General features: G+C 41.0%; 7 protein-coding genes across 9 annotated transcripts in view; 3 read left to right on the plus strand and 4 right to left on the minus strand.

The window, feature by feature from the left end:
* The window catches only part of LOC119724541, a 20,961-nt gene extending 16,283 nt beyond the window's left edge, over nt 1-4,678 (plus strand). Inside the window, exons 16-24 of the mRNA XM_038195641.1 lie at nt 1-282; nt 835-1,022; nt 1,308-1,484; nt 1,800-1,933; nt 2,367-2,466; nt 2,635-2,800; nt 2,958-3,024; nt 3,177-3,447; nt 4,089-4,678. The exon at nt 1-282 is cut by the window's left edge and continues 118 nt beyond it. Of these exons, the coding sequence (XP_038051569.1) occupies nt 1-282; nt 835-1,022; nt 1,308-1,484; nt 1,800-1,933; nt 2,367-2,466; nt 2,635-2,800; nt 2,958-3,024; nt 3,177-3,447; nt 4,089-4,304 (1,601 nt within the window). The 3' untranslated portion in view covers nt 4,305-4,678. The remainder of the gene's footprint in view (nt 283-834; nt 1,023-1,307; nt 1,485-1,799; nt 1,934-2,366; nt 2,467-2,634; nt 2,801-2,957; nt 3,025-3,176; nt 3,448-4,088) is intronic.
* Nucleotides 4,679-11,170: 6,492 nt separating this feature from the next.
* On the minus strand, nt 11,171-53,102 carry LOC119724542. The gene is made up of 30 exons (XM_038195642.1): nt 52,863-53,102; nt 50,688-50,865; nt 50,435-50,562; nt 38,945-39,187; nt 38,034-38,156; nt 37,195-37,440; nt 36,460-36,616; nt 36,214-36,341; nt 35,587-35,829; nt 31,023-31,286; nt 29,690-29,920; nt 28,188-28,310; nt 27,354-27,605; nt 26,585-26,762; nt 26,339-26,466; nt 25,714-25,956; nt 24,991-25,263; nt 23,539-23,769; nt 22,205-22,321; nt 19,635-19,762; nt 17,052-17,195; nt 15,894-16,290; nt 15,435-15,625; nt 15,109-15,285; nt 14,179-14,300; nt 13,411-13,510; nt 13,004-13,169; nt 12,811-12,877; nt 12,444-12,714; nt 11,171-11,964 (listed from the first exon to the last, which is right to left on the minus strand). The coding sequence occupies exons 1-30, from the start codon at nt 52,951-52,953 to the stop codon at nt 11,746-11,748; spliced, it is 5,559 nt and encodes a 1,852-aa protein (XP_038051570.1). The 5' UTR covers nt 52,954-53,102; the 3' UTR covers nt 11,171-11,745.
* On the minus strand, nt 47,229-48,604 carry LOC119724544. Its single transcript, XM_038195643.1, has one exon. The coding sequence runs from the start codon at nt 48,407-48,409 to the stop codon at nt 47,249-47,251; it is 1,161 nt and encodes a 386-aa protein (XP_038051571.1). The 5' UTR covers nt 48,410-48,604; the 3' UTR covers nt 47,229-47,248.
* A 3,938-nt stretch (nt 53,103-57,040) lies between the features above and the next one.
* Nucleotides 57,041-59,483, minus strand: LOC119725119. The gene is made up of 4 exons (XM_038196480.1): nt 59,478-59,483; nt 58,550-58,661; nt 57,639-58,135; nt 57,041-57,532 (listed from the first exon to the last, which is right to left on the minus strand). Exons 1-4 carry the CDS (start codon nt 59,481-59,483, stop codon nt 57,041-57,043), a joined length of 1,107 nt encoding a protein of 368 aa, XP_038052408.1.
* Nucleotides 59,484-83,258: 23,775 nt separating this feature from the next.
* LOC119724545 (ras-related protein Rab-20-like) lies at nt 83,259-88,035 on the plus strand. Its single transcript, XM_038195644.1, has 4 exons — nt 83,259-83,448; nt 85,817-85,910; nt 86,032-86,088; nt 87,481-88,035. The coding sequence occupies exons 1-4, from the start codon at nt 83,420-83,422 to the stop codon at nt 87,970-87,972; spliced, it is 672 nt and encodes a 223-aa protein (XP_038051572.1). The 5' UTR covers nt 83,259-83,419; the 3' UTR covers nt 87,973-88,035.
* A 6,632-nt stretch (nt 88,036-94,667) lies between these two features.
* LOC119724547 (solute carrier family 22 member 18-like) lies at nt 94,668-116,021 on the minus strand. 3 transcript variants are annotated; one of them, XM_038195649.1, is made up of 9 exons: nt 116,002-116,021; nt 109,838-110,225; nt 107,419-107,662; nt 106,293-106,425; nt 105,196-105,308; nt 102,543-102,754; nt 98,429-98,530; nt 97,516-97,636; nt 94,668-95,317 (listed from the first exon to the last, which is right to left on the minus strand). In XM_038195649.1, exons 2-9 carry the CDS (start codon nt 110,192-110,194, stop codon nt 95,160-95,162), a joined length of 1,440 nt encoding a protein of 479 aa, XP_038051577.1. In that variant the 5' UTR covers nt 110,195-110,225; nt 116,002-116,021; the 3' UTR covers nt 94,668-95,159. The 3 variants fall into 3 exon arrangements, with proteins under 3 accessions (XP_038051577.1, XP_038051576.1, XP_038051575.1); XM_038195648.1 differs by lacking the exon at nt 116,002-116,021 and adding an exon at nt 111,806-111,958; XM_038195647.1 differs by lacking the exon at nt 116,002-116,021 and adding an exon at nt 111,800-111,958.
* Nucleotides 112,357-142,493, plus strand: LOC119724546 (glutamate-rich protein 3-like). The gene is made up of 12 exons (XM_038195645.1): nt 112,357-112,783; nt 119,659-119,950; nt 124,105-124,269; nt 124,764-124,868; nt 125,500-125,706; nt 126,899-127,103; nt 128,129-128,315; nt 129,587-129,753; nt 136,300-136,380; nt 136,726-139,709; nt 140,317-140,414; nt 141,930-142,493. Exons 1-12 carry the CDS (start codon nt 112,764-112,766, stop codon nt 142,459-142,461), a joined length of 5,043 nt encoding a protein of 1,680 aa, XP_038051573.1. The 5' UTR covers nt 112,357-112,763; the 3' UTR covers nt 142,462-142,493.
* Nucleotides 142,494-144,179: the final 1,686 nt, after the last annotated feature.

Below are 144,179 nucleotides of genomic sequence, written 5' to 3' on the forward strand. Positions count from 1 at the left end.
AAGTCGCTTTGACTCTGAGACAAGAAGGTGAGGTCAGTATTCGCCAGGACACCATCCACGTCGAGGCGGTCAGTCTGGACCCCAAAAGGGCTAGCGGCGGTTTCAGCTTTGTGTCCGCTCCGTCATCACCGGACCTGCCAGTCGGTCCTGGCGCGCCACAAGAAGGCACACTTGCTGGCACCGAGGTCAAGACATTTGAAAACGCCAGTGATATACCGGATGATGTGGTGGCATCTATTCGGTTACCGGCGAACATTGTCGACTTGCTTCAGTCTTCCAGTGGTAAGTGTGCTTCGGAGATCTTTAGATATCTCGTCTGGTTTCCTGTCCAGACGATCCTGACGTCTCAAAACAGATCGTGGGTCTCAGTGGCAGCCGTGACATTCAGATATGGATCATGACGCAGCAAAGCCCAGCACTCGTGCGAGTGCATATATACTTTAGGCACAACGTCTACATGAACGTTGAATACAGATAGGCCTATTGCATGGGCAACACACCTGAATTTGAAATTCATAAAAGCTACCCTTGAATTCAAAAACTAGATTTTTTTTAGGAATAAGAACAAATGTTGGAAAATACAACCAAATTACACCCGGAAATCCCCGAGCAAGCGCAAACATACCCGAGTGCCGACGAAAACCAAAGTCGGAAAAACTTCGACATTTTCGGAAACTGGCAGTCTCCTATCCGTTTTGGTCACATACGCCTACCTGATCTAAGATTTGTTATTAAGTCAGAATCGTTTGGTCTGAGAACCAGACTATATCTTGTTATCTTGGTATCGTTCTTGGCGAGTTTCTTAATTTTAATGGTAATAATTGCCATTTGAAGGTAACACCACGCAGCTGCGGGCGAGTTTCATCGTCTACGCTGATGACACCTTGTTCAAATCGGCTCTGATCAAAGGTTCCACTGGAAAGAATGGCTCCAGCCTCCGGGTTGCAGGGTCTGTCGTCTCCCTGGCTGTGGAAGACGTTGAGTTGGTCAACCTCACTGAACCAGTGGTTATCGAATTCAAGGTTAGTAGGAAACGGTTATGGCGAGTCTTGCAGATATCAAATCAGTCTAAAACTGTTCATAGTAATTATTTGATGTAATGTAAGGTGAGATTAGGTTAGGGTATTCTATTAGATAGAGGGACGAGTTTGTGATTTTGATATCAAATCTGTCAGTAGCTCATCTCCGTTATTGCATCTTTGTTTAATTCTGTCCATTATGTTTTGTTTTATACATACTTTCCACCAGAATTTTCTTTTACATTTTTAAAATGATGGTCCATTCTTCCTCCTGACGCCCAACAACAGGCACCTGCAATCAATGAAACCGACAAGAACAGAACCATCATCCACTGCGTCTTCTGGGATTTTCAACTGAATGACAACGTCGGTGATTGGTCAAGAGATGGGTGTAGCCTCTCAGGACTGACCATTGACAGAGTGTCCTGCCACTGTGGTCATGCCACCAACTTTGCCATCTTATTAGTACGTGTTTTAAAGATGACTTGATTATAATCTTTGTTGTAAAAATTACGACTCTTAATACCAAAAATACATCTCCTCGAAAACAAAACCCTTAAATATGAGCCGCTAAATGTAGCGATTTAATGAAAGGATTTTTTTTCACTTATTTTTATTACTACTTTTGATTTGGTTTCTCCTTTTTACCAAGCATGGAGATGGCACAAACAACACAGTTTTTTTTTTTTGTATGATTAGCATGTGAACATTCAAATGTGTGTCATCAATGTAACATGGTAACTACATATTTATTTTAATTTTAACTTTTTATGTTTCTAGGATGTGAAGGGCCAAGCACCTGATGATAAAGATGACACTCCTGCTAAGCGAGCGCTTGATATCATCAGCCAGGTTGGCGCTGCACTGTCAATCATAGCTCTGGCTATTACGCTGATTTTATACCTAGCTATCAGGTAAAATATTCTGTTTGTCCTAACAAAATGCAAGAACAGTGAACTGGGCATGTGTTGCCGTACAAATGTTGGTCCTATTAGTCATGGGCTAGATCATTCTCTTAAAACATCTTCATGTTTCGCTAGCAAAAAAGGTCTTTAGGCCTACTGCCTCGGAATTTGCCCAGTTTCATTACAGTAAAAGGTTTTTGAATAAATGAGAACCAATGGGCACCTGATATGATAATTATGATACTAAACATGTTTGCTAGCTAATATCCTTGCAAAGAGGCAGTCATTTTAATTTGCCTGTGTTTGATTTTATTTGTATACCGCCATTGGACTCAACATGAGTATGTATGTCCAGAACCCATTTTGAAATCACCCATGTTTGGATTCCCCTTTCTAATTCACTTTGTTTTGTTCCTATTTAAATTACTCGAAACTGGTAAAGGAAGCTACGAAGCGGCAAATCTCGTCAGATCTTCATCCATTTCTGCGCCTCCTTGTTGATGTTGTACATCGTGTTCCTTGCAGGGGTTGACAATGCAAGAGTACGTATAGTTCCACTTTAAGCTTGTATCCTTCAATGTTTACATATAGACAGACCTTAAGGTACCTTATTTGGATAGCAATAAAAATGAACTACTTATCAGAAAGTATATATTTAGGTTTGACAAAATTGAGTATCGTGTGTACGATCGCACTGTTTGAATTCAAAGGGCTCTGGGGGCGGTTGTGTGTTCGTGGCTGCTTTACTCCACTACTTGACTCTGTCCACTATGATGTGGATGGCCGTTGAAGCCAGGAACATGTACGTCAGTACGGTGAAGGTGTTCCCAGAAGACACCCCTCGATACATGCTCAAGGCTTGCCTCATCGCTTGGGGTGAGTTTCTTTTGTAATTGTTTTGCTTTGTGCATGTGGTGAGCTTGTTATTCCTGTGACCTGAAAGAGTTATTGTACTCTGTTCAAAGTCACGATGCCTTGTAACCATTACAAATTGAAGTAGGCAAAGATGACACTTGTCTCTCTTTTATTTCAGGATCACCGTTGATAGTTCTAACGGTTACCCTTGCAGCAGCAATAGATCACTACCAGAATGAACACTAGTAAGTACAGCTGTTGTGGGATTATGACAGTCAAAGGTAACAAAAGGATGAAAGATTAGAGTTCATCTTATCTCCTTTCAAATGGGAACCGTCTTTTCTTGTGTAATTGTATATAATCAGAAAACCTTTTTGTTTTGGCTTTGATTTTCTAGCTGTTTCCTTGAGCCTGGTCTTGTGCTGTACCTCAGCCTCCTTGCTCCGATTGGTCTCATCCTCATCCACAACATCATCACCTTCATCTTGGTCATGCGCAGTCTCCTCAAGGTCAAGGAGGCATCTCGCTCCCAGCAGATCTCCAAACGCCTCCAGAATGCCGTGGGAATCTCCGCCCTAATGGGCGTGACCTGGTGTTTTGGGTTCCTGGCAATTGAAGGAGCGACTTTCGCCTTCCAGCTCATCTTCTGTCTGGCCAACTCCTTGCAGGTGGGTTTGAGTGGGTTTGCAAACCCAGTCAAGTCTTGGGTCTTACTTTTAATTCTTTGACTGAGTTGAAAGTCCACTGCGCTCTAATCTCATTCACACCACTGTTCACTATTACATTTTTTTAAACAGTGACTGATAGGATATCTGTGCACATTTTCCCGGACACCATGCAGTTTCAATCTGCACACGCTTAACAAACTTATTTTGAAAGCAAAAATGTGGTCGTTAAACCTATACCAATATTGGTAATCTCGCTGTCTTCCATTGTGTGCATTTTGCACATGATCACTGGGTAATTAGCACGCCTGTGGTTTTACTTGTACCCTTTACTTGTGTTCGGTGGAATACTATAGGCTAGAGTGAGACGAAAAGAATATCCAATTTTATTTTATTTTTTTGGTTGGTTCAGTGTACATTGTACCTCGCTGATGGACTCACTGACTCTCTGACCCATTGTTACTTGTGAGCTAGGCAGTGCTATTGTATAGGATTACATATATGCCCACTATGTACCCAGATGCATGAAAAGACTTAACTGAAAAGCCATTCTGAATCAATAGAGTAGACCTGTGTGCGCTCTGGTACCGTTTTTGTCATTCATGCCTTGCCTTGTTTTGTTTCCTCTTCTTGGCTTGTTAAAGGGTGTGATTGTGTTCATCATGTTCTGTGTTCGGCGGGAGGAGGTACGGGCTATCGTCGCGCCCTACCTGGGTCGTATCTGCTGTGGACACACCTGTCGTCTGCCCAAACGTCACGCCAACTGGTCCTACGAGCTTCAGCAGCAGAACGAATCAGCCGCGCCTAGCTCCCCAGTCACTGGGTTGACGAAATTCGACTTGTCCTCTTCGGGGAGATAGTGGGTTTTGGTTGGAGGGCTTCTTGTTGGTCCAAGAGGGGCGCCACCTATAGTCCTCTTCGAACATGACTCACTGGGTCGTATGAATAAAAACTAGCATTTGCTTTTACTGTACCAGTTTTTAAGCATTGACTTGCATCTGTATGAATAAAGCAAACGCCTTTACTGAAAAGCATTTGCTAAAATCTGAAAGTATTTTACTTTTTACTTGGAGCTCTTGCTAGACTGTAAGTATTAACTTCGTTTCGCTTGAATAAAAAGGAGTAAATGCTTAAGATTGCAAATATTTATTGTTCATTTTTCAAGGCTGGGTTGGGGCTACGTTGAAAACATAAAGCTAATACTTCTGCGCAAAAATGGCTGCATTTTAATTTTAATTGCGTACAATTAATGCAAAACGTTCATTTACTACATATAATATTACACACTTTATTTCCAATCATATTCATACGAAATTCAAATACTTGGTTTTATTATTAATTTCATTACTAGAAGAAACGATAATTTGCATTTTTTTTCACGATACGCGAAGTGTTACTGTGAAATTTCAATACAGCACAAAAGCATTAAGAAGAAATTTTATCCAACGGCATCCTGGGGATTGAACGAAATGAAATAATCATCCAGTTTATTCGGTAATCAATCTTTCCAAACTTTTGTTCTTCAATATTTCAATAAACAGAAAGCTTTTGTGAATTGAATTTCGGTATGATTTCACCCACTTTAACACATATCTATGATTTTTCGTCTACAGGACACTGTGGAGCTTTACAATTTTCATGAATGATTACAGTATACTTTCTGCATTCTGCAACTGGCGAAAATAGTTTTTGTTTTCATCATTTTTCGCTGGATTTGAGGATCAAAATTTAATGAACTATTGACTGTACTGCATGCATCACCTCGATTTGGACTGTTATCCTATACGTTTAAACCCTGAGAGTATGTGTACAGGTTATCCTTTACGACTGAGGACTTGGGACGATGGGGTGTGTGCGATAACAGTGGGTCCAAAGCTGTCCGAGGACCTGGGTACTAGTCCTCGGGCGAATTTCATGAACAAACCGTATGGGAGCTGTCGAGAAAAAGTTAAAGTGCAAACAAATGGGAACAAAAGAAGGAAAATGGCAGGTCCTCATGAGTATATTAAAGCACGCGTTTGTTGTAAATCGAAGACACACACGTGCAACATCATCGATGAATCGAGGACAGGAACCAAATTGAAGACTCCTCGGTTAGAAAACGTGTACAAAACAAATGAAAGCTGTTGCAAAAAAAAGTTATTATTACCTTAGAGTATAAACAATTACGGAAGAGGAACAATAGAAATTCCTCGATTTACACGTACCATAAAAAAACGTGTCTGGGTAGAGGCTTTCACTGCGTGATGGGGAAGTTTTTTATTGTTGGGCAAATTAGGACCGAGTTATGGGGACTTTTTGCTGTCCCCAGAGCATTTTCGGTCCCCAAAAATACCTTGTACGGACGAGTGTATACATGTGCGGCGCCATTTCTTACACACAAATGAGTCCACGCATGCAAACAATCCAACAGTAAAAAGCATTTACTACCTGTTGTCTAATTAATGCTGAACAGTAAAAGAAACTTTAATTCATACAGATTCAAGCATTTCCTTTTCCTTAATGCTTTTACTCCAATGTAAATGCTTCTACTTTTTGCTTAAACTTCCTAGCATTTGCTAGTTTTATTCATACGACCCACTGACTGACTGACTGACTTTCACTGTTAGTTGTGAATTAGCCTGGTTACCTATCTCACTGGCTTTTAGTCCCCATAACTGGTTCAGTTGGTAATACCTGGGTTTGTTGTTCTTTTGGATTTTTTGCTCAAGATTCTGAATCTGAGTAAAAATGTACTCTTCTCTAGGATTCGAGGGGTAACATCATATTAATTATGTTACCCAGGATGTATCGGTAAATAAAATGAGAAAAAAATAATAATTAAAAAAGTAAAGTTAAGTTCCAAATTACTCAGATGTTTCGCCGAAACGTGCTTTGGACAACATGCTTAATTGGTGTAGGATCTTTAAAACTTAATCTTTAAAAAACAAATCGGCAAACAAGTTGCATGTAAAATATTAATGGCTCAAATTTACAAAAGCTAAATATTGTTTAAAATTGTTTGTTTGAAATTGTTTGTGCATTCTACCTGTAAAGTTAGGTTTTCTTCGTCTTTCAGTTTAAAAACTTGTATAACAGAAGGCAAACTGTGTAAAACCGTCACATTTTTTAAGAAACCCGAAGTTGAATTAAAACCTCAGTTTGGTTTGGTTTAAGAACTTTCCAAAAAAAGATAAATTACCTCTTGTTTTTCTCTGACTGACTATAAATTCGAGGACACATGCATTTTCACACAGTGGTTTATTTGTCATTTGAACTTATATTCATAAATATCTCAACTCAGTGTGGATGGTTATTTTAAGCCCCTGAAAAAATACCGCTGCGTTCTGCGCCACATTGCGCAGTACGCGCCGCGCGCCCTTTCCATATAAGGATGCATTTTCAGCACTACGTGCTCATGGCACATACCATAGACATGGTTAGAAATAGTCTGAGTATCACCCGTTATCCACAGAGCAAGACTCAAGTATAACATCTGATATGTCTAGAAATATACATATATGCAAGCTGCGCGCAAGCCAATCGGAGTCGACTTTACTAAATCGTCACGTCATTTCATTTCTAAGTCAGAACTAATGGTTTGATTGGTCAATTCGAATGCAGTGTTTTGTAATGTAACAATAGCCGGGCGAATGATCGCGTAACATGATATCGAGCGCGCGACGCAGGGCTTTTTAATCCATTGTCTATGATGCCATTGTCTAGGATGCCATTGTCTATGTGAATGACCGAAGACCCGATATAGAAAGCGCCCGCTGATTTGTCAAATTCTAGGAGGTCAAGAGGCGGGGTCTTGCCTAATTAATCAGCGAATCTGCCCTCATTTAATTGTCTAAATTAGACTAGGTTAGCCGGGAGTGTGTCACAAAACATGAAGTAAAATTGTTTAACATAATTGTTGAAACATTGTGAATGTTTCTTTGTTTTGACTTGTTGACCAAAATATATTTATGAATGGGAATAAATAATGTGAACGCTGAAAACGGCTCGGGCAGTTATCCGCGTCCGGGCCCCTAGCAAATCCATACGTACTTGCTTAAAACCGGCCAAGCACATATTTAGGCCTATACTTTCTCAGTATTACAGGTAACAACCAATATTATGTAACTCAGCAAAGTAGTTTGAAATAGCTGCACAGAAATTAATGCAAATGTAAAATAGTTATGCAACTGAACATCTTTTTGTTGGTTTACTTTCTTCGGATTTGTTCTCGAATAAAATATATTCTTGTATATATTTAATAAAACATATTGCATAATTTAATCACTTTGTCCACTTTATTACCTGCGCCAAGGAGGTTACGTTTTCGGCGTTGGTTTGTTTGTTGGTTTGTCTTTTAACAAGATAACACATTTTACCATGTAACTGGTAAAATGTATTATACTCAGCCTAAAATCCTATTTGATCGTACTTATGGGGCTTCAATAATTGTACAGCATACTGTGCGCAAGAGTATCCTGATTAAGGAAAGTTGTATGCAAATTGGGATTCTGAACACCCTTGGGCAACCAATAGGAGCAGAACATCGCTTGCGGGACGTGTGCAAATTGTATTTATATTGTACATCGTATTGTATTTTATCGGGAGAGCGTGCGCAGATTTAGCCCTTGCAGCAGGGTGACCGTTTTAGCCGATTTTTGGCAAACTTTGACAGTTTTTTTGTTACAAATTGAGTTTGACAGAAAATTTGACAGAATGGATTTTTTTGGCAGATTTCTGGAAGAATCTTCAAACATGGATATTTGACAGATAAACATAGCAAATTTGAAGAATAATGGTACATTTGATTAAGAAAGCTTCAATCTTCTCAAACAAACCCTTGCATAATGGGACAGGTTGGCTGGTCTAGGTGCTTAAGTTCACTAGGAACCGGACTTTGTCGTGACACAACTGTGTTTAGCCTGAAATTTACACAATTTCATAACACGGTACTATGGATTGTTTATAAAGTAATTTGAACCTTAATGAAGGCAATACTACAACATCTACATGTGATTTTAAGTGTTTATTGTGTATTTCGAGTACTTCTGGGGACTTTGACAGATTGTTGATGAATCTGACAGATTTTTGAATTGCATTAAGCAGAAATTGGCCATGACCTTACGGTCACCCTGCCTTGCAGTGAGATTCACTTTCAGTCACGGCTTCAAACTGAAAACATCAACGCTCGATTGAAATTTTTTCCCACCTTCTGTATTTAGTACAGCACTATTGTTTGGGCACAAAAGTGGTTATTTCTTGGCATTTTTTTATTGGTACCCCGGAAGAGAACGAGCCCCATAATGCTGGTTTTGAGTGAACACTTGACTACTTAACTAAATTCAACTTGTAAACTAAATTCATTGTGGCCCGTGATGTGCCTCATGGGCTGATCCAGTAAACAGAATTACAAACATGTTAATCTCCAATCTACATGTATAGCCTATGATGTTCCACAAGGGCTATACCCCACTACATGTGCCTGCTGTGGGGAATGTGCACTACAATTTTATAATTATTTGATTAACCGTCAAAGGGGGCAGGTGTTTTTAATTAAGTGCTGAAGTTATAGCACCTTACTTGTTAATTGGTTTTATCGCTTGATTTAATAGTCTTTCACAACGGCCGTTGTTGGTGGGTAGTGGTTACTGGGTACCATTATCGTAATTGTGGTCTTGGGTATCACAATCAGTTTTAGCATCAAACTACGCGAGGTGGTCATGGGTACCTCCATACACAGTCTGATTGGTCTAAAGTTTCAAGATTTATTTTGCACGAAACTCAGCTCACAAAATATAAACAGTAATAATACATGTACATGTACATAAGTGTAAAATAGTACATTTTAATTCTTGTCTAGATTCTTGTTTTAGAATTATTGATTAATATAGAAAAATGTATAAAAGTATACAACTTCTGAGATAGCACTATGCAAATCCGGCTAGCCGCATTATGTATACACTATAGCGGCAATACAGGATCTTTGGTATGGGCCTTATTTACGAGTCGGCCATATTGAATTGAAAGTTAGGTAAAATCTTATTTTTTGGAACTTGCGAAGAGAAAGGAAAGCAAGTTAATTTATAATAAATTCCAGTCTGCTTCAATGAGTACTTGAAAATGTGTAAAACATTCCCTTATGTCTAAAGCCAGATTTAAAAAAATGACAGTAAAATAAGGCCGCATTGTACCTAAAATAAAATGTCTGGCGCCATCCCATTCAACAGTTAACAATTAATGAAATACATTCAGGGAACTCGACAAAAATGGCCAACTCGTGCATAAGGCCCTTACACCGTGCCGTAGGAGTTATGACGGCTTAAGTGCTTGATTTTTGGCCTGGATACTATAATTGTGGCCTGCTGGAAAATGCATTAGTGAATCATGCATTATTTATTCGTTAGTATTCAATCTTCACACTTTATAATAAGTTGGTTGGCTATGATTCTTTGGGTAGAATGATAGATGGGATCAAGAAAAAAAGTGTAAATGGGATACATATATATATGATTACAAATATGAAAGACTTTACCTTGTACATTTGATTGACACATATATAAATCTGAATACAATATAATTAAACAATGCTATGCAACAACAGTTACTCCGTAGTAAATGCAAAATACTATACACCAATTTTGTACAATCCACGAATACACTTAATATAGCTGTAACTTCTTGATTATTGATTTCAATGTCTAAACTTGAATAAATGATTTAAAATATAAAGTTCAGCAATATTTCTTAACTTCACTGTTGTTTACAGTGTTTCCATTTTGTGATAAATAGCAGGCATATATAGATACAGCCAAATAAGATTACAACAAATTAAAACCAAACGCAAGTATGTTTGACACAGTGACTAGCATTCATATAATTAGCAGTTGGCTTTTTTTCCATTCCACTCTTCACTGCATTTTGAATCACTCAAATTAACAGCAATGAGCGGGGAGAAGAAAAACGGAAACCGAAAGAAGCACTAACTGGAAAAAACTAAATTATCTTAAATTTAAAAAAAAAAGGCTTACATAAAAAGAAACTGATTTTGATGAGAATAATGTTTCCTTCTTCCACAACCACTAATTATATACAACTGCTGGTTTGTTACAATGGAATGATTTTGTTTGTTATGGTACAAGTCTTTGAAATGAAACAACCCCCCGCCCCCAGTAATCTGGATATTAGTAGTAAGGTAATGCTTAAGTTTGTCTGCACATTGTCTAAATACAGACTGCCAGTAAATTCTTCCCAGTTGCTGACAACTTGCCAATCAGCAAAAGCTCTGATTTACATGCAGCATGCACGGATCCATGGGGGGGGGGTAAAAAAAACACAGCTCTTACTCCAAAAATAATGTGAAACCCCCCCCCCCCCTCCCCTGACACCAAAAAATGATACTGGTAAATATCCGCCTGTGCACAAAATTCGGACAGAACCAGCTGGGTTACAGGGTTATTTGTACACTATTTTGTAATATAGTGTTAAATAATGAAAGGTTTGCGGAAACACCATGTTTGCGGTGTTTCCGCAAACCTTTCATTATTTAGTATCTCCACCATGCAAAGCCTCACATCTTACTTAATATAGTGTTAACGATCGTTCGATGTGAACAGAGCCCCTATTTAAAGTTCAGTAACGAGCAACCCCCCACCCCCCCCACCCCCCCCCCCCACTATTGATGTTACAAAGGCCAAGCGTCTACATTTCAGCACTGATTTGCTGATGAAACTCTCCTCCCCCCCCCCCCTGCAAATGGATCCGCGCCTCTGCAGATCATGCCTGCATGGCCATGGCCATGTTCATGAGGCAGTCATAGATTGAGTGCTAATAGTTTATCCAGTGGTGGTTATAGACTTTCTGCACAAGTACATCCCTAAACGGAAGTTGGGGAAGATCACTGGCAAGGACATGCCTGTTTTATCAAATGGTGCCTCAAGCTTACACAAAGACGTAACAAGTTTGTTACGTGGTGCACCCTTCTGCGTGCCAACAAGTGTCTACTTATATATATGGGTACATACAGGGTACTGAGAACAAAGAGCAACAATAGGGACAATAAAAACCCGCAAGTTGGTCTTTAAAAAATCTTGGTACCCCACATCAATAATGCCATGGCGTTTGGGGTTTATGGGGTACCACTATTGTCCACTTTGCTTCCCTGTTATTGTTCGCCTTTGTTTCTATTTTAAATCCTATGTATGTGCACGGGGTGTCCATGTCAGTGCCATCTACCATTTGTGCACGACAAGATAAGTATATTCTTCTATAAGTAGACTGTGAAGATTGACGTTTCAGACAGCGGGCATTGAAGCCTGCCTCTCACTAATACGGTCCTGACACTGACATGTCCAACTCAGCAGTGTGGGCAGTCGATGGTGAACTTGGCACCGATTCAGACATCGGCAGGTCGTAAGACCTATTCTTTTTCCAAGGAACCTGTACATCACAGGTGCGACCACAGCAGAGGCGCTTCATGTACGGCGCGAGGGCGGTGCGGACCTCCTCACGTCGCACGCAAAACAAGATGAAAACAATCAGGCCCTGAAATGAATTGAAAAAGGACTTTCTTAAACACTGATTCTCTCAATCAGAATGTGGTCCTGCTGATCAAGAACACACCATGGCCCTGTGGACCTTCATTCTAATATGGATTCTGTCAAAGGCGAATTCAACAAGAACATTATACCAATGCAAGGCGATACCTTGCAACAAACTTTCTTAGTTTATTAAAGACGCCAGCTTTCACACAATGCTTCAGAAAGAGAACTACAATTTTGCCGATTCAACTGTTAGCCTTAACCTGCCCAGATCTTTCAAAACCAACCAAGAGGTTTGAGATACATTTGTAGGGGTGCGGAAGGCTCTCACCACGGAGGCAACCAAGATGCCCTTTCTGTCTAATCCAACAAAAAAATGTGCCATAGATCTTGCACAGGTGGTTATTAAAGATTTAGTTTGGTTTCTCAAAACAAATGTTGGAGACAATAAGGTTCCATGCTGTAGTATGGAAGATATCCAACCTGAAAGGAGTTGGCCAGACAGAAGATGAGCTGAAATGCTTCTTCTGCCTCTTCGATGGCCAGGAATCCAAAACACCAGGTCAAGCCCATGAGGGTGGAGATTCCCACAGCATTCTGGAGGCGTTTGGAGATCTGCTGGGAGCGGGATGCCTCATTGACCTTCAGGAGACTGCGCATGACCAAGATGAAGGTGATGATGTTGTGGATGAGGATGAGACCAATGGGAGCAAGGAGGCCGAGGTACAGCACAAGACCAGGTTTAAGGAAACAGCTGAAAGGAAATATAATGTACATGATAAACAATAAGAAATTTAACATCTTCTTTGGGAACAGACAGACAATTTCTATTTCGTGATGTTTTACTTACTAATCCTCGTTTCTGTAGTGATCAGTTGCTGCAGCCAAGGTGATCGTCAGAACAATCAGTGGAGATCCTGGAAAACAGTTGATTGGGTAAATGTTAACATCTGACAAGGTACGTAATTCATGCATGCTTCATGTATTAGCATTTCCAAATATACGAATATTAAATTATGCCGAAGAAATTGCAAGAAACTCACCCCAAGCGATGAGGCAAGCCTTGAGCATGTAGTGAGGCGTGTCTTCTGGGAACACCTTCACCGTACTGACGTACATGTTCCTGGCTTCAACGGCCGTCCACATCATAGTGGACAGAGCAAAGTAGTGAAGTAAAGCTGTCACGAACACACAACCACCTCCAGTACCCTGTAATGTAAACATTAATCTTCAATAACTAACATTTTTTTTCCCAGCGACCACAATAATTGCACAAAAATCCATTTTACAAAATATGGAACATCACTTCATTAAACTGAAGTAGACCCCATTTTTTTCTTTTCGGTTATTATTTCAATCTTTCCAAAGAGGAAAGTGAACACAACTACAATCAGCAAAATACTTTTCTCACCTTATGTCTATTAAACTTCTAGTGTCAGTTCACACCTACCCTTGCGTTGTCGACGCCGGCAAGGAACACGATGTACAACATCAGCCAGGAGAAGAACAAATGGATGAAGATCTGACGAGATTTGCCAGTTCGCAGTTTCCTATGGTTACAGAAAAAGCTTATAAGCATTGTAGGAACGCCTTGCGTGGAAGAAAAACTAAGGAAGTGAATCCTGTGTAAGGTTCTGTGTGAAAGGCACTTTGCTACAAAATATCACATTTTATGCCCATGAGTGGCTTGTAATTTTAGAAAGTTCCTAATTAATGCAAGGGTTGACAGTTAGTGATTAAAAAAGTGTGAATCCAGAAACACTCATCTAGTGTCATTTCAGCTGCCTGCAGCTCTCGGCACTTAGATAATATTAATGATAATAATAATAATAATAATTTGAAGGGGGTTCATCCTTGCAGCTTAGAAGCTGAAAAACAAAGGACGTGGTTGAGCCAAGGGCATGTAAAGGTGCCGTAAGGCCGATTCATACTCGGCGCTAAAGCGCAAATTTGTGACATTAGGGCAGATTTTCACACTGGGAATTTGCAAAAGTTGATTAAATTTCAACTCTAGCATATTACGCAGCGAATGCTTTGTGACGCCTAATTCACACTGCATTCACAGTATATGAACCCACTTCTTGATTGCAAGACCATTAATTGATGTAAGTAAAATTGATTTAAGTGGAATGATGAACCTGCAACTACAACAAAAATGGTGCTCCAGCAACTAAGCTTTCTAGCCGTCCGCTCTTAGATAGTTTGAGAGAGATCTTACTTGATAGCAAGATACACAGTCAACGTGATACCCAAGGCAATGATGGAGATGACACAACCAACTTGGCTAATGATATCCAGGGCGTCCTGGAATCCATTTTGTTCACCCTGTCCTTTGAAATTCTAGATAAACGAACAACAGTAAATAAAGAAAGCTTGAATCTACATGCCATTTAGTGTTTCCCTCAGCACTTAAAAAGTTGAAAGAGAAAAAAAAATCTGAACTCTCTTTCATTCTCATCTGAAAACATTAATCCCATGAAGATACAACATTTGCAAATACCACAAAACAAAACGATCAAATAATCACAAAATACTTTACTGGATTGTTAGGGAATGACAGCTTGAAGCATCCTGTAAAATTGTGGCTCCTGGTGTGCTGACACTTTCAAGAAAAATGTTCTTTTCCAACGCTGGTTGGCTGACCAGCGTTGGGGAAAAACTTGCTTTTTTTCAAAAATTGCTTCTCATTTTCCATTTTTAGTTATTATGCAGTCCTGTGCAATTGGTTACACACCTGTGGAAGGGTACAAGCCTGCTAAACTGATTCTATGACCTTACACGTCCCAAAAGTCTATAAAATGCTCCATTTCATCATGCAGTCAGGAAACCAGACTATGATTGATTTTCCTTGTTTTTCCAGCATCTCTTGTACCAGCCCAAAAAGTGAAACAAGTCCGTTTAACAATATTTGAAATAACATACTTATCCTCCTAATCCAATTATTTCTGAAAATTGCAACAGTACTCCACTCGGCAGGAAACTGCACATTGTGTGTATATATTTTTTCCAAAAATTTCAAACATCGTAGTTTTTCCGGGCTCTGGAAAAAAATGTGTGTATGCATGCAATTTTTAGTTTCCCAACTTACTTTATAGTGAACTTCAAAGGACCTCTATAACAAGCGTGAAAAAGCAATTAAGAAACTTACCACAAGAATGGCAAAGTTTGTTGCATGACTACAGTTACAGGACACTGTATTATCGCTCTCTGTTGCCAGCAAGCAACCAGCCATCGACCAATCGCCAACTCTGTCGTTCAGATCAAAATCCCAGAAGACGCACTGGATTGTGGTTCTATTTCGCTCTGCTTCATTTATGGCTGGTGCCTGTTTGACAATGAGATACAACATTACACTGATAAACTCAATGACAATGAAACAAAACAAAATAAGACTGTACAATAACAATGAGTATCTAACCTATGATGGACTGGCTACCCAGAGAAGCTCCACAATATCTTTATGAAGACAAGTACCTTGAATTGGATGACCACTGGTTCGGTGAGGTTGACCAACTCAACGTCTTCCACAGTCAGTGAGACGACGGACCCAGCAACCCGGAGGCTGGAGCCGTTCTTCCCTGGGGAGCCTTTGATCAGAGCTGACTTGAACAAGGTGTCATCAGCGTAGACAATGAAACTCGCCCGAAGCGGCTGGGAACCATTTTCTAAAAGTATCAGCGATGTCAGAAAAAGACTTAAGACAGGCTCACCTTGTCTTAACACATTTTTAGTTTGTCAAAGGCAAAGTTATATTGGATTAATTAAGGGGATGGAGATGACACAAAAATAGCTATCGAGTAGGAAACAAAGTAATCCCAATATTTTTTTCAAAGGCAAAACGTATTGCAGCCCTTTATTACATTTTTTCTTTAAGGTAATGAAAAATGCCTTGATCTATGAATCAAATTTGTCTCTACTGAAAATCAGTCTTACCGTTACCAGCCTGTAATAAGTCGACAATGTTAGCCGGTAACCGGATTGAAGCTATCACATCATGAGGCACCTCACTGGCATTCACCGTGGTCGTGACCTTAGTGCCGGCAAGGCTGCCATCTTGTGGTGAAGACTGTCCGGTCTGCTGCTGCGGAGCAGACACGAAGGTGAGTCCGTTGCTAGCCTGCACTGGGTCCAGACTGACCGCCTCAACGTGGATGGTGTCCTGTTGTACACTGAAGTGACCCTCTTGTCTCAGAGTCAAGGAAACTTGAGCCTCAACAGACTGGACGATGGCTGAGGAGCTGCCAGCATTGACCTCAGGAGTCTGGGAGTCAGGAGTCTGGCTGGTACTCATGATGACATTGCTTACCGTCTGTATCACCAACTCTGTTACCTTCACGAAAATTATGAGTACTCGAATTCCACATGGTGTACAATAAAAAAAAACCTTCTAGGTTGGCCCTAGAAGGCCCCAGAAGGTTAGTTGACCCATGGCCATGGTTGACCATGTTCACTGCCAACCATCTCATGGCAAATAGCTTATTGGGGTGACAATTTGAACCTCTTTTGAAGTCTTAGCATGATAACTTCGGAATTAAGTTTAGTGCGACATCTTCTAGTGTTCGAAGTTTACTTTGGATGAGCAGGAAGTATGTGCCATCATTGAGGTAACAGGTAAGGCTCGTCGTTGGAATATCTTCTACAAATGTATTGTGAATGATTTCTTACCCATTGCTGATGCTGATTTAGTTTCATTGGTTGAGTGATGATCACATGCTGTCCATCAATAAATACAAGCTGGTACTCTAAATTTGCATAAACCACTAACTCGGCATTTTGACACTACAGTGCTGAGATACATCATCATAATCGCTTATCTAAAGCATCCCTTGAAAGTTTGAGTAATGCTAAGAATACTCTGCTTTCCTTGACCTATGCCAGTTTTGTGATCATGCATCTCACCTAGATGTGCATGAGTGCCCTTTGCAAATCAATATTTCATTTCTTAAGTTGCCTGTGGTGTATTTGAGAAGTTTGCCATCTTATAAAGCCACAACCTTGAAATTAGTAAAGATTCAAATTTATTAACATTTGCTTCTCTATTTGTACTCATGCAAGTTTTTAGTTTGTTGAAATTTTTTTGGGATCAGCTACCTCAGCATCTCCTGATCCTGCCCCGACAATATTCATCAAAATGGTGGAGACCGCTTCCACATTTTCTGCACTTTCAGACGACTCTGACGTCTGATTGGCCAGAAACTCAACCACTTCATTCACGTTCCCCATACTGACGTTAACCTGCCAAATACAGAATATACATTGATTCAGTTTCTCCATACCAACTTTCAGTCAATTTGGAAAGAATCTATTTGAACATCGACAGAAGTACGACGGTACACAAATTAAGTGGATCAACAGTATTCGTTATTACACAAATAATGAATATTACGAGTACAATGGAGGGAATAATTTAATGAGTTAAAAGATGGAAGGTTCCATTCAATGAGGTAAAGCCGAGTTGATGAATGGAACATTCCATCTTTCACCGAATGAAAATATTCTCTCCATTGCACGAATGCGAAACATCCATTATTTGTTTTATATAACATCCGAGTAGATCTTTGTCATTCGACTGGACCACTAATAAGGGAGACTGACTAAAATACACAATTAATCAATAAAAGTCAGTGTTGTTGACTCGAGTCGCTGACTCGGACTCGAGTCGGACTCGAGGTTGCTATTTTTGCGACTTGAGACTTGACTTGACTTGGGAAAAAAATGACTTGGGACTTGACTTGACTACATCTATGAAACGATTGTACACCAATAAGATCTGCAGCGCGGCGCTATAGCGCATGTATGTTTACACATCGCAGCAGATAATACCAACTTGTTTACCAGCAGTGCTTCGCGCAATGCCTGTTTTTGGCTATCCGCGATCAGGTCCACGCAGGTCGAGCCTTTCCTCTTTTTTTTGCAAATTTGAAGTTCATGACGTTAAACTCCTTTTTATCATTAAAAAAAATATTTCGAAAGTTACTCTCACTTAGTCTCTTACTTGTGGAGAAACTTACGTTACCCTGCAGATCGCCTGGCCATGGTGGAGGTAGGGGGATCACTGAAAATGCCGTTCTGTCTGCTCTTTCCACTTACAAAGTTTACATTTTTAAAGTATGCGCTCACAGCCGGCAACATAATGTGACAAACAAAATCAGCTGTTTCTTGTTACCATCAGAATTACCCACTGTCCTTTGCACGCGCATGCGCAGTGCCAAAAACAGGCTATCTGCGATAAGGTCCATGCATTGATCTCCATTAGTAAGTCCATGCCATAGCAGCCTCGACTCCATGTGCGTGTGCACGTTCCTTACATTAACCCCTGGCCGTGATGATGACGTAAATGACGCTGATTGGCTATTCACAGCGTACTGCGCGCACATTTCAAAGATTGCACGCCGGGCGCGCCCATAATGCGCTCACGTGCTTTGCACGTAACGTCACGTACGAAAAAAAAATTTGATATTCAAAAGTCGCGATGCCTGTACGATATGGATTATGGCAGCCTCGTTTTTCGCTAAAAAAACCTGTATCTTTGGTTGTAAAGGGACGAAAGGGGTACGTACATTTAATACAAATCTTTGCTAAATAACGCAACCTCCAAACGTTATGTTTGAAAGGATAATTGATTCTTCAAAATCACAACTTTTAACATTTTAAAGATGGCGTCGGCACGTAAAACGGATAAATTGCAGCCTAATTATAATGTGTCATATTTTGACACATTTAAATTACACAATTCCAGGGGTTAAGATCGCGCAAGGCATGATGGGAAACAACATGGCGCAACAACGCGTACCCATGGAGAATGAGGTTAAGTTAATGCCATAGACATATAACAAAACCTAGACACGACATTGACTGATTTTACGTTGTGAATTCTGTGAGCAAAACAGGCTGCGTCACGCGGCTTAGTAACGCGATGCACGAATGTCATGGCTTCGATTTACGGCATACTTCATACCTATACCATGCATGTTCAGGCCACTGCGAATGCACTAGTGCACTGCTTATAGGTTCTTTTTTTTCCTGCATGCGTACGGGACCAAAAGTTTTCAAATAACCTGCGCAGTGAGACCGCTCTCTTGCGCGAAGCGTTACGCCCATGATGAACATACACGTAATTAACACTCTATACATGCAGCATTTTGCTCACAGTCGCAATAGCAAATGTCGTGTCGAGGTTTTATTATATGTCTATGTGCCACGCCTATGGGCTCCATGGACAAGTACCCCAGCAACGCCAAGAAAAGGAGAGTTGGGGTGACCTAGACTGGTTCCCAATACATCCACCGCGTATTTCAAATGATGCAAAGTCATAATGGGGATTAGACTCGGAGACCATCGCAAGTTAAATTTGAATGATTCGAACATATTCACGCGCAGACGACGCCTGACGCTCATGCAGGAAGACGCTCTGGCTTAGCTTTCAACTTTCATTCAGGATAAAAAAGTTGTGCATACTTCACGCGCGAATTACAGTGCGCACATGCGGAGTCCTGTCCAAGTGGCTCTCAAGTGGTAAAAGTGCGCCCTCTTTTGTTGGCGCACAGAGCCTATATACATGTAGCTTGTGGGTTGCACCACCGTAACAGTGTATCACAGGTCACAGTTTTTCATATTTCACCCACTGGCAGTCAATTCCATTCATATTCTAAAGGGCTGAACTTCAAAGCTTACAACAATGACTTCATCCAGAGTAACTTCATTCCTTTCTTCTCCGCAACTGCGAGGTACGTGGTTTCCCCACTGGAAATAGAACGGCGGAGCTGCAACAGAGCAGTTGCGAACAGCTAACGGTTGCCCAGCTATTTAAAATGAACCAAGATATTTCATGGTTATCAAAAATTGATTTTGTTTTAATTTATTAAAATGATAAAAGAACAACCTCTTTGCTAGACTTGAACTTCCCACCAATGGTGAGTCCTGAAAAAGGTCCAGGAAGTGAACTATTCTGAGGAACATATTTTGTGCCACGTTCTACTTCACTCAAATTTATGAAAAATATTTGACATCCATTTCTTGCTATTTGTATTGAAGAGTGCACTTCTTTCAACTTCTAAAATTTGTCCATGCTTTTCTGGACATCTGTGGGCACTGTTGCTGTGATTTCATTTCTGGAAGACACTGTTAAGTTTTAAGGGGTTTTTGTTCAAATCGTAAACTCAAAGTTTTCTCATTGAAAACATTTGTGAGAAAAGTTTTCTCTGGTACTGCCGTGTACTGACACAACATAATGAATCACCAAAAGAGAAACCAATTATGACATACGACAGCGAAATATTCAAAATTGTGGTGAAGATTTGTGATAAAATGGTAATCATATACCTGTAACATTGAGGTTTTTAGATCTGCCTGAAATGACATCACACTTTTACTCATGAATATGGAAACGCCATTAGCATAAAAAAAACCAAAAAATACTATTACATGTACCCTTGAAAATTGGCACAGTGAAAATTGAAAATAGAGTAAAAAGAGACACAAAGACGTATTTTCAAGGATTGCATTAATAGCCAGAGCTGTGTGTCTGTTTGAAAACAGAACACAGGGCTTTTTCGCATTCTACAAATGTTTATGTTTTGTTGGTCCTTTTGCAGTCACTTTTTAGAGTGCTTCACAATTAAAGTTGTTTAAAATGCTTAGAATAATTCCTAAAATATAATTTTATCACATGACGCCACATGCCCTGCAATGACATCATCTTGACAACACTTGTCAATGCACATTTTTGCATATTGGTCTTGGTTTGTGCCAAGTTTGAAGTCAATCTGGTTAAAGGAAGTGTTAAAATTTGGAAGTGGAATGAAAATGTAAAGATTCAAAAAATCATTAAAAATCAACTGATGACGTCATGGTGATGTCATTTCAGATTTTGCATACTAGTACCATTATCTAGCTATCCACCAAGTTTTATGACGATCCCTTACATGTGATGCGATCAAGCTACATGAGTCCTTTGTAGACCCTGATCAAAAACAAATTTATTACAGATTTGAAAAGAACACAATCTCAGCATTACTGCTGTAAAAACTGCATGCTGATACGATCTTTAGTTTAAAAATTTTGGAAGATGGGACACCAAGAGATGTGATGAAGTGATGTGATGAAGTGGCCCTATTTTGGCCTGTATCTCCAAATAAAAATTCCAGACAAACGACTCATTTAGCTTGATCGCATCACATATGTGTTTACAAAAATTGCATTTTTGATGACGTCATGATGACGTCACACATTTTAAAATTTTGTGCACACACCTACTACCTAACAAACCAAATACAAAAAGAATTTTGAATTTTGCATGTTGCGTTCGTGAGATGACGTCATCATGACATCACCTCAATTTTTACCTATAACACATTCCGGTCTGACTACATACCAAGTTTCGACCCAATCGGACAGTTCTGTAGATATAGGACTTCAAAATATGCATGTTTGTGATGACGTCACTTGACCCATGATGACGTCATGATGACGTCACTCTTCGGGACACAACTATCCTATTAGGACTATGCCTATGCTGACTTTGAATGACGTACGACTAAGATTATTGCCAAAAGTGGCGTTGAGAAAAACGTGTACAAAGTCTATGGGGTCTAGGCGACAAGAAGCAGCCGCCAGCCCCAAAAGAAAGGCTTTTTCGCAAATTACAGTTGCATGGGTCCTTTAACCCTAACCTCCTAGGCCCTTTTTGCTATAGAAACCGTCCTCAATCCTCCAAAATCCTCCTCTTCCTCAAACGCCATTCACTGCCTCAATCCTTCAAAATCCCTGTATTCCCCCTATATTCCCTGTACTACCCAAAACCGACACACTTGTTTCTCCTTAAACTGCCAAAGATCCAAATTACAAGGCAAAAGAAATGCTATTGAAATCTTCTTCATATTCTTAAAATGTAGATCTTCTTCACACTGACAACAGTTGGATTTATTTTGAAAAGTTTTGCTCACTTAAAGTTTGTGACATCGCAAAGTTGAAAGCAAAGAAACAGCCAGTGAAAGTTTTGGGTTAAGCAATTTTCTAAGTGTGACATATAACAAATGTTAATTGTTTTCTTGGCAACCAACATTCACATTTCTCAGGCAATGAAATTGGCATACTTTGTACAGAGCAACTGTACTTGGTCGAATCTCGTTAATTGCTATATTTTTATGTCAAGCACGGCCTAGAAGCATCTGGTTCTTAGAAAACCGTTACCTAGGTGAGGTTGTGTCATCTCAACCATACTAGCTTCACGGGTGTCGTCTCACCTTTTGATGTCATAAGCAGGCACCTCTCGAACGATTCTGCTGTTGTGCCTCTTCTTGTTGCAAGCCACATCAACCGGCCATGCAGAGCATCATTTGTAATGCTGGCTGGACAAGAACCTTGAGTGCCAAGAATACAACAACGTAACATACATGAATGCAATAAATATTAATCAACATATTAGGCCAAATAAAATAAACAAACATGGTTCTCGTCCGGGTTTTTGAAAAAAAGGAGGAAGAGGGGCTTTTTAATTTTTTATTTTTTTTAAGAATTCAAAATTTCCTGCAACCGTTGGTGTTTCCACTGTTCAAAGACACTTTTAAAATGATAGACAAGTTGGACAAGAGAACTGAACATATTTACAGTATCATTTAGAGTTGTATTGGTATTGGTATTCATTTTCTGATGAATTTGTGGACTTTTTCTGTGTTTTTTTACTGCATTTTTCAAAAATAAAAAATAATTTTAAAAAATCCAGGCGGCCTCCAAAAAGGAAGCAGGCAGGGGCGAGAAACATGTTTTTTTTTTTTACTTCGCCTTACATACTGAACAAAGCAAGTAAAGATTGCTATTTTGTTAACTCTTTCAGTTCTTTTTCTATTTCCTTTCTGTGGACTTATGTAGTTACCACAAGAATAGAGGCCATTATTCAGGTCTCACACAATTGCAGGCACACTAATTTCTACTTCAATCAATAAACGCAATTCAAAATGAAGTGTGCCCCCAGCGTTTATCCCTAAACTTAAGTCTATTTCCAGCTCGAGGGTCGACATGGGTAACTACGCAACGTGTATCCGGCTACCGTGCTTTGAAGATGGCGGACATACATGTACAGCGAGCGAGATCGATGCGAGTTAACAAACTAAAGAAATATTTGACTGATCGCGGCATCCCACGTTGTGACAAGCAGGGGGAAGTGCAAGATTTGGTGGTGAAAGCATGTTATATGGGCAAGTTATGATGTTTTAGAGCCGTGCGCGATCGCTTTGAAGGGTCATGTGATATCTACTTTTTCCCACAATGCAGCGCATTCTTCCCAATCTTCCTTGATTTCAACCCTCTAGTGCAAGTTTAATGGTATTGTGAATCCCTCCTATTGCATGTTAACAATAAAAAGGCAGACTTCCTTCAAATTGAAGACATGTAGATGAGTTTGGTAGCACATCAGAAATTGCTTTTATTGTGGTGGCTCCGGGTCGACTTTTTGTTGTTAATCAGCTTCTCATGAATAAGCACTAATAGTGTGACTCGTGCAAAGTATTACCTAAATCGCATATAAGTCCTTCATTTACAAATTATGTAGGGTAAAAAAAAAAGAACATATCTCACTCACCTATAACCTGAACTGAGAACGAGCAGTCCAGAATTAGGCCGTACTCAAACTGCTGCCGGTAGTTGACAACATTGCTCCCTATCTCGAGTTCATCGCCAGGACTGAAGCTTGAGGTGAAGTTGGTTGGTCCGTCCCATCCAGTTAAAACCGGTTCCATCCAGTCTACACTGGTGTTGGTGGAACCTGGCTCCGCGTCGACTGTGAAATTTGCTGGGCACATTAGATCCACCACTAAATATTCATAATATGAAGAGACATTGTTACCATATAATTTCTTGCACATAAAGAGCTGTATGGGATTAAAATGGTGCCCAATTGTCGTGGAGCTCCCCTTCTAAAAAAAAAAGATACTGCAGGTAAAACTTGCGCGATCCCCCTGGCACTTGTGTGTGCCTTTTACTTACAGAACAATAACTTTCACGATACTAGAGCAACACAATGACATAAATATCTTTGGCTATACCTAGGACCAGAGTAGCCCTGGAGGTCAACTTTCACGACACTAGAGAAACAAGGTGACATAAATTGTTGGCTAACCAAGACCAGAGTAGCCCTGGAAGTCATGACCTGTCGCCTGCATCTTTACCAGACACCATCAGCAATAACCATATATCAAGTTTGGTTGAGATTGATGACTGTACTTTCAGTGAACCTTACCAAAATGGAACTCTCTGCCTTTCAGCCATACAGACGTATGAACATACCACATACACACCCACACAGTCGTTTTTTGCTATGCTTCCAAGGATCGGCTTTGTGTTTTCCTTCGTTCCCTGATCTAAACCTTTCCCATAGACTAAGCGCGCAAACTGGCATTCGAGGACAATAGGCACCATCGTCCGAGGATGAAAGGCCCCTTTGTGCTCCTTTGTTGTCTGTCCTCGAGCGTAATACAATACAAGAGCACACACGCAAGTGTGTAAATACCGGCAATCATGGACGCCCCATTGTCCCTAATCCTCTTTCCTTTGTTTGTACTTTTTAGCAACAGCTCTCATTGGTTTTGTACATGATTTGAGATCGTGGACGTTTGGTCAATAGTGGACGTATTGTTTGCGCCCCAATTCTTTTGTCCTACGTCCACGATCGCTGGTGTTTACACATGCATGCTTACACGCACACGTTTATGGTGTAAATCGAGGGTTTCTTTTGTTGCTCTTCCCCTTTCTTTTGTTTGTACTCGAACTTTTTCGCAACAGCTCTCATTGGTTTTGTACACGTTTTTTAATCGAGGTCGTCCTCGTTTTGGTTCCTGTCCTCGATTCATTGATGATGTTGCACGTATGTGTCCTCGATTTACACATAATCAAATGCACGGAAGGAATACGCGATCGCAATATCCCCCTGTATATGGCTGAAAAGCCAGGGGGATAAAAAAAGGAAAAAAACATATAAACTAATAGGTCTTCAAAGATAAGTGGAAAATTAAACAAGCTAATAGTGGATACAAACCTGTTACAGTGACTTTAAAAAGACACGTGGTATGGTTGCCAGATATATCCGTAGCGTTGTAGATCACTGTAGTAACACCAACTGTGAAGACCCCACTGCCGGTTCGGTTACATTTCAAAACTTTGATTGCTTGGCAACTGAACGTGACATCCACAGGACCAGCACTGTCCGAGATGAGAGGTGGAGGCCAGCTGTAAGCCACCTGATTGGACGATGGCTTAACAGGGATGACGACGTCACCAGGGCAACCACTGAACACCGGAGGTTCATTATCTAAGGCAGTAATTCAATAATTTCAGGGGAAACAAGAGTTGACTTGTTTCTCACAACAAACAATCTGACAGTAAAAGTAATGTTTCAGTCCGATTTCAATTATTGAAATCTCATTTGTATTTCAATGCTTGTTGTGTTTAATCTGTAATTGTCACTAAGCTCAATAGCTTTCAAGATCATTCCATGGACAGCTAAAAAAATGGGTTCTTTTAGTTAAACATGGATAACTTCTAATGGCGAGGATCAATTTCAGTAATTCTTTTTTATTTCAGATGAGTGGAAGAACATGGTTTTTAAAGACAAACTTCATTGGTGAATCAAATTTGACTGCTTTGTAAGAAACAAATATTGTTTGGGGCACTATCTTTTCGATTCACCCTGCATAATGGAAAGCGCTATATAAGCACACAGTTTACGACGATGTAATACAAGTGCTAATGGGTTAAATACCTCTAAATATGTGAATTCCAAGAGGCATGGTAAAACTTTCCGAGCCGTGATTCCCCAAAAGCCTTCCCGAAGCCTCAACACGCTTAATGGTCGATGATGCCGCGTCGGTCCAGTAGATAAAGTCATAGTAGACAAAGAGATGCAATGGATCTGTGCGCTCATCAAGAACAGTCCGACCCTGGCCCAACAGATCGGAGTATTCAATGCGGTCCAAACCATAATCACACCAGTACAGCCTTCCCCCTGAAGAACAAGGAGTCATTTCAAGGTAATATCACTAATCTTCAATTGTTTTATTATTATCATTATAATCATTATAGTTTTTTTGGGGGGGGGGGGCAAAAGGAGGAAGAGATGAATTGCTTCTTCATTTGCAATTCACACAGAGCCAAACCGTTTACACATTTTTGCTAGTACCTTCCTTCGATAATCATCCAATAAAATCAACCACTCTAAAGGAGCAATGTCAAATTCGTTAAACTTAAGTGACTATAGTTCTCACAATGCCTTACTTATAACTGGGGAAAGGGTTATACACAGTGTCTATTAAATCATGCAACGAGGGATTTGTTTCTGTTATTGGGGCAATTAACAAAAACACAAGGAAAACGCAGACAAAGATTACCTTCCAGATCAAGGGCTATACCATACGGATACAGTAGCGAAGTATCGATGAGTACGCGACGACCTGAGCCGTCGGTGCCAGATCGTTCAATCATCGGTACGGTACCCCAGCCAGTCCAGTACAAATGACTGCAAAACAAACAAGATATGAAGCAGGAGTCATGGAATGTCACCTCCCGGTTGTTGGCAGCAATAGCAAATCTGAAATGGTCCGATGGTATTGTGAACCTCATGTACATGTATGTACCTGTTAGCAGGGTCGACTACAATACCAATTGGTTGTACAGCTCCGAGGGAAGCACTTGCCAAGTTGAGAACCACTGATCGTTCCACACCATCCAAAGTAGCTCTCTCGATTAGATCACTGCCAAAATCCGTCCAATACATCACACGATTCTCAATGTCAAGTGTCAAACCCTCTGGAGCTAAAAAGAAAGGGCAAGAAAACTCTCTAATTTGATAGGAAACAAGACTAGGCATGCTAGGCGAGTACACAAAATTTGATTTGATTGATCTACACAATTGGCAGGACAGGGTTACTCCTATACGATGGCACTGCCCAGGTCACAAGTTATAGTCAGTCAGCCAGCCAGCCAGCTATGAACATCTTCATCCCTTAAAAATGTGTTAAAGAGCCATTTTCCCTTGAAATTACAGTTAACTAAATTTTCACAGATTTTTCAACATATTAAGCCAGATTAGGAGTCCATGAAAACACCCTTAAGAAAGTCCTTAAATGTTTACCCATGGAGTTAGACCCAGTGAACCGTTATGTATAACCAATGATTATCCTCAGTGGCCAGGGTCATTAAAAAAAAGTGAAAACACCCTTACACGATTAGTCCTATTAAATCCCCAAGTAAATGTCAATGAAACATCTCTTAAAGATTCTTTTCACGGAGAAGTGGACTTTTAATGAAAATTTAAGGGATCATGATGTTCATTATAGGCACAATGAGGGCAATACGCTGTCCTCTGGGACCATCACAAACACACAAAATGCCATGGTGGCTTACTCTGTAGATCCCTAAAGAGAACTTCCACTCCACTCCCGTCCAAAAAGGCACGATTTATAGTCGATAACCCGCTACCATAATCAGTCCAGTACACCATGCGCTCAACTGGGTCATAGTCAATGGCGGCGGGTAGATTTATGTTGTCATGGCTACCATCTAACCCCGGGATGAGGGTGAAATTGAAGGTGTCCGTGGGTGCGACATAAATCCCTGGAGAAATCAGATCGGTCACAAAGACCAAGTCATGGGGATCTAAAGGAAATCAAAGAAAACAAAGAAAATATTATTATCCCAGCTCGTACAGCCAATAAAAAATGATCCTAAGACCATCTAAGATCAATGCAGCCATTTTTTATATACACCACCGACTAAATCAAACACACAACCTCAGTCTGCCCACCCATACCCATTTTATTCGTGGACGGGAAGATTCTTCCCATAAGCAATGCATTACAGAGGGTCTTGCCCAAGGGTACACGCATTAGGTGAAGGCACTACTTTAGAACTTTTGCGTATACGTGTATGTACACGTACGCAACATTGTGAACACACATGACAGCGTCGTGCAATATGTACGTTGCATGCTCATTGTCGTGTACTGAAGGATCTGTGGTTTGCATACAATATTACATCGCCCTGGCTATTTTGTAAATGATGCAGGGAGTCAAAATGGGATATTCTTGCCTTTCATTCAACACCGCCATTGTTATTATAAAAATGCAGCGAGCTGAATTAACTCTTCACATTTACAGACAGGGAAAGGGGGGGGGCGTTCCCTCAAAACACCTCTCTGAAACACCTCCCACCCCAAACGTACGGTCCTATTATACTTACGGCTCTGCGATTCACAGAATTGTCCAATGAATTGAGGAGCACAAATGCAAGTAAACCCGGTTGAAGAAGCAACACAACTACCTCCATTCCAACAGGGGTCACTTGCGCACAAGTTACGTGTATCTGTGGAATTATATTATATGAATATTCATATATCTTCATGAAAATTCAGTCAAAACCACGTACCACATCATAACTATATTCTTCCAATGAAATGTGAATACCCCTTCAGTGGTTCGGCCCTTATTGAAGAAATAATGTATTTTCGAAAAAAAGATGTTTTTGCAAAAATCCACTGGGGGTTCAGAGGAGCTAAAACTCATTATCGTCATGAGGGCGCTCTATAACTGGGGAATGTGCGTACAAGCTGCCCAAGCATCGACCTCAGAGAATTTTATCTCCATGTTTATAAATTTAATGTGAGTTATCGATCTTTCTCTTGCCGTAAAAGTGGTTGGGAAAAATAGCGAAATGTCGGTTATATTAAGGGGGGGGGAACATTAAATAGGCAAAACATCCGTCCGCCGAGCTCATAAATGAAAGTTATACTACATGTAATAGTGTGACATGTGCATGGTTTTTGTTTTTAAATCGTTATAATCCTTCATTTTCAATTTTAGCTCAATAGCTTCTAATGGCAATTCCATTGACAGCTATAAAAATGGGTTCTTTTAGTTAAACATGGATAACTTCTAATGGCGAGGATCAATATCAGTTATTCTTTTTTTTTCCAGATGAGTAGAACATGGTTTTTAAAGACAAACTTCATTGGTGTATCAAATTTGACTGCTTTTTAAGTTACCACAAGAATAGAGGCCATTATTCAGGTCTCACACAATTGCAGGCACACTAATTTCTACTTCAATCAATAAACGCAATTCAAAATGAAGTGTGCCCCCAGCGTTTATCCCTAAACTTAAGTCTATTTCCAGCTCGAGGGTCGACATGGGTAACTACGCAACGTGTATCCGGCTACCGTGCTTTGAAGATGGCGGACATACAGTGAGTGAGATCGATGCGAGTTAACAAACTAAAGAAATATTTGACTGATCGGGGCATCCCACGTTGTGACAAGCAGGGGGAAGTGCAAGATTTGGTGGTGAATGCATGTTATATGGGCAAGTTATGATGTTTTAGAGCCGTGCGAAATTGCTTTGAAGGGTCGTGTGATGTCTACTTTTTTTCCCACAATGCAGCGCATTTTTCCCGATCTTCCTTGATTTGAACCCTCTAGTGCAAGTTTAATGGTATTGTGAATCCCTCCTATTGCATATTTACAATAAAAAGGCAGACTTCCTTTAAATTGAAGATATGTAGATGAGTTTGGTAGCACGTCAGAAATTGCTTTTATTGTGGTGGCTCCGCGTCAACTTTTTGTTGTATCAGCTTCTCATGAATAAGCACTAATAGTGTGACTCGTGCAAAGTATTACTTAAATCGCATATAAGTCCTTCATTTACAACTTATATACGGTAAAAAAAAAAAGAACATATCTCACTCACCTATAACCTGAACTGAGAACGAGCAGTCCAGAACCAGGCCGTACTCAAACCACTGCTGGTAATTGACAACATTGCTACCTATCTGGAGTTCATCGCCAGGACTGAAGCTTGAGGTGAAGTTGGTTGGTCCGTCCCATCCAGTTAAAACCGGTTCCATCCAGTCTACACTGGTGTTGGTGGAACCTGGCTGCGCATCGACTGTGAAATTTGCTGGGCACATTAGATCCACCACTAAATATTCATAATATGAAGAGACATTGATACCATATAATTTCTTGCACATACAGAGCTGTATGGGATTAAAATGGTGCCCAATTGTCGTGGAGCTGATCCCCTTCCAAAAAAAATACTGCAAGTAAAACTTGCGCGATCCCCCTGGCACTTGTGTGTGCCTTTTACTTACAAAACAATAACTTCCACTACACTAGAGAAACAAAATGACACAAATCTTTGGCTACCTAGGACCAGAGTAGCCCTGGAGGTCAACTTTCACAACACTAGAGAAACAAGGTGACTAACCAAGACCAGAGTAGCCCTGGAAGTCATGACCTGTCACCCGAGTCTAATCACTTTATCAGATACCATGAGCAATAACCACATATCAAGTTTGGTTGAGATTGATGACTGTACTTTCAGTGAACCTTACCAAAATGAACTCTCTGCCTTTCAGCCATACATACGTATGCACACACATACACACACACACGCTTACATAGGCATAGAAGTGGGGTACTTCCTTTGTTCTTGTGTACTAATATTTTGCAACGTTGCACACTTATGTCAAAATGCTCTTATTTTAACCATAGTTAATTTGGGCTGAAATTCAGACTTAACATCCCTTTTCTAAAACTCTTCCATTTGCGACAGATCAATCCACCTTGGAAATTCCTAGTTTTTTGAGTAAAATCCATATATCTATTTCGTGAAAAACTTGTGGGGTACCAAAACGGTACCCCGCAAGTCGGTGGGCATTCCTTGTGGGGTACCTCCCATTGTTCCGGTACCCCACAAGGCAGTGTTTATGGTGTAAATCGAGGATTTTCTTTTGTTCCTCGTCCCTTTTCCTTTGTTTGTACTTTTTTGCAACAGCTGTCATTGGTTTTGTACACGTTTTCTTATCAGGGTCGTCCTCGATTTGGTTCCTGATGTCCTCGATTCATCGATGATGTTGCACGTATGTGTCCTCGATTTACACCATAAACAAACGCACGAAATATCACAATATCCCCCTTTATGGCTGAAAAGCCAGGGGGATAAAAAAAGGAAAAAAACATAAACTAATAGGTCTTCAAAGATAAGTGGAAAATTAAACAAGCTAATAGTGGATACAAACCTGTTACGGTGACTTTAAAAACACACGTGGTATGGTTGCCAGATATATCCGTAGCGTTGTAGATCACTGTAGTAACACCAACTGTGAAGACCCCACTGCCGGTTTGGTTACATTTCAAAACTTTGGTTGCTTGGCAACTGAACCTGACACCAGCATTGTCCGAGATGAGAGGAGAAGGCCAGCTGTAAGCCACCTGATTGGACGATGACTTAACTGGGATGACGACGTCACCAGGGCAACCACTGAACACCGGAGGTTCATTATCTAAGACAGTAATTCAATAATTTCAGGGGAAACAAGAGTTGACTTGTTTCTCACAACAAACAATCTGACAGTAAAAGTAATGTTTCAGTCCGATTTCAATTATTGAAATCTCATTTGTATTTCAATGCTTGTTGTGTTTAATCTGTAATTGTCACTAAGCTCAATAGCTTTCAATATCATTCCATGGACAGCTAAAAAAATGGGTTCTTTTAGTTATGGTTTTTAAAGACATACATGTACTTCATTGGTGTATCAAACTTGATTACTTTTTAAGAAACAAAATATTTAATCCGGGTCACTTTCTTTCCGACTCATCCTGCAGAATGGAAAGCGCTATGTAAATACACAGTTTACGACAAGTGCTAATGGGTTAATTACCTTTAAATATGTGAATTCCAAAAGGAAACATAAAACTTTCCGAGCCATGATTCCCCAAAAGCCTTCCGGAAGCCTCAACACGCTTAATGGTGGATGGATACCCGTCGGTCCAGTAGATAAAGTCATAGTAGACAAAGAGACCCAATGGACTTGGCCAGACAACAAGAACAGTTCGACCCTGGCCCAACAGATCGGAGTATTCAATAATGCTGTCAAAACCAGAATTACACCAGTACAGCCTTCCCCCTGAAAAACAAGGAGTCATTTCAAGGTAATATCACTAATCTTCTTTTTGTTTTATTATTATTATTATTATAATCATTATAGTTTTTTTTTGAGGGGGGGCCAAAGAGGGGAAGAGATGAATTTGCCTCTACATGTGCAATCCACACAGAGCCAAACCGTTTACACATTTTTGCTAGTACCTTCCTTCGATAATCATCCAATAAAATCAACCACTCTGATGAAGGAACCCATGCAATGTCACATTCGTTCAACTTAAGACTACAGTTCTCACAATGCCTTATTTATGACTGGGGAAAGGGTTAGGCACAGAGTCTATTAAATCCAACCAGGGATTTGTTTCGATGATTAGAGCAATGAACAAAAACACAAGGAAAACACAGACAAAGATTACCTTCCAGATCAAGGGCTATACTATACGGAGACCGTAGCGAAGTATCGATGAGTACGCGACGACCTGAGCCGTCGGTGCCACACCGTTCAATCATAGGTATGGTACCCCTGTCAGTCCAGTACAAATGACTGCAAAACAAACAAAATATAAAGCAGGAGTCATGGAATGTCGCCTCCCACCTACAAATGTTGGCAGCAATAGCAAAATCTGAAATGTTCCAATGGTATTGTGAACCTCATGTACATGTATGTACCTGTTAGCAGGGTCGACTACAATACCACTTGGTTGTACAGCTCCGAGGGAAGCGTTTCTCAAGTTGAGAACCACTGATCGTTCCCGACCATCCAAAGTAGCTCTCTCGATTAGATCACTGCCTCCATCCGTCCAATACATTACACGATTCTCAATGTCAAGTGTCAAACCCTCTGGATCTAAAAAGAAAGGGCAAGAAAACTCTCAATTTGATAGGAAACAAGACTAGGCGAGTACACAAAATTTGATTTGATTGATCTACACAATTGGCAGGACAGGGTTACTCCTATACGATGGCACTGCCCAGGTCACAAGTTATAGTCAGTCAGCCAGCCAGCCAGCTATGAACATCTTCATCCCTTAAAAATGTGTTAAAGAGCCATTTTCCCTTGAAATTACAGTTAACTAAATTTTCACAGATTTTTCAACATATTAAGCCAGATTAGGAGTCCATGAAAACACCCTTAAGAAAGTCCTTAAATGTTTACCCATGGAGTTAGACCCAGTGAACCGTTATGTATAACCAATGATTATCCTCAGTGGCCAGGGTCATTAAAAAAAAGTGAAAACACCCTTACACGATTAGTCCTATTAAATCCCCAAGTAAATGTCAATGAAACATCTCTTAAAGATTCTTTTCACGGAGAAGTGGACTTTTAATGAAAATTTAAGGGATCATGATGTTCATTATAGGCACAATGAGGGCAATACGCTGTCCTCTGGGACCATCACAAACACACAAATGCCATGGTGGCTTACTCTGTAGATCCCTAAAGAGAACTTCCACTCCACTCCCGTCCAAAAAGGCACGATTTATAGTCGATAACCCGCTACCATAATCAGTCCAGTACACCATGCGCTCAACTGGGTCATAGTCAATGGCGGCGGGTAGACTGATGTTGTCATGGCTACCATCTAACCCCGGGATGAGGGTGAAATTGAAGGTGTCCGTGGGTGCGACATAAATCCCTGGAGAAATCAGATCGGTCACAAAGACCAAGTCATGGGGATCTAAAGGAAATCAAAGAAAACAAAGAAAATATTATTATCCCAGCTCGTACAGCCAATAAAAAATGATCCTAAGACCATCTAAGATCAATGCAGCCATTTTTTATATACACCACCGACTAAATCAAACACACAACCTCAGTCTGCCCACCCATACCCATTTTATTCGTGGACGGGAAGATTCTTCCCATAAGCAATGCATTACAGAGGGTCTTGCCCAAGGGTACACGCATTAGGTGAAGGCACTACTTTAGAACTTTTGCGTATACGTGTATGTACACGTACGCAACATTGTGAACACACATGACAGCGTCGTGCAATATGTACGTTGCATGCTAATTGTCGTGTACTGAAGGATCTGTGGTTTGCATACAATATTACATCGCCCTGGCTATTTTGTAAATGATGCAGGGAGTCAAAATGGGATATTCTTGCCTTTCATTCAACACCGCCATTGTTATTATAAAAATGCAGCGAGCTGAATTAACTCATCACATTTACAGACAGGGAAAGGAGGGGGGGGGGGGGCGTTCCCTCAAAACACCACTCTGAAACACCTCCCACCCCAAACGTACGGTCCTATTATACTTACGGCTCTGCGATTCACAGAATTGTCCAATGAATTGAGGAGCACAAATGCAAGTAAACCCGGTTGAAGAAGCAACACAACTACCTCCATTCCAACAGGGGTCACTTGCGCACAAGTTACGTGTATCTGTGGAATTATATTATATGAATATTCATATATCTTCATGAAAATTCAGTCAAAAACATGTACCGCATCATAACCATATCCTTCCAATGAAATGTGAATACCCCTTCAGTGGTTCGGCCCTCATTGGAGAAATAATGTATTTTCGAAGAAAAAAAATGTTTTTCGCAAAAATCCACTGGGGGTTCAGAGGAGCTAAAACTCATTATCGTCATGAGGGCGCTCTTTAACTGGGGAATGTGCGTACAAGCTGCCCATGGATCGACCTCAGAGAATTTTATCTCCATGTTATATATTTAATGTGAGTTATTGATCTTTCTCTTGCCGTAAAAAGTGGTTGGGAAAAATAGCGTAATGTTGGTTATATTACAGGGTGAAAAACAGTAAATAGGCAAAACATCCGTCCGCCGAGCTCATAAATGAAAGCTATACTAATAGTGTGACTTGGGCATGGTTTTTGTTTTCAAATCATTATAATTCTTCATTATCAATTTTAGCTCAATAGCTTCCTATGGCAATTCCATGGACAGCTAATGTATATAAATGGGTTCTTTTAGTTAAAGGGAATATACAACATTTGCAAACATCGAAAAATAAAACTACCAAGTTTTTGCGAAATACCTTAATAGGATGTTGGTAAATGACAGTCTAAAGCATCCTGTAAAATTATGGCACCTGGTATACTGTCATTTTCAAGAAAAGTGGTATTTTTGTATCAATTTCCAACGCTGATCGGCCGATCAGCGTTGGAAACAACTGGCTTTTTTTCAAATACTGGCCCCAATTGACCATTGCACTTGTTTGCAATCGATTACAAACCTATGAACGGGTACGAGCCAGCTAGACTGGTTCCCTGACCTTACAATTCCCCAATGTATGTAAACTGCTCTGTTTCTTCTTATATGAAGTCAGGGAACCAGACTACAGGAAAATGATCGTTTTTCTTGGTTTTTATAGCATTTTCGAACCCAAAACCTCCAAAAAGTCAGTGTAACTATATTTGCTTTATATTTCCAACCCCCCAATTCCATCCATTTCTGAAAATTACAGCAAAAGCAAATGATGTATATTCCCTTTAAACATGGATAACTTCTAATGGCGAGGATCAATTTCAGTTATTCTTTTTTTTTTCAGATGAGTGGAAGAAAATGCTTTTTAAAGACATACTTTCTTGGTGTATCAAATTTGACTGCTTTGTATGAAACAAATATTGTTTTGGGGCACTATCTTTTCGACTCACCCTGCATAATGGAAAGCGCTATATAAGCACACAGTTTACGACGATGTAATACAAGTGCTAATGGGTTAAATACCTCTAAATATGTGAATTCCAAGAGGCATGGTAAAACTTTCTGAGCCGTGATTCCCCAAAAGCCTTCCCGAAGCCTCAACACGCTTAATGGTCGATGATGCCGCGTCGGTCCAGTAGATAAAGTCATAGTAGACAAAGAGATGCAATGGACTTGTGCGCTCATCAAGAACAGTCCGACCCTGGCCCAACAGATCGGAGTATTCAATGCGGTCCAAACCAGAATCACACCAATACAGCCTTCCCCCTGAAGAACAAGGAGTCATTTCAAGGTAATATCACTAATCTTCAATTGTTTTATTATTATTATCATTATAATCATTATAGTTTTTTTGGGGGGGGGGGCAAAAAGAGGAAGAGATGAATTGCTTCTTCATTTGCAATTCACACAGAGCCAAACCGTTTACACATTTTTGCTAGTACCTTCCTTCGATAATCATCCAATAAAATCAACCACTCTAAAGGAGCAATGTCAAATTCGTTAAACTTAAGTGACTATAGTTCTCACAATGCCTTACTTATAACTGGGGAAAGGGTTATACACAGTGTCTATTAAATCATGCAACGAGGGATTTGTTTCTGTTATTGGGGCAATTAACAAAAACACAAGGAAAACACAGACAAAGATTACCTTCCAGATCAAGGGCTATACCATACGGATACAGTAGCGAAGTATCGATGAGTACGCGACGACCTGAGCCGTCGGTGCCAGATCGTTCAATCATCGGTACGGTACCCCTGTCAGTCCAGTACAAATGACTGCAAAACAAACAAGATATGAAGCAGGAGTCATGGAATGTCGCCTCCCGGTTGTTGGCAGCAATAGCAAATCTGAAATGGCCCAATGGTATTGTGAACCTCATGTACATGTATGTACCTGTTAGCAGGGTCGACTACAATACCACTTGGTTGTACAGCTCCGAGAACCACTGATCGTTCCCGACCATCCAAAGTAGCTCTCTCGATTAGATCACTGCCTCCATCCGTCCAATACATTACACGATTCTCAATGTCAAGTGTCAAACCCCATGGATCTAAAAAGAAAGGGCAAGAATCTAATTTGATAGGAAACAAGACTAGGCATGCTAGGCGAGTTCAAAATTCAATTTGATTGATCTACACAATTGGCAGGACAGGGTTACTCCTACACGATAGCACTGCCCAGGTCACAAGTTATACAGTCAGCCAGCCAGCCAGCTATGAACATCTTCATCCCTTAAAAATTCATTAAAGAGTCTTTTTCCCTTGAAATTACAGTTAACTAAATTTTCACAGATTTTTCAACACATTAAGCCAGATAAGGAGTCCGTGAAAACACCCTTAAGAAAGTCCTTTGTTTACCCACGGAGATAGACCCAGTGTACCGTTATGTATAACCAATGATAATCCTCAGTGGCCAGGGTCATTAAAAAAACGTGAAAACACCCTTACAGGATTAGTCCTATATAAGCCCCATGTAAATGTCCGTGAAACATCTCTTAAAGATTCTTTTCACGGAGGAGTGGACTTTTAATGAAAATTTAAGGGATCATGATGATCATTATAGGCACAATGAGGGCAATACGCTGTCCTCTGGGACCATCACAAACACACAAATGCCATGGTGGCTTACTCTGTAGATCCCTAAAGAGAACTTCCACTCCACTCCCGTCCAAAAAGGCCCGATTTAGAGTCGACAATTCCCAATCAGTCCAATACACCATGCGCTCTTTTGGGTCATAGTCAATGGCGGCCGGTTGACTTATGTTGTCATGGCTACCAACTAAACCCGGGATGAGGGTGAAGTTAAAGGTGTCCGTGGGTGCGACATAAATCCCTGGAGGAATCAGATCGGTCACAAAGACCAAGTCATGGGGATCTAAAGGAAATCAAAGAAAACAAAGAACATATTATTATCCCAGCTCGTACAGCCAAAAAAAATTATCCAAAGACCATTTAAGATCGATGCAGCCATTTTTTTTTTATATACACCACCGACTAAATCAAACACATAACCTCATATACCCAACAACATATACCCATTTTATTCGTGGAAGATTCTTCCCGTAATTAGCAATGCGTTATCGAGTGTCTTGCCCAAGGGTACTCGCATTAGGTGAAGGCACGACTTTAGAATTTTTGTGTATACGTGTATGTACACGTACGCAACATTGTGAACACACACGACAGCGTCGTGCAATATGTACGTTGCATGCTAATTGTCGTGTTATCTGTGGTTTGCATACAATATTACATGTACATCGCCCTGGCTATTTTGTAAATGATGCAGGGAGTCAAAATGGGATATTCTTGCCTTTCATTCAACACCGCCATTGTTATTATAAAAATGCAGCGAGCTGAATTAACTCATCACATTTACAGACAGGGAAAGGAGGGGGGGGGGGGGGCGTTCCCTCAAAACACCACTCTGAAACACCTCCCACCCCAAACGTACGGTCCTATTATACTTACGGCTCTGCGATTCACAGAATTGTCCAATGAATTGAGGAGCACAAATGCAAGTAAACCCGGTTGAAGAAGCAACACAACTACCTCCATTCCAACAGGGGTCACTTGCGCACAAGTTACGTGTATCTGTGGAATTGTATTATATGAATATTCATATATCTTCATGAAAATTCAGTCAAAAACATGTACCGCATCACAAGCATATCCTTCCAATGAAATGTGAATACCCCTTCAGTGGTTCGGCCCTCATTGGAGAAATAATGTATTTTCGAAGAAAAAAAATGTTTTTCGCAAAAATCCACTGGGGGTTCAGAGGAGCTAAAACTCATTGTCGTTATGAGGGCGCTCTTTAACTGGGGAATGTGCGTACAAGCTGCCCATGGATCGACCTCAGAGAATTTTATCTCCATGTTATATATTTAATGTGAGTTATTGATCTTTCTCTTGCCGTAAAAAGTGGTTCGGAAAAATAGCGAAATGTCGGTTATATTAAGGGGGGGGGGGGGGGAACATTAAATAGGCAAAACATCCGTCCGCCGAGCTCATAAATGAAAGTTATACTAATAGTGTGACTTGTGCATGGTATTGTTTTTAAATCGTTATAATCTTTCATTTTCAATTTTAGCTCAATAGCTTCTAATGGCAATTCCATTGACAGCTATAAAAATGGGTTCTTGTTAAACATGGATAACTTAATAATGGCGAGGATCAATATCAGTAATTCTTTTTTTTTCCCCAGATGAGTGGAAGAACATGGTTTTTAAAGACATACTTCATTGGTGTATCAAATTTGACTGCTTTTTAAGAAACAACATATTTAATCCAGGTCAACTTTCTTTTTGACTCACCCTGCACAATGCTATATAAGCACACAGTTTACGACAATGTTATACAAGTGCTAATGGGTTATTTACCTTTAAATATGTGAATTCCCAAAGGAGTACTAAAACTTTCCGAGCCGTGATTCCCCAAAAGCCTTCCCGAAGCCTCAACACGCTGAATGGTGGATGATGCCACGTCGGTCCAGTAGATAAAGTCATAGTAGACAAAGAGATCCAATCCACTTGTGCGCTCATCAAGAACAGTCAGACCCTGGCCCAATAGATCGGAGTATTCAATGCGGTCAAAACCAGCATCACACCAGTACAGCCTTCCCCCTGAAAAACAAGGAGTCATTTCAAAGTAATATCATTAATCTTCTTTTGGTTTTATTGGCTTTTCGCAACTTTTGCGAAAAAGCCTTTCTTTTTGTTCTGATTTTTTTTTTCTTCCTCTTCTTCCTCTTCTTCTTCTTGAACCACTTCTTTTTTGCACAAAATCCCATAGACTTTGCACACTTTTTTTCTGTACGCCACTTTTAGCCTTAAAACAAATCCGATTTCCTTCAAACCTGGCACATACATGTACTTAGAACATCACGTGCAGATGTATGCCGAACATTACGTCATGCTGACGTCATCACGCGATTTATTATAGAATTTTGAATATTTCATTTTTCCCATAGACTTTGTACACAGAAATTTTTTAAAAATTGTCGATTTTCAAAGGGCATTTTCAACTCTTTGCCAGTAATTCATTCACATCACTCTTTGTCCAAGCAAAGACCCTAATTCAAACAACATTGTGTAATGATGACGTCATGATGACGTCATCCGGTGTTTATTTATAGGCAATTAAATTGTGACACTTTTTAATATTTAAAAATGCATAAGAAATCAACCGTACGCGTCCGCAGCATTCTGTTGCCAGCAAGTACGTGGTAGAGTAGGTTGAGGTCTTTATTTCATTCAGTTTGCGTGCAATCACGTGACCCTTGCTTCCGGTAGAAAAAGGCCAAAACCGGAAGTGGCTTCTTATTTAAAAGTGGTACCGGTAATAGATATGAACTTGCTTTCAACGATGATAGTCTCTTGGCTGAAAGTATTCTTCAAATCATCTACCGATGACGTCATGCAATCTTCGAGCACCCTCTAGCGACAGGTATATGAAAATTTTCAAAAATGTATTTTGAATAGATGTCTGTGGCGAAGTTTGTCGGAATTGCATAAATATTGGTGTATATGATGACTTTGACCCACTTAAGACGTAGGCGAAGTTTTAGGCGTATGACGTCACAGACTGGAAGTTCCGTTGAAAAGACCTTTCCTTTTTCAAAAATTGCCACCAAATCAATCCGTACAGATATAATCTTGAATTGGCCATTAAATGATAGCGTAAACATTTGCCTCAACAGTGCCAAGTTCCCAGCTTGTCAAATTGTTCACACAGTTGACGAGGCGTCGGCAAAAAATACCCTTGCACAAGTTGCGGCAGAGAGAGTAAAAAATGCCTACTCAATAAAGCAAGCATAAACCACAAGACGTGTACATGTATGTACATTGATCAGATTCGGCATCGCCTGCTTCCCATACACCACACACGCACATGGTCGTTGAGGGCGCGGACCGACTAAGCGCCACATTGTCATACTGTTGATGTCTCTGGCGAAGTTTACGGCAATCACTTCAAAATATTGTGCGGCGAAGAAATTCTCCTACATAAAAGAAAGCGAAAAAGCCCTGTGTTCTGTTTCAACAGACATACAGTTCTAGTTATTATTATCATAATAATCATTATAGTTTTTTTTGGGGGGGGGGGTTTGGGGGGGGAGGAAGAGATGAATTGCTTCTACATGTACAATCCACACAGAGCCAAACCGTTTACACATTTTTGCTAGTATCTTCCTTCGATAATCATCCAATATAATCAATCACTCTGCAGAAACCCATGCAATGTCACATTAATTGTGACTATAGTTCAAACAATGCCTTATTTATACTTTTAACTGGGGAAATCATTATGCACATAGTCTATTAAATCTAACGAGGTATTTGTTTCTGTGATTAGAGCAATTAACAAAAACACAAGGAAAACGCAAAGATTATGTAACCCAGAAAAATGGAACAAAGGAATTGGACCTAGGATCTCTAGAAAATCGCGAGGAAAATTAAGTTGGCAAAGAGACAGAGATTCAAGAGCTATCACTGGAACGCATTTATTTCTCCTGAACGACAATTAAAAAAAAAAAAACTAAACCAAAAATAAAATTATGAGACTAAAAGAACAACCGATTTTGTACCTGACACTTGACCAACCTTGATTTTCTTCTAACCAAACAAATGTAAATGACCTTTGACTTTCCCTAAAGATAAAAAACTTGCTATGAACCAAAAAACTCAGTATAATGATCACAACTGAAACTAAATAAATGAAGCAAAAATAGACTAAACAAATCTAAAATGACACGAACCAATAGACAAAAAAAACAACTCAATCACTTCAAGCCATAAACCAACCAAAAACCATAAACCAGATAAAAAATAAAGAAACCAACAACTAAAACCTAGAATGAAGATTTAAAATTAAAACCAACAATAAAAACCTAAGATTTAAAACCAACTAAAATTAAAACCAATACAGCATCAAAAGAAGGTCATAAATCGAAAACAACAGCTTAAACAACCTGTAGAAATAATAAAAAAAAAACGCAAAGTAAGTATAGAACTAAATGAGTACATTATAAATCCTAATAATAACTAGGCCAACCTAAAACAGGTGCTCTATTCTGGCAATACCACACACTCATCCTTATCAATGCGATTAAGAACTTCTGGCCACTGCATAAACAATCAACAGTGCTGAGTTGCCACAAGCATAGTTATGTGTGCTCCAGGTAACAACACTAACTTTCTTGTGCATACTAATGAGTCTTGCCTTGTCCATGTGCTTATCTCCAAGGTCATCTACTAGGCTCTGTGGCCAAATCCAGCCACCCAGGCTGTCAGCTAGAGAGTTTACAAGTCACTTAGCACTTTTTGCATACGTACACTGGGGAACCACTATGCCTTAATTATTACCACAAAACATACAAAGCATTTCATCAACCAACTGCTCAGTGGACTAGGCAAAGTCTAAAGCCCTATTATCTTAACTGGTGGTCAACCTGATAAAAATAAGACACTGTGGCTGGGCAATGTCCCTTCAGAAAAGTAAAGAAATGCATCATACATGTGCACAAGTAGGGACTCATTATACAGAATAAATGACAAGTGAAGGATTTACTTCCAACTATCTAAATTCTAACACTATTGGTTAAATAAAAAATCCAGCTATGTAAAAGATGAAATACACCTGTGCAAAACTTAAAAGATCACTTGTTTTTCTTCTCAAGTTCTCATACAACGAAAAAGTAAAGTTGTAAACCATGGGACTAACCATCGAATACGACATACATGTAGTATAATGCACAAAAATACATCACGCAAAAGTAACTCTCTTGTGAATCAATCTTAAACTCCAAGTGTACTTGAACTTCACACTCCGTATAACAAGAAAATTTCAATCTCAGGCCACAAGAACAAAAGTACCAATCGGATCACTAAATATTTATCTATTAAATGTACTTTCACTTCTTAGTTAACAAAACAACACAAACTTGAGCTTACCGAATCCAGCAGCAGACCAAATTTTCAGGGTAGAAAAGCCATAGATTTTCAAGGGAATCTGCAGAGCAAAACTAAATGATGCTGCCCTGCCTTCTACCAGTCTGCAAAATCAGGCATGGACCACATGGTCTCACAGATAAGGGGGTCTCTGTTCTGGACAGGATGTTTACTCTATCCAGGGGGCGTACACTACTATCCTCCTACAGCACTGCTATTATTTTACTGTGTCATAAACTTCTACTTAATTAACTTAAGAGGGCTACAACACAAACTAAGCGTATGCAAGTCAGGGGGAGGGACTCCTATATTGAAAACCAAAAGCTAATGCAAGTTCACTATGTGGCCCTGCCACACACTCGCCAACTAAAATACATTGCTATCCTTAGCAATGGCGCAAGGAGAGTGTCAAGAGTTATTACTAGAATCCTCGAAAATTGTGACCACTATGGGCATAATTCATTAACTATTCACTGCCAGTCTCCAAACCTGCGAGGCGGACGGATGCTTCTCTTTGGTCGTCGGCTGGTCCTCACCTCCAATACACTGTCAGAACTAGCGGAGCTATCAGTGGACACTTCAGACTCATCAGCTGTACTGCTACCATAGGATGACTCTGGTTCTTCATCCTGCAACTGATGTGGGGGTGGGGGTAGATGGAGATGCGGAGAATAATCTTCATCCTGGAACTGTGGAGGGCGTTGAAGTAGATAAACCTGAGGTCCGTCCACATCTTTGGACTGCGGAAGGGGTGGAAGTAGACCCTCATCTGTTTCATCCTCTACCTCGAAAGGACAAATGGCCAGTAGGTTTCGATGTAGATTTCTCGTCTTCGTAGATCCACGTTGCTGAATGGTATATACTGGCAAGTCTCCCAGTTGCCTAAGGACGATGTAAGGTATTTCCTCCCATTTGTCTCTCAGCTTACCTCTGCCTCTTGGTGTTTTGTTGGCGACAAGGACTCGATCTCCTGGCTGAAGTTCTCTCTCGGTTCCACGAATCTTTTTGTCATAGTTCAACTTTTGCTTGTGCTGTGCCTTCGTGGTTGCGAGCTTCACCTTTTCGCTGACATTCCGGAGGTGTTTCTGCATCTGCTGGACGTACAGGGACTGGGGACGGCTCTCCTCTGACTCTGGCTCCCCTGGAGTTACAAGGTCCACGGGTAGCCTAGGTTCCCTCAAGAACATCAGATAGAATGGACTATAGCCTGTTGTCTCATGTCTCATACTATTGTAGGCATAAGTCATCGACTGCAAGTGCATCGCCCAGTTAGGCTTCTGGTCAGGTTCAAGGGTTCCCATCATAGACAATAGCGTCCGGTTGAAACGTTCCCTCATCCCGTTGCCTTGGGGGTGGTAGGGAGACGTTTTACTTTTCACAGTACCGAGGAGATTACACAGCTCCTTCACTATAGCTGATTCGAAACATCTCCCCTGATCAGAGTGAATACGTTCAGGGATGCCGTAGTTCTTGATATACTTCTCCCATAAGACTCGTGCCACTGTATTTGCAGTCTCATCTCTCGTCGCGTACGCCTGTGCATACCGGGTGTAGTGGTCTGTCACTACCAGGATGTGTTCGAAACCACCTTTCGACCTCTCCAGTGACAAGAAGTCTATACAGACCAACTCTAATGGTCGGGTTGTCTGGATGCTCTGAAGGGGTGCTTGTCACCGAGTGTCCGGTAGTTTCCTTAGGGCACATCGCTTGCACTTCCCGACATATGCCTTCGTTTCAGAATATAAGCCGGGCCAGAAGTAACGGTCTCGTACTAGCTGGACTGTCTTCTCGAATCCAAGATGTCCCATCTTGTCATGGAGATGTTTCAGGACCTGGGGTCGCAGTGACTTCGAGGGGATGGGCAGATAGTTGTCTCTATCCTCTGTGATATGGACGTAGAACAGTGCACCGTCTTTCACGTGAAGGTTATCCCATGACCTCAACAATCTGCGGACTGCAGGAGCTTCAGCCTTCATCTGCCTCTTACTTGGCCTAGACTTTCGTGTCAACTTAAGAGTTGTCACACGACTGATGTCCAAGTCCTGCTGTGTCATTGCTACACCTGGTATCTGTTCAAGTACAGTTCCCACTGTTGCATGCTCACTGGCCTCAGGCCCTTCAGACACGTCACATGACCCAGAGGAAGCGCATTCTTCAGAGTACGTACGCTCCGCCATTGAAGTGCTCGGGTCTCCTTCCTGAGGAACCATCTGCTGAGCTGCTATTGGATGTTGAGTAGTCTCCTTGTCTACCTCATCAACTGCATTCAGGATCTGTTGTACATCATTCCTGGGGATTCTGGACAATGCATCGGCATTTGCATTCAGTTTGCCTGGTCTATACACAATGCTGAGGTTGTACTGGGCGAGGTCACTAATCCAGCGATGACTATGGGCATCTAACTTGGCCTTCTTCAACACATACGTGAGCGGATTGTTGTCCGTCATAGCAGTCACCTCGTTACCATACAGATAGTCCTTGAACTTATCTGTCACCGCCCAGTGAAGTGCCTTGAACTCCATCTTGTGTGCTGGATATTTCCTTTCGGCGGCGGACAGAGAGCGGCTAGCATATGCAAGCACTCGCTCCTTGCCTTCTTGTGTCTGCGTCAGAACTGCTCCTAGACCGTCTCTGGAGGCATCAGTCTGCACTGTAAATGGGAGGCTGTAATCAGCGTACGCCAAGATGGGTGCAGAGATCAGCTTAGACATCAGTGTGGTGAAGGCCTCTTGACACTCAGTGGTCCAGACAAAAGTTGGCTCCTTGCCACCTCGTTTTCCCCAGTTAAGGCGAAGAGAAGAGCTGCTATATTGGCATAGTGTTGGATGAACTTCCGATAATAGCCAGTCATCCCCAAGAAGCTCCTCACACCTCTCCTACACGTGGGTACAGGCCAACTCTTCATGATGGAGACCTTTTCAGGATCCGTGGCAATCCCCTTGGCAGACACTATATGGCCTAAGTATCGAACCTCGGTCCTGAACAGTTGGCACTTAGAGGGTTTCAACTTTAGTCCATGTTCTCTCAGCCGAGCAAAGACCTTGCCTAGACGTTCCATGTGTTCCTCTATGGTGCTGCTGAAAACCACTATATCATCAAGGTATATGAGGAGACTCTCGAAAGTCATGTCACCAAATACAGTGGACATTAACCTTTGGAACGTAGCTGGAGCATTAACAAGGCCAAAGGGCATGCGGGTATACTCATACAACCCCATGGGAGACGTGAACGCTGTCTTCTGCTGGTCCTTTGGTGCCATTTTCACCTGGTGGTAGCCGGACGTGAGGTCTAGGCATGAAAAGTACCTTGCCTTCCCAAGGGCATCAAGGGCCTCGTCAATCCTTGGGAGTGGGAATGCATCCCTGGTGGTTCTGGAATTCAGCTTCCGATAATCGATACACAGGCGAATCGTTCCATCCTTCTTCTCTACCACAACTATGGGGGACGCAAAAGGGCTCTGGCTATGTCGAACTATTCCCGCCTCCTTAAGCTCTTCGATGTGGCTTCTTACCGCTTGGTACTGGGCTGGGGGAATTCTCCGGTAGGGGAGCCTGAATGGAGTTGGGTCACTCAGTGGTATTTCATGTTCCACTGTGGTAGGCGAACCCACATCTAAGTGCCCCTTGGAGAACACATCTGCATTCTGAGATAGAAGCATGTCGACAGCCTTCTTCTGAGATGGGGTCAAGTCAGCACCCTGCAGATCAACCTCTGGCACTGGACTGGTGTCGACAGCAACTTGTTCCATGATGACTGTCTCTTTCTCATTTTGCACTGCCGCTGGACTGACCAACTTGAAGCAGGAGAGGGTCGCTACCTTTGAGTTTCTCCGGAGAGTCATCCGGTGATCAGACAAATTGCAGAGTTGGACTGACACCCTGGAGCCCTGCACCTGAACCAATGTGCGGCCTACTGCCAGCTCCTTAGTGAGGCTGTTGTCTAACATGGCAGTGATACTTCTTTTGCGCACAGACTTTGGTAGCCATGCCTGAACAGCAACTTTCTCTCCAGGTGACAAGTCCAGCGCATGTCTGCCTGCATATCTACAAATGCCAATGTCTCCATTCTCCTTAGCAAGGTCTGCCCCATCTTCATTGACAACCTGGAAAGCCTGGAACCACTTTGGGGACAACCGTTGTGTTTTCTCCATGAACTTCGACCCATGAGAGCCCTTCATCCTGTCCCGACTGGCACGTATGACATTGGTGCCAATGAGTACAGGGGTGTCAAGGCGGAACGAAGTTGCCGGAACAACAAAGGCCGGAACCCCTCGGATATGTTGACCCATAACATGTACATCGACCGTTATGACTCCTAGGTGTTGGACAACTTGTCCTCCGGCTCCTAAAATGGACACGTCGGAGGTACGGAGTGGTTGGAGTCTGAGCTCAGGATATCTCTGGATGAATTCATTGGTCACCGTGGTTACTTGCGAACCTGTATCTATTAATGCGAAACAATGAATTCCAGAGAACCCAATCTCTGTTCTGTTGACAGGCCCAGCTTCTGGTATCTCAGCTGTCCTCTCCACACCACTCGTTCGGTCCTCTTTCACATGGCTATTGATGGATGTATATGTATTAGTGTTAAGTGGGCTCTTCCCTGTTAAACCCGCCGACTGCCCTACATCCGCAGGTTTTGTCCGTTTAACATAGGCTGAGTGGTGGGGGCCTGCTGCTGCTGTGGTTGCTCACTGTGGTTGAGCTGGGGGCAATTTCTTGCTAGATGTCGGCGATCTCAACAGTTGAAACATCCAGTATATGGGGGTTTGCCCGATTGGGGCTGACGGGTGGGCTGATGTTGGAAAACAGCACCCTCTAGTCGTGCAAGGCGTTGACCATGTTGGCGTTGCTCCTGGAGAACTCTGTCCAAGGCCTCCATTTGACCACGATGCATCCCCTTCATCTCCTCCAGTTGTTGCGTCATGAGTTGCTGGATTATTGGAGTGTTGGGGTCGTTTGGCTCGAGTGGGACCGGGACGACCTCCTTCACGGGTTGGGCTGGCCCCTTTACGTCTTTACCCTGGGCCTTAACTTGGGGCAGGCTTTGAGCCACCTCGCTCATTGAGAAGGACGTCTGCTGTCGTCTGAGGTCTGCTGCCTGCCTCTCCTCTTCATCAATAATGTGAAGTTCCCGGCGCACGTCCCGGAAGGCCATAAACCTCGGTTGCATCGGCGCCAATCTCTGCTTGTAGTGTAGGTTCTTCAAACCCACCATGAACTGGGTTGCCAACATCTTGTCTCGGCTCTCTTCCTCGGACTTCTGTCCCCGGCGCCGCCTCGTCTCTTCAACCTCCCTCAAGGTCGATTCCAATCCAATGGCGAACTCCATTGGGGTTTCGTTTCCCCGCTGCACCCTGGCGTAAACTTTGGCCACGGGAGACAGGGCACTTTTGTCTTCCCCGTATTCTTCCAGCAGCTCGACGAAGGCTTTCTCCGCGTCTAGACCCTCTGGTGTCCTACTCTCAAGGTTCAGCAGCACATCTCTCGCTTTTCCTCCTGTGTGTCTGACAGCCTCATGAAACTGGAGGATCCCTGGGGCTGTTCCCTTGCATCCAAGGAGGAACCGCATATCCCGGATCCAGTCCTCCAGTCGGGGGCCGTGTCGCTCCTTCCCGCTAAATGTTGGCACGCTCTTGACCTGATGCGTGGTCAACATCCTTGGAGCTCCCTGTCCTCTCTGCTCTGCCGCGGTGTGGAGTGGATCTAGACCAGCAAGACGTAGAGGGGACACTCCTTCTGATGGAGGAACCAAATGTGGGTACTGACGGTGTGCTCCTTCCATGTTCGGTGATTGACCAAGCCCAGGAGTAACTGCGTATGTTGTCTGGGGCGTCAGTTGCGGAGGGGTATCCGATATCAGGTGAGCTGTTCGGTGCTGGTTCGGCGTCTGCGTCATTGCAATCAATATACTCCCAACTCTCGACACTGTATTGGTTTTCCCTAACTATGACCTGTCTCTATGTCCTACCTTAACAATTCCTGGCTAAGTTATATAAAAAAACAGTGCACTAGTACCCGGATTCTCCACCTAAAAGAAAAAAATGTAACCCAGAAAAATGGAACAAAGGAATTGGACCTAGGATCTCTAGAAAATCGCCAGGAAAATTAAGTTGGCAAAGAGACAGAGATTCAAGAGCTATCACTGGAACGCATTTATTTCTCCTGAACGACAATTAAAAAAAAAAAACTAAACCAAAAATAAAATTATGAGACTCGAAGAACAACCGATTTTGTACCTGACACTTGACCAACCTTGATTTTCTTCTAACCAAACAAATGTAAATGACCTTTGACTTTCCCTAAAGATAAAAAACTTGCTATGAACTAAAAAACTCAGTATAATGATCACAACTGAAACTACATAAATGAAGCAAAAATAGACTAAACAAATCTAAAATGACACGAACCAATAGACAAAAAAACAACTCAATCACTTCAAGCCATAAACCAACCAAAAACCATAAACCAGATAAAAAATAAAGAAACCAACAACTAAAACCTAGAACGAAGATTTAAAATTAAAACCAACAATAAAGACCTAAGATTTAAAACCAACTAAAATTAAAACCAATACAGCATCAAAAGAAGGTCATCAATCGAAAACAACAGCTTAAACAACCTGTAGAAATAATAAAAAAAAAAAACGCAAAGTAAGTATAGAACTAAATGAGTACATTATAAATCCTAATAATAACTAGGCCAACCTAAAACAGGTGCTCTATTCTGGCAATACCACACACTCATCCTTATCAATGCGATTAAGAACTTCTGGCCACTGCATAAACAATCAACAGTGCTGAGTTGCCACAAGCATAGTTATGTGTGCTCCAGGTAACAACACTAACTTTCTTGTGCATACTAATGAGTCTTGCCTTGTCCATGTGCTTATCTCCAAGGTCATCTACTAGGCTCTGTGGCCAAATCCAGCCACCCAGGCTGTCAGCTAGAGAGTTTACAAGTCACTTAGCACTTCTTGCATACGTACACTGGGGAACCACTATGCCTTAATTATTACCACAAAACATACAAAGCATTTCATCAACCAACTGCTCAGTGGACTAGGCAAAGTCTAAAGCCCTATTATCTTAACTGGTGGTCAACCTGATAAAAATAAGACACTGTGGCTGGGCAATGTCCCTTCAGAAAAGTAAAGAAATGCATCATACATGTGCACAAGTAGGGACTCATTATACAGAATAAATGACAAGTGAAGGATTTACTTCCAACTATCTAAAAGATGAAATACACCTGTGCAAAACTTAAAAGATCACTTGTTTTTCTTCTCAAGTTCTCATACAACGAAAAAGTAAAGTTGTAAACCATGGGACTAACCATCGAATACGACATACATGTAGTATAATGCACAAAAATACATCACGCAAAAGTAACTCTCTTGTGAATCAATCTTAAACTCCAAGTGTACTTGAACTTCACACTCCGTATAACAAGAAAATTTCAATCTCAGGCCACAAGAACAAAAGTACCAATCGGATCACTAAATATTTATCTATTAAATGTACTTTCACTTCTTAGTTAACAAAACAACACAAACTTGAGCTTACCGAATCCAGCAGCAGACCAAACTTTCAGGGTAGAAAAGCCATAGATTTTCAAGGGAATCTGCAGAGCAAAAATTAAATGATGCTGCCCTGCCTTCTACCAGTCTGCAAAATCAGGCATGGACCACATGGTCTCACAGATAAGGGGGTCTCTGTTCTGGACAGGATGTTTACTCTATCCAGGGGGCGTACACTACTATCCTCCTACAGCACTGCTATTATTTTACTGTGTCATAAACTTCTACTTAATTAACTTAAGAGGGCTACAACACAAACTAAGCGTATGCAAGTCAGGGGGAGGGACTCCTATGTTGAAAACCAAAAGCTAATGCAAGTTAACTATGTGGCCCTGCCACAATTACCTTCCAGATCAAGGGCTATACCATACGGATGACGTAGCGAAGTATCGATGAGTACGCGACGACCTGAACCATCGGTGCCAGATCGTTCAATCATCGGTACAGTACCCCTGTCAGTCCAGTACAAATGACTGCAAAACAAACAAAATATGAAGCAGGAGTCATTGAAAGTCGCCTCCCACCTACAACTGTTGGCAGCAATAGCAAAAGCTGAAATGGCCCAATGGTATTTTGAACCTCATGTACATGTATGTACCTGTTAGCAGGGTCGACTACAATACCACTTGGTTGTACAGCTCCAAGTGAAGCGTTTCTCAAGTTGAGAACCACTGATCGTTCCCGACCATCCAAAGTAGCTCTCTCGATTAGATCACTGCCACTATCCGTCCAATACATCACACGATTCTCAATGTCAAGTGTCAAACCCTCTGGATCTAAAAAGAAAGGGCAAGAAAACTCTCAATTTGATAGGAAACAAGACTAGGCGAGTACACAAAATTCGATTTGATTGATCTACACACTGGGCAGGACAGGGTTACTCCTATACGATAGCACTACCCAGGTCACAAGTTATAGTCAGTCAGCCAGCCAGCCAGCTATGAACATCTTCATATCCCTTAAAAATTTGTTAAAGAGTCATTTTCCCTTGAAACTACAGTTAACAAAATTTTCACAGATTTTTCTACATATTAAGCCAGATAAGGAGTCCGTGAAAACACCCTTAAGAAAGTCCTTTGTTTACCCACGGAGATAGACCCAGTGTACTAGCAATGACAATCCTCAGTGGCCTGGGCAGGGTCATTAAAAAAACGTGAAAACACCCTTACGGGATTAGTCCTATAAGCCCCATGTAAATGTCCGTGAAACAGTCTCTTAAAGATTCTTTTCACGGAGAAGTGGACTTTTAATGAAAATTTAAGGGATCATGATGTTCATTATAGGCACAATGAGGGCAATACGCTGTCCTCTGGGACCATCACAAACACACAAAATGCCATGGTGGCTTACTCCAGTGTTGTAACCAAGTCATTTTTTCCCAAGTCAAGTCAAGTCACAAGTCAATTTTTCCCAAGTCATCAAGTCAAGTCACAAGTCAAATTTTTACAAGTTTCAAGTCAATTTTTTTTTTCAATTATTAACTTGCCAAATTTTCATGTCAGAACTCAAGTCCCGAGTCAATTTTAAACGTATTACACAGTTATGTATATCAGACATGTTAACGCACGAAGCCTAGCCACGCGGTAACGTACGTACATGACGTACGTACATGTACATGTACATGTGTGTTCGAGGCATTAGTTTTCTCTAACGGTAGCATGGTTCCCGTCTGAATAGTCGCTAACATGCGGTGTAGGGCGGGAAGATGTAAGGGAACCAGTTTACATGTGCAAGTGTCGAAGTGTTCATCATGTTAGGAGAATTTAGGTACAGTTTTCATACTTATAAAACATTCTTTTTCCATACACATTTTTTGTTGAGCAAAATGTCTTTAGAGAATTCATTATCAGTTTTTAAATTCTTTTGAAAAACATAGTGATTTTTTGAAGGAGTTAAACAAACCATTTCCAAAGCGTTTTTTTGCTTTGTGATGTTAATTCTTGCCTCTCATAAACTATATCATAGTCAATAATGAAAGGTTGCGGAAACACCATGTGCGAATAATTTCTCAACTAAGAGAAAGGTTCTGAAAAGAACCAGAGGTATAAACTCGACGTTCCGGTCAGTATGCTCTGACCATGGAGGAAGGAACACAATGTTCCTTCCTCCATGCTCTGACCGTCTTCAGTCTCTCCTGAAGACGGTCAGAGCATACTGACCGGAATGTTGAGTTTATACCTCTGGTTCTTTTCAGAACCTTTCTCTTAGTTGAGAAATTATTCGCACATGGTGTTTCCGCAAACCTTTCATTATTTAGTATCTCCACCATGCAAAGCCTCAAATCTTACTTAAATCATAGTCATTGTTCCAGTCATTAAAACCTTTTGCAACATGTTATAAGTACACAGCATTTAAACGATATGAAGCAATGTTGAAGATACATGTACATGTATGTTAACGGAGAGTGATCAGACTATGCACAAAACCACGCATGGCAAGCACAAAGCGCGCGCCAGGTTCCGCGTTGAGTAGTCCGTCCAAGCTCAGCTCGGTGCGCGGTGGGATTTACGGACTTCTCTCCAGTCAAGTTTCAATCAGTCATCACCCGATAATAAGGGTGCACCAAAAAAGTTTTTTGTAACTATGACAAAACTATTTTGTTAATGTCAATTTTGTCAAGTCAAGTCAAGTCATGAGTCTTTCTTTGTCAAGTCAAGTCAAGTCTCAAGTCATTTTTTTCCCAGTCAAGTCAATTAGTCTCAAGTCGGAAAAATAGCGACTCAAGTCCGACTCGAGTCCGAGTCAGCGACTCGAGTCAACAACACTGGCTTACTCTGTAGATCCCTAAAGAGAACTTCCACTCCACTCCCATCCAAAAAGGCACGATTTACAGTCGACAATTCCCAATCAGTCCAATACACCATGCGCTCTTCTGGGTCATAGTCAATGGCGGCGGGTTGACTTATGTTGTCATGACTACCGTCTAAACCCGGGATGAGGGTGAAGTTAAAGGTGTCCGTGGGTGCGACATAAATCCCTGGAGGAATCAGATCGGTCACAAAGACCAAGTCATGGGGGTCTAAAGGAAATCAAAGAAAACAAAGAACATATATATTATTATCCCAGCTGGTACAGCCAATAAAAATGATCCAAAGACCATCTAAGCTCAATGCTGCCATACACTGACTAAATCAAACACACAAGCTCTGCCCACAGATACCCCTTTCTTCCTGGACTGGAAGAAGCAATGAGTTATCGAGTGTCTTGCCCAAGTGCACTACTTCAGAACTTTTGTGTATACCTGTCATGCCAGTATATAAACGTACGCAATATTGGGAACACATAGTACGTATCATGAAGTGCATAACAGCGTCGTGCATGCTAATCATTGTGCACCGAAGGATCCGTGGTGTGCATACGATGTATTCAATTCAATTCAATTCAAGACATTTATTTCATACTCCTTTAGAGAAATACATCAATAAATAAAAGAAATCTGGTACATAGCAAGATAACAAATTCAATAAATAATATGTCAAACAAAAACAAAATAAAAGTAAAATATGCTTTAAAGTTTTAAAGTTAAACTTTAAAATAAGGAGTATGGGGCTGTTATTGTGTTAGAGTATAGGTCGAGGCTTAATTGTAAGAAACAGCCCTTTTAATAGAGACAACAATAACAACAGAAAAACAACATTATAACTGAAGTGAACTAGTAGTCAGGCAGCTTAGACCAACGAAAAAAAAGTGGTGCGGCGACACGCCTTTTTGTTTCACTTTTTTTTCTTCAATGTCGGCTTATGACTGCAAATGGTGCCAGACTAAATTTAGTGCAAAATATATGGGAGCCCAGAGAGGCCACATAAAGCTTATACTCGATCATTACCCCATCTATATAACGCATAAAATTTGTGCAGCAGCACAATTCCAGTCAAACCAGTGAGTTGGGCGGTTTTGAGACAAACGCGCGCGCATACCAGAAACTGGAGACTTTGGGGGGGGGGGGGGCCTTAGGCCAGCTTTTGGAATGGATGCGGACATTCCGGACAAAAGCGCCAAACTGTCCATACGTGCATGTACATGCTCTGTACATTACCTTATCTTTTAATTTTTGATAGGAACTAACTTATCCAATATGGCGGCCATCTTGGATTTTAAAAATGGCTACCATTGAAAACTTATTTTTACCCATATCTCATATAAGCCACTTAGGTTTAAAGTTTTGGTGTCTACATTTTCAGGGTCAAGGAATGCAACTGTACAATTTGGGATAGTGTCAAATGGTTTGTTTGTCCCGACTATATTGTTGCCATCTTATTTTTGAAGATGCATAGCCGATGGCATTGAAAACTACTTAACACTGAAATCTTAGCGTCTAACTTATAATTCCAGGGTCAAAAAATGCAACTGAACCATTTGGGTTAGTGCTAAATGGTTATTTATCCAGATACATTGTGCATGGTGGCCATCTTGGATTTTAAAGAAGGCCGCCATTGAAAACCTATATTTACCCAATAGGCTATCTGTTCTTCTAAGCCACTTAGGATTAAAGTTTTGGCGTCCAAACATACATTTTCATGGTCAAGGAATGCAACAATACCATTTATGACATGCAGTGTCAAATGGTCGGTTTGTACACTATTGTGGCAATCTTCGATTTTACCTAATAGACCGCTTGCAGACGCGTTCGATAATTGACGCGCTAAGGTGAGCGACGCCATGTTATGGGACAAAATGTGCGTGAATTGATATACGCCTGTCCCACAACATGGCGTCGCGCCTTCGCGCGTCGATTATCGAACGCGTCGATCTGTAGAAAAAAAATTGAAAATCTCTAACACAATACCGTTGATATATACTGCAGTCACCGAAAATACTGTATGAAGTATAAGTAAAACAACATTATGTGAAAAAAAATGTTCGATCACTCACAAAAATTTACAGTTTAAAATGCTCGGCCTAATTCTCACAGTTGCAACCGTAGAGTTTATTGCAATTAGCAAGGCGCTGCATGCATGTCTTGCACCGCATACACTTTGATTCTTGAAGCCTCATTAACTAGTTCGCTGCAGGCTTTGGAGGCCACAGGTAATGGTACTGACAGGAACCCATATACTGGTTTTGATCATGTTCGAGTGTCTGATCCTAAACAGGCTTGTCCTCGTTGCTGAAACTGTGATGTTTGGTACGGAATATGGACACAGATTTGAGAGTAACTGTTTTATTCAGGATCGCATGTGATACAGCTGCCTGGTCCAAGACATACAACAGAGGGCGCTGTTCAACTACACTACGTTCACCCTCTTTCTTTGGATATAAGTGGTTACAACACTTAAACTTGGAAAACTGTGCCAGTGAATGATTTAAATGAAAAGTTGCAAAATAGGGTTTCTGCTGGAGTAAACTGAGTCTGTTGAAACATTTAAGATCGTTTTTATATTGAGCACTAAAGGTCGAGTGAGATAAGTTTGGAAGAAATAAAATGAAATAAAATTTTCAAAATAAGAATAAGTTGTCTCCTTTAATTTGAGTGCTTGAAATTCTTTCTTTTCTCTTTATTTTTTTTTTAACAAACTTATAAAACTTGAGACTTTCTCTTCTTGTTCTTTTTGTTTTTACACGAACAAACTTATTTTTTGTAGTAAGTTCTTTTTTTGACTCTCTTTTTGTTCGTTTGAGTGGTTTTTTTTTAACACAACTCAACATTCCTTTTTATTTCTTGGAAACTTTCAACTTTAAAATTTTGAACTTTACAACTGTCAAACTTTGAAACCTTGAAACTTCAGAAGGTTTTGTCTAAACTTGACTGAGAGTGTGATTTGGACTATTATTGTGGTTGACTAGTTAGTATGGGTTTGATTCAAATGAGCAAATAAATTGTGATCTGCACAGAGTTCACTGAACATACATGTAGTCCTTGAATCGCACTGGAGGCTTGCGAACTCGTGTGGATTGACGAAGACTGGACTTCAGTTTAGAACTATCCTCAAGAACTGCTGGAGGTTTGATGAGAGATTGAGGATCTTGGGATGGCTGTGGATCAGTGACTAAGGATATGTCGTCTATGTGGTCATCACTGTGGTCATCTTCTGGGGTGTGGGGGTCAGGGGGTGGGGCTTGGATCTTTTTGAAGTGAGAGAGATTTCGTCTGGTTACTCTGTCTCCTCTTGTGGCTTCCACCATGTTTCCTCTTCTCATCGTGACTTGGAAGGGTTTGGAGTTGAATGGTGAGGTGTGTTTGGACTGTTTGGGTTGACGCACAAGGACTACGTCTCCTGTCTGGATGTTTGACGGTTTGGCAAAGAGGCAAGTGTCAGCAAGTGTTTTAATTTCCATTTCTGCTGGGCATCTCGTTCTCGCAAGGAGTCACCGTGACTGTATGGGCGCAAGGGAGACTGGATCTCTGGTAGCTCACATTTCAGCTTTCTAGAGTTGAGTGCTTCGCTGGGGGATAGGTTTGTTGAGGAATGAGGAGTAGCTCTGTACTGGCGAAGGAGTTTATGTAACTGTTGTTTCCAGCTTACACCTGCGATGCGTATGACTTTTCCTAGTGTTCTGTTTGTAGCTCTACTTCTCCGTTGGCTCTTGGCCATAGTGGGGTGACTCGTCGATGAGTAAATCAAGATATGATGTAAATTTTGCAAACTCATGTCCATGAAATGGGGGACCGTTGTCTGTCTTGACTATGTCAGGAATTCCTTGCCGAGCAAAGATTGCATCCAGCTTTGGAATGGTTGCTCTGGCTGAAGTAGAACTCACAATCTCGACTTCTGGGAATCTGCTTTACTCGTCAACGACAACAAGTAAGCATTCACTGGATGCGTATGGGCCAGTGAAATCTACAGCAACTTCTATCCATGGAGCGGAAGGTAACGGTGTCATCTTCAGTGGCTCAGGACGTTCTGCGCTGTTTGTCGTTGCTGCTTGGCATGGTAGGCATTGCTTCACTTTGTCTTCAACCATTCTGTCAATACCTGCAAACCAAACCTTCTCTCTGAAGAGGCCCTTAGTCTAATTGACAATTCCTTGGTGACTGGCATGTGCCAACTCGATGATGGTGGGCTGCAGGGATGCGGGAATCGTTAAGTGGTTTCCTCTCAGGATTGCACCATTGCAGATTGTAAGCTCGCTTCGAACTGGTTTGTATGGACGCATGTCTACATCATCCCAATCGTGTGACTTTCCAGATCGGATGGTTGTCATCAGTTTCTGCATGGTGCCATCTTTTGCTGTTTCAGCACGGACATCCTCTAGAGTTAGAGCTTTTGAGACTGCATTGTTACAAATGTAGTTTATGTAGTCTTCTGCTACTGACTTGTTAGGAGCTTGGGATCCGGGGTGTCTACCATGTCTACTGATGAAGTCAGCTGGGTTTTCGTCATCCTTTCCCGGCTTGTACACAATGTCACGTACAGTCGTATGACATTGTACGCAGTCGCCAGCAATCAATTCTGGCAGAAGTTGGCCTGCTGCTCTTGAAGATTCCAAGGAGAGGCTTGTGGTCTACGATTATGCGAAAATGGGCACCAAAGACGTATAGGTGAAAACGCTCGACGGCCCAGACCACTCCTAGCATCTCACGCTCTGTTTGTGAATATCTGGATTCTACATCTGACAGTGTACGACTGGCGTATGAGACGATCTTTCCATCTTGTGACAGCATTGCGCCTAGTCCAACTGGACTTGCATCCACGATGATGTCTGTCGGTTTGGGAGGGTCAAAGTACACCATGACATTCGTGTTTGTCAGGATACTTTTCAGTTCGTTGAATGCTGAGATTTCCTCCTGCTCCCACTTCCACTTGGAGTCTTGATGGGTAAGGGCGCGAAGGGGGTTAGTGACCGTTGCATAGTTGGGGATGAATCGTGAGACATATGATGCTAACCCGAGGAAAGACTTGACTTCTTTGGCATTCTTGGGGGGTGTTGCATTGATGAGGGCCTCAATTTTCTTTGGGTCTGGTGTGATGCCATCTCCGCTGAACGTGTGTCCGTAGAACTTAAGTTCTGGTTGTGCAAACTTGCATTTGCTCTTGTTCAGTCTGGCGTTGTGGCTCTGGAGTCTGTCAAGAACTGCTTTCAGGTTTCTATCGTGTTCTTGTTGATCTTTGCCGTAGACAAAAATGTCGTCTGATACATTCCTGCATCCACTCAGGCCAGTAAGAAGTTGTGCCACGGCTGACTGGAATTTTGTCTTGGTTTCCCGTCAGGGTCGATCTGAAGAGAGATCTTGACATCTTTGATTTTCGCGATGCCAGAAAACAAGTCGCCATACTGCTGCATTATCTGATCATGTGTCATGGCAGTGGCGGTTGGTGGTCGCTGTGGCTGATCTGGTTGGAGGTTGCAGGTTACATGGTCTGCATTGAGGGATATCAGCTCGAGTTGTTTCGCTGTTGCGAAAGATAGCAGGTTGCAACTGTGTGTGTTGACAATGTGGAACTCGGTAGAGCAAGAGTTGGGTACCGACTCTTACTTCGGCTTCGATAACACCTAGCACTGGTAGGGGTGTATTTGTACCATAGACAAATACTCTGGAAGTAGCTTTTCGTCTTTTGAGTGTCTGCCCACTACTTCGAAGGAGATCAAAGGATTTGGAGTCTAACACATTGACGGATGCATGCTCCTGAATCTATCAAAAATTTCTCAAAAAATTGGATATTATTACACCTAAGGCCAAAAAAAAGAATAGTTCTGCTTCCGATTACATGCCTTTCAAAAATAGGTTCGGTCGGTCGGAAATTTTTTTTTGCCAATTTTTTTTATGCAGATTGAATGGGGTATTCAATTATATGCGAAGTTTTAGCCTGAACTATTTCCATTGCACTACAAAAGCTATACACAAAATGGCCACAAAAAGTGAATAAAACCTACCTTAATTATTGTCAATATATTTACGTTCGATAATTCGTAAAAAAAATTGTGGGAAATTCAGGTCGTTCGCACCATGGAGGTAGGCACATAGGCACAACGCTAGTCAAGAAGGGGAGCTGGCCAAAACTCCGAAGTGTGTGATGCACCATGGAGAAATTTCTCCATGGATGCACTGTACATGTACATGTGTGGCCCGCGGCCAACGGGTCGAACATTTCAGGAAACACGCTGCATTGTATCACTCCAAATACGAGTAGTGCGATCTCAAAATGAACTCTTGAACACGGAAAATACATACACAGACAAGCTAGATCAAATCTGTGATTTAACTTGCAAAAATGTTCGTTCTCCATCGGTGTTTTCTTGGCATGTCATTCTCAGCATTTCGATATCGAGTCCGACCAGTTGACAGAGCACGTGCCTGCGCCTGCATAGCCATGCTATAGCGCTAACGATCGCATAGCCGTGCACAGACTAGTTACCGCATTTTCATAATTGGCCCCTGCGCGGCGCGGCGGGAACCAGTCGTCGCCGCATTATGCTTATTACGCACGTGATTCTACCTCACCATTACCTCCATTCCGACTCACGTGAGATTGTATTGTTTAGTAGCTAAAGGTATGCCACAATTGAAAGAAAAGAATGCAATTCCTGCCTGCGTGCCCCTATAAAAGGCCCAGCCACAGGCATGCTCTCCAGTGTATTTTTAGTGGCTATATCGCGTGTACATCGGTGCGTTTTCACGCAGCGCTCTAGCCAGTCACATTGAAAGTTGGACCACGAGCGTGGCCAGTAGTGTAGCAATGGCAGATGAAGCCATATTGCATATTAACCCCTCGGGGTGCATACCTGCAAATAAACTCCCATAGACACTAGTGCTAAATGCCCGTACTTCAAAATTCTTTTAAAAATACTCAAAACTCTCACAGGTATTCAAGCTGCACAGAAAAATGATGATCAATATGTGTCATCTTTCATTTTCTTTTCAATTTATGGTGGGTTGACCATTGACTTTTCGAGATATTTTCACGCAAAGAAGACGACACCTATTTTCCCCAAAGCGGAAAAGTAGCCATCTTGAAAAACGATCCCTCCACAACATGGCAAAATAGCGCCACTTTCGAGCCCAATAGCATCTAAAATGCTCAGAATTGGAAGCCCCAAGTCCGGGCTAGAGGTTCACTACCATATCTCTTCAATTCCCCAATTTTACGGCGCTCAGAACTCTCTAATATAGAATATTTTGAGGGTATAACTTTTATTCACGAGCTTGGCGGATCGATTTACAGGTGTGTACCCTATAATAGCAGGCAACTTTTAAATTTTAACACAAAATCACATTCAGGACAAGCAGAATATCTCCAAAGTCAATATTTTGAGAAAAAAAAATGAAAGAAAAATATTATCCGAGGTAGATATTAAGCCCGAAAATAGTGATTGTTTTGCCCCTGCTAAGCTGTAGAGCGCCCCCAGCGACAATAAATTGAGTTCCAGCTACTTTTAAGCTCAAAATGCCCCCCCCCCCCTTTTCAAGTATCAATTGTTGTAATCGGGTGATAGCCTACTGCTCCCTAATGATTTGGAAGCATCCGTTACGGCAAAAAACCCTTGTTGATACCTTTAAAACACTTTTTCCCCCTCCCCGTAGGTTCCGCCCACTGAAAAGACCACTGCCGCGGCACAGCGCATGCGCGAAACGGCCATCTTTGTGATTCTTTATAGGGTGCATACCTGCAAATAAACTCCCATAGACACTAGTGCTAAATGCCCGTACTTCAAAATTCTTTTAAAAATACTCAAAACTCTCACAGGTATTCAAGCTGCACAGAAAAATGATGATCAATGTGTCATCTTTCATTTTCTTTTCAATTTATGGTGGGTTGACCATTGACTTTTCGAGATATTTTCACGCAAAGAAGACGACACCTATTTTCCCCAAAGCGGAAAAGTAGCCATCTTGAAAAACGATCCCTCCACAACATGGCAAAATAGCGCCACTTTCGAGCCCAATAGCATCCAAAATGCTCAGAATTGGAAGCCCCAAGTCCGGGCTAGAGGTTCACTACCATATCTCTTCAATTCCCCAATTTTACGGCGCTCAGAACTCTCTAATATAGAATATTTTGAGGGTATAACTTTTATTCATGAGCTTGGCGGATCGATTTACAGGTGTGTACCCCTCGGAAGACGAGGGCCTAATGGGTCAACTGGATGACGAGTTGTCATTTCTCACGCAGCTACCAATAGCGGAGACTGCATGCTCATCTTTAAGCAAACCAACGCCACCGGCGCCAGCAGCTAAAGCCAAGAAGCGAACTGCTAAACGTAAGAATATAGATCAAGCAAATTCATGCACCCTGAACGAGCCGCCTAGTGCCGCGAAGAAAACTAGCAGCGACGATTCAGACTTGCACAAAGCAGTTTCTAGCTTGCAGCAAACAGTTGCTACTTTGACAAATGCGTTTTTGCACCGCAGCGATTCCGCCGGTTCTAGCCATTACGCAAACCGCTTTCCAACTGAGGAAATATTAAGCGAGGGTGAAATCCCTGATGATAATTTGGTGGCATTAAACCTTGCACCAGAAACGGGCAATGACAACGTAATTGCTGGCAATAGTTATGTACATGTACCTGAAAAGGGCATAGACACTTTCACTGAAGGTGATTTAGATAACCTGTTGTGCGATACTGGCAACCAGGATGACTTGCTGACCGAAATGGCGGCCTTAATTGAGGGTGACGAAAAAGAAAGTTCAGCCCTAAATGACCAATTGGCTAAAACAGTAAATGCACTTGCTCAAGGCAAGATAAAGCCAGAAAAACTAGAAGAAAAATTGGGCAAATACAACAAACCAAGCAACTGCGGTAATCTTTGCCTAACTAGAGTGAACCCTGAGATATGGTCAATCCTAAAACCCACAACACGTGCAAGGGATGTTAAATTCCAAAAGGTGCAAAGCTCTTTTGTACGGGCATCAATAGCCATCGCAATGGCCGCTGATCAAATGCTAAAAGCCAGAAATAACAATGAGACTATTGATACAGCTCAGCTGATTAGAATGCTGGTTGACGCAATTGCCATACTTGGCTCGGGCAACGCCCAACTCAACTTGCGCAGAAGAGACAGTATCCGACCTGATCTCAACCAAAAATATGCGGCCTTGTGCTCATCGCAAGTCCCGTGCACTAGTCTCCTTTTCGGGGATGACTTAGTTCAGTCATGCAAAACTATAGTGGAGACAAACAAAATAAGTTCACAGATGTTTGTAAATGACCCCAAACGTCGTAATACTAGACAGTTTTCAGGCCGTGGATCATCCCACCGTGCGGGGACTTTCGCTCACGGGGTTTCCCGAAACAGCATTACGGCAGCCACCAGAGGGCGCCTTATTACCCGAGAGGCCGAGGCTACTATCGTCGAGCTCAGAGTCAGGGCCAGGGTTATTACCGTTCCGGCGGCAGCAGCGGTCATGGCAGTGGCAATTACCACCAAACCCCAAGCCAATCCACCAGCACCGGGGCCTCGACAGCCAAGAAAACGGTGACCTAGCGGCACCATTACAGTTGGTAAGTAAGTATACATCACCTATTGCTGGAAGATTGCAACAGTTTATCCCTGCTTGGGAAAACATAACCTCTGATGAATGGGTGCTAGATACAGTTGCACATTGCCATATCGAATTTAATCGCACTCCGGTCCAGGCACATGAACCTAAGCTTATTCAATACTCTGACCCGGAGGCGCAACTGATTGACGAAGAAATTCAAAAATTACAAGAAAAAGGAGCGATTATCAGGGTCAACCCCTGTCACGGACAATTTTTGTCCAACATTTTTCTTCGACCAAAGAAAGACGGCTCAATGAGACCAATTATCAATCTAAAAGCTCTAAACAAATTTGTCAAATATCACCATTTTAAAATGGAGACCTTTGAATTTGCACTGACATTGATTCGGACAAACTGCTATTTAGCATCAATAGATTTGAAGGATGCATATTTTACGATACCCATGGCCCAGGAACATCAGAAGTTCTTACGGTTTCAATGGCGAGATAAACTGTGGCAATTTAAATGCTTATGCTTTGGGCTTGCTAGTGCACCTCGTATCTTTACAAAGGTCATGAAACCACTCACATCAACATTACGTAATGCTGGCCAAATTTCGGCAAATTATATTGATGATTCATTACTTATTGGTGACACATTACAGGAATGCACCAGTAACATTGCAGCTCGTTGTGCACTGACAAATGAACTTGGGTTTGTGATTAATCAATCAAAATCACACTTTACCCCAGTCCAAGAATTGGAGTTTTTGGGATTCACCATTAATTCAGTAGAAATGACAGTGCGTTTACCGACACGCAAATTATCAACCACGGTTGAGGCATGCCATGAACTCATAGGACAGTCAAACCCGACAATTCATCGGGTGTCACAGGTCATAGGAAAACTTGTGTCATGTTTTCCAGCGGTCCCACTTGGGCCTTTATATTACCGAAGTTTGGAAGTGAGCAAAAACATCGCTCTGAAAAAATGTCATGGAAATTACGGGGCCAAAATGCCTCTCACTGCAAGCAGTAAGTCCGATTTGCAATGGTGGATACAAAATTTACCATGTACTTTTCGACCAATATTACCCCGTGTAACAGACATCGAAGTGTTTACTGATGCTTCCCTCATGGGTTGGGGAGCCTCTTGTCCAAAGGCTAACATTCAAACTAATGGCCGTTGGAATTTGCATGAAGTAAGGTTTCATATTAACTATCTAGAACTCCTTGCGGTTTTTTATGCTCTAAAGTCATTTCAAACTGACATTCAGAACAGAACTGTGTCCATTGCAATGTACAATGTCACAGGAGTTTCATTTATAAACCACATGGGAGGTTGTCATTCAGCTGAACTGAATGACTTGGCCAGACAAATTTGGTTTTGGTGCATCCAACATGACATTTGGTTGATTGCACGCCACATACCTGGTGTACAAAACACTTGTGCAGACACCTTGTCACGATCCTTTAAGGATAATCTGGAATGGAAACTAGATGCCAATATTTTTAACAAAATCATATCAACATTGGGTGTCACACCAAGTATTGATTTATTTGCGTCCAAAGCCAATTATCAATTTAAGCCATTTGTGTCATGGCTGCCTGACCCAGAGGCAGTTGCATGTGATGCGTTTACAATGTCTTGGGCGAACGAAATATTTTACGCATTTCCTCCTTTTGCTGTCATTGACAGGGTATTGCAGAAAATCGAGGTAGACGGAGCCATGGGAATGCTTATATTCCCATTATGGCAAACCCAACATTGGTTTCCCAGAATGCTGCGCCTGTTGATAGCTACGCCAGTAACACTACTAAAGACATCCGGGTTGTTGAGACTACCACACGATCCACACAGTCGCCATCCACTAGAGGGCCGAATGACAATGTGTGCTTCACTCTTATCCAGCAGTCGCTCCGATCAAGAGGATTTTCGAAGGAAACTATTGACATTATCCTCCAATCATGGAGACCGAGTACCAAGAAGCAATATGCATCATCCATCGAAATATGGCTACGTTTCTGCACTAAACGGGCTGTCGATCCAGTTCATGCGACTGTAACCGTGGCAATGGAGTTTCTCACCAAGTTAGTGCACTCTGGGGCAAAATACAGCACTGTTAATACAGCACGGTGTGCATTGTCATCACTGCTTTGGTCAACGTCTGACAATAAAACAAAGTTTGGTAGCCATCCTTTGGTTATTCGTTTTATGCGAGGACTATTTAATTTAAAACCTCAGTACCCTCGTTATTCACATACTTGGGATGTTGGTATTTTACTTCGATATGTTAGTAAGATGGAACCATTACAGTCTATTGCATTGAAACAATTGACTTACAAACTGATTTGCTTATGTGCACTCACCACTGCACAGCGGGCTCAGACATTGAGCCTATTCGACATATCTAACATGAAGGTTAGAAACAAACAAGTTTGTATTAAAATAACTGATTTGATTAAAACATCTAAACCGGGCAAACCTCAACCACAAGTTATACAATTGTCAGCATACCCGCATGATAAAAGTGTATGTGTTAAGCGAACCCTCTTAGAGTATCTGAAAAGGACAAGAAGTTTTAGGGGCTCCAAGTCAAAATTATTTTTAAGTTATACAGTGCCGCATAAGGAGATAGGCACTGCCACCGTTTCCCGTTGGTAAAAACAGTCATTAACTGAGGCGGGCGTAGATGTGTCCAAGTTCAAAGCACATAGTTTTAGAACTGCCTCAACCTCGGCAGCCGCCAATAAAGGTGTACCAATTAACTTAATTTTGCAGACGGCAGGTTGGGCAAGCTCAACAACCTTCGCCAAGTTTTATAACAGAAGTGACAGTATTTTATGCTCAGAAGGAGCACAAAGTCAGTTTGCTCAGGCAATTTTAAGTCAAAAATGATTAGCCGAGCATATGTTGTGTAATAAAAATGAAATGGGTCAAGGAAAGTTTTATTCCATTAAATAGCACGGTAAAGTGCTGATTCGACTCATGAAACAAGTGCCAGTTTAAATATTGATTTATACTGAACATCGTCAAGAGACAAAGATAGTCTTGATTTGTTTATAATGAAGTGAATACTACTTTAGTCAAAAGACAAATTAGTCTTGATTTTGTTGAAAATGAGAATTATACTGTGTTCGGTTGTCAGAGGACAAACTAGAATTTAACTTTGTTTATTATACCGTGTATTGCCAAGAGACAATTTAGTCTTGGCGTAAAAGTGTGTATAATGAGATTTATACTGTATGCAAAGTCATGTACTTTTGTCAAGAGACAAATTGTTTCGAAGTTATTAATAATGATGAGCTAGAATAAGCTCTAGAAGTAGAATACAAAAATAAAATCTAATATATCCGATATGGAGTACTGCAAAATTTCTTTGTGCAGTTTCTTGTTTTAAGGGACTTGATTAACATTACACTGTCCCGCTTTAAAGTCTCACGTGAGTCGGAATGGAGGTAATGGTGAGGTAGAATCTCCCAATTAAACGAGTAAAGTGATGTTTAATTAGGATTCTACCGATACATTACCGTAATGAGGAGTCACGTGACTCCCACCCAATGTGCCCAAGCACAAGTTTTGACTCCGTCTCTTTGCTCAACCCGCCCTAGTATACGGGACCAGTGTAATTTGTTATAATTACTTTAAATCACTGGTGAGCATGCCTGTGGTTGGGCCTTTTATAGGGGCACGCAGGCAGGAATTGCATTCTTTTCTTTCAATTGTGGCATACCTTTAGCTACTAAACAATACAATCTCACGTGACTCCTCATTACGGTAATGTATCGGTAGAATCCTAATTAAACATCACTTTACTCGTTTAATTGGGAGATTATAGACATCGAATTGCGAAGTAGTTGAATCGCGCAGCGAATTTGTAAAAATAACGGAGGTTTCTTTTGAAAAAAATAGCGAATGTAGGTAAAAACACAATAAATACAAGCATTTTTTGATGCAAAAGGGTTGTTGAGAGGTATTTTGTGGAGACAGACAAGACATAAGATTTTTATTTTTATTTATTCAATCTTTTTTTTTTTTTTTGAATTGCCGATAAAATTTTTAGGGTCGCAGCCTAAAAATAGGGTCTGTCGGGTAACCGGAAGCAGAACTATTATTTTTTTTGGCCTAAGCATCCAAGAAGTGAAGAGCTGTGACATCAAAGAATACAACCATCAGTTAGAAAATTTGCGTAATTTTTTTGAGAACCTCCTCAGTAGTGTGCGATAACCTGGTGTGTGGCCAGAGGTTCAGCGCAGCATACCACAGCCACACAAGTGGGGCTAATCCATATATAGCTCCCACGTCAATTAAGGGAGGAACGAGTGTTCAAACAAAATATACATGATGATGATGACTATTTGATTTCCTGAACTACAATAAATGTATTCTTACATTTCAACACTTCAAGCATTCAAGCCCGTATGCACAATAGAATGTCAAAGTAAATACAATGTGAATGTCAAAGTTCAACACATGGCTGCATGGACATAGACACGTGAACGTGGCTTGTTAACTACGCCACGCACCATTTCAAACCAAGCGAAATCGTCCTTCCGTGACAAAAACTGAACATTACTTTAGCGTGTCTATGGTTGCAGCTAAAATAGACATCCTTTTAGACAAGTTTCCAATTCTTTCCTCTCTCATTGCACGTGGGCGACGTGAAAATAAGAGGAAATCTTATCTTTATTTTTTCTGAACAAATAACAAGGACCTACTTTATAAATAAAAGGAAATCCTAAGCAAAAACTGCAAAGCAAATTTACACCTTTTGTACATTTAGTTCTTGTGCTTAAATTTATTCAAAAACAAGTTAGGTGTGTTTACAAACACAAATGCCCCGGAACCGTAACTGTTCCCATGACATAACACCACTCTTTTAACATCAACTTACATGTACCTTGGTCACATGGAACGTTCATTGACAGCATTAGTGTCTTCTGTAGGTTTTATATGAATTAATCCCTAATCCCTATGATCTCAGAATAAATACAAGATTTCTATTGTTTTAGCCACTGTGACCTTGACCCTTAACGTTTCGACCCCCAATGCGATAGGCCTATTTGGATTACCAAGAACGATCCACAAACCAAATTTGAAGTTCACATGTAAAGTATTTCTCAAGTTATCCCGCTGACAAAATTTCTTTTGTTTTAGCCACTGTGACCTTGACCCTTGACCTTTTGGCCCCAAATGCATTAGGCTTCTCAGGATTGCCAAGGACAATCCACAAACCAAATTTGAAGTTCATATGTAAAGTATATCTCAAGTTATCACGCTGACAAAATTTGTTTTGTTTTAGCCACTGTGACCTTGACCCTTGACCTTTTGGCCCCAAATGCATTAGGCTTCTCAGGATTGCCAAGGACAATCCACAAACCAAATTTGAAGTTCATATGTAAAGTATATCTCAAGTTATCACGCTGACAAAATTTCTTTTGTTTTAGCCACTGTGACCTTGACCCTTGACCTTTTGGCCCCAAATGCAATAGGCTTCTTAGGATTACCAAGAACAATCCACAAACCAAATTTGAAGTTCATATGTTAAGTATTTCTCAAGTTATCGCGCTGACAAGATTTGTCCGGACACACACACACACCCACCCACCCACCCACGGAAGGACAAGGCGGAAACAGTATGCCCCTTCGGCTTCGCCGCGGGGCATAAAAACCTAAATAATAACACAAACGGGTGGATCTGGCTTTCAATTAACTGAATTCATCAGATAAGAATATTCTTGTCTTTTTCACTTTAATATCCCAATTTTATTATAATTAAGTTAAAAAATGCAGTCATAACACTTTTCACCTCTTGTGTCATTTTATTGGCAAAATTTAACAGTTGCTCTTCATTCTCTAGCTTACACCTGCTACTAAAATCAGAAACAAATAAATCAATAAAAATGTCAGGCATGGAAAAGATCCTTGCTGATCTTGTTGGCGAACTGGGAAACCAGGGATATCAATTAAGTTCACCATAAAGACAATAAGCAGGGATCGTTCACCAGACTAGATGTGCGAAGGGTGCTTGCGCTGGAGCCCCAGCTAGTGCCCGCTAGTTTCCGGATGATGTTTACTCTGGATTTGGTCTTATCAGCAACCCTTTTCAAGTGTTCATGATATGTAATAAGACTGCGGTCTAATGTTACCCCAAGATACTTGGAGTGCTTTTTATTCCTGACTGGTTAGCCACAGAAGTTCACCTGGAGTTCTGCGACTTAAATCACGCAATCCCTTTTTGATTTCTGCAGGCACATTAGATGAAGCAGGTTTCAACTCTAAAGTGGCCTGGCGCAGTCTCTGGGAAAACGTGGAATACACCAACAAGGACCTGGTACGTGATCCCACCACCGTAACCCCTGGTTTCAACCTAGACAGGTGAGAGTGGACCACTCTCAACAGGATCCGCACTCTACATGCCAGGTCTGCACACAATCTACATAAATGGAAGTTCCGGGACAACCCGGCATATGTGAGTGCGGCCATCCAGATCAGACCATCTCACACATTGTGAATGATTGCATGCTGACAAAGTTCCCAGGAGGCATCAAGGACATCCACCTTGTGACAGACGATGCCCTTACCTGGCTCTCCTTGGATCTGTCAATAGTATACGCTGCTGCACAATCATACGCAAGAAGAAGAAGACCGGGCCTGCGGCGCGGCGCCCGCGCCTCGTGCACGTGCACGCTTGATTGACAGGTGAGCGATCCCTGCATATTGCTTCGTATCCCGTCAGGTATTGCGCGAGGTTATAGTTGGACCAAAAAGTTGCCAAGAAGCCTCCAGAAAGTATCGTAAATTACGCAGCAACTGGGCAACTGACACTGGAAGCAGGTTCTGAGTTTGTTATTAAGAGGGTGAGTGTATTTTCAAAGCATAAATAAACTGGGTTTGAAGTCGGAATATGGAAATAACTTTGCAAACATGTTCGTTTAGTTTTAGTGTATGGTGGATGTGTGGCCTATGTTTACGGAGGTAGTCCAGTAAATTGGCCACATTTATGGGGCTACTTATGGACCAAAAGGATACAACAAACGCAAGCCGTCCTCCCCACAGGATCTAGGATGTGACATGAAACAGCCGTCAATCTGTCCAATCGACAACCATAATCATATGCATCACATGAAGCAGACGGGTAGCTTGGAGGGCTCCAATTATTTGGCACACAAGTGACCCTGGGTACTTGTCCAGTTAACGTTAAAATCTAATTTGTTACGTTCGTATGGGTCTTCATTTTCGGCAAATTTCTTCAAAATGGCACATCCTGAACACACGTGAAGGCAAATATAGAATGGTATTTACTTAATCTGCATACGAAATTATGTATGGCAGATCGATTTTCGCTAGGTTCGAAATGATAAGAGCATGGCGTTGTATACAACGCCACGTTCACGGGTCTAGGCTGGATCTGGACAGTGATTGTGTAAACCACCGAACTAGGGCCTACTGCATACGAATCACGTTTGTCTCACGGTCACGAAAATACCACATTTTCCGGTGATCGTGAAGTGTAGGGCCCCTGTTTTGTTTTGATCAAATTAGAGTCATATTTGTTATTGCTCAAAAATCACCTTTACAATCATAAGCAGGCTATTCTCATTTCTAATGACACCTGTTTTGCAATTTTGAACAGAATCTTGGGGTAGAAATCACGATTTTCCTGCGCAGTTTGTGCCTTGCGATTCAGCGCGCTGTGCGTGCTCACGCCGTCACGGTACATCGCGCGGTGATCGCCATCTTTATTTTTGGGTCGCGTGTTGTCGCCGCGCTGTCATCGTCATTTTACCCCCAAATTTCCCTTAAAAATCAAAACCCTGCCCTCTATCTATGACATACCTGTTTATTGAGGGCACAGTTGCGAATGTCGCCAACTAGTTTGGTAGGTCCAATATTTTTAAAGTGGATTTTGTTCCCTTATGGGAACCGGGCCCTACACTTCACGATCGCCCAATTTCTCTCACAAAACGATTCGATTAGGCCTATATGACACAGCAATACTCACTTGGAAGTTTCTTTAAGATCACCGTCCCACAGTGTTATACCAGTCAGGAGCATGGCAAAAGCCATATGCTCCCTACCAAAACGAGAGAATTTTCTGGACAAAATATATGTTGGTCCCCTCGAGCCCACAGGCACACGACAATTAACGACATGAGAAAACTTTTTACAAGTGCCGCCTTTGCGCGGGACTATGGTACTACATGTATGTATACTGCGCAATCACCTTGCCAAACTTTTGGACGAACAACAACTGAGGGCGCACTTGGTCTCCCTACATGAAGAAACACGGACTCGGTATCGGAGAGACAGACAAGACAAAAGTGACACGACAAAAGCTGACAGCAAAAAAAAAAAATACAAAGCAGGAATGCAAAAATATCTCAAAGATGTACATCGCCCTGGCTGTTTTGTAAACTGACATGATGCAGCGAGTGAAGATGCGATATTTTTGCCCTTAAATTTAATTCAACACCGCCGAAACGGTTTTGTGCATCATTATTATTAAAAACACGCAGGCTGAATTAACTCATCACATTTTACAGACCGGGGAGGTAAGGGGGTGTTTCATTCGAAACACCACTCTGAAACCCCAACCCCACCCAAGCGTACGGTCCTGTATATACTTACGGCTCTGCGATTCACAGAATAATCCGATGAATTCAGGAGCACAAATACAAGTAAAATCGGCGGAAGAATTAACACAACTTCCTCCATTCCAGCAGGGGTTACTTGTGCAGGGATCATCTGTGGCAAAGAGTATATCAAAATTCATATGTCTTCATGAATATTAAATCAGAAACATGTACCACATCATAACCACACCCTTCCAATAAACTGTAAACAAGGAAATTAATGTGTTTGACCTTATACCCCTTCGGTGGTTCGGCCCTTATTGGGGAAATAATGTACATGTATCTCCGAAAGCGTTTTCAAAAAAAAAGTCCACTTGGGGGGTTGAGCTAGATAATTAAACTCTTCGCTCGTACCCCCCCCCCCCCCGGCCTGCAAACAGGGCGCTGGGAAGGGCAGATGAGCTTCACAGAATCTTGTGAAGGAAGAGGGGATGGCATTCTGGGTAATTTATCATGACCTATGTGTAAATCATCTAGCTGCAGCTGTAGACCGCCAACCTCGTCCCCAGGGTGTCGAACAGTACGCGCCCATACCTGCTCTCTCACCCTGGTATTGGATCATTTGCATGTGCAAGATTTTTGAACGCGTATGCAAATGAGGAACAGTCTGGTGCCTGGATATGCGTTACATTAGCGTTTGTTTTTGTATGCGGTGTCTGGGGCAAAAACAGAGTCAATTCGTCGCAGCGCGAGCACGGCGTGAGTTACGAAAACACGATATTTTAAATTAAACTGTTACGATCTTATCTAATCGAGACAATATGCAGTATTATATTTTCATATTAATATGAACAAATTGGAAAGGAAATTAGTATTTTCGAGAAGGTGTGGACGAGTGATACCGAAAACACGTACTGCACGTTGTGAATAATAACACAAAGTACACGATAAAAATCCATTACTAGCCAATTGCGGAATCGAATCAGGATGCAGGAAGAAAGTTTCCTATCCAGGGCTAACTATAGGAAACGAAGTTGGAAATAAAGTAAGCACTGGGGATGAGGTTGGTAGACCGCAGTTATAGCCAATGCGCAAAAATACTATCCGAAAAGTTTGCCAAAGAAATGCATACACACGGGATGTGATTTCCTTTTCATTGCGGACCATGGACAAATTTTGAGCGTCGAATTATTACAACTATTAGGGACTATTACAACTGTGTATTATTAATTGAGTGATTGTGTATATAAAGATTATAATTGAATATTTGATCATAGAAGAATAAGACCAATTATTGATCGTCCTTGGAAACATTTGTCTCTGTGATAATTATTTGGATCATTGTGAAGGTTATTATAATAAATTAGTGCTCTGTTTACATTCAAGTCAAGCAATCCTAGAACGGTGGTAAATTTCTACCAAACGAACTGCCCCTAGGCTAAGTCCGCCGTTCGTTATTTGTCCCCCTTGCGCCCCCCCCCCCACCCCTTGAGTTTAATAAATACTTTTGTGGGACAATAGATGTTGGTTGAATCCTGGGATAAATACGACCAGTCCCTTGGGTTTCCCTCCAACCCCCGAGTCCGCCACAGTATATACAATGTACTAAGCAATATGACTTCTTTTTGCGGCATTAGAATTAATGCTCTACTTACGAAAAGGTGCGGTGTTTTTTCCTGTTTAATATAATAGGGTGTACTGAATTTCAATTGAGTTTGAATTTAAAAAAAAAAGTCCAAAAATATTTGCCCAACCTAGAAACGGATTGACATTTTCATTACAAATTGCTGAGTTATGATGAATCAACATTTGGTTGGTTTTCATTCTTCTGTTCTGGGTTTCTTCTGTGATGTTTTCTTTGGTTTTCCTTCTTTATTTTTTCGATACAAAGCAATTGTGAACAGTATTCTCAACAAGTTTCACTAAGGGGCCATTCAGCATTTTCAATGTTTTAAAATTTCGACTTTTTTTCCAAATTATTTTGACCCACCCACCCACCCCTAATTTCGATTAATAAAAAACTGAACATGTACATGTACATGCACTTGCATGTACATGTACTTGAACACCATGTACATGTGTGTCTAGTTCAGTGACGGCGTGAAGTTTTCGGTCTTCCTCTTTTATGTGATAAAATATGTGATACCTCACCAACAAGTATCTTTTAACGAAATTCAATCAGAATATTTATCAATTTTTTGTAAAAATGTTTAGTTGTGTTACTTGTTGGTGTCCCTGCCACACTGTACGATGGTGTAGCCGTGCGTTATGCACGTGGATTGTTTACTTTCGTTATGACGGGGACTTTACTGAATAGAGTATGGTGACTGTACATAGAAATTTCTTTGAATAAAAGTCGAATCGTTCATTCATGTGCACTTGTTATGCAAAGCAGGGGCAGTGGTTCAAGGATATCTATGTCGACGTGCAAAAAGTGTGCAAGAACGCGACTTGAATGCCTTTATGTGTTCACAACACAACGACGCTGTTTAGATATTTTACTGTGACACAGTGAGAAATTTTGGAATCATAATGGCGTCAGCGATACTTGCTGGGGAGTTCTTGCGTACGACTTTCTGTACTTTGGTACTGTTGTTTCCAGGACAATTGTGTGTACGGTAACCCGATGTACCCAGATTTTTAAAGACGAAATTGCCGACCTCAAACTTGTTAGTGCCATATTTGGCAACTATATGTGCGTTATTAGTTTAATTAAACAAATGAACAGGTTAATTAAACATAGTACCATTGAAGGTACCTAAAAGTAAACATAACAGCATAGAAGACCGACAGACGAACATAAAATGTTACAAAATAAAACATATTTGTCTGGATAATTTTTTAGGGCGTTACCGGCAAGTTAACACAAACTTGGTGTGAAATAGATCATGGGAGTTACTTCTCTTTGACTTTTCATACAAGTTTACATAAGGCCAAAAAAAAAAAGTCTCCGGTTTCTGGTATGGAACTTGTCCAAAAAGTGGTGCGGCGACGCGGTTTTTTTTTTTTTACCTGACTTTTTTGCTTCAAATGTCGGCTGATGACTGCAAATGGTGCCCAACTAAACTTAGTGCAAATATATGGGAGTCCAGAGAGGCCACATAAAGCTTATTCTCGATCATAACCCCACCCAAAAACACGTTAAAATTGTGCAGCAGCAAAAATCCAGTCAAACCAGTGAGTTTGGCGGTTTTGAGACATCATCTTTCATTGAAAAAAAAACTTTTTCATTTTGCCGACGCGCATGGCTACGGCGACGCGCGCGCATACCAGAAACCGGAGACTTTTTTGGGGGGGGGGCCTAAACTTTAACTGTATGACCTGCAGTGGCGTAGCCACGGGGTGGGGGAGGGGGGGGGCGTGGGGGCGACAGCCCCCCCCCCCCCATGAAACCTTGTCGCCCCCCCCCCCGAGTCGCCTCCCCCACTGAGATTTTGAGTTTCTAAAAAAATTATCATTGATCTACATGACGCCCCCCCCCCCATGAAATGTTCCAGCCCCCCAGCGCCCCCCCCCCTCCCCCCCCCCCCCCCAACTGAAAAATTCCTGGCTACGCCACTGACAGTACATACAGGGGACGAAGTTGGAAAAGAAACACGCATCGCGATATCGGAACGTTTGCGCGTAGTAGTTCAGGCAAGTCAAAAGATCCATCTTTCTTTGTTTTTTATCTTTTTTCCATGGAAAGAGAATTTCGATTTTCAATTATTTAGCTTGACCCACCCACCCATAATTTGGAAAAAAGATCGAAATATTAAAACATTGAAAATTCTGAATGGCCCCTAATGTAGTTAACTTAACGTTTTAATTACCTTGAATTAAAGAAAATCATGCTGGAACATTTAGTTTATCTCATTTCTTTATAATGCACTACGTGAGGTACAAAGTTGACAATTGGTACAAAGTCATGCGATAATAATGCGGAAACATATTAAATTTTCTCAATGAAATAAATAAAATGAATGTTTCAAACAATAATGTTCATACTTCAAACGACGTAATGTTTATGGACGGCGACAGTTAAAATAATGTACTAATACCGGCACCTTTGGTTATCAGTTGGGAAATTTCCCCGTGTGTAACAAATTAAATATCAAGCCCGAACCAAACCTGCTAAAGCTTGTTGTCCTCAAGTTCCTCGCCTGTAGGCCTAAATAAATCCATCCCTTCTCAAACAAGTACCAAGTGGTACAACCCAACTTAGCATCCACTAAACTACTACACACCCAGTGGCACCCAGGAGTTGGTTGGGGGGGGGGGGCTCACATCTTTTTAAATTGAAAAAAAAAAAAATTAAAAAGTTTAAATTGAAAAATATGTTGCACCCCTATTATACTACTCAAAAATAGGCCACATACATGTCACAAAGGTCAAATCCGTGGGACTAAAAAAAAAAATTCAAAAGAAAAAATGACAGCTTCTTGGGAGGGGGGGGGGGCGGCGGGGGGAGCTCAAGCCCCCGATGTGCTGACTACACCAGCAAGAGTCCGGCAGTCTCCTGGTAACGATCAGAGCATAATGTTCGAAACGTCGAGTGATACCAACAAACTAAGAGATATTATTCACATGGTGCTAGCGCAAACCTCCCGTTAATTGATCATGTCCACCATGCAAACCCTTAAGTCTTATTTAACTCTTCAACATAGTTCCCGCCAAAATATCTCAGTCGAAAATCCCAATTGTCGATAAAGCTATAGTCTAAAATGTGGCACGGACACAACAGTTATCAATATTGAGACCCCCATATTTCCCTCGACCCCTTAACCGCTAGGCCATGACACTTCACCCTTATGGTTTCGCTCGTACCCCCCTCCCCCCCCCCCCCCCCGCCCTGCAAACAGGGCAGAGGGGGGGGGGGGGTTTGTACGAGCGAAGCCCAAGGTCATCTATCACTAGATCCTAGTATGGACCATGGGGCATCCACCAGAGGGGGTGTCACTCCGGTGACCTTTGACCACACTTAGATTTAAGTCATGTAAATAAGTGGGGCGCTTTGTGAAAACGTTCGGTGAATACTGCTTAAGTCGCATAATTATATAATAATAATAATTATAATAATTTGGGAGGCTAATCATCCTTACTCGCAGCTGTATGCTGAATTGCGAAGGCTACGAGGCTACAACGTGGTCGGGCCGCTTGCACGTAAAGGCGCATCTAGCTGGCTGCCGGCCACAGCACAGCCTGATTTTTCCGGAGGGAGGAAAACCGGAGGGCCCGGAGAAAAACCCTCGTGGCACAGGAGAGAACCAACGCACAACTCTACTCACATGTGATCCGCAGCCAGGATTCGAACCGCTGTCACCTTGGTGAGAGGCGAGCGCTTTACGCACAAGCCACCCATGCCACCCACATTTTAAGTGGGGTTCTTACATTTTGATGACTTAAGTCGTTTTGTGAATAGGGCCCCTGGCGCTGGCCAGTTTATCGTATTCGACAATATAATGCTGCAGGTGTGTTTACACTATTTTTACGAAGAAGCGGCCTACCTTCAGTTTGAGCTGTGACTGGAAACTTGGCAATCAAATCCAACAGAAAAGCGAACACAATCAACAGGTATGTGTTCACTCCCTTTCCGGTATCCATTCTGGATGTCGAACAAGCTATAAACCAGACGTCGAACAATCTCAAAGACTTTTCTTCTGTCACGTTTATCGGAAAGTAACTTTCTTACTTCTAAATCTAAGATATGATTCGTGCGCAGTCCGGACAGACGGCTATACTCGAAGAGAAAACGTCTCGACAGACTTCGACGCGAACAGGAAATAGAACAGTCCGCACCCTGGCTGTTTGTATGTACTTGGCAGTTGAAAAACGTAGCCCGTCACTTGAAATCAAATCAATAATAAGTGTGCAGGTCCTTTGATCATGTGAATAAAAGCCACCGGTGGGACTGGTTTTGCCAACAATCAAACGGGTCCCGGAAATTCACGCTTCAATTACCGATAAAAATGACATATTTTCACAGCTCCATATTTAGACACGTACACACGTTTATCATCGTCCCCATGGAAAGAAAATCCATCCCATAATTACATATATGTGTTTATGCTTCAGCAAAAAGTGAGCGCCACAGATTTGGCAGGGAACTTTGTCAACTCTAACCATTTGGTTTTTGTGTATTTCCAAACCAGTTTAAGCTGGTAACGTGACATTGAAATTGCCTGCAGGGCCAGCCCTGACAGAGTTGTAAATGGTTACAGACTGCGTTTTTAGGGCCCCGTCTGTCTGCAGTGTATACACAGAAAACTGTATCGAACACATGGAACTGTATCGAAGCATACACAATATTATACCATAATTTGTTGCAATTTTCCCTGCCATCCCTTTTTTAAGAACTGGTACGTTTTGTAAACTTTTTCCCTTTCAATCAAAGAAATTCTTGTATAGTGGACAAACTCCCTTAATTTCTGATCTCGATTAAATTTCATCGAGCAAAAACAAATATTCTTGTGTGCCGCATTCATATCGCTAATAAATGCCTTGAAAATCAGTCAGTTGAGACTCGAAGTTACAACTCAATTACAATTTCTACTTGGTCGTTCTTTATTCATCCAAAGGAGGTTTGTCATTCAATACCAGCTGTAGGCCTACCATTGCCAAATGTATAGTTGATATGACGTTCTGGAATCCTGCATTTTGTTAACAATGAAATTAAATTTTTAGTGGTTTAGTCCCCTCGCTTTCCCCAAGGAAAACATTCAGATGTCTTGGTCAAATGTCTTATACTCGAGGACCGCCACGCCCTCCTGAAAGTCAGAAGCGGACACGTCAAATTTGGTGACGACACTGCTAGAAGGGGAAATGATGGATGGACTTGAAACAAAGGCCACGTCATATGACCGCTTTGGCACGTGCAATTGCAGACCGCAGATGCGCTTCGTGAAGAACATGACAAACACAAACACAAGCACGCCATTCAAAGAAAACAAGAGAAGGTGAACATTTAACAAGGTTTCTCAAATAATGCCTGAGATAAGACTCTAGTCCAGTTCGTGCTCTGTAAAATTCAACAAGCTTTCATAGAACGGTAGACTCCACGATTAGGCAATTTTTGCATGATCGAGATGACTAGACCGTACAGAGTCATCTTAGTACAACAAGTATTCTCAATCACTAACTGACTCACTGACTAACTCATTGACTGACTGTACCTTGAGTACTGGGCAGTGCTGTCGTATAGGACTATCCCTTTAGGCCAATAAATGGGCCAAGTCCGACCCATAGGGTATTAATAGCCATTCTGAATCAGTTTAAAAGAAATCCGTGCACTCTGGGACTAGCTTACTATAGGCTTGCTCCCCCCCCCCCTCCATTTACCTGCAAGGAGTTGGCCAGACAGAAGATGAGCTGGAAGGTAAAAGGTGCTCCTTCGATGGCCAGGAACCCAAAACACCAGGTCAAGCCCATGAGGGCGGAGATTCCCACGGCATTCTGGAGGCGTTTAGAGATCTGTTGTGAGCGAGATGCCTCTTTGACCTTCAGGAGACTGCGCATGACCAAGATGAACGTGATGATGTTGTGGATGAGGATGAGACCAATTGGAGCAAGGAGGCCGAGGTACAGCACAAGACCAGGCTTAAGGAAACAGCTGAAAGGAAATAAAATGTACATGCAAAACAATAGGAAATTTAACGTCTAGCTTCTTTAAGAACAGAGAGAAAATGTCTATTTTGTGATTTGTTTTACTTACTTATCCTCGTTTCTGTAGTGATCAGTTGCTGCAGCCAATCGTCAGAACAATCGGTGGAGATCCCGCAAAAAAAGTGGATGGGGAAAATGTTAACATTGCAAGGTACGTCGTTCATGGTGAGTCATGTCTTAGCCTTTCCACATATGCTAATATTAAATGATGCCGAAGAAATTGAAATAAACTCACCCCAAGCGATGAGGCAAGCCTTGAGCATGTATCGAGGCGTGTCTTCTGGGAACACCTTCACCTTACTGACGTACATGTTCCTGGCTTCAATGGCCATCCACATCATAGTGGACAGAGTTATCATGATAGATCACAGCGCTGCCTGAAAATACAACCAACAGTGAAGTATTTTGGCAAAGAACTTTTTGTTCCTTTCGAATAAAACTAGGTAATCGAAAGGAGATCGGTAATGAACGTCTAAAGAAAACTGCTAAGACACCAAATACGTGTACTCTTACCTGATACGGAGATATTAGCGAGATTGCCAGAGTATGATTGACAATGCACAGCCAAGTTGAGCCAATCTGGCCTTTTACATCCTTCAATGAACAAACCAGGAGACTACATGTACCTTTTATCCAAAAAAAGAGTGGTGCAGTTTTAAAGCAAAGGTAATGAATCTCGAAGAGTTTCACGACGAAACAGAGTTTAATTGAATTCACTCAGCGTTTTCCTACTTTGATATATTTGCTACGAGGATGGCGAAGTTGGTGGCATGGTTGCAGTGACAAGATACTTTTTCATTGGTCAATCCTGCACGCGCGCATCCAGCCGTCGACCAATCACCAACTCCATTTTCCTGACCAAAGTCCCAGGAGACACACTGGGCAGACCGAATGTGTAAATCGTCGGAAGATGATATATGAGTTCACAGGTGACCGTTTGAACGAATGGAATGTGAACAACGATCGTCAGGTGACAAGAAAACAATACACGAATAGGCTCTGCAGAAATACCACCAAGAAGGAGCTGTGTAGGCTGGAGCAACCGAGCAAGGATTTTAAAAAGAAGCAAGTTACCAAGAATTCTATCACGACTGGTTCTGTGATGTTGACAAGTTCAACATAAGATAGTTATGCAACTGAACATCTTTTTGCTGGTTTACTTTCTTCGGATTTGTTCTCGAATGTTTACTCTTTCAATATTTAAAACATTGCATAATTTCATCACTTTGTCGCCTTTATTACCTCCGCCAAGGAGGTTATGTCTTCGGCGTTGGTTGGTTGGTTGGTTGGTCTGTTAACAAGATAAATCAAAAAGTTATGGACGGATTTATACCAAAAAAATACAACAAAAATTAAAACAACAAACGAACCCAAAAAAACAAATAAATAAAAGGAAAAACAAACCTCCAAAAAAATGTAAATTGGAAAACGAACCGAAAAAAAATAAAACGAAAAACAAGCATATGAAAAAAAAATAACGAAAAACGAACAGAAACTATAATGGTGTTCCTAATCTGCCATCTTGCGTCTCGCATCTTGCGTGACATGTGGTGACTTGACCAATGTGTTGCGTTTGTAATATGTATATGTGGAACAAAAATCAACCGTGTACTAATTAAATACAGAGATTTGAGACATGATGACGTTAATATCCAATATTAAATTAAATGTGATTTTTATTGAAAAAGTAAATGATTTGTTTCAATCATAACTCATGAACATAATGTCTCGTAGGCCTATCTCTGTATGTAATTTGAAAACGGTTGGCTGTATCAATTAATAAGCATTCAAGTTTCGATTAAATTTAAAAAAAACTTAATTACTTGGTTCATGATCCGGCGTCGCTGGTCACACGAAGTGACGTAACTGAATTTGTGACGAATGGTACATTCTGATAAGGCATGACGCAATCTTCATTTTCTGAAAATTGGTAGCTAATTAGGCTAATTAAAAATGTTGATCTATCTTTAAAAATCAAAATGGTTATTTCACGAACTGACGCCTCGCGATATACGTCACTTCGTGCGGTACGTAAAACGGCGATGCGTTCGACCCAACTCTCTTTTCCTTGCCGTTGAGGGGGGACTTGTGCACGGATCCCATGGGTTTAGAAAGACTGAAATGATAGTCCTTAAAAAAATCTAATTTGAAAAAAAATGTAAATAGTTCCCCATTAATGCTGACATGTTTTTTCTAAAAAGCAAAATAAAATAGCTTTTCCGGTAACTGAATGGTTGATTGTCAGTCGTTTGCCTTATTTGTGTGTTGTAGTTTGTGATATAAATTCGAATATTTTTGATTTGTCTTTTACTTTACCAGTTTTATTTTTACTTTGAATTAATTAAAACCCTTGCGGACAGGAACCACATAAGGACCCTTGGTTAACAATTAATAAGTACATGTTCCTCCGCCCTTGTACACAACCTGGACATCATAACGTCCATAATTTCCAAGAATATTCCATAACTGAAGTTTTTCGAGGGGGGGATCACTTTCCTAGGTACAAATTATTTTCTCTGTACTGGAAGAAGAGTGTACTGCTCCCCCCCCCCCCCCGTACAAATATATGTGAGGTTTAGCGCCCCCACCCCTTCACCCAGCCTTGAAGAATAATGTCCCATTACTGCAGTTTTTCGAGGTGGGGGTCGATCATCATTTTCCTAGGCACATTTTTTTTCTGTACTGGAAGTAGAGTGTACTGCTCCGCCCCCTCTGTGTACAAACATATGGGAGGTCCACTCCCACCCCGGCACCCACCCCCTTCACCCAGCCCTGATCCTAGGAATCATGCTTTTGTTCTTGGCTGGAACCGCCCTCTGGAATAAAGTGATGATGGATTTTGGCTGGCAGAGATCGAGTTGACAGGCTCCTCCTTGGGCGAACTTTGCAGAGTTTGCTGGGAAGTTGTTCTGAAAATATTCATAGGGTGGAATTTTGCGTCGGGGTGATGTAAATCAAATTAATTTTGCCCTTCACCGACGTATAAACACTGTATACTCAGTGTGTTACCTCCCGAGTGAAAGTTGAAAAAAAATCACTCGGGTGGGACTCGAACACACGACCTGCTTTCTAGTGCAGATGTCTTACCACTCGACCACCGAGCTAACGGGATCGGTTGGCTGGTTCGAATCTGATGTACATAGCATGCGGGTACCGCATAATACTATTCATTTGTGAAATTGTTGGGGACAAATTACCACATGCAGTCAAGCAGATATTACTGAGACAAACAAATTGTATATACACACATATTTTATTGTTTATTTGTTAATTAACTTTGGGATGACGTTGGTTCCTGTCGTAGGACGTTTATATAACATAACCTGGGTTAGGCCAAAAAAAAAGTCTCCGGTTTCTGGTATGCGCGCGCGTCGCCGTAGCCATGCGCGTCGGCAAAATGAAAAAGGTTTTTTTTCAATGAAAGATGATGTCTCAAAACCGCCAAACTCACTGGTTTGACTGGAATTCTGCTGCTGCGCAATTTCAACGTGTTTTTAGATAGGGTTATGATCGAGAATAAGCTTTTTGTGGCCTCTCTGGACTCCCATATATTTGTTAAGTTTAGTCGGGCACCATTTGCAGTCATCAGCCGACATTTCGTGAAGCAAAAAAGTCGGGTAAAAAAAAAAAAAAGCCGCGTCGCCGCACCACTTTTTGGACAAGCTCCATACCAGAAACCGGAGACTTTTTTTTGGCCTTAGGGAGGTTTTGTATAAATATAGTATGCGCATTATTACTCATAGTCTGGTTCCCAGACCAAAAGATTCCGACTATTCCTGATGAATCTTAGGTCAGGTAGCCTCCGGTAATACAATGTATTACAATTTACATCACGTGACTAAAACGGGAGGAATTCCTCCTTTTTCCGAAACTGTCCGAAGGTTGCCGAATTCATTTCGTAGACAATCGGATAGTATTTCCGAGTATAATATGTTTTATTAACTGCTAATTGCTTATTAAAAAACTTAAAAAAAACTAGTTGATAATTAATATCCATTGCTTTTATTTAGAAAACTTGAAATTCAACGACGATTTTGCACTCGGATCGTATACGAGGGGCGAACTTTTTGCTGCGTCATGCACTAGTTTGAATTTGACGACCGTTACCGGCATTTTCCAAAACGCGGCGTGGTCTCAAATTCGGCTCCGCCCGCTAACGGTGCTGTTTGGGTGTCCAACTTTGAAGATTCGAGGTTAAAATTAGTCAATTTTTTTTTACAGAAGTATTAAACTGTATATCATAACTGTATGATATATGAAGCAAGTGATTCATTTTTAAAAACATTATCGGAACATTAAAAGCTTTATGTGATAAAGCGAATTCGGAAACGAAGTCGAGCTTTGAAAAAGGGCCGTCAATGTCGTCATGTTTATTTTGAGCCACGGAGGCTGCCTGACCTACAATTTAGACGTGTAGACGTCGGGGGAAATTGTCAGGTCGGGGAACCAGACTATATTACTCACGCTCGCCACAGTCACTAATCAGTCTGATGTTTATTCATCAAGCACGAGCCCATTGATCTCCATATACACAGCCCAACTTTTAGTGACCTTTGACCGTGTCGATAATGACGTCATCGGAACCTGATTATGAGCATTTTTATCAACAAGCTGCAATATGCTGTGCGAACGTGAGGGGGAAGTAAATTTTAATGAATTTTAGTCTTGAATATGACCGCAAATGGTTGTATATATGATGCTTTAGTGTTGCTGGTTGTCGAGGCTCACGGAAGATAGGCTGGTTGGTCGTAATGTCTGCTGTATCGGAGAAAAGAAGAGCGTAAGTTGGTTCGTAATTCAGTCAAAACTGTACACCGTGCACCGTACACGTACAAAATGTAGTGTGTGCTTGTGGGCAGGTGGGTAGGAGATCATGATCACCTGTGTGTAATTGATTGACCTGTAAACATTGCTGCATTTCACATGATTGCATTGGAATGGTGCGTTAGTATGGAGGATTCCTCCATTGTCAATGATGGCTATACTGTTAAGCATGTTATTGTTAAGGTCAGTTGTGTAGTACTAGTAGCACAGTCATATATATTGGGGGTGGGGGGGGGGGGGGGTAGCCCGACTGCGTCTGGCCGTACAGTACTATCGCAAGCTCTGTAGTACGGCCAGACGCTGAATGCTTCCAAAAAGACTGAATTTTTTTGGCCGCCGATGTAGCGATTTTGCTACATCTTTCGATCGCAATTATCTTTTCATCCAGGACACAAATTTCCAAAGTTAAGGTTCGTAGTCGTAGAGCAACTCATACCTTTTCGAAAAAACGTTGTTTGGTCTCAATATTTTCATCCATCTGGCCACAAGACGAATTTCAGTCATCAGATTCCACAAATATCGTCCCCCATGCGATCCCCCATGCGATTTCAAAATGGCGGCCGCGCTGTAATGTATGCAATATGCAGGCGCGCCCGCGCAAACTCATGAATATGCATAACAGTCTGTGACGTACGACCTCGTGTTTTTGGACGTGCGTGCGGCGGGGCTGTACGTCCAAAAACACGAGGTCGTCACAGACTGTTCATGCATATTCATGAGTTTGTGCGGGCGCGCCTGCATATTGCATACATTACAGCGCGGCCGCCATTTTGAAATCGCATGGGGGATCGCATGGGGGACGATATTTGTGGAATCTGATGACTGAAATTCGTCTTGTGGCCAGATGGATGAAAATATTGAGACCAAACAACGTTTTTTCGAAAAGGTATGAGTTGCTCTACGACTACAAACCTTAACTTTGGAAATTTGTGTCCTGGATGAAAAGATAATTGCGATCGAAAGATGTAGCAAAATCGCTACATCGGCGGCCAAAAAAATTCAGTCTTTTTGGAAGCATTCAGCGTCTGGCCGTACTACAGAGCTTGCGATAGTACTGTACGGCCAGACGCAGTCGGGCTGGGGGGGGGGGTAATTAGGCCTAAAACTTATAAGCTTTTTTTTTTAAACGGCACTTGCACATATCCATCATGTCCATGGTTAAAAGTAGACACTTTTTTTTTCTCGGGGGGGGGGGGGGGAGTTTTCAGGGCGGTACATGTTTGAAATTAAAAAAGGCCACCTGGAACGGCCAATGGCACAAAAAAAAGGGCACCACTTCTTTTTACAGGCATGCATCTTTTCCTCGGATCAGCTGATTTCCTCATTTTTTACTTCCCATGTGTGCCATTGAAAATAGAAAAACACTGTACAAAGTCTGGGAAAAATTTGAATTTCCTCTTTTTTTGTGATTTCCCAGTTGCATGCCTGTTTTTAAAAAGGGCAATTGTTCAGAAAAAAATGGCACTTCTTCAAAAAAAGGGGCACTCTTTCACAAACTATTGGGGGGGGGGTAGTTCAAGCGCTGGTCAAGAAAGGGCATTTGAATGGAAAAGGGCAGTGTTTTCAAAATATTGGGGGGCCGGGGGGGGGGGGGATAAATACCTCTTTTTACCCCCCCCCTCCCCCTGGCCACGCCTATGAACATGGCTATTGTTACGGCAGTCATAACACGATTTTCACCTGCTATCGTTACGGTGTTACAAAATAGCTGTTGCGAATCTATAGGCCTATCATACATCGATAACTACCCGGCCAATCAAACCATTCTTTTTATTTCAGTAGTTTTCATTTTCTTTTTTTGTAGGCCTACTATTAATGCCTTAGAATGAAAATATGCATTCTTAATTCCCTTGAGCATACATGTACCATCTCACAAACATAACTTTGACAATGTTTGAACTTGTTAAATATGTAATGGCTCCCTGTTCCTACATGTACATGTCCTATGAGAAAATGAAACTTGAAATTCATTTCATTCTACTGGACCCGCTAAAAACAGCTAGTGATGGATGCTGAAAGAAACAGAAATGTCATGGAAGGTGCAAAGAGGACAATGTGCATTTGCTCAAAACTGTGTTAATATGAATGGCACAAATTGGAAAAGTGATTGAGAAAATCTCATTTTTTTAAACAAAATACTGTTCAAAATAATAACAACAAGACATTTATTAGAATTCAAGGAAAGAGTGCATAGGCTAATTGAAGTCATTTTGACCAGCATAAACGCTTTTCTGGGAACTTTAAATAAAAAAGAAGAAGAGAGGGGCACGTGAATTGAACTACACGCATGTATCCTGTCACTTCTTTATAAATTTGTTTTCCAGGGACATAAAAGTTGTCATCATCGGTGATGCGTTTGTCGGCAAAACCACCTTCATCCGAAGGTACCTGGAGAGAACGTTCTCTGAGAATTTAGGGGTAAGCATTGAAATTTATTATCATGATTATCCTTAGAAAAAGCAGTACACATGTACACAAATTTTCAAAACTTTTGTACAGAACCTGTCCATTATTTTGTGCGTTGTTTTTTTTCCCCCAGACTGTTGGTGCTGCTTTCTTTCTCAAGCATTGGCACGACTGTAATATAGCGATATGGGTGAGTATCAAGCAACCATTGTTTACAAATAGATTAAGCATGTCCCAGAGGCAAGGGTGCAATTAATCGCTTCTCAAAAGTGGGGGGGGGGACCATACCTTGATCAGAACTTATGCAAGCGCGAAGCCCTTAGGGCGTGGGATTCAGGGCCCGCTTAAGGGGCCCAAAAAAATTTTAATTCTAGACAAAAATTTGATTCTTAGCAAAAGATAATCATTTTAACATCATTTTCGAGGTTGAAGTAATTGAATCTGCTATTATATTCTGAGCTAAAGGCATAGGGTTCGGGGCCCTTTTAAGGGATTGTAGATGCTCTGTGGTACGATCTGAGGCAATTTCTGACCACTTTAACCAACATTTTCTTAGCAAAAGATACATGTACCTTGTTCATGGCCCTGTAAATGAGACACACGAGTTCAAAAATCTGGGGGGGGGGGGGGGTACATCTGATGTTGTCATGTGTTCCCCATCCTTCAAAAAGTGGGGGGGGGGGACCTTTTCTCCTGCCCCCCCCCCCCCCCCCCCCCCCCCAGGATTGACACTCATGCCCAGAGGGCCAGCCTAGTGCCCTGTTTGTAGTCACTGACTGTCCTAAATTATCCTGGGTTCTGCTGGGCAGTGCTGTTGTATAGGATTACCCCTTATGCCAATGAATGAGCCAAATCCTTTCAATTGTGTAGACCAGACGCATGAAAAGACTTCCAGTGAATAGCCATTCCGAATCAACTTGATTGAATTTTGTGTGCTTTGGGACCAGCACTAGGCTTAGGGTCTGTCTCAATTCATATCTGGGACGAGTTCCGGACAAGTTGCGGACATTGTATCAGGTACGAGAAAACTTGCAGGATTCTGAACAACTTCCCCAGCAATCTTCCAGCAGTGAAGTTATCAGTATTGAGGAATCAAGCAGTTGCTGATGAATTTTTCCCCGAAACATGTCCAGGACAAATGCAGACCTTCTTCTGGACAAAGTGAATGATTCTACCCGCAACTTGTCTGGAACTTGTCTCGGATGTGAATTGAGACGCGCCCTTACCTTGTCTTGTTTTCGGATTCTGATTTTTCCGGAGTGCTGTGGCCTTGTGGTCTGGAGCATTGGACTTGTGGTCTGCGAGTAATTCTGCAGGTTGTGGGTTTGAGTCCAGCCCGGGGTTTTGTTGTGTGTGCCCTTGGGCAAGGCACTTTGTCACTCATTGCTTCTCCCCATTGCACTCCCTCAGCTGTCTTGCGCCAAAATGGCTGCATTGAGCTGTATACTCCCCAGGGAGCTGAGATTGTATTTGGAATGTTTCATTGCCCAATGATCAGGGGTAATAATAATCCAAAGTGCTTTGATCTTAGTTAAAAGTGCTGTATAAAAACCTATTGTTATTATTATTGCTGTGCATGTAGGACACTGCTGGAGAGGAGAGATTTTCCGGTCTGAGTTCCTTCTATTGTCGCGACGCTTCAGCTGCCATTGTTGCTTTCGACCTCTGTAACCAACGTTCGTTTGATCTCCTCTCCGAGCGCTACCTGCCGCTTCTCGACGCCGCCAAAGAGGACTGCCTCTTGTGCGTAACGGGCATGAAACTGGACCTTGTTAAAGACAAAGCCCGCGTCGACCGGCATCAAGCGGAGAAATTCGCGATGCAAGTGAATGGCGCGCGGTACAAAGACGCGACCGAATCGGAGGTTCGAAAGCCCTATTTTGAGACCAGCTCGTTGACTGGTGAAAATGTGGACAAGGTTTTTGAATTTATCTTCTCAACACTTTTACCACTTGGGGAAGACGGGAGTATTCAGCACAAGGCCAGCCAGCAGAGCCGGGGAGTTGTGCATGTAGATGCGGACGATCAGTTAGGCAACACCCAATCAGGCAGATCAAGAAGTTGCTGTAAATGAGACTTTTTTGTTTCTGATTTTTAAACATACTTTCATTGTCGAAATTGGTTTGATTTTGTTAACCAGAAAAAACGATTGATCTATGCCAGAAGGAAAGTAACATTGCATGTTTGGGTCAAAATGGAACCATTTTTTTTTCAGCTGAATTTACTAAAACGCAGACAGAGCCCTTTTACTGAAGGGTTTTCTTATCCTACGTTTTTCAATAATTCTACTCCTTTGTTGTTTTTGGCCATTTGAGCAGAGATGGGGTGTGTTTTTGATAGTGAGCCACAGAAAATTATGTTACTTCTCATCTACAGTCGAGTCTCGTTAATTCAAACTCATTCGGACCTAGCCAAATTGTTTGTTATATCAGAATTTTGTATTAAGAGGAACATCAGTCCCATTCATTGTTCACATAAATACACAGTCGGGACTAAGGCTTTATGTTTGTTATAACCAGAATTTTGTATTAACAGAGTTTGTACTAACGAGATTCGACTGTACATGTATTTGCCCAGATATGTGTATACACATCATGAAATTCATGTACACGTACTTAACCAGTTCGCGTCGGAGGACGTAATAACACACACTGGCTGTTTTTATACACAGGCACGGCTGACAGGTTAAAACGTCAAGATTGCCTCGACTCGCCTCCGGGTGACGTCTAAACACGCTAATCCCTCGTGTCTTTTATACGCACACACAAAGTCTGTAAAGTCTGTGGAGGCAGACCGTGTGTTGATCTTGAATTGGCCGCTGTGCACGGCCTGTTGTTCTACAATTTACGCTCCAGTGCACACCTCAGAGTATTGAGAAACATGAGGTTTTGGCAAGAAATATTGTACAAATACTGTTGAAATTACTCTTGTGAATCAGTATTTGTGGCCTTTGGCTGTATACATGTATCCAAACTTGGATTTGGCTGGACAATTTTGCCTTTTACGAAAATCCACATTTTCTGCAAAATAATCCTGGCGCGAAATGGTCAAAGGGAATGTACAACATTTGCTTTTGCTGCAATTATCAGAATAAATGGATTTGGGGGATTAGTATGTTATAGCAAATATTGTTGAAATGACTTGTTTCACATTTTGGGCTTGTAGATGCTAGGAAATCCATGAAAACCAATCATGTTCAGATTGTAGTCTGGTTCCCTGACCCAACTTTAGATGAAACTGGGAGCAATCATGACTTTGGGAAATTGTAAGGTCAAAGGATCAGTCTAGCAGGCTTGTACCCCTTCACAGCTGTGTAATCAATTGCAAAGAAAACGTGGAATAACTAATTATGAAAATTAGGAGCAGTTTTTGAAAAAAGCCAGTTTTCTCTAACGCTGGTCGGCCGAAAAATACCATTTTCTTGAAAATGACAGCACACCAGGAGCCACAACTGTACAGCATGCTTTATGCTGTCATTCCCTAACAACCTAGTGAGGTATTTCATGATTATTTGATCATTTCGTTTTGTGATGTTTGCAAATGTTGTATCTTCCCTTCAAAAGGGGAATAGCGAATGCTCTGGTAGTAAAATGTATTGTGCCTTGAAAATGCAGAAGAAAAATAAGAAGAAAGTGATACAAAAAAAAGTGAACTGAAATGCATGTCATTGTATTCAGGACAATTTATCAAATTATGTTCCAATTATCAACTCATGTACATATACAATGTATTGAGATGTTTTAGTGACTTTTAATTGTACAAAAATTCCATCATGAAAAAAAAAATTAAATTAGGATTTTTTGTAGGTGAGCAATAAAATAAATTGCGATTTGCTTTCCTAATCTATATTAATCTTTTTTAAAAACAACTACATGTTTTTGATGGTAAAAACCTTCATTACTGTCCTTTTACCATAACTATTTTTTCCAAACAATAACACAACTGCATGTTCAGTGTAGTTTGTATTGTAAGTGAATTCTAAATTATAAAATTAGAAAGGTTCCTAGTTTAAACTATTTATGAAAATGAAGACAAAATGAACCAGAAAGAATGAATGATTTAAAGTATAAAATATAAAATAATTGAGGGCTTACAAAAGTGTCACAAATTGAAATTCAAACAGATTCTATTTTTAAATTTATTAGACTTTCTACTGTGTTTGGCTTAAAATTAACTAAATGAAATTGCAATTTGATTTTTGACGGAATAGTAATATCTGTAATACTGATTCTGTTTTACATAAATGAGGTGCAAATAAAGGTACACACCTGTCACAACACATTTTTTTATTTCTTACACAATTTGTCTCTTTGACTCTTGATGCTCCTCTAGCCTTCCAAGGAATGTCTGCGTTTTGGGGAGAAAAGCTAAATTTGTTTTGCCGAAAAGTTTGTTAATAATTTAAGGTTAACCCCTTGCAATTTATTTCAATTTTGAGGGGAAAATTTAATTCCTTCAAACTTCCTTCAAAAAGAGGCCTAAAGGACCCTAGAACACTTTCCCATGGAATTTCTGGACGGATGTGCTTTTGGAAGGAAAATATCGTCGAAAAGTTGGGCTAAAATCACTCCTAAACATTGATTTGTTTTTCGCCACAAAAAAAACACGATTTTTTTGCCCAAATTTTCAAAATGTTGGATGTTTGAATATTGATCGAGGCTCCTCTTGCCTCCCAAAGGACTTCTGTTTTTTGGAGAAAGGTCAATTTTTGCCAAATTGTGTTAAAATGCAAGGTATAATATACCGGTAACCCGTAACCCCTTGCAATTTTTTTTTTCAATTTTGGCCAAAGAATGAAATTCCTTAAAACTTGCAGGGAAGATGCCTAAGGGACCCTAGAACACAATTCAATTCGATTTCTGGACAGATGTGGTTTTGTAAGGATAATATTCACCAATGTTGGGGGCCAAAATCAATCAAAAATGTATATATATTTTTTTGGCCAAAAAATGAATACTTTTTGCTCAAATCTTAAATTTTCATTGATATTTGAATGAATAGATTGAGGCTACTCTTGCCACCAAAGAATTCCTGCGTTGTTTGGAGAAAAGTAAAAAAAAGAAAATGCCAGATTGTGTTTAAAATGTTAGGTGCATTTTCTTTTCCATTTTTTTAATTTTGCATTTTATTTTCAATTTCCGCAAAAAAAAGAAGAAATTCATTAAAACTTGCAGGGAAGATGCCTCAGGGATCCTCGAACACATTCCAAATGTATTTCTGGACAGATGTGCTTTTCAAAGGAAGAACTCATGGAAAAGTTTGGGTAAAATTATGATTTTTTTTTTAGCCAAATACAAAGATGATTTTTGCCCAAATCTCCAAACTGTTTTGTTTGTTTGAATTTTGTTTGAGGCTCCTCTTGCCTCCCAAGAAATTTCTGCGTTGTTAAGAGAAAAGTTTTCAAAAGTTTAAAAAAGGAGGATTAGAATTGTGGCCGAAAATGGAATTCTTTGCAACTTACAGGGACGATGCCTAAAGGACCATAGAACACATTCCAATTGGATTTCTGGACAGCGCTTTGAGAGACAATTTCACCGAAAATCAGGTAGAATCACTCAACATCGATGATTTTTGCCGAAATATTCACAAATTTGGATGAGAATACCGAGCGATGCTCCTCTAACTCTCATCTCCCAATGAATTCCTGCGTTGTTTGGAGAAAAGTCAATTTTAGGCCAACTTTTCTGTAAAGTGTAAGGTTAACCCCTTGCATGTTTTTTTACCCCCTGTCAATTTAGCTGAAAAATGAAATTCCTTCTAACTTGCAGGGAAGATACCCAAAGGAAGCCTAGAACACATGCCAATTCGATTTCTGGACATATGTGCTTTTGAAAGGAAAATGTCATCGAAGTGTCGGGGTAAAATCACTCATCAACATGACTTTTTTTTTGCCCCAAACATGCCAAAACCCCGATGATTTTAGCCCGAATCTTCAAAATTGTGGGTGTTTGAATATTGATTGAGGCTCCTCTTGCCTCCTAAGGAATTCCTGCATTGTTTTTGGAGAGAAGTCACTATTTGGCCAAATTTGTTAAAAATGGGGTTTCTTTTTCAATATTTGGCCGAAAAGTGAAATTCCTTGAAACTCACAGAGAATTACAGAACACATTCAATTTCGATTTCTGGACAAATGTGCTTTGAAAATACAATTTCACCGAAATATTGGGGTAAAATCATGAATTTTTTCGCCAAAAAAAACACAATGATTTTTCCCCGCAACTTCAAAATTTTGGGTGTGAAATATATACTGATGCTCCTCTCTCCTCCAAAAGAATTTCTACGTTATTTGGAGAAAAATTCAATTTGTTGCCAAATTGTGCTAAAATTTAAGTTTAACCCCTTGCAATTTTATTTTCAATTTTGGCTGCGCTGAAAAATAAAATTCCTTGAAACTTGCAGGGAAGATGCCCGAGGAACCCCAAAACACATTCCAATTGGATTTGTGGACAGATGTGCTTTTGAAAACATTTCACCGAAATAGTGGGGTAAACACAGCCAAAAGCATTACTGTTTTCACCAAAAAATTGATGATTTTCGTCCACATTTAAATTGTGGGGGGTGTTTTAACATTGATTGATGCCCCTTTTTCCTGTTAAGGAATCTGTGCGCTGTTTGGAGAAATGTCAACTTTTGGCAATTTTTTTTTTAAAATGTAAGGTTAACGAAAATCATTGATTTTTTGCGAATAAATTAATGTTTTTGGCACTCTATAATTGTACACAACTGTCACATTTCTGTTGTACCATCAGCATACATTTGTATTTATTGTGTACATTTCTATAAGGAACTAACATGTACAACTTGTGCATCTTTTTGTCTATATTAATTTTATTAATTTTCTCTTTTAATTTGAACTATAATTTCTTTTTATAATAATAGGGTAAAAGTAATTAGTTTACTACAAATAAAAGTTCATTGTGTTTTTTTAAGCACTAAGTAGCAAAAACTTTGCTTATTTAGTATCCCAGCACCTTTACATTTATAAAATTTAACTTTAAAAATAAATATAAAAATACAAGGCAGAATAAATACACTGGTATAAATTCAAGCTGTGAAATCATATCAAACACCAAAAAAAGCAAAACTAAATGTCAGAAATGTCAAACTAAAATTCCCAAATACTGCTGCTACTTGTACAAATAAATGGAAGAAATCTCTCTCCTTTTGTGAAGGTAAGCAGTGCTCAGAAAACGACTACAATTTGACAATTCATGAAACTTATGGATTAAATTTCCTGATTTGTCTGTACTTAAAAATAACATTAGGAAGAATTTGTGCACATTATATAATACCTTTACCACTTAAATAATCATGAACACTATGTTGAATATTAATCTTAAGTTAATTTCTTCATGATCAATAAATGGAATATGTTTAACATTAAATTATCACAAAAAGCTGACATGTGTACAATGCAGACTATCCCCAAAAATCCTCAACCAGAGAAATACGGCCCATCTCAATTCATATCCAGTGTCACGGTCTCACTTCTCCGGCGTGCTAGCTTCTCCAAAGGGGAAATTTCGCTTCAACACGCATGCACAAAATTGCGCAGTAGTATACATTTTCGTCACTGTCTTAGTGTGCTGAGTTCTTCGGGGTTGTCCTTGTGCACGTAAGATCTTATTTGTATGAATGGTTACAGCTAGGGTACCAGTCCAATCCAGAATTTTCGTGGCACGCACTATTAACTCCCAATAACAAAAAAAGACTTGAAATGCACATTTATTTTAAGCCACGGTTGCCATAATAAAGACAAAATGGACCACAAACGAGCAAGGAACACGGACCAAGGAGTTCGTTCTTAATTATTCCACATGAACACCACACACATGCATGACGCTGGGAACACAAATCAGAATGCTTGCAAGACCATGGAATGACTTGACCCACAGGAAGTGGTACATAACACATTCTTGGGTGTCCCTCACTGTGTTATTAATGGGCTTGGTAGACTTCAGAACACAGCCCGAGGAAAAGTAAGCACAGTGGACACATGAGCATGAATCGTGCTCATGTAACGTACACTGTAACGTGCTCAATTATCCGCCGAATCCACCCGGAGAAGCTAGCACGCCGGAGAAGTGAGACCGTGACACCGGGACGAGTTCCGGACAAGTTGCAGACATTGTATCGGGTATTTGCAGGATTCTAAACAACTTCCCTGCAATCTTCCCGCAATGAAGTTATCAGTAATGCTATGTCTGTATGTCAAGCAGTTGCCATGTCCACGGATCTGGAACATGTCCGGGACAAATGCAGAGTTTCTTCCAGACAAAGCGAATGATTCGACCAGGAACTTGTCTGGAAGTCGTCCCGGATACAAATTGAGACGGGTCCTTAGCGAATCGAAATTGTGGAACCCCTTGCAAGAAAAAAAAATCAAAATTGTGCTATGTTTCCCAGAACACCAGCTGTGCAATTCACAATTTTAATTCTAAAAATCTAAAATAAATGGCCACACTTTACCTTAATTCGTTGGATTTTTACAAATAAGATCAGATTATTTGAAAGTTTTTTTGATAAAATTAATTTTGGACGACATATCTCAATAATGGAAGCTCTATAAAAATGTGTACAGTCGAGTCTCATTAATACAAACTCGTTCGGACCTAGCCAAATTGTTTGTTATATCAGAATTTTGTATAAAGAGGAACATCAGTCCCATTCATTGTGCACATAAATGCACAGTGGGGACCAAGGCTTTATGTTTGTTATAACCAGAATTTTGTATTAACAGAGTTTGTACTAACGAGAGTCGACTGTATTCTGATGGAAAATCTGGAAAGCCTAAATCAGAAGTGCAAATATTTGAGGGGGAAAAAACAGAAGTTTTTTAGTCAGTTTTCTGTAAATTTTGAGGTTTTGAGTAATATGTGTACTCATTCATCTCATAATGCCCTTTCACACGAGGCGCAAAAAGTATTATAATATAAACTTATTTTTGATGAAATTATTTTTGGATGACATATCTCAATAATGGAAGCTTTATTAGTATTCTGATGGAAAATCTGGAAAGCAGAAAACGGAAGTGCAAATATTTAAGGGGAAAAAATTGAAGTTTTTTTCAGTCAGTTTTTTGTTAATTTTGGGAAGGTTTTGAGTTATGTGTACTCATTCATGTCATAATGCCCTTTCACATGAAACGCAAAAAGTACCAGCGACGAAAAAGTCCTGTAAAATGTTGGAATGAATTGATTGTCCTACACGTGTGATTTTCAACACAATAAAGATCAAATTTGGCCAAAAAAAGTCACAGAGTTAATTACGGCACAGAATTACAAGCAATATGGCATTGGCCACCAGCCCGACAACTCCAAATGAGAAGAACCCACACTGCGTTATCAGGATGCCACCGATCGTCGGAGCGAAGATGCTGACCAACGAACTACCAGCACTGCCAAGACCCAGCATGGTTCCTGAAGAAGGGAACAATTTGACAAAGATATCACGAATAGTTACAGGTTGTCTTGGATAATGTTATTTCATTGGTCTAAAAGTCACGTCCTTACATGTTATAACACCTCACCCACAGATTCTTTGTCTTGATTGGCCGAGAGCGAGTCACATACCTGTAGCAACCAAAGTACTATACCATTAGCAACCAAAGTACTATTTCCACGGTGCGGTATTTGTGTGCAAATGCATGCTGGTGTGTGCGTTGCGCGTTGCATGCAGCGCGTTTTGTTCCAAAGAGAGCGCCCCGCAGAGTTGGGTTCAAACATTTCGCGAAGGGGTAGTTTGGAAGAGAGAAATACATTTTCCACCAAGTTTGTATTGAAATTGAAGTTTATTTCAACTGTGTTCAAATTTAAATGATTTAAATATTATAGCCAAGCAGAATCTGTGGGTGAAGTGTTATAAAACAAATATTGAATGCTTTATCTCGTGGTGAAGTAAAACTAGCCTCCCTCGGTGATCCATGGAGCATTCTATTCTAAGAATGTGTTGGATACTGTCACTTCATTGGTCCATCTTAGTCACATGTCCAGTTTCTAAAAATGTCTTAGATACTGTAATTTCGTTGGTCCAGAATGGTCACATGTCCAGTTCCTTTTATCCTGTATTGCACAAAGCGATAAGCATTTACAATTTTTACATATCAAAGCGTCATGAATATGCATTGCATACCAAGTATGTCAGTGTACGTCCTGTGTTGTGTCACTTGTGTACCCTGTTATTTTTGCCCTTCACTGACATAATTTCATCATCACTGTTTTATACTCAAAGCTAGCAAAAAATTCACAACTAACTTGGATGGGACTTGAACCCACGACCCCCTGCTTACTTGTGCAGACGTCTCACCACTCGACCGCAGAGTGTGTTCAGGTCAGCTGGCCAGTTGATTGGTGAAGGGCAAAACTTAACCCTAGCCACCCCAATTCCATCAAAATCTACCCTTCCATTTTGGTATATTTTGGGGGACTTGGTCCAGAAGGCCTGGCGTGACTAAATATTAACCCTAACCGAACTCAACCCATCAAAGTTCAACAGCAGGTTTTGTTTAAATCTGTTGGGATAGGTGCTAGTACCCCAAAACTGATGGCCTTTTACACTGGGGTTGGCATACCTCCAGAAACTAAGTCCAACAGTGTGTGTGTACAATTTTCCATGTGGGTGTTGGAATTTGCCAGAATGGGTATGGTTCCTAGTAAATTAGGCTGGGGGTTAGGGTTAATGGAGTATGATGGACTTGGGCCTAATGGCCTGAAGCAGGGCTAGGGGTATCCGACTAATTTTGCCTAGCTTCCTGTACTGCTATTGACCTATCGCAGTATAATCGCATTAGAATCTTGTCACCGCAGCTTGTGAAATATTGTCTAATTACATAATATACAGATGGACGCGCGACACGCAAAATCTGAGACAAACACAACTTAGTGTACAAAAACTCATTAGGGTTGTCTAAGGGGCGTGGCTAACTCGCAAACGGCGATAGGTCAATTGTGATAAAAGCCATGTGTAGTAAGTCCATGAATGTCAACTCTCAGTGGTGGATTCCATTATGTCATGTACATGTACAGTTTTGTATTAGACGCACAGTGATTGATATATTTTGATGGAATTGGTCCAGTTCCTAGTAAAAGACGCCAGGGAGTTAAGGGTAATATTAAATTCATATCTTAACCCCCTAGGCCCTTGTTGCTTACAACCATCCTCAATCCTCCAAAATCCTCCAAAATTTTCCAAAATTTTGCAACTCCGCCTAAATTTTTCAAAATTGTCAGACAGTCCTACCTCAAACTGCATTCATCCTCAATCCTCCAAAATCCTCCTCATCCCAAAACTTTGCACTCGTGTTTAAATGAAGGATAACCAACGCCAAATCCTTCAAAATCATCAGACAGTCCTGCCTCAAAATGCATTCATCCTCAATCCTCCAAAATCCTCTTGTGCTTCAATCACCATTCATCCTCAATCCTCCAAAATCGTCATGTGCTTCAATCACCATTCATCCTCAATCCTCCAGAATCCTCATTTGATTCAATCACCATTCATCCTCAATCCTCTAGAATCCTCCAAAACCGCCAGGAGGATTTTGGAGGAGTGAGGTGGGTTAGGGTTAATGTACAAATTCCATCATACCAAAAAATGATTATTTGAGATATTCGCTTACCCGTGTCAGTGGTTGAAACAATCTTGGTCATCACCGTGTTGAGAATGATCCTGATCACGCTGTTACCACAAGTCAACGGCAGCATAATGATAGCCAGGTGAACAATGTTCTGAGCAAAAGCCTACAAATGCAATCATTCCAAAGAATATTTCCACAATCATGCTGAATTGGTGAGCTCAGCATTAAGGGATTCTAAACTGTAATTTTCTTGTGCAGTCAAAATTTCCAAGAACCTGAGAACTCTTTATACATGTACATGTACTTCCTTTGACCAAGCCAAACCGACCCGAATCCTTACAGATATAAACCGAATCTGAACCAAAACCAACCTGAACTCCCTAAAACCAACCTGACCCGACAAAAATTCAAACAAAACCAACCCGAACTGACCATAAACCAAACTGACCCGAAAAAAAAAACTGAATATCTGGATGGGAAAACTGTGTCCACTTTTTGTGCCTGAACTGACCTGCGCAGCATGAAAATCGTCGTCTCTCAGCAACTGAATCATACTGTACGGTACTAATTAACGAGACCTACAGGCATGACACGTGGGTCTACATGTTATAGACTGTGTGTGATAGACAACAAGCCATACCGGGCACAGCGACTCTGCAATAAATATTGCACCCGTGTGAATATCTGAACCGTTTCGTTTATTTGTTCTTTCGGTTTACTACGGTTTATTTCGCTTTTTTTTTCCAAAATGGCTTAACTGACCCAACCCAAAAATCGCAAACGCAAAATCGAAACATACCCGACCCAACTGAAATGATGGACAAACCGACCGACCTGAAGTCGATTTCAGGTGGGGTCGGTTTCGCTTTCGGGTCGAGTTTGCACAACATTACTTTTGACACGTAATTTGAATTGTGATTCACGGTTACAATTTTAGTTGGAAAAAATGTCTTACCATTACTGTAAATGACACAATCAGGAGAACAGCTGACGCTCTCAGTAAGGCCATGTCGCTGAATCGCTTGGTGAGTGGTCCTATGCACAAGCCCTGTATCAACTGGAATATGCCACCAAAAAAAGCAAGAAAAAATACAGAAATCTATTTAATTGTAATATTAAGTGATATACAAAGTATATAACATGTCAAAGCTACATTTATGTCATGAAATTGCAAAATACATTTCTGAATCAATTATGACATTAGGTAATTACAATGCATTTATTTTAAGATAAGATAAGTTTGCGGTAGCACCATGTGAATAAATCTCTTTTCTGAGTATGTGTGGTTCTGAAAAGTAGTATTAACATTTATTTCAATGATGTCATTCATAACAATTATGTATACATTAGAAAAAAGTCACTAGTATAATATTTGATAGATATGTACACAGTAATTAATTATAAAGTGTGAAATTAAATGACAACATTTAGGTATAAGGTTAAGCAGAACGCTTTTGTGCCCTTACCTATGGACAAACATACGACCAAAGGACAAACAAAACAATACGTGAGACAGACAGGACCAGCGTGAGACAAGGCCTAAATATTAATACACAAAATAATGGAATTTCAATTTATGAATATGATTCGAGAAAAAGAGTTTTTAAATTTTTGACAAAGACATATAGTGAAGGTAACAATTTAAGAGAATCATCTAAACTATTCCAGTACAAAGTGCCGGAGGGACTCAGAACCACACATACTCAGAAAAGAGATGTATTCACATGGTGCTACCGCAAACTTATCTTGTCTTAGTATCTTTCTACCATGCAAACCTTCAAATCTCGCATTTATTTTAATCTGTGATACACTGAAATGAAGAATGACATTCAGTAATATCGTAAGGAAAAAATTTACCAAGCAACACATTCAATTTTAAACAGTTTTTTTTTTTTTTTTGTAGGAAAGATGAATGCAGCTGAAGAAGACATAATTTCTACACACGACCTGCAGCTTACTAACGATGCCCCACAACTCTGTCATTCAGCTTACTCAAGCCACTTCAATTCCAATAAACTGTTTCCAACTTATGAAAAACAGCCGTCGCAATTTTATATTCAGAAATATCTGGCAGCAAGTGGAAGTGCATTTGATGTCACAAAACATTTGCTGCAAGATTTGCCGGAGTTGAATTCAATAGTTAACCCTAACTCCCTAGGCCTTTTTGCTAGGATATAGCCTCACTCCTGCAAAATCCTCCAATTGGCCTCATGGACAAATAGCATATAGCCTCAATCCTGCAAATTCCTCCGTTATTTTTTGAATATGGTCCATGGAGGGATGACCACTGCCTGAATCCTGCAAAATCCTCCGGCTATGTCTGTCAATAGGCTGAGGCAGAGGCAGTGACATCTTGGAGCAGTGCGGAGGATGTCAAGTATAATCAAGGACTGAATTTATGCTAGGCTGAGTATAAACAACACAAGGTCCGGCCCAAGACCTTGACACAGTGCGTACTCCGAAATCAGCAACGCACTTTTGCCATGTAACCTCAATCCTGCAAATTCCTCCAATTTGCAAAAAGGATTTTGGAGGCTTCAGGGCGGTTAGGGTTAAAAAAAAAAAACATAATGTTGCTAGCATCAGCAGTTTTTGATGGAGTTTGTTGATGTCAATTTGTAACGCTGGGTTTTGTCGTTCAGCGACTGCGGTTTTGAGTGTCCCTGTTTTAACTGACATGTAGAAAGCAGTGTTAAGAGCAAATTTAACGCATCTCTGTGAACTATCATTTAGCCCTTGGTCGGCCCCAAGCCATCCTGTCTGTTACTCCTCATACTGCTCCAAGCTGCCCCAGCACTCTATGATTTTTATTGATTCATGGAGTTAAAGCTACAGTCCATCATTTGTAATTTGTGCATTTTGTTCGTTTGAAGCAACAAAAGAGTTCAAAATCTAATGAAGGATACTGAGCAACTAACCTGATGAAGTTTCAGCTAAGCTTCAGCTGTACATTCCGAGAAAAACAGCATTCTAAGATCTCAATTTCAAATCCAAAGTTACTGAATCATGTTTTGAATTGTTTTGAATTGCAGCTATACGCGACGTCGCGCACTGATCCGACGAATTATAACAACCGCGCGCGCGTGTGCATCGTTCCAATACTTGTGCGCGCTGCGCTGAATAACAAAACGAACTACTGATTTAAATTTCCTACGGTGCTTCTTAAGAATCACCGTTGGAAGTGCCTTCTTTCGTTGATAACTTCAAAATGAAAGCTTCCCAGAAAGAATAATTTCACAGGGAGTTTAGTTCCCTTACTATCTTTCAACCAAGTTTGTTTTTCAACAATAATTACGCCAGTTACTTTTCGGATGGCAAATGATGGACTATAGCTTGAATTACTCTTTTTTTTTACCAATGATTCCATTAAACCAAAATTACAGATCATGTAAACAAGGCAGGACAAATTCTATGGAGGGAGTTTCATCAGCTTTGTGCAAGAGGGTGAGATTTAAACCCCATACGAAAAAAAATACTCACTTTCAGAATGTCAATACTTTGCTAGAGACGGTGGCGGAGGGCGTGTATGTGCTGCGGCCAAAAAAGCTTCTGAAGAAATGCAGGATCACCCCTGATGTCATTGCACACCTCCTCGACCGTGTGTTGCGCCAAACGATCGCGGAGGTGTGCAATGACATCAGGGGTGATCCTGCATTCTTACAGAAGCTTTCTGCCGCAGCATGTGCCTTCCGCCACCGTCTCCAGTGATGTATCAACATTGGAGGATTCTGAAAGTGAGCATTTTTTTTCATATGGCGTTTAACTATCACCCTGAGGAAACTCGCTCCACTCGTGCCTTGTTTACATGATCTGAAATTTTGGTTTAATTCCAGAGTTATTTAGGATTAAAAGTAGGACATGCGTTTTTTAAACGTACAGTGGAACACCGCTATAATGAACATCGCGAGATCCACAGAAATTGTTCGTAATAGCGATCGTTCGGTATAGCGATTTTAACCCTTTCATGCCCACATTGTTTATTGACTTGGCTCTCCCCAGGACCAAATTGTTTGCTCAGTCATGCGGAAATCACTAGAGCGTGAAAAAATGAGCACGAGTCGAAAACTCACTTTTTTCAACCCAGATTTTCACTGCCAAGGAGTGATTGAAATCATAGGTGTTGTGTGTAAAGTTTGTTCCTTGAACCTTACTCTTTTATGTGATGTAAAAATGAAGTCCATACGTGCAAATATAAGAAAGTTATGCCTTTTTGTTCATCTGGTCCCAATTATCAAACTGCAAGCCATTTCACCACATGACCTAATGGCACTCCATACCTCAAATTGTGCGTGGATACTTTCTGAAGCACTTTTCTCATGTTTTTGTAATGGTAACACTATGAATAAACCACACCATTAGAAAGATCCGAAACACTCTTTTAGCTGGTATATAGTTGATGTATGGGCGGCCAAACATATCAACATGCTGCCTTTCTGAAAAGTAGTGAATATATCTGTGCTGAGGATGTTTTGTGTGTGGTTTCCTGGTCGACTAAAGTCGCCCATGGGAACCAGCAGGGGGGTACTTCTTGTCGACAAAAGTCGCCCATGGGAAGGAAAGGGTTAAGCTGCCGGTGCTCCGGTCAAATTAACTCACTTTTCAATAAATAGTGCCCTTCAGAACTTCACCCTGCACGCCCTGGTAGTTACTGAAAGATGACTTTGAACATGTGTCGACTATTGAATTATGTAATTACACATTTTGGAGCTTATTTCCTACAGCAATGTGGCTTTCCCTTTCTATCCCTTGGGGAAATAATAGCAACTTGTCACTCTGCTGGTGATATTTACAAAAATCAGAAGCCAAGCACGATGTTCGGTACAGCCGAATATTTGGTATAATAACAGTGTCGGTACAGCGACGTTCCACTGTAGTACAATTTAATACAATTGCTAAAGGGATCCCCCAACGGCACTTGTCATGCTTGTGTAACATTGTATTACATTGTACTAATTCACTGATGAATTAATAAAACCACACAGTGCTGGGGTAATTTTAGGCGGTATCTACACAGTAACACAAGGGGCCGCGGTACAAGAATTTATGGGTTGGAATAGTGACATTCTCACCATGCTAACGATGGCAAGACTAGACAGCACATATCCATTGTACACGGCACTCAGATCAAACTTCTCCATTAGGATCATTGGAAGCATACTCTGGAATATCGCATTGGGCAACCCGGACACCATGGTAACGAGGAGGAAGAACAGCGCCCCCGGCGTCTGCGTCACCAGAGTGATGTACTTCTCCAGACTGAAGACGCCGCTTTTTGACTTCTCTGCAAAGAAAAATATCAAATATAACTGATAACGCAGCCTTTTCCTTAAAAAAGACCAATTACTTTCCTCATACATTTCAGTTTCAAAATTGAGTCTTGTTATTTTTAAGCTCAACTGTCTTAACCCTCCTGCTGTTTGAACAGTCACAGACAGTCAAAAAAATCAATCCTCTTCCCCTGCCATGCCTTTTACACAGGCTAGTCACCAACAGTCAGACCATATTTCTAGCATGTGACTGGTCAAATTCAGACAAAAGCTTATCAATCACCTACAGTCAAAGCATAGCTGTATCAAGTTACATTTCAGTCGCAGCCAGTCAATCCTGCTTTATGTGGGCTGGGACTGTTCACTTGACTGATTTTTACTGAAAGGACAACTTTGCACAGAATGTATGTGTGCGTAGGAGGGCTAATGGAATTCTTGAAAGTGAAAAAAAAAAACCGAAAGGTTGTTTAATAATAATTTGAATAATTTGGAAAGCTAATCATCCTTACTGGCAGCTGGGATGCTGAATTGCAAAGGACGCGGCTACATCTTGGTCGGGCCGCTGGCACGTAAAGGCCCATACATTGACCCATGTATGACCACGGAGCACAGCCTGAGTTCGAAAGTGTTTGATTTTTCCGGAGGGAGGAAAACCAGAGGGCCCGGAGAAAAACCTTCGTGGCACAGCAAAAACCAACGCACAACTCTACTCATCACATGTGATTCACGGCCGGGCCAGGATCCGCGGCCAGGATTCTAACCCTGGTCACCTTGGTGAGGGGCGAGGGCTTTACGCACAAGCCACCCATGCCACCCATGGGTGGCTTGTTTGCTACCCCTTCAAGAAATTCTTCATAGTTTCAAATGTAACTGAATAAAATGTGATGAGACAGGGAGGTCTGCTCTGCGCAGTTATAGACCGTCTGCCTAGATGTGGCTGAGGTCACCCTAAACTGTGTGCTGGGTAGACAATGTGACGAAGTGGAGTGGCAGAAGTGTGGAAGAGCCGAGAATAGCGGTGATTGAAAGAGAACAGGTGATGGCGGCGACCCAAGGGATACGCCGAGGACGAGGCAGTGGCGGACTCAAGTCTATGCCGAATTATGACGATGAAGAATAAAAGTTTTTAATTCAAACTAAAACCATCTTGATTGAATGTGATTTTTTTTTTTCAAAAACATGCAATCAAGACTTGGATTAAAACTGTCTGGTGTAAAATTCCCGGATTTTTTTGGCCGGTCTGAGAGCGCCAGCCTAGTGGATAATCTCACTAACTGACTGACTGACTGACTGACTGTCACATGTGAGCCGGGCAGTGCGCTTGTAAAGGATTCCCCCAACATACTGATGAATGAGCTAAATATGCCACTGTGTAAACCAGATGAATGAAAAGACTTTCAGTGAAACGCCATTCTGAATTAACTGACTGTGCACTCGGGGGCCAGCAGAGCCTTGACCTGTCTTGTTTTACTGACCTTCTGTAATTGTTTTGCGTACGGTGCCGGTTACTGGCTCCAGGCACACAAAATATCACTGCACTAGTATACATTCTGTGCAAAGTTATCCTTTCAGTAAAAATCAGTCAAGTTAACAGTCCCAGCCCTTATAAAGCAGGATTGACTGGCTGTGACTGTTTATGTAACTTGATACAGCTATGCTTTGACTGCAGGTGATTGATAAGCTTTTGTCTGAATTTGACTAGTCACAGTGATTGCTGGAAATATGATCTGACTGTTGGTGACTAGCCTGTGTAAAAGGCATGACAGGGGAAGAGGATTGATTTTTTTGACTGTCTGTGACTGGTCAAATAGCAGCAGGGTTAAGACAGTCAATGCGCGTAGACTGGTTCCCAGACCAAAATGATGCTGACCACTGATGTTCAATTACTGACTTTGCGAATACGTTTTCAATTTTGGGAGTATTTTGAATCGCTAGCGAATTCTATGCGAGCACTCTGATTGGTTCAGATTCCAGAACGTATTCTAGGCCGCCACGGAAGATCGTTGTCACTACTTCGAGGGTTTGTACTTTGTGTTGTGTAACATTAAAAAATTCCTTATAGGGCATGCATGACTCAAATATATCAAGTATATCACAATGATACATTTTATTTCTATACACAATTGACCAAGCTAAGTGAATTGGTCGTTAAAACGTCGCCCGATCTGCAAACATGTCCCTGACGTACCGAAAAGAAATCCCCATGTAACGGAATGAATGACTCCTCATTTGCATAGCGGTGCGCGATTGGATATCACCGCAAAAATGCACTGCATATGTATTGGGCTGCTTGCATACATGAATAATGGTGCAAGAACGCAATCGTCAAGTCGTTAGATTTGTCACAACCCGGCCAATTACGTACTAGTCTTATACCAGCCGCACCGATTGGAGTTCGACTGAAGTTCACGGACAAAATACGACTATCTAACGACTTGTCATCAAGTCTACTGACCTTCTTGTATTTTAGTGGTGGCCACTTTTTTGGTCTGTACAGGAATGAAGAGCTGCACCAGCAACACAGAGAGAAGAGAGCCCATGCATGATACGAGGGCTGCATGCTGCTCGCTACAACAACAACGAGAAACAGATATGAAACACATTGATTGAACTCCCTAACGTGTTGAAAATGTTATTGATCCGGTTGCCTATAACTGGATCAACGATAAAACAAATACCAATGCAAATGATCAACCTGCAGTGGCCTAAGGGGCTTCAACTTCACAACCAATCAGTGAATAGGAACGGAGTCCCATGACCAACTAAGGGGTGCTTTCCCTCCACTTAGTCTGGTTCCCAGACCAAATGGTTCTGCCTTTGTCTGATGAATCTTAGGTCAGGCACCCGCCACGGCATGTGACCAAAACGGGAGGAATTCTTCCTGTTTCTGTAAATGTCCAAAGTTTGCTGAATGAATTTCGTCGACACTCGGATAGCGCCCGGGTATATTTCTGGGTATAAAATAAGTTCTATTTACCTGCCATGCTCATAACAAATTTATAAAATGAGCTGATAATTGATGTTCATTGCTTGTATTTAAAAAACTGAAAATTCAATGACTTTGTGCATCAAGCATGCACTCAGATCGTACGAGGGGCGAGCTTTGCTGCATCTGTTCTATTGGAATCTGACGACGGTTAAGCTAGGGGTATTCCAAAACACAGTGTCGTCTCCCCTTCGACTTCACATGCTATTTGGGTCCCTAACTTTGCAGATTGCAGCTCAACATTAGTCAAAATTTCTTAAAGAAATATCCAACTGTATGATTTACATGTAAGAAGCAAGTTTTTTTTTTAAATTTCATCAGAACATTAAAAGCTTTTAATGTTAAAGCAAACTGAAAATGAATCCGAGCTTTGAAAAAAAGCCATCATGTTTATTTTTAGCACGGTGGCAGCTACCTGAACTACGACATAGACATCCGGGCGTCAGTGCACTGTCAGGTCAGGGAACCAGACCACACTCCACTGATCCGTGGACAACAATTAAACTGAGCCGCTAGGAGAGTCTGATTTCAGCCTCCCCCGTGACATAATGATAAGCCTTTCTCACCTGTAATATTTGGTGACCATACCGCCAATCAGAGGACCGACGATCATGCCCAGACCATAGGACAGTCCCAATCTCCCCAAAGCCTCGGCTCTCTGCGTGTCATCCGTCAGATCAGTTATCACCATTTGGGTACCTTAAAACCCAAAAAAAATGATCACAAGTTCTGTTAATCCCTTGTCCTCTTATATCAGCCTTGTGCTTTAAAGCTGTTTCTGAAAGTCTTAGTTCCATGGGCGTCCAGAGGGGGGGGGGGGGGGGGGGGAGGGGGGAGGGGGGCGGCAAGGGGGGCTCTTGCCCCCCCCCCCTCCCTCCCCCCCCCCCCTCAAAATAGAAAAAAAAAGAGGAGAGAAAAAGGACAAAGAGGTGCGAAGCCATATTGCTGTTAAATTTGATGGGGGGTAGGCAAATGCTCTCCTGCTCAAGCACGGAAAAATTATAAATTGAGGATATTGCAAAATTTAAGAAATTTTGGGGAAAATTTTGCTTTGCCCCCCCCCCTCGGAAAAAATCCTGGCGAAGCCCATGCTTAGCTCAAAGGCAAAAATGACACATAAATGATGACAATAACTTTTTTTTCTCAGCTCGAGAAGTGGCGATGATCTGCGTCCAAAAACCCAAATCTATCAGATACTGATTTTGATATTCTAATAATAATAATAATGCGGTGTTTTTATATAGCGCTTTATACTCAAGGTCTCAAAGCGTTTCACAATTATTTCCCCTTGTTTATCAGGCCGTGAGACCAGTTTCTGCAGCAGCTCGATATCATCGCACTCTGGTCTCTGCCTAGCACAGATACCCATTTATACTCCTGGATGGAGAGAGGCAATTGTGGTAAAGTGTCTTGCCCAAGAACGCAAGCCCCATGCTATGCGGTTCGAACCCAGGTACCATGATACGAGTCGAGCACCGTAACCACTGGATCACAGTGATCCATGCTGTCGTCCATGTTCTGCTCAGCACTTCAAACTGGCACTCAACTGTAGACATGTTCTATCTACAAACCCATCTTCTTCCACACATCTTAAATCCAACAAAATCCTGCAAATCCTGACATCAGATTCTGCAAGATTTGTGCTGGTTACAACTAGGCCCTAAATTATCAAATTCATTGAGCGAGAAATACCATGATTAGCGCTGAGAAACAACGCAGGCACTCGGGACAAGAACACAAATGCTCCAGTTGTCGCCACGCCCAGAAGACCGTACATGGACGCCGCCATAGCGTAAGCCAACGTCAGCGCGGCACGCCCACCGTAGAGGTCCCCAAAACGCCCATATATGGGCGTGCCGACCAGCTGAATGAAGTTGTAGAATGTCTGGAGGTAACCGTAGACCGCCATGTCCATGCCTAGTTTCTTTGTCAGGTACTGTGCGAGGAAACACAAAAACATTTTAGTTTGGTTACTGAACCTAAACAATAAGTATAGACCTTTATCATGCCGCCACCATTTCAGTCATGTTCCCTGTATCCACTAACAGTACTGAATGATAATACTTTTGGGTGCAATAGGGAACCAGACTATTTTTCCTTCCAGCCTCGCTTTGGTTACATTGATTTGAATGGGAAAAAAATCAAGATGGCCGCAACATGGTAATGGTCTATAGTGTGGAAAACGCATTCCTAAAGTTTAGTTCCTATATCGCCCAAAACTGCCCTGCCTATTACTCCCTGTACCGCCCAAAACCACTCAAGCGTTCTATAGTTTTATGGATTCATCAGGAAATAAATACAATATAATACAATGGTAGTACAAGATGCTAATGGGTAAACAGCTTTTGCTTTTAACAATAAGGTTCTGGATAGGATAATTTAGCCTTTTAGAGCATGCAGAAGAACAGGGCTCTTCCATTATTGAACTGCCAAGCTCTTTAGTGTGGGAATGCTGGCAGACCTCCTAACTAATGTTGTGCAAACCGTCCCGAATCCCAAACCAAAACCAACTTTGGGTCGGGTCGGGTCCACTTTGCCATCTTTTTAGTCGGGTCGGGTAGGTTTTGAGTTTGCCTTTGCGATTTTCGAGTCAGGTCGGGTCGGTTAAGCCATCTTGTGAACAACCTGAAATAAAGCGAAATGAACCCCAAAAATTGAAACAGTTTGGAAATTCTCGCGGAGCGATATATTACAGAGTTACTGTGTCCTGTACAACCAATGTCAACCCACCGCACAAATGTGCATGTGGTTTACGGTCTAGGACGCACAGTCTATAAAGTGTAGGCCCACCAGGAGGTAGGCCTACAAGTACATGTAACGTTATGGATCTTCACCGTACCGTACAGTATGATTCTTTACCGAGAGACGACGATTTTCACGCGACGCAGATACATGTAAGTTCAGGCACAAAAAGTGTACACAGTAAGTTGCCCAAGCCAGATAATCTGGGTTTTTGGGGTCGGTTCGGTTTTTGCTTGATATTTTTGGGTTGGGTCGGGTTGGATTTGGGGAGTTCAGTTCGGTTTTGGACTTGCCGTGCGGATTCAGTTTATTATGTTTTGGATTGGTATGGCCTGGTTAACCCGACCTGACACACAACATTACTCAGTTCTTGTCACTGCTGTCATTTGTGGCTCTTGGTCAGGGGAGCTAGTCAGAGGCTCCTCATGATTTTTGTTTTTAAAGTGAGAATAATGTTATAGCAGCTTCCATGAAATAGTCCGAAATTTCGGGCTCATGAGGCGTCGGACTTAAGAGGCATACATTCCGCCTCATAGATCATAGGTCTGAGGCCTCATAAGTCCGACGCCCACTGATCTCTATATAAAGACTGGATAGCGGATATGCAAACAACATTCACACAGTAGACTTTGCATATTGACCAATTCGCCCCCGGTCTCACGAAGATGGCCGCATATAGCACGAACGTTCTACGCGTAAATACGCGCGCGTTGTATCAACAGTTGACGCGCATTTTGGTCACGTACACATATTATGATGTTCTAAAAGGGACACATTTCCGTAGTGATTATTATTTCAAAACGCCGAAAAAGTGGTATTTGCGGCATTTTAGTAACCACTACGTTAGAAAAATTGTAGTTAACCTTGGTCAGTGGTGGTGGTCAAAATATAAGTCAAGTGAACCGCGACGTTACAAAAGAAATCGTGCTGTCTATAAAAACGGCAACTTGTCTTTTGTAGATCACCAGCCGGTCTCACCAATATGGCGTCAAATTCGTTCATTGTGCGGCTCTTTATTAGCTATCCAGTCTTTATATAGAGATCAGTGCCGACGCCTCATAAGTCCGACAATGGACAAACGCTGTTTCAGAATTATGAGGCGTCGGAGCTGTGAGGCATCAGACTTATGCGGCGTCGGACTTATGAGGCGGAATAAATAAATTGTATGTCTCATAAGTCCAAAGCCTCATAAGTCCGAAATTTCAGAATAGGCGTCAGACCTATGAGGCGTTGGACTTACATACGAGCGGAACCCCTCTGTACATGTATGTACTGTATGTTGATCATTCAGGTTTTCAAGACAGAATTTCTTAAAAATGGGTTAGTTAGAGGGGCAGGAGGGTTACAAACTATTGAGAGCAATTCTTACAGGCAGGACACCCGTCTGCAGCCAGAAACACGCAGCATAGAGGAAGATGTTGAAGTGCAGTACTCTCTTAGCAACCCCCCAGGATGGTGAAGACAAATTATGATCTCGTTTAGTCTCATCGTCACCGTTCAACAATTCACTGGGCGGTGCCATCACAGTAACTTCTGGAGACGAGCCTGACTCCTTGTCCTGTTTCCAATCTTTATCCTCTTGATTCTGATGATTCCCGTTTGTGTCTCTTCGGTGATTGGTCGTGTCCTCCATGTCTTCGGTGGGCTCTTGTCTGGAAGAGCTAGTTCTCAGCCGGGATTGGCCGGCTGGTTCTGTCGCCGTTTGTCGGTTGGAGCGGAGCTTCATGTCTCAACTTCAAGCATTGAATCTGTGTATCCTGTAATTTGGGATCATGAGAAAAGAACCGACATTTTTTGCCATGCTGCCTTCAAAATCAATGTTATTATTGTTATAATCTGTCACATGTCCTAACAAACAGAAATGTAACCAATAATGGGCTCTTCTTAACAAATTGAACAAGTTTGAGAGAAGTGATCCCACACAGGCAATTCTCACCATTTGGTGACTGTGTGTTTAAAGCTAGAGTCCATCATTTGCAGCCATCCGAAAAGTAACTGGCGTAATTATTGTTGAAAAACAAACTTGGTCGAAAGATAGTAAGGGAACTAAACTCCCTGTGAAATTATTCTTTCTGGGAAGCTGTCATTTTGAAGTAATCAACGAAAGAAGGCATTTCCAACGGTGATTCTTAAGAAGCACCGTACGAAAATTTAAATTAGTAGTTTGTTTTGTTATTCAGCGCAGCGCGCACAAGTATTGGAACGACGCACACGCACGCGCGGTTGTTATAATTCGTCGGATCAGTGCGCGACGTCGCGTATAGCTGCAATTCAAAACAATTGAAAACATGATTCAGTAACTTTTGATTTGAAATTGAGATCCTAGAATGCTGTTTTTCTCGGAATGTACAGCTGAAGCTTAGCTGAAACTTCATCAGGTTAGTTGTTCAGTACCCTTCATTAGATTTTGAGCACTTTTGTTGCTTCAAACGAACAAAATGCACAAATTACAAATGATGGACTATACCTTTAAACATGGATATAAACATGACAATTTAATTTTGCAGTGTGTCATGTGTGTCCAAATGAAATCTTCAATTCAATGTCCTTGATTCCTTTTTGATATAGTCCCCATGTGTATGCATGTTGTCAGCTTGAACATGATAAAAATGAAATTCAAAATCAAACTGTCAACATACTATTTTACTAGTATTTTATTAGGTCTAACCATGGTTAGTTCTACCTCCATGGTCTAACAGTAACATCCTCATAATAAATAAATATTAATATAAAAAGACATACAATCATGACAGTTCAATGTAGCTCAAATCAATTTTTGCACAGTCACGTCATACAATACACAGTGCCTTCGCATTAGTTGTATTAAAATTAGCATTTACTAGCAGTTAGTCTTACCCTAGCCCCATAAATGTGGCCTATTTACTGGACTGCCTCCGTAAACATAGGCCACACATCCACATGTACAAAAACGTGTCGACTTTGCCAAATTTTGATTTTCACATTTAGGCTTACTTTGTAGGTTTTTTTTGCTTTAGAAGCATTCTCACCCTCTATATAGGCTAATCGGAAAGTGCTGCCTTTTTCAGATGTCCATGTTTCGTGAAATTTCCAGATACATTTGGACACGTTTGCGTATCAAAATTTCAACATGAAATTTCACAAAAATTAGACATCTGAAAAAGGCAGCACTTTCTGATTAGCCTATAATAGAGGGTAAGAATGCTTCTAAAGCAAAAAAAACCTACAAAGTAAGCCTAAATGTGAAAATCAAAATTTGGCAAAGTCGACACGTTTTTGTACATGTGGATGTGTGGCCTATGTTTACGGAGGCAGTCCAGTAAATAGGCCACATTTATGGGGCTAGTCTTACCAATACCTAGCCGCAGATAATTATAGGCTGAAAGTGAAAATGTTTGGTTCAACAACGAAGCTGAGCTAGCTGTTGACTCGATACGCATGACTGACTTCAGATCAGACTATGTAGCTAGCTGGAACTTTTTGCAACGCGTACTTACGTACGAGTACAAAGTACATGTACTTCAAGTGACGTGTACGCGTGTACGCGGACCGGATAAGGATGTACATGTATTATTCGTGCGTGCGTGTATCGGATTTATCGGGAAACTATTTCTTAAAATAGGGGTGTCAATTTCGAGAGGTCGTTTCAAAGCAAGCATATAAACAAATATCTGTGTCTATAAATGTATCACGTTTTGTTGTAAAACAGAAATTAAAGATAAATTTGCCGAGAATAACATAAAATTACCTTGCTATTCATCCAAAATGTAACCTTTTTTTTTAAAACCTAGACAAACAATAAACTACATAATATACTGGTGTGGCCAATATATAAATAATTCATTAGGCAGGCAATTAACTGGTAACCAGAAGTCCATGCAGGTTTTATTCACGTGTGATGCATCCTGGGGTCAGACTATTTATAATTGATTGGTTTTGTTTACTTAAAACCATCCAATCTAAAACGGCAAAGAAATATTTTTTACTCACAAATCTCTGATAATTTTCAACAATTTAAGCAATGTGAAGGTTGAAATTATATTTCTAACAAATTCGCTTTCGATGAAACAATTGCACGACTGAATAACAGCGGCTTCTTTCGTCTTGCAAAAAAGGGGAAACACATGTCACGTGACCACCTTGACAACGGCATAAGCAAAACACCTGCTTTGCTATTCTAATTCTTCATCGATGGCGAAAAGGAAAGCGAACCGAATGGGTCGCTGAAAAAATATGAGGAAAGAGTGATTCCATACCATTTATAAAACCAGAGTTTTCATCTAAAGAAGCACACATCTTGAAGACCAAGATTCAAAATGTCACACGTCGATTCTGGGTAAGTTTTAAGAGGGAAATTGGAATGATTTTGGACGATCAATTGTTGGCATGTTTGTGATGCATTGCATTTTTATGTGTATACATTGTATACATTGTAATGCAAATGTCAGTACATGTACATTGTTCATGTTTGTGATGCATTGCATTTTTATGTGTGAAGTTTTTAACCCTAATTGTTTTTGGCAGTGGATATTTAGCCGGCACACCGCACAGCTTTCTTTTATGTTTAATTAAGGCAGTGGATATATTTTGCCGGAGACGGCAAACCTTCAGTAAACGTTAGTTTGCCGGATATGCACTGAAATTTAAATGCGCAGTTACTGTTTTTTTGTACTTAAACATTTTCCGGTGACAAATTTTAGTCTGGCTCCATGTCAATATTATCGTTGTATTTTTGTATTTACAAGATGGGAATCAGACATTTTATAATTTCAGACTTTATTTCCCTTTAAAAAAAATCATCCAGAGCCACAAATCTGAAAAAGAAAAAGTAATACTCTGCAATAAAATGTTTTGAGACATTTTAAAATAATAAAAGAAGAATATTCTTATTTATTTGGGGATGGGAAAAAAAAACCCTTAAAATTGTGGCGGGGATCAGGATTCGAACTCGGGACATTCAACTCACTAGAGCCATTGCTTAACCACTGCACCGACTGTGCTACACAACTTTGATGGGAATTTAATACATGTTATAATTCAGCCCTATCTTAAAGAGTACAGCGCCCTCTGTTGATGTGGATTGCTGCCGGCAAACCTTTAGTAAACGTTAGTTTGCCGGCGTTACCTCCGGCAAAATATCCACTACCTTTAATTAAACGATTATAATATTTATCATGTAATAATGAGCTGGCACAGCACTGAACATGCGCAGTGACCGTTTTTTGGGGACTCAAGACATTTTTTCCGTGACAAATCTTACTGCGCCACGCTACCAACATTGTCGTTGTGACTTCACATTCACGAGAATGGAATCAGGCCAGGTTGGCCGATTTCAATCACATTGATTTAAATCACTGATTCAAATCGCGATTCAAATCAAATGATTTTTTTTTTTAAATCACTGATTAAAATAACTTTTTTTTGTAAAAGTCATATTTTTGGCAAAATAAATTGATTGAGGGCTACAATCATTAAAATCAACTGATTCCACTTACATTTTACAAAGTGTAAGACGTTAACTCATTCAAACACCTAAACTTATACATGTACATGTCTGAAATTCATGTATTTCAAGTATACATATATTGTTTTATGATCAATAAATAATTGGCACAATAAAAGAATGGTATTTGAATAGAATTAGGTCAATTAAAAAAAATTCCAGTTGACATCGTCCCCGCCCACTTACTTTTTTGAGGCTGCATCAAATTTTTTTATTTTTTATTTCAGGCGTAACATTTTTTTAAAGATGTTTTAGTTCAGATTCTTCTAATAATACTAATTCTAATGTTCAGTGAAAGGTTTTGTGGTCATCAACCATCAACTACATTTACATTTAAATTTATTTTATTTTTGTTACAACAATTACAAACAATAACATTAAATACTCAGAAATACAAAAGAATATTCTATTCGCTGGATCACCTAAAAGAAACATGGTTTCTGTCGAGGGGCTCTCTAACTGATTAAATGTGACACACTAAAACAATGTTAATAAATTATGGCCTACAGTAGCATGTATTTAACTTTTTTAATTTCTTTTATGATGATTGACTGTTACCTTTTGTGCTTTTTTCTTGTGTTGTTTGTCTTTCTTCGTGTTCATGTAACCATGGTAACCGGTAATATCTGTGCTGGATGCAATGTTGGCCCAGTATTTCAAATGCCATGAATATTTTTTACAAGTATATTAATTTTATGGGGCCTAATACCAGATTTATTTTTACACTAAATAGGCCTACAGGTTTTAGAGGTGATAAAGTAAAGAGTATGGTTATCTCTACGACCTGCATGCACATATTTGGAAAAGAACGTGTTTTAGCCACTCATTGGTAATTTGTTTATTTACAACATGTCCATGTAGTTTTATGGCCAAAAAACAACAAATTGTTCTGCTTCTGGTTACTCTACCTACACATGTACCCTATTTTGACAGCCCCTACCCTAATTTTTTTGGGGGGAAAATGAGGGAAAACAAACCCGAAAATCATCAGTTAGGCTACTCCCTTTGGAAAGATTTTCCCATGCATGTATCTGGCCATCACTTGTCACCCTGTGCACAAAACTATGTGAGACTGGTCTGACAATTTCTAAGTGTTTACTCAGTAAATAGGCCTACTTCAATATTTCCCTGCTAAATTCAACTTTTTAGGACATATTATCACCTTCTGATGGCTGATAGGTCACTGAAGGGAAATATTAGTGATGGCCAGATATGGGAATCTTAATTTCTGTGCCTTTTACCCTCGATTGACTATGCAGACACCTCCATATGATGGTGCAAAAAATTAATTGCCAAAAAGAAATTCCCCTAGCTACCTACATGTGTACCTATTTTCAAATGCCATGTAAATCGGAAGCATATTTTTTGGGGGCCTAAATGGTGCACATAAATTCTCAATAAACATGATAAATAGTTTGTAAACATGTACAGTAAGTAGGATTAATGAGGAATTCATGTGCTTGAAAAAAAAGGCACGCATTAATTCATTATGTTTATCACATTATTTTGAACTGTTTACATACATAGTATACATTTGTACATTGTACATCTATATGGGCAATTCCTGTGACCATGTCGACCATTTAGGTACATGTAGGGCCTATTATGTTCTTGACAGGGATTTTTAAGAGCTCAGTGGATAAACCTGAAAAATTGCTTTTCAAATCTTATCATCTAGAAATGGTCAACATGGTCAAGGAGATTACAGACTAAGTGTTCCAGATCATTTCTCTAAATCATAAAACGTGATTAAATTCCATCATGGTTATAATTGGCTCTGACATGGACAATTCACTTCCATTCACAATGCTGGAATATGTATGTTTACAAATTACAATGTACATGTACATGAAGGATTAGGTACACGTGTGCTTGAAAAAAAGGGTACATGTACATTGTAGCATTCAGCTTGTTCATCAATGTGTTAATTTTTAACTGTTTACGTTGTGTACATGCTGCAGAATTGCTCTTGTTTTTCTTTTCCATGTTTGCAACATCAGGCACATACATGTACATGTACATTTCACTTATTTCATACAAGCTGTTCTTACCTTCAGTTTGTTCTGGTAGTGCATCTTGATTGTTTCCCCCTAGTATCATGCTGTAGACCTAGTAATAGTATTATGTTGCTGTAACCATGTAGTACAGCTGTAGCACACACCACTTTCAATCTTGTTGAATCCAAATATGACATCAAAATAGTCTCAAACATGTCAAAGAGGATGAGTTCAAAATATATGTATTTGCCTATATTCACTAGCTGTGGTCATGGTAGTACTGTGCAGCAAGAGCAAACCATCTGTAATGATTTTTGTATCATTATCATATCTTGCCAATCCATAGTACTTGACAATAAATAGAATATTTACAATCGATATTACATAAATTTACATACAGTACGGTACCAACACCTCAGCATACATGCAGATTACAAGTTCTGTATTTTCCATGTTATCATGGTTATCCGCAATTTTTTTTTTTTTCGCAACTACTTCAATTGGGTTATAATTAATTAAAAAAGGGTGGAAATTTTTTGAAAAATATTAATAATGGAGAAATATATCGATGATTGTATCCGTGTATTAATAATTATTCACAACCTAACAAGCTACTCGTATGCATGTATTCATTAATTCATTGTAAAAATGCAAGATAGAAAAACTATATTTTAATGTCAAAAAGAAATTGCAATGTAAGCTGGTTTTATATCCATGTAAACTGTACATTTACTTTTTTTGCCCAGTTTTATACTGAAATGTATCAATAGTAATTCTTACCTCATTCTGTGAGTCTGTGTGTCCGCAACATTTGTGAGAATAAGCCAGTGTGAGTTAAATTATTGGAAAGCACGTATACGTGTACAAATGTACATGAGTTTACAGTAATGAAATGCAACCCCTGTGATACTACTAGTAGACCTATACATGTATACAATTGTGAGGGTTTTAATACAGTCAGTAAAACCAATTAAGTATTAATGGCATTTATACCAGCAGATTTCTAACCCTTCAATTTAAGCCTTGTATCGCTATAATTACAATGTCAGATACAGGTATACTTGTACAGATGGGGCAATGTTCTAAATGGAGAACTATAGATTAGGAACAGATCTAGAATGTTCTAAATGGAGAACTATAGATTAGGAACAGATGTGATCTGCCTACATATTACATAGTAGGCTATTTACATACATGCATGATTTTGATAAAAAAAATGAACATTGATCTGTTTTGATCATAACAAAACTGGTACAGTGTACGTGTACCGTACATATAGCTAGGTACATGTACAAATTAATATACTGAAATAGGTGGAATTTTTTAGACATGTATTTTGAATTTCAGACATTTCAATTGAAGGGGCATTTAAGGGCCTAAGGTACAATTTTTGTTCGTTCTAAAACAAAGAAATGTAAGATATTTTGCCATAAATGTATTCTTTAAATATCCTTATTATCTAGTTGGAATCTCTTGGGAATCGAGGGGCCTTTTTAGTGATTATTTTCTAACATGATTGAATACAATGTATGCCACATTATATGTCAGACCCTAGCTGTCCATTTGTAGTCTTTCACCATACATGTACATTGTGTTCACTTGTACACATATGCCAGCTGAACATTCATTGCCATATATTTCTTTAAAAACAAAAATTGGATTCATTATAAATGGACTTCTAAAGTTTCTGAAAAGCCAGAGGCCTTCTGTTGCATTCGTGATGTACGTTAATGAGGCTCGTGCCTGTTAATGATGTGACGTACGTCAAAAACTCATCAGAGTAATAATTCACGTGCCAGCCATTAGCTCCATTCTCATCATCAGTTCATCCTTGATGTTCATCAGACATGTAGGAAGTTAATCCTTTTGCTCTGAGAATACACCGAAGCTGCAGGCCGGCCTGTTCCCAAAATGATTTGAAGATTAATTGATGCACATTTGTATACGAATGCATTTTGTACCAGTATATCTGTATCTCAGTCACCTATTGGCTACTGGTCAACAGAGTTTCAACCTTATTGTGTGTGGAGGTTTTGATGGGGTTGAAGAAAGTTGGTTGATGTCCGGCTGAGCATTGAACCCTACGCCCACTTCAGTCCTTCATCCATCTCCAACAGATCTGGCCGGCCCAGTGATTCTCTTTCTGGGACCTTAATTGCATTTGAAACAACTCTTTTCTCCATTTGACATGTTCGAGAAGTCTTCAGATGCTCCCGTGTGTATTTAAATTGAACTTCCAAATAAGCACTCTAATCCAGTAAATCTTCCAGCCCTCTTTGTGAGTGACGTACTATGTTCACATTTGTATGCTGCAGCTCTACATGTGTGTAGCTACATGTACTTCAATATTTTTGCATCCAACTGACCGACCAGGACTTTTTGAGATATCCAGGCGTCTCAGTAATTTTTTGACAAGTGTGTGATAAGCAGACATCCAAATTGTTCAAAAGACAGCTCTTATTCGACTTTGGTGTTTTTCTCTTCGTCGAGCCAAGATGTGGGTTTCCCCATGCAGCATTGCTTCCTCTCGTAACCCGTATGGCATCACGCCTCCCCCGCCCTGCAGCAGGTGCGTCTATCACTGCCGAAGGATGGATTGCAGGCGAGGAGCCTGTCATGGAGAGAAAAAACCACAGCCAGAGATGAAATCTTGTTTGGAGATCAAGTACAGGAAGCAAGAAGAATTGTGGGATGCTAGGTTTTGTTGTTATGAGAAAAAGTTTCAAGGGTATTATTGTATTTTTATTTACTCTTAAATTGTACAAATGCTTAATGCTGACTCAGCAGTTTTCAGTTAGGCCAAAAAACTTAATAAATTTGCTTCCGGTTACCCTACCTACCCTATTTTGATAGCCCCTACCCCAATTTTGTTTGGAAAAAAATAAGGGGGAAAAACCCGAAAACCATCAGTTACTACCTTTTACCCTACACGTAGACACCTCCATATGATCGTACACAAAACAAATTGCCAAAAAAAAAAAATTCTACATACCAGTACATACATTGTACCTAACCTATTTTCAAATGCCATGTTATCAGAAGCAGAATTTATTTTTAGGCCTTATCATCAGATCACAATGTACGTAATGTAAATAGCATTTTTCAAAGAAATTGACTTTTGGTATTTTGAACTCCAAACTTTATGACTAAATATTGTTTAAGACTCTTTTTATGTACTTCATTCTTTTTACCATATTTTCTCAATGTTGTCAGGAAGTTGAACTTTATATTGGTTAAATTGCTTGTACCATGTGTACAATGTATCTTTTTTTTCCAACAGAAAAACGTTAAGAAATATCTCCACTGTTATTCAGAATTCTCATAAGTCTTGTTTATTCATAGTTTGAAACCAAACATTTCAGTAACATATCCGCTCCGTTCACAAGTACCCCCTCACCGGCAAAGGAAGTACAGTTAGGGGTGCGCGGCCACTGCGTGTACATACACGCGCGTCACACACAAGGAACGGTGCACGTCAACCAGCGAAATGTACCGCCCATGGGACGTCGTTGCTAGGTAAAAGGGCGCCCTCTTTTGGTAGCGCACGGAGCTCATAGCTTGCTGCTTGATACTCCCATGTATACTCTGCTTCAAGAGTGAGTACGTGTGCTACATTTAGCACAAATATACAAACTAAGAAAGTTTTCATCAAATCTGAGTCAGTAATTGAGACCCTTCTAAACCTTAAGTTTGTGTCTGTTTTTTCCACAGCCCACTGTCGGCCTACAACAGCCTCCAGGACAAGCACCTGATTGGCTACTTCAACAATACCCGCATGCGTCGCCACCTCCGACGCTCGGGCCTCATCACGCGCGGCGGCGAGATCGTCACCGAGAACACCTTCCGGCTCAACATGGCGCGCCGGGAACACCAGAAGCATGTGCGGGACCTGATGGCGCAGGCCATCGTGCACAAGGCGCTGGATATGGAGCGTCATCGGCAGGCGGAAATCAAGAGGAAACTAGAGGAGATTGGCAAGGTGGAACTTGTCCAAAGAGTCAGGGTAAGATATCCGAACCCATCTGTCACGTACGAGCCAATATGGCACATCAGGCCGGAATTTATCTCTGTTTTCCTTCATCAATCCTTGGCATGAAATGACTGAGATATTTTTATATAACCGACACACAGATCCTTGTCATTTGATTGGTGGAACTCACATCACGTGACATTCGTTATTGCTCCCATTCATGCCGCGGCTCAAAAAGTACTATCCGCCCATGGGGAATGGGAAATACTATTCAACAGTTAGGATCATGACGCGGTATTTGTGTGCAAATGCATGCTGGTGTGCGCGTTCAGCGTTGCGCGTATTGTTCAAAAGAGCCAGCGCTACAGCATTGGGTTCAAACGTTTTCGTGAAGGGGTGGTTTTAGAAGAGAGAAATACATTTTCCTCCAGTTGTGTATGGGCAATTCCACACCAAAGTGGACATGACACCAAAAAATTCAAATACATGTGACTTAAACAAATTTGGCATCAAATGAAAGCTAAAAGTCTATATTTTCAAGATTTGAAGTCGGAATTTTATTTTTTATACATTTCGGTACCAAAAAATAGGATTATGTAATAATCCTGTTTTAAGCCTAAAAAATGTGATTAATAGTGATATGAAAGTATTCTACCAATAGACACACAAAAATATGTACTAATGCCATCAGTTTTTGTCATGAGAATGTATTGGTCTTGAAAAACCGACTAAAACTTGTTTTTAGCATTTTGCGTAATTTGTTTCGCTTCAGTGACTTCTAATATTTCAGTCTTCGAAAATGTCCTTCCGTTACCGAAAAAATACATATTTTTAATTTATTTTTAAAACTTGCAGTATGAATGCATTGAAAGTTATTGTGCAAAGCAAGTTTAGGTAGGCCTTCAATATGACATTATAACTGACACTGCTGTACTTCTCGTTTTTTAATTACAATTAATTAAATCACGTCCTTCCGTTACCAAATTGGTAACGGAAGGACGGTAACGGAAGGACAAATCGTATTTTTATCAAATGTTACGACATTTGCGCTCATGTTTGAAAAATGAAAATCACTGCAAATACATGCATGTATAATGAGCATTGAAAGGACATTCATGTGACCCACCTTCACAAAAGCGGGATAAGCAGGGCAAGGTGTTTATTACAAAGGAAGGCACAGGCATGTACAACATGTACAATGTACATGGACATATATGCCGATGTACCAGTACTTGTACATGTATGGAGTTGTTGCAGAAAATCAAATCATAAAGTTGCTGCCATCAGCATTCATGGACAATAGAGAAAGATACGAATTCTGTGAAGCCATTCCAGAAGCAAATTAAGTCAAAAATGAGATGGCAGAAAGTACCGGTACTTTGGGGCACTTTCATTCAATTTACATGTGTAAGACATGTGAGGTGCAATCTTTGACAAATTATGCCCAAGTTAACAATTTCAGTTTGGATGTTTAAAAATTAATTGTTACTACTCTAAATCATTGTAATTTGATTTCAAACATTGATTTTAGAGTTCAATTAAAAGCAACACCTAACTGAAGCCATCAGTTCTACCGGTAGATGTTTTTACCTTAAATGTACATGTAGGCTGGTCGCCCCCCCCCCCCCCCCCCCCCCACCCTTTAGGTAAACCTTTGAACCTACTGGTATTATTATTAAAAGTTGTTGGTGAACATGTAACCAATATACTCAAGAGTTCAAATACTGTGTATTTCAACTTTTAAGGATTGAGGTGATGGGTTTGAAGTCTATTTCTGTAGTAGTCCTGTATTCGTGAATTATGTGTTTTGGGTTGTTTTCGTTTTTCTTTTGTTATCATTAATTAGCAGGCTTTTATCTTTATCTCAATAGTTTCTTGGGTATAATTATTTATGCCAGGTCTGCATATTGTTGATTTCACATTCAGTTACACATTTCAGCAATTTGTTTCACTTGTATAATTAGTGTAAATTCACATTTTGTTCATGCTATAATTGAGTAAACCTTTTGTCCTTCCGTTACCGTCCTTCCGTTACCAAATTATAATCTGCTTAAAACGTTGTAATTATATTACCGAAACACTTAAAGTCAAATGAAAGGCGGTATAGTATAGATAAAGCTTCAGGGATTCCATTTCCTACCTTTAAAATATAATTGCCCCATAAAATTCACAGAGTTTACGCAAAACGCGAGTAAGTTGGAAAACCCTTGTCCGTTTTACCGTCCTTCCGTTACCGACCTCATTAATATTCATAATTCATAAACGGGAGGCATTCATGCCCCCCAAAAGTGTGGGAAATGAAAGTAGCATTATAGCAATACAATTGTGACATTTGTTTACTGTAACTATGAACAGTGTCTGTGATACACACATTTGAAATTTTGTTTAATGAGTGAAAACGTCCTTCCGTTACCGTGGAATTGCCCGTATGGAAAAAAAATTCAAATATATCAAATGACAAGGATCTATATGTCAGTTATATAAAACAAATATTGAGTGGCTTTAAATTGTGAAATGGGAGGAATATTATCGCTCGGTAAAATCTGGACTTTTCCAGTTCACTCGGCTTCGCCTCGTGATAATGGAAAAGTCCAGATTTTACCTTGCGATAATATTCCTCCCATTCCACGCTGAGCCACTCAATATTTGTATACTATTCCCCCTGAATGGGATGCTAGTCCATAGCAGGTTACTGCCTAGTCTTGGCCCAAGACGCTAGTGATCCAGTGGACGGTGCATAGTGCGCCCTCTAATGGCACAACAATTAGACCAGCAGGCCTACTCGCACTAACGTCTTGTCCATTTCGTATCAGCGGTTTACCTTTTTCTTTACTTTCTCCCTAGGCCTTCCTAGGGAACCAATCAGCGATCGAGAAATATTGCATGACGTTTCTAAACATTTGCGACGCAGTGAAACCTCGGCGCGACCAGCAGGCCTACTCGCACTAACGTCTTGTCCATTTCGTATCAGCAGTTTACCTTTTTCTTTATTTTCTCCCTAGGCTTTCCTAGGGAACCAATCAGCGATCAAGAAATATTGCATGACGTTTGTAAACATTTGCGACGCAGTGAAACCTCGGCGCGACCACTGCGGCAAATGGGAACTGCCGTTTTGTTCGAATTGATACAGATGGTCCTATTTACATAAAATGGCCACGCCCCCGTTGCTACGAAATGACCAAGACGTTAGTGAGAGAACGTAAAAAATCAATTATGCAGGGGCGCTACAGAAAATTGCAACTATCGCTCTTGATCACTGACGCCTTGGGCCAAGACTAGTTACTGTCTAGCCAATGCCTGTAACCAGAGAGGCAAGTGGGGGTGAAGTGGCTTGCCCAAGGACACAACATCTAGCCAGCAGCTGGATTCGAACCCCTGACCCTCCAATCATGAGTCACGAACCCAAACTCTAGGCCACACTACCGCACATTTATTTACCATAAACCCTCAGGATCTTGACAGATGCCTCTCCCTTCGTGAGTGCTGTGGGACCTGTAGCTGATATACCACACTTATAACAAACATTATACAACACCTGAATAAATCCCTGTCATCTGATTGGTGGATCATTGATCACATGTTATTGAATTATTCGTCCCAACGCACGGCGCGCGCGCAGCGTACAGTGCAATGGAAGTTCCATTGCACGGTGTCATCGCTGCTGGCAGTGGCGCTGTTTTAAATCGAGATTACTTGAATATGATGGTTAATTAAATATGATGAACTTCCTTGTCAAACTTTCAAACACTTTTTAACCTGAATAAATTGGCTATTAAAAGTCCACCAATCAGATGACAAGGATTTATTCAGGTGTTATATAAAATAAATAATGAATGTTTGGTGACAGATGAAATGTTCCATTCCACTCGGCTTCGCCTCGTGGAATGGAACATTTCATCTGTCACCTCATGAAATTATTCTTACCATTGCTCTCACAAACATTCATTATTTGTATATTATTGCATATTATTTGCGTGTTAAAAAGATTCTGAGATAATCCACGTCTAAATATCTGCTTCGCGAAGAAATTAACTCTCTGTATTGAGTCAAAGAAAGTAGAAATCACTTAAACAGTGCAGTTGTGACTGAGTAAATTCCATGATGGTGTTTAACTAACATGAGTACATGAAGTAATTAGGACTTACTCAAGCAATTAAACAAGTAAGATAACTACATTTCTTTTCCAGAGCACAAGAGGACGTAAAGGTGACGAAGACATCACCCCTTACCTCTCCCCGAGAGCTCCTTCAGGACGTCCCAAGTCTGCCAAGCAAGAACGGCCTCGCTCGGTGGTGTCTGGTCATCGTCCATCCACGGCCCCATCTAAACACACTGGAGCTACCAAGAAAAAGGTACAGTCAATATTGCAGTAGTAGTTAACCCTTCTAGAAAAATTGATGGGCTTCTTAAATTTTTTCAATTTATAACTTTTAAAATCTTTAGTTGGAGTATCATGTATGTAATTGTTAGATCCGTGGGGAAGGATGCATATACTCGTTCTAGTTTATTATTTAAAGTATAAAAAGCAAAGTCTGTCAGCAATATGGCCCTTCAGGCCGGAGTTTATCTCCAGTTTCATAAGTGGCATGAAACGATTGAAAATATTAGAATTTCACCCTGGACAAATGCTGGATGGAATAGGTCATCATAGGTTATTGCCCAGCTACTCCTAGGTAGAGAGAGGCAAGTGGGGTAAAGTGGCTTGCCCAAGGACACAACATATGTGCCAGTAGCTGGATTCGAGCCCCTGACCCTCTAATCATAAGTCACGAACCTTAACCATTTGGCCTAACTCCCCCTTTGAAAGGTTCAACCTTAAATGAATGAGCAATCTTTTGTTTTTCAGAGTGCAATATACGTAGACCAAGACGGTTTTCCCGTTCACCGAGAGCAAGCTTGGGGAGGTTCCGATGACGGCATTGATGAAGTCGACTCTCACAATCTGCGGGAGGTAAGGAAAGAAGGAAGACTTACCACACATCATTATCTCTAAAAAGAAACCTTTCTAGGATTCCATTTTTAATGTAGACACAAATTGTTCATATCTGATCGCTAATGAGATTGATGCTAGTGACAGAAACTAAAACTTGAGTGACATCTAGGTATTGTGTGTTTGTTTTTTGGTTTTGTTTTTTGGTGGTGTGCTCTTAACCATGCCTCGCCGTCTGCCGGATATAAGTTGGCTGCTATATTTTGCCTTTTTAAAAAAGCGAAATTTTCGACAAAAATAATCCCTGGTTAAAGGAGTTGATTTGGAGTTGAACTGGGCAAAGGAGTGAATTTGTTTTTGGTTTGTTTGTTGTATTCTTTTTTTTGGGGGGGGGGTAAAAATGTATTAAAAAATAGCGTGTATTGTATCCAGTGCAAAAGAAAAAATCTTGCTCAGCCTACCACAACTTGTGTTCCCTGTTCACGAATATCTCTGTTCGTGCTGTCTTAGTATTGTTTTCCCTGCATTTGAAGTAACAGACAAAATAACAGAAGATCTAGAGAAATAACCAGATTTCAACAGTACTTTGCTTAGAATTTGAGTGTGTTCTCTCACAATTCAGACTGATTTCTTTGTTTTAATCCACTTGTAGCTGGACCCTGATGTCCTGAACAACATCACCCTCAACATGTCGCCCGAGGAGAAGCAGAACAACTCACCTTACAAGGTCGACCTGACCCCACGAGAACCCAGACCCCCTCCTCCCCGTAGCTCCCAGGGCAGTAAGAAGAGCCCCAGGGGCACATCAAGGACCGTGATTACGAGAGACGGACGGCGAGTCAGGCCAAAGTCTAACAAGGTATAGCTAGGGTAACATCAAAGCTATATAACGACAGAATTTAGAATACTCCATTCTCTTGCAAGAAATGCTACACATAGTCAATTCTAATAGTCCATTGCAAGTTCTTTAGTCTCGAATCATAAAGTATTCCTTTATCTTTGATAGGTTTATGATATGACTTGTGATTGACTAACTTAGGCCAAAAAAAAGAATAGTTCTGCTTCCGGTTACCCGACCGACCCTATTTTTAGGCTGCGACCCTAAAAATTTTATCAGCAATTCTAAAAAAAAAAAGAAAAAAAAAATATTGAATAAATAAAAATGAAATCTTGTTGTCTTTCTGTCTTCACAAAATACCTCTCAACAACCCTTTTGCATCAAAAAAATGCTTGTATTATTTGTTTTCTTACTTACATTCGCTTTTTTTTCACTCATCAAGCGATCAATTCACTTCAGGCTATGTTGCATGGTGAGGCATTCACCTCACAAATGTACGTGTACATCCACCGAGATGCGTAAATGTCAGGTGTAATATAGATATTCATATCCTCCTGATTCTTAGCCAGAGTGCTCTGTCCAATTTTGGTTGCTGTTTCTATGTCATGTATAATAATAATAATAATGATAATAATAACTAATTCTTGTATAGTGCCAAATCCGTCAAAATTGACGCTCAAGGCGCTTCACAGAAATACAAATAAACAAGTTTATTCATGTGTGCAGATTATTCAAGTCTGTGATTGGAATCGACATACACGCATATAAGGCCAAGGATGCAGGAATCGTTCCTTATCGTTGTTATTATACCACGCACTTCACGTAACCCTGAAACAGTATGCGGTAGTTAACGCTGGTGGTACGTGCAGTACGCGGTGGCACAGGCAGACCAAAGCTGGCCATCTACCAACTTGAGTTCAAGTCTATTTCAATACCTGCCTTCCAGCTTACTGCCAAAAAAAAAGAAACATGACGTGACGCAAAGATACACGTCAATGAAATATTGTTCAAAACAAAAGTACCAGCAGCTCTCTGAAATACAGCGCATGTAATTATGTCCAAATTATTGTCAACGAGTGTTAGCATTCACCGTGCATATTTGTTTTCACACGTACACTTTCTGAAAGAAAAGAATCTGGGAACTTGCTAAAGAATGCTTTGAAGTTTTGACAGTGAAGCAAAGTTCTTCGTTTTACTCCTTGTGCTGTTTTAGGGTTCACTTTCTTTGCATCGGAAGGAGCCGGCCTACCCGCATCCCGCCCAGCAACAGACCCTGTGTGATGTCACGATCCGTTACCGTGGCAGTAACCTGAAGCTGCAGTATGAGCGGCAGGACAAGCGAGATGAGATCATCATCAACCAGCAGCACTGCGGCGGGGAGAACCTCGTGGTGTTCCACGGACTCGTTGAACCTGGAAGTAAGTTTTGTTTTAATTCCTGTATTTCTTACATTTAACATTCGGATTTGGCCATAAGCCTCGGCCATTAGCATAATAAGCCTTTGCCATAAGCCTTGTCCATAGCGGTGGCTATAACCCGTGGCCATAAGCTGTGGCCATAAGCCTTGGCTATAAGCCATGCCCATAAACGGTTATGGCAGTGGCCATAAACTGTGCTCGCCTTTGGTTTGTATACATTTCTCACATTAAAGGAAATGGTCACCTTAAAAAAATGGTCTGTTGGTAATTTAAGTCTAGATTTGTACCTTGGGTAGACCGTTTTAGTATTTTGCACTTCATTTATTAACCCTATGCCTCCAGGGTATTTTGGCTAGAAACCCTGCCAAATGTAGCAACATGCATGGGCGGCTTGTGCGTTAAAGCGCTGGCCTCTCACCAAGGTGACCACGGTTTGAATCCTGGCCACGGATCGCATGTTAGTAGAGTTGTGCATTGGTTCTCTCCTGTGCCACGTGGGCTTTTCTCCGGGCCCTCCGGTTTTCCTCCCTCCAGAAAAATCAAACACTTTCGATCTCAGGCTGTGCTCCGTGGTCATATATGGGTCGATGTGGCCGGCAGCCATAGGCGCCTTTACGTGCCAGCGGCCCGACCACGTTGTAGCCGCGTCCTTCGCAATTCAGCATACCAGCTGCGATTAAGGATGATTAGCCTCCCAAATTATTATTATTATTTGTCTAAGTGACAAGCCTGCCCAGTGTAACAAGATCCATCAGGTCAAACGTCTCAATGCCAAACTGCCTCAGAGTCTGTGGTCCCCAAACGCAGCAGGATACAACTGAGACATTGTTGAATGGGATTAGCTCTCATTGAAGTCAAGTCACACACTCCTCAAATTAACTTTGACAAAGGCATTCCTTCGTCATTGTTTATCCCACCTCACTTGTAACTGGACTTGTGAAAGGAGTTGTGACGTTTGACCGGACCGACAACATCATAGAGATGCCCACTTAATAATTTGAAATTTCCTTTCTTTCCACTTCAAGCTGATCTCGTCTTCACATCTCGCCGTCATCGTGGTTACCCGTTCAGCTTGACGTTCTTCGTCAACTCCATCCAAGTCCTACGTCTCAGCGCCTGCTGTGAGTACAAGTATGGCCCGGGGGTCATGCTGGGAGGTCGCAAGGGACACTTCAAGTTTGGCAGGGTGGATGGTGGTTCACCTTGTTACAGGTACAGATCTCTTTGGTATTTGCAAGTTTTTGGGAGGTTGTATGGTTTTTAGCAAAAGAATAAAAGCAGGATATTGGGTTCTACACTCAAAAATTGGAGAGCTTTTATACTATAGGGTGAGTTAAAAATAAAATGTCCCTTCGGATAAGTTTTTGTCTCCCACAAAAATGAAAAGGTCACCAGTGTTTTCTCTTCAGCCAACATTGGATCTGGGTATCGACCACATTCAGTAAAAGTGTCACTGATATTCAGCAATGCATGAAAGGGATACAGGCCTTTCCAAAACACTACCAACACACTGTTCAGAATAGGCCTTTTGCTATGAACACAATGGCAACAATGGGCCCAGGACAATGAAGGAAATAAATGGAATAACAGAACAGGTCATCAATCAAATGGAATTACATTTATTGAACTTTTTTTTTTTTTTTTTTTCAATCTAGTTTTATTTCATAACTTCATAATGAAAACATATAAAGTACGTAACTTAATAGATAAACAAAACATAAAAGTAAATGACAAAGATAAGTAACAAAGAAAAATGAAAAGCAGAGAAGTTATAAGGAAGTTGTAAGAAGTCCAAGGACTTATGAAACACTCCCTTTTTAAACCCTCACCATGCCTAGATCGACAAAACCGATCCACATTGTGGGCAGGCATTGTTGAAGTTGAGTCCCCATGTCCTCACAGGTCATCCAGTCACTAGCCAAGGCACAAGCTATTCAAACTGACTGTGAAAAAAAGCAGTCCTGTGTTATTGATCATCCCCTGTTACTTGTGACTGGACTATTAACCAGTTTGCGTCGGAGGACGTGATAACACACACTGGCTGTTTTTATACATGGGCACGGCTGACAGGTTAAAACGTAAAGATTGCCTCGACTCGTCTCAGGGTGACATCTAAAGGTGCTAATTCCCTCGTGCCTTTTGTACACACACACAAAGTCCTTGATGTCTGTGGAGGCGGACCGTGTGTTGATTTTGAATTGGCCGTTGTGCACGGCCCATTGATTGAGCATTTACGCTCCAGTGAACACCTCAGAGTATTGAAACATAATGAGGTTTTGACAAGAAAGACTGTTGAAATGACTCTTGCGAATCAGTATTTGTGGCGTTTGGCTGTATATCAGAAGTTGGCTGGAAAATTTTGCCTTTTGCAAAACCCTGGCAGCAGGTTGGATTGGAACCAGGAGGCACACAAGAGGTGACAGCACCACTGGCCAAATGGGATATCAGAGACTTAATTGAAACACCTGTTTCTTGACTTGCAGGTGCATGGTTGAAGCTGAGCTGGCCCGCAGGGAGCGCCAGCGCTACAAAGACACCCAGACCGAGGAAGCCAAGCCGGAACCAGAACCAGAACCGGTCCTGGAGAGCCAGGGGACGCAGAGCGACCCGCCGCCCCCTGAGACCAGAGACCAGGCAGAGCAAGCAGAAGGTGAGAGGCAAGGGATGCAAGAAGGGGTGGGGGAGGGAGGGCGGGCTGGGAAAGGGCGTTGGAGCATCTGTAACCAGAACAGAGCCAAAGGTATCGGGAATGGAAGGCTGAAATCTAAGGGCAAACAGGGGTCTACTAAGGGCAGGAGTGAAGGCAACGATAAAGCCACGGGTCTTAGAAATGGACCTCTAGGGTCTGCTAGGGAGACATCCTTAGGCGCAAGGGGTGATAACCAAAGACATAGACCAGAGAAAAATGGAGGTGTAAGTAACTCTTTTATAGCTTCCAGGAAGGTGCTTGGAGGAAAGAAAGATCAGATTGAAAGTGAAAGTCAGGTCTCCGTTTCTGATAAGGAAGCACATAGTGGGAATAGTCAGGGCAATGCTCAAAGAGTCACAAATAGGAAAAGGTTGTCACAGGCAAATGGTGGTGGCTCCCAAAATTCTAATGGAAACAAGAGCACTAGGGAGCTATCTGCGGTCTCAAGTGATAACGGTTCAAGTAAAGATCATCTGGGTAAAAATGAAAAGGCTGCTTCTCAAAATTCGAAAAAAGACGAAGAAAGAGTAACTAAGAAAGAGGTAGGGAAAGTGGATGGTAGGAATGAGATGGACAGTGAGAGAAGTGAGGAAGGAAGTGTCGTGGAGGATTTATTAGGAAGGAGCGATGATGATGAATCGGACAATGCTGAGAAGCAGAGTGCGTTGTATGGCAGTGATACTAGTGTGAGTGAGGACCTGTCTTCGAGCTTCCATTATAGCTCCTAGAAGCTGAACTGTGAAACTCTTAAATGTGATAAATAAGCATATTAAATAAGCATATAGCTATATTAAATTACTAGAGCGCCAACTCGTCATTCTGCGCGCGGAGACGCTTTGAAGCCGTCCTGGGTGCAGACATTTTGAATTCATGCGCGTGTTTGTAGAACATAATGAAATTAGATGGATAAAATTTTGAAAGTGTACTCTACATGTACATGCAATGCGCAAGTAGAACATACGCAAACAACTTACGCGCGTCATTGACGGTTCAAAAAAACGTGACGGCAAAAAGCATCTGCAGCGAATACGCGCACGCGTTGCGCTGTTTGCGTAGAGCAAAATGACACGCTCATTTGCTGATCGTGCGTTTTGGTTTTGGGCGTATTGGCTTCGATAACGCACCGGTATGGAATACAAACGCAGATATGCAAATAGCCGTACAAATGCCGTACAAAATTTCTAGGTCTCCATGGGTTTGTGCACAAACATGAATGCGCCCAGTAGGCATTATTTTGTACACAAAGTTAGCGCTCTAGTAATTTATTATAGCTCTATGGAAATAAGCAAAGTTGACATGTATCTAGTCATCACAACTTATTACAAATAACGCTCAGGGCAGTTAAACAAGTCATCCATTCTCAAGTGACAAGCTAAAATAAATGCAACAAAGGCATCTGCTTGTCAGCTCTCTTAGCTACACAATGTAGGGCTGTGCATCAGAACCGGGTACCCGAGTACCCGACCGTTGATGTCATGAACCAGTTCCAGATTATGGAATCAAGTTCTCGTATCCAACTTTACGTAACTTCTCAGACAATGAAAAAGAAAGCTATTGAATGTCATTCGTGTGGAATTTTCAAAATGGAAAACAGGCCACATGGGAAAACAAAACAGATTCCACATTTATGACGGTCAGGAAAGTTGCAGTTTCACCGTAAAGCTATAAATATTACTGTACCCACTTGTATCTTGCTGCATTGATGTACCGATGTGGTAGTGTTATCGTGTGGACCTTAATAAACAATCTGAACAGCAACATCCGAGATCTGAATTTTGGGTTGAGTTTCTTTTAACAGGTACCCGGGTACCCATAATTCTTTTTTTCAGTCAGGTACCCGGTTCCCATACTACCGGTACTTGCAAATGCACACCCCTACTCTTAGCCCTGTCCACACGTTTCCATCTTTAATTATGACAAATTAGGGACCGTGACCATTCAGCCCTGGTATGAAAAGGGCCCCCCAGTACCTCATCCGGTCCAAAGCCAGTCCGGTCTTCAGCCCAGTCTCGTCCAGTACATGGTCCTGTCTGACCAGAAGTTTTGAAGTCAGTCAGGCACATCAATTTATTGCCCTTCAGAGAACGTCCAGAGCAGAACAATAGCAGAATTACCGGATTAAAGATAAAATCCTTCCAAACGCCTTGGTAATTTACGGGCCCATTGTGTGCGAAACTGCACGGCAGGGGGTTTGATCTGCGCCGATGAAAGTGTTCTATTGTTTCGTGCTGAGAGATGAAAACAGGTTTCGTGCTGAGAGATGAAAGCAGGTTTCTTCTGGGATATTTTACATGTGTCAATACTTGCAAACAATAGACCCCAGGATAGAGGAGTTCCTGATTAGCAACCAGACCAGCTCCTAGGCCGGTAGCTGGGACGGTACGAAAGGACTTCTTGGGAGGGGACGAGCGTACCGGGGGGCCCTTTTCATACCGGGGCTGAATGGTCACAGTCCCTTAAGTGTTGGGGTTTCACAGTTTTGGCTTTCATGTTTCTATAACAAGATGTCTGCAATTTAGCACTTCTCTTGCCGAGATTTAAAGATATAGTCCATCATTTGTAATTTGTGCATTTTGTTCGTTTGAAGCAACAAAAGTGTTCAAAATCTAATGAAGGATACTGAACAACTAACCTGATGAAGTTTCAGCTCAGCTTCAGCTGTATATTCCGAGAAAAACAGCATTCTAAGATCTCAATTTCAAAGCAAAAGTTGCTGAATCATGTTTTGAATTGGGCCTGAATTCAGCGTCCGAGACGCGTTCTCACTGAGCCGATTGCAGCTGTTGTGTTTAATAGGAAGGGGCGTAATCATACATGTCGCCACTACATTTTAAGTTAAATGGAATGGAGTTTGGCCGCCACCATGCATTTAAGTTTTTATCAGACTTGTGTTTTCTTAAAAGGAAGTGGTTGTGTTTAATAGGAAGGGGCGTAATCATACATGTCGCCACTACATTTTAAGTTAAATGGAATGGAGTTTGGCCGCCACCATGCATTTAAGTTTTTATCAGACTTGTGTTTTCTTAAAAGGAAGTGGTTTTCTGGCTAGAAAAATAGCAAGGAAGAACCGGTTTTGTGCAGGCAAAATTCAGGAAATAATCTGTTGATATTAATAACTTGTTGGAAAGTTCCAAGGTCATTCCAAGAAGGTTGCCGCCGTGAATTAGGGTTAAAACATGGGAGGGGATGGGATTTGCTATCAGCATCAGCAGGGCCGTTCCTCATTCTTTTCTTTTTATGGGATGTATGATAACATTGGAGTACGAGGGGCTCTGCGAGCTGATGAATCTTTTTTTGAAAACATTGTGTTTGCAACCAGCTAGGGAAGATTTTCGTTTATTTAAAACTTACAAGCACTGGTATGGATACCTGTGTAGTTATATGACTAAACTGCCTAGAGCGTATTTGTTAAGGTTTTTTTTTCCTTTTTTGGAAATTCAATACGCATATAGGGAGTAAGATCAGTTCCACTGCTGGGTTGCGGTAATGGGTGGGTTATAACTTGTCAACACATACCTCGCCAGCGGGCCCATTAGATTGGTGATAACCGGAGAGCGGGAGTTTCAAAAAAACTCATCCGGTGTATAGGCGACGCAGGGACTGGTTTGTGTACATGTGGTTTCTGTTTCTAGTTCACTTAATGTTTTGATTTATACCGGTGAACTGATCCGACGAATTATAGCATCCGCGCGCACGTGTGCGTCGTGCCAATGCTTGCGCGCGCTTGGCCGAATAACAAAACAAACTACTAATTTAAATTTTCCTTTGGAAAGGCCTTCTTTCGTTGATTACTTCAAAATGACAGCTTGCCTGAAAGAATAATTTCACAGGGAGTTTAGTCCCCTTACTATCTAAATTCAACCAAGTATGTTTTTCAACAATAATTACGCCAGTTACTTTTCGGATGGCTGCAAATGATGGACTATAGCTTTAAGAAGGACTTTATAACAGTATTGACAATTTCTTGCCATGTGGCAAAAAGAACACTCTAATTTGTTTAACTAAAATGTTTTGGAAAGCTATGTAACATATATTTATTATTTAAAATGTCCTATTAAAAATGGGAAATGTCTGTGACTGTGTGAGTGTTTAGGGGGTACTTTGCTACATGTAGTTACTTTTAAAAGGGTAAGCATGTCTAAAAAGGTTAACTACATGTATGTTATATTTATTTATTTGAAATCCTTAAATCAAAAGAGATATTTTGTCTGAATGGGGACAAATCATGTACATGTACCGGTATGGCTTTACGATAGAGGACAGACACACAAAGGGAGAACAAAAGATCCTCTCAGTCCTCGAGTGTTGGGTCTTTTGTTGAAAACGGTCCTCGATTGTAAGGTTATAGTGTATGGGAGAGTGTTATTACAAGGACAAAGGGAAACACAAAGCATTGTCCTTGGGCATATAGAAAACACGATTGAGTGTCTGTCTGTGTGTTTAATGGAGGGGGTAGGCCTATATTTTGCCAGTAGATATTTTCAAAAGGGCGCATATGACTGAAATGGTTTAGTTGGGTACCTACATCTTTCTTTCTGAAACAGTATTAGGAAGCACGTGTAAGATTTTATAGTGTTGAAGTGTCAGCCTAACTCTAAATTAATATTGGGTCAAACATAGAATTAGTCATGTTAGTGGAAGAAAAATGTGTTATCTCACAAAATGCACCAACAAAGACACGAAGCACTCACGAGATCAAAGTGGAATTAATATCACATGGATTATAAACTGCAATAGAAAATTTAAATGTTCTTTTGTACAAATGCACTTAAAAAAAACTTTTTAGTGCCGTCAAATCTTGTTCTCAATACTCGTGTAGACATTCTCAAAGTTTCCTCTTCTGGTACATGTAGCAATACTCTTCTTTAATAAACTGTACTTTCTGAAGTCCCGGTACATGTATTTTCTCAGTAGTTTCTCAGGTACAACTGTACTTTCTCAAGTAGAAGTAATAAATACACTACAGATCACCGAGATTTCTTGTCTTTTTCTTGAACGGCTCTTTCTGTCATCAAATAGAACATTGCATGGGGTCCTGCCCAAGTTTCCTTGATCTCACTTTTATCCCCTAACCTCTTCTTACCTTTAACCTTTACTCCTTCACGGTCACTTTGGTAGCAAAAAAAGCAGATGGTGTTGTTTCACGATCTCTTCTGTAGTCTCGGAAAGCACGGTAGAATTTAGCTTTTATGGTTTCTCTTTTGCTGTAAACACAACAGTGCATGTTCTTTTTTGGTTGCATGTTTTGTAGACTTGGGTGTCAACCTGTAGTTGCATGTACCCATTGTATGGCATGAGGAGTTGAAAGTGTGTAGAGAGAAAGATTATTGTGTGGAGCATTTGTGAACCAAGATGAATTGACTTTACAGATTTGGAGGCTTTAAGCAAGTAGAGGAAATTACGTATTTGGAGGCATTAACCCTAACCCTACCAGACGCAACACAGTGCATCAGGTGGAAAAGTCGGGTGCACTTTGATGCATTTTAGCTATCAACACCAGTGCATAAACGGCCAGTTCTGGAACAATGAGAGCTAGTCCCATTGAACAATGCCACAATTGTATCCTGTTGCATTCGGTGACCACAGACTCTGAGGCAGTTTGGCCTTTAGACTTTTGACCTGATGGATCTAACTACAGGTGACAAGTGTTGCATGTTGCTGCGTTTGGAAGGGTTTTTAGCCAATATCCCCTGGAGGGTTTGGGTTAAGCAAGTAGAGGAACCTTAATATAAGGTTTGGTTTCATGTGTTGTTACCCACGAACCCGTCAGGAACAACATCTAGGGAAATTTGTAAAATCTCCCCCCGAAAAATGGGGGAAGCTAGTGCACATGCGCTACTTCTGCAGACAATTACGGTCCATTTTCAGTCCCACGCACACTACACACCACAAAAGAGCTGACCAGTGAAGTTGCACAAAAGTCTTGCTGCATCTTTTATACTACTGGAAGAATTTTAATAAGAGTTTGGTTCGGAACTACAATGAAATGTTTTGAATGCGCACTGCATATATTCAGATATTAGGCCAAACAGGTGCGCACACATTACACAACCGATACGAATTTCCCTGGACGTTGTTCCTGACGGGTTCTTGGGTGATATTGGTTGGTCGTGATAACGCCCTCTCGCGGCGGCAGGTTATCGCGTATCAAACCATAACAACGTCTAGCCCCTAGACTAGACACAAGCTAGTCCAAGACACTCCCTTGTCAGTGTTTGTCGTTACTCATGACCAAACGTGAATTGACTTGTGATTGACTCAATTACAACTCTGACCACATGTGGTGCAATGTTCTCCAAAAAAAGTACCGGACAAAGGACTATACAACAGACACAGTGGGCAAGTGTATTACGTACACAAATGTGTTACTTGACTGACAGAAACAAATTGATATGGTTGAGAGTTTTGATCTGCGAGATATTTTTTTTGTTTATATACATACCACCTGCTAGCTGCATGATTGCATGACCAACCCTAATCCCTTTAATCCCTCTCCCTTAATACCAGCCGCTGATGCCGAGGCAGAAGCCTACGATGATGAGGATTTCGAAGACGAAGATGACAAACCAGTTTCAGACTCAGAAAAAGGTCAGTCACTTTTCTTGGTCAGTACAGAAATGAATGTCATAAGTATTTTGGTTTTACCCACACAGATTGATAGCCGAAGATGTATAAATGTCTTTGGATGTCATGCTTTCAGTTTAGGATTCCTTCAAATGATACCCAGGAGTTCGAAGAGAATTGTCAAAAGTCTTTATTTTTTGGTGATAAGACGACTCAACTGGATATGCAAACGAATTTTAACAATATAGCCCATGACTTGCGGACACATGGGTATCAGCTTTATAGACAGCATTGAGTAAAACCAAACCAAATTTTTATTTGCTAGCCTTACCTTTTTCAACCCAATTTGCCATTTTGTTTTTCCAACAGAGACTCCAAAGGCAGAAGACAAGCACTCGGATCATTTCTTCTCGGGTCCGGAATCAGACGCCGAGCAGAAGCAGCCTCAGGAGGCCGATTACGGAGAAGACTCAGACTTTGAGGCAGACTCCAACCACGAGAAACAGGATGAGGAGAAGGAATCTGACAAGGAGGTCCAGGAAGAAGCTGAAGAGATCCTTGAAGGAGAGGGGAAAGTTGATGATGCTCCGGCTGATATTCCTGAAGAGGAACCTATCAAAGATGAAGCAGATAGAGATGAAGACAAAGCAGAAGAGGTGCCGGAAGAGCAGGATGAAAGTCCATCAGTTCCTGAAGCCTCTCCTCAAAAAGATGACGACCATCAAAGCTCAAGACACGATGACAGTGATTCTAGCAGCGACAGTGAAGGACACAACAGAGTCCTATCTTCATCGTCAAGTTCATCAAGCTCCTCTGAAGATGAAGATGACAGAAAGGAGACAAGGAATGTCCAAACAGCTCATGCCTCGAGCTCTGAATTCTCTTCTGAAGATGAAGATAACGCAGAGAAGAAGCGAGAGGATAAGACGAAGGAAGACCCCAAGCCTGAAGAACCAACAAGAGATGATAAGATTGCTTCTGATACTGAGAAGAGAGATGACACCAAGGAAGTTGATGACCTTCGTGGTCAGGAGGAAGAACGCCCACTCTCTCCAAAAACTCTCCAAGAGGTCAAAGGAGAAGTGGACAACAAAGATGAGGACAAACCTGAGGAAGAAGATGAAGAAAAAGAAGACAAATCATTTTTCGGGAAATTGGCAGATAAAGTCAAAGGTGCATTTACATCTTCAGATTCAAGTTCCTCAGAATCTGGCTCGGATGATAGTAAAGAGAGGAAGAAAAAGAGAACAAAGCGAAAACCAAAGAGCCGCTCTTCATCAGATGAAGAGAAAAACAAGAAATCTGAGAGTGACAGCGACCCAGAGAAAAAGAAATCATTCCTTGAGAAACTGAAGGACAAATTCACCTCATCTGATTCTGACTCTGACTCAGACGAGGAGAAGAAAAAGAGGAAGAAGAAAGATAAAACAATATCCGAAAGCAGAGATGATGCAGATGAAGGGACATCCCAGAAAGACCCAGAGCCAAAAGAGACGACAGAACGGCAACCTCGGAATGTAGAAGATGCCAAGTCATCAAGAGATGATGAAGAGGAAAAGCAAAGTCAAGTTAATGAAGACAAGAAAGAACCTGAAATTTCACCTTCACATGATGATGAGATGGGAGAGGATACGACAAAGCAAGAGACCGCGCCTGAAGAGCCAATTCAAGATGACAAGATCACCTCTGATGCTGAGAAGAAGGATGAAACCAAGGAAAACCAGGAGAAACGACCGCAGTCTCCAAAAGCATCTGAGGAGGGTGTTCCAGAGACAGCTGGTGACGAGCAACAGGAAGACAATAACTCAGACAAAGACATTACCCCGAAAGAAGCAGAGGGAGACACAGACAAACCATCCTCCCAAGATCAGGAACATGATGAACAGAAGAAAGATGAGGTCAGAGGAGAAGTAGAAAACAAAGTTGAGGACAAACCTGCGGAAGAAGATGAAGAAAAAGAAGACAAATCATTTTTTGGGAAATTGGCAGATAAAGTCAAAGATGCATTTACATCTTCAGATTCAAGCTCCTCAGAATCTGGCTCGGATGATAGTAAAGAGAAGAAGAAGGAAAAGAGAAAGAAGCGAAAACCAAAGAGCAGATCTTCATCAGATGAAGAGAAAAACAAGAAAAGTGAAAGTGACAGTGACCCAGAGAAAAAGAAATCATTCTTTGAGAAATTGAAAGACAAATTCACCTCATCTGATTCTGACTCCGACTCGGACAAGGAGAAGAAAGACAAAACAAAATCTGAAAGCAGAGATGATGCAGATGAAGGAACATTTCAGAAAGACCCAGAGCCGGAAGAGACGAAAGAACTGCAACCTCTAAAAGAAGAACCTGCAGTGTCATCAAGAAATGATCAAGAGCAAAAGCAAAGTCAAGATAATGAAGACAAGAAAGAACCCCAGACTTCACCTGAAGAGGAAAAGAAGGAAGAAAAAGGATGGATTGAAAACCAGGAGAAGGGAATTAAAGGCTTCTTTGGATCATCTGATTCTGAAGGTGAAGACAAGCAGAAAAAGGAGGATGTGAATAAGTCAGATGAAGAGGGATCAACAAAAAAAGGTGAAGAGTCTGGAGACGAAGCAGCACCTAAAGAAATAAAGGAAGAAGGCATCACTAAGCAGCAAGAGAAGCCAAGTTCTTCAGAACCTGAAAAAGAGGAGAAAGATGAAATGCCTCCAGCCGACAAGGTGGAAGTCAAACATAATGACATGTTTGGACCACCGGACTCTGATTCTGAAGATGACAAATCGGAAATGCAGAAAGATGAGGTCATAAAAGCTGAGATTGATACAGAGACCGGAGCTGTTCCTGAGACCCAAGAAGAGAAACCAGAATCCTTAGAACCTCATGAGGATCCAGAGATGCAGTCTGAAAAAGAGGATGGCAAGGAGAAAGATGACTCTGCCTCCCTGGATAAAGACTCTGAACAGGTGGATAAAGGTGAGGATGCCTCCAAGATCGAAGACGATGTCTCACAAAACGCTGAAGATGAAGAACAGGTAGAAAAGACAGATGAAGCAGAGAAGATACCATCTGAAAAAGAGGATGGTGGGGAACAGAATAACTCTGCCCCTGTTGGTAAAGACTTGGCACAAGGAGATCATGGCGAGGAAGCCTCTCAGGTCAAAGACGATGTCTCGGAAAAAGCTGAAGATGATGAAATGGAGGACAAAAAAGATGACGCTGAGAAGCCCAATGAAGCTAAAGATGAGGATGACGGGAATAAAGAGACCGGGGAAAGAGGTAGCCTCAAGGAGGACAAACAGGATGAAGGAAGTTTGTCATCCCGGTCATCTGCCTCAGACTCTGGTTCCATCGCTGCTGGGCTTGACAAAGATTTCAGGGTAAGTTTACTCTGCATGAATCTGTCAGGTTCTCAAAGGAAACTGTTGTCATCTGTCATGTCTGTATACCAAATTTTACTGCCATTTTTTTTCTTTGATGCATGTACTGATATACATGTACCGAGTACAGGCGACTGTTGCTAATACAAATACAAATGCTGGCTTTAGCCAATATTAGGCCTTGGTCCCCTCTGTGCGTATTATGTGCACAATAAACATGATGAATGGGATTGGCATCGTTTCCACTAAATAACAAATTCTGAAATGAACTTTTTTTGCTAGGTCCAGCTGAGTTTGTATTAGTCAATGAAATTTAGAGGAAAAAATATATTTTAGCCTGAATTTTGTATTAAAAGATTGTGAGTTTATTTGTAAGTTGAGAATGGATTTTTAAGTTGAGAATGGATATAGGAAGAATGCAAATTGAACAAGAGTGAAATCAAGGTCGAAACCTGAGGTACCTCATAACCCCATAAAACCTGAAGAAAGCTTGAGATATCGCCAGTTTAATTTCGCATTCTCCCCTGAAGCATTCTAAAGCCTCGTATCTTTTTTTAAAGAATGAATTTGTTTAACATGAATCGCTTTGTCAATTTCATGATGGCAGGTCCTAAATCTCAACGCCAAAAGTCTTGACGAGAGTAAAGCAGCAAGACTGGTGAAGGCACTCAAGCATCGCAAGTACCGTAACCTGGAGTATCTGCTGTAAGTCTTCGAAAGTCTTAGATCTTGGATAATTCGAAATGTGAAACCCTTCTTGCTGTCAATCGAAAACCAAGGCTTCATTGCAACTGCATTGTTCTGAAATTTACAAGGACCATTTGTGACTGGCTCCACAAAAAAAGGGTATTACATGTATGTCGCAAAAAAATGAAATTGAGCTAACATGGTTGGCATGGTTGGAAAGCCCAAAACGTAAGCTTGCATTTGGTATATAATAGAGCTCCATAGTCCCTACCAATCTGGAGATATGATGTATTTGCATATGAATTACTTTTTTTGAGTTCAAATTACACAACTGAGAAAACAGGCTTTAACATAGCTGGCTTTGTTGTAGAACAACAGAATGATGCACACAAAATGGTTGTTTTCTCCACTTTGTTCATCAAAATCAACATTTCTGTGAATGAAACCTGAAACAGTAGGTATTAAAGATGTCGTTCATGATAAAAAATGAAAATCATATTTTGACAAAATGTTCACTCTCTCAATGTTGAGCGGGTCATTACACAATAATGCTCAGCGCAACTTAATACCCTTTTTTGTGGAGCCGGTCACATTTGTCCTTAACTCTATTTTATTTTCATTAACCTTTTCATACTCTCAGTTACCTGTTAGCTCCAGCTGAAAGAAAACATGACAAGATAAAGGCAACTTTTGAGAATAATTTGTTAATGCTAATTCAAAAACAAAACACCATGTTTAAACAAAGTGTATCCAAAATCTGCCTCTAATGCTTTCTGGTCTTGCAGCTTAAAGGTAGCTAGAGTAGGTCATTTGCAGCTACCCAAAAAGTAACTGCATGACCAAATTATTGTTGAAAAGCATACTTGGTTTTAAACTCCCTGTGAAATTATTCTTTCTGGCATGCTGTCATTTTGGAGAAAACAGTAAAAGAATGTCATTTCCAAAGATGTGTCTAAATGTAGACGCGTTTTTAAAAATTTCTGTGAGCAGTTCATTTTTAATTCAGCGAAGCTGAGAATGGGTGCGCGCAAGCGTTGACACGACACACACAAGCGCGCGGTTGCTATAATTCGTCGGTTCAGTGCGTGACATAGCGTAGCTGCAATCAGCTGAATGAGAACGTGTCCTGGACACTGAATTCCGGCGCAATTCAAAACATGACTCAACAACCGTGGGATTGAAATCGAGATTCATTATTGTTTTTCTCGGAATGTACTGCATTCACCGAGCTAAAATTTCATCAGGTTAGATGTTAAGCAACCTTCTTTAGATATTGAGCACTTTTGTTGCTTCAAAGAAAAAAATGCACCCAAATCTATCACAAATGATATACTCTATCGTTTAAGTTCAGGTCACCAGTTGTAATGGTAAAGACCTAGCGAGACCAATAATTTCAACCAGTCTATAAATCTGTGATTTTATGTCTTGAGATGAGTGGACTCAACTCCAAAGCTGATAGTCAAGTACATTTTACATGTACATGAATGAAATTACATCCAATAATAATTTCGCAATTATTCATCCCACCTGCAGGTTACGTGATAATCCCCTGACTGATTCAGGCATAGCCACCGTCATCCGATCGCTTATTGAGAACCACACCGCCACGACCAGCGCGGACAGCGCCCTCAAGCTGACGCATTTCGATCTGGGCAACACCGGCATGGGCGACGAGGCGGCCACCGAGCTTGCCAGGCTCCTGGCGCTAGACACGCCTCTCTGTAACCTCAACATCAGCGAGAACACGCTATCGGCGGCTGCGTGGGAGACTATCGTCCAGGGGTTAAAGGTCAACAAGTCCCTGGTGACCTTAAGCGCAGAGTACGCTCACCTGAGCGACACCAGCTGTGTGATGATGACAGACGCGGTGATGGACCACGAGAGACTCGAGGAGCTAAACATCGAGGGGAACAGTCTGGGGGAGAGGGCCGGTAAGGCCCTGGCTCAGCTGGTCAAAGATAACAGCGTCATCGTCACGATCAACTTGGAGAGGGATAATTCAATCCCGTTGAACATTCAGACGGAAGTAAAGGAGATATTGGAAACGGGATCATATGTGCCTTAGGTGAAATGATTAGTTTGAAGCATATTTAGGTGGGACAGAGGGACTTGATTTTCATTTTGGAGATGGGGTTGGACCGATGAGAAAATCCCTTTACTTTATATTTTAAAGGACAGGAGTGTACATGTACAGGGTGGTCCCAAAAAAAGTTCAAACATTTTCAAACGTTGATTTCTCAAGATTGGGTAGACATGTTGATACCTTTTAACATGTTTAAAGATATTCCTATTATACTACAAGATCTTGGTGGTACAAATGGTAAAAATGGTATTGCAAATAGAGTCTAAATTAAGAAATGGCGGCCATATACAGAAAAATAGTTTAAAAAACAGTTTACTCACATGCGTGTATGATCATTGTTGCATTTCTTTTGTGCATGCTGTTTAGACCATACCGGTATCTCATAATAACACACGTGTGGACAAACTGATTTCTGACCATTTTTTTCTGTGAATGGCTGCAATTTCTTAATTTAGCCTTTATTTTCAATGCCTTTTTCACCATAATAATAATAATAATAATCGGCATTTAAGAACGCCCATTTTAGTAAACTAAATCACGGTGCTTACAGTATTATTATTACCCCTGAACATTGGGCCAATTAAACATTCCAAATACCATCTCAGCTCCCTGGGGAGTATACAGCTCGATGCTGCCTGTTAGGCGCAAGCAAGCTTAATCAATCACATAACCATCTCTGCCCTCCCAGGTACCCATTTAACTCCTGGGTGGAGAGAAGCAATGAGTGACAAAGTGCCTTGCCCAAGGGCACACGCACCATGACCCCGCCAGGACTCGAACCCACAACCTGCAGCTTTACCCGCAGACCACGAATCAGTGCCCTTAACCACGAGGCCACAGCACTCCAAGATCTTGTAGTTCAGGAATATCATAGAACAATTTCAACACGCGTCTCCCCAATTTTGAGAAATCTGCGTATGAAAAAGTGTAAACTTTTTGGGGGGCCACCCTGTATGTGCCTTTAAGGGGATGAGTCCAGTGTAGTATATGGCAAGGGGAGTAAGAGGAATATATTTTTAATTATGGCGATGGGGTTGAACTGATGTAGAGATGGCAAATTTTATTATTTTACTTTGTGTTGAGGAATAACAGTGATCCGGCTTTTCATCATTGTTTTAAGTAAAAATATACAAAAATTGTGTGTGAAGAAATTTTAAAGTTGTATTTCTCATAATGCTCATATCTACCAGTAATCCTTGGCTTCTTGTGTTTTTTTAATAGTATTACTGTGCAGAAGTGCCTTAAATTGTAGTCTTATTGTAGTAAAATTGTCAGTACTTTAAAGGACTTGCTTTGTCATGATGGGAACAATTATGTCACGTGTACAAAATCCAAATTCAAATGGCGTGACAATTATTCCAGTTAGTGCCTGTATAATTGTAACCATATCAATGCATGTAAATTCTACAAATTCCGTCCAGTATATTAACATGATTACATGTCATGTACATTGTATTAAAAATCAGATTGTGAATGCACCAAAGTACGAAATTGGTGTATGTACTTAACTTTACTATCTGAAATGCAGAAAATCTAGCAGGCCTTAGCCTTGGTCAAGGCGTTCACCGGTATGCTCGATGATCGATGGTTGACAGTAACATACACGTACACGGCAGCCGCGCGCTATGCACTTGCACATACGTACTGTATGAAGCGCGAACACCGACCTCACGCGGCTAGGTTTCAATATGCAAATCAGG

Source organism: Patiria miniata, unplaced genomic scaffold (genome assembly GCF_015706575.1).
Source record: "Patiria miniata isolate m_02_andy unplaced genomic scaffold, ASM1570657v1 HiC_scaffold_18, whole genome shotgun sequence".
Lineage (NCBI taxonomy): Eukaryota > Metazoa > Echinodermata > Asteroidea > Valvatida > Asterinidae > Patiria > Patiria miniata.

Bases quoted from the DNA above. Each gene is read 5' to 3' on its own strand.
- LOC119724544 (XM_038195643.1), bottom strand. From the start codon at position 48,409: ATGACGCAGACGCCGAACCAGCACCGAACAGCTCACCTGATATCGGAT.
- LOC119724542 (XM_038195642.1), bottom strand. From the start codon at position 52,953: ATGGTGTATTGGACTGATTGGGAATTGTCGACTGTAAATCGTGCCTTT. The intron at 29,921-31,022 runs GTTTGTATCCAC...ATGAATATTTAG, and splicing joins TTTTAAAGTCACCGTAACAG to TGGTGGATCTAATGTGCCCA. The intron at 13,511-14,178 runs GTAAGATCTCTC...CTGTAACCATAG, and splicing joins ACTGTGTATCTTGCTATCAA to GAAACTGCGAACTGGCAAAT.
- LOC119725119 (XM_038196480.1), bottom strand. The intron at 58,136-58,549 runs GTACAAATACAC...TCTACGGCAAAG, and splicing joins TTCCAGAGTATTTGTCTATG to ATCAACAAGAACACGATAGA. The intron at 57,533-57,638 runs GTAGAATCCAGA...GCATAATCGTAG, and splicing joins CCAGTCGTACACTGTCAGAT to ACCACAAGCCTCTCCTTGGA.
- LOC119724545 (XM_038195644.1), top strand. From the start codon at position 83,420: ATGTCTGCTGTATCGGAGAAAAGAAGAGC. The intron at 83,449-85,816 runs GTAAGTTGGTTC...TTTGTTTTCCAG, and splicing joins GTATCGGAGAAAAGAAGAGC to GGACATAAAAGTTGTCATCA. The intron at 85,911-86,031 runs GTAAGCATTGAA...TTTTTCCCCCAG, and splicing joins CGTTCTCTGAGAATTTAGGG to ACTGTTGGTGCTGCTTTCTT.
- LOC119724547 (XM_038195649.1), bottom strand. From the start codon at position 110,194: ATGAAGCTCCGCTCCAACCGACAAACGGCGACAGAACCAGCCGGCCAA. The intron at 106,426-107,418 runs GTATTTCTCGCT...TTGGGTTTTAAG, and splicing joins GTTTCTCAGCGCTAATCATG to GTACCCAAATGGTGATAACT. The intron at 95,318-97,515 runs GTAAGCGAATAT...TCCCTTCTTCAG, and splicing joins TGTTTCAACCACTGACACGG to GAACCATGCTGGGTCTTGGC.
- LOC119724546 (XM_038195645.1), top strand. From the start codon at position 112,764: ATGTCACACGTCGATTCTGG. The intron at 128,316-129,586 runs GTACAGATCTCT...CTTGACTTGCAG, and splicing joins GGTGGTTCACCTTGTTACAG to GTGCATGGTTGAAGCTGAGC. The intron at 140,415-141,929 runs GTAAGTCTTCGA...TCCCACCTGCAG, and splicing joins CGTAACCTGGAGTATCTGCT to GTTACGTGATAATCCCCTGA.